The following is a 123,568-nucleotide window of genomic DNA, read 5'->3' as shown; positions in this document are numbered from 1 at the left end:
GAGCCTAAATATTTGGCAAAACATTCAAGTATTGTTCACTTCAGTTTTCTTTTGAAAAAAACGTAAGCAAAATGTGTTGTTTTTACGCAAAAATACATTTTGTATTGCTCTAAAACGCTGAAAATGGCATTTCCAACGCTCTGAAATTTAAAATTTCTCAGGGGAGAATGCCTCGGACCCCAGGTGCGGAGCGCCTCCGACGTTTTATGACTGATGTTTGAAAAATCCTAGATCCGCCCCTGCTTTAATAGACTGTAAAACGACCCCCCTTACAAGGTTTCATTTTGATCAGTCTTCCTTTTTCCCCAAAGTTAACTTCATTAATTGTATATTATAACTGTGGAAATAACTGTTCTGCTTCAAATTAATTTTTCTAGCACAAATTTATAACTTCGTGACTCATATTCATTTCTGCGCCCATTTCTTGGAAGAAAGAAGACAGAAGTCCCCATCCCCCTCTTCCAGAACTGATTTGCCGCCACAAATTAAAGAAATTTAACAATGAAATAGGTTGTTGTTATATAGCGTTCACAACAGATAACAAATTGTATAAGATCTGACGAGTATTGTTGGAACAAAACTGTATTTAATTTCTAATTGGCAGCAAGTTTAAAAAACATTTAAGAAAAACGACAGTTTTTCAAAATATTTACATAAAAAAAATATAAATTTAATCAGTGAAAACTTATATCAGAAAGAAAATTATAAAGTAAATATAGTGTTGTAATGGTGAACTTGAACATTTATATTAGGATTAGTTTTGTTAATGTGGAGAGCTTCCTTGATTTTGAGAAAAGATTGTGATTGGTCCGTGTCGATGATTTTAAAATAGCTAGGAAGACGAGAATTTGTTTTGACATGAAGGAGAGAAAGTTAATATGAAATATCTCACTTAAAAAACATTCTTTCTTTGTTGACTGTAACTCTTCGACTGTTTGATTTGCCCCTGTAAGTTATGTACTCATGTGTTCGGCTCTCAATTTTGATGTTCAAAACATTAAAAAAAAGTTTTCAAAGCTGAATTCGTCTCCCGTTGAGGCTCATTACAGGTTCTGAAGAATATTGTGAGCCTACGTTAGTAGTTTTGTGACAAAAATAGTTTTGGCAGTGCACGTTGCAGCAGTAAAAACAACGAAAATTCACACCACATTCGAATAACATCTCGACGCTACGATATTATCCAATGTACTTAGCTTCCCCCTTTTTCGTGGGAGACTGTGGCTGAACTAATTGCCATTTCAGTAATGTACGAGTGCAGGGACAGATAGGGCTAATATAAACATGAGGTGGAAGCATAAAATGAAGACAGAGGGTTATATTTTGCAAAGTGTTTTCGAATTGCGTGCGTGTTTTGATTAAAATAATCAAATTTTCTTTGAAATCGTGAGTGTCAGCTCACGGTTTGTAATTTTTCGAGGACTGTATGCAGCTTTTGGGATAACACTCTCGACAACTGTCAAAAACTGTCTTGTTTGTCTTTTTTTCGATTAGTTACCAAGCACAAAGTTACATTGACTTAAATCTTTAAATTATTCATAATATTATCTTTAATCATGCTTCTCCCCCAACCCATTTTATTTAAGCCATGGAACGACTGACAAAGTAAAAATGAACCAATTCTTACGCATGCAAAAATTTTACCTTCTTCCATACCTGTTTATCTGCAAAATATATTTCGCAAGTTTGTGCCAAAGTTACTAAAAATGTCCGAATGCATGTTTAAGCCTTTTATTGTCCCCATAACCGAATTTAATTATATTGTGTTACAGCCTGCTTGAAAGCTTAATTAAACAAGATATTTGTAAGATTGTCCCGTTTTTTAACATTTAACATTCCACACGTTGTTATTTCCTTTTATGATGTTAACTACGTTGCTTTCACGTACGCACGGCCTATTCCGTTCCATATTTCCTCAGTTTTTATCTCTCTCAAGCAAATAATCATCTCTCTCAAGTCCAATCTTTTTTGTATTTTTTGAATTGCATGAACGCACAAACTCTATGTTCTATTTAAATAAGTAGAATAAAAACTCTTTATTTTCACAGAATGAAGACAGGTTTCGCCCGTTTTAAGCCATAACCATTAGTAGCAATTTTTTCATACTATGTATTCAATCTACGAAATGCTACGATGGAAATTTGCTTTAGATTGACGATGACCTGGATAATACTGAATTAAAAGTCACAAATTTAACTTGTCCAGATGTTTTAAGTACCTGCCGACGTAATTTTAATGGTTCCTTTTATGCATAAATTACACAAATGATGATAAATGTAAACAGCGAATCCAATATATTGCGTGTAAGTCACACCATGAGGCAAGAACATTTCTACTATAAATGAATAAGAGTAAACATCGGGATGGGAGCGTCAAAGAACATTTTGCTTCTCATCTTGACTCTATGTTGCTGTAACTGTAAAAGTTTGTCAGTTCTTCAAAATTCGGTAAGTGACAGGTGATTACGTTTGGCAATTGAACAAGTTGGTCGTATATTCGTTTTTTTAATGTGTGTAAATTGTAGAAAGACAAATTAAATTAGAACAAAAGTGTAGAAGTGTTGCATTCGCGTGAATATAAGAAGTGATGAAGAAAATGAGTCGTATTTTCAAACATAAAGATAAAATTCATGATTAATTGTATAATGATTTGATTTAAAGTACATAGACAATTGTTCTTTAAACGCATGCGATCGATGGTAATGAATGATGCGATGAAAATAGAGTTTCGTGCCGATTTTGCACAGTTTACAAAGCAATGATTATATAAATTAGCCCTCTAATCATCTTTGTGTACAATGCGTACAGTTAATTTTCTCAAAGCAATAATAGGCAGTTGGACAAAGAATACATTTGTGTTTGCTGGGACCGAAAATTTTAGGTTTCTTTAATATATTTTGCAAGACGGTTGACTTTCGGCTTTTAACTGAAAGGTTTGTATAGTTGTTGAACTATCGATAGTTAATTACAACAACTATGAGAACACATGACGTTGTGCGGTTTGTTAATGACGTCAATTTCCTTCCTATCTATTTTTTTATAATAATAAATGCATTGCTCATGTCCGTTCTTCATTGACTTCAGTGAAACAGATGGCAAGTATAGGAATGATTTCTCTAAAAATACACGATTGCCTAAAGACTTGTTTTATTATTTGTGGTTAGGATCGGGAATCTCATAGCAAAATTATAAAGGTCCGAAGAATTCGTGAATTTGCTAAGTCACTCACCTGCGTAAATTTGAATAGCCAAAGCCAAGTAAAAGGAGAGAAACTATTATACGAAGAAGCTGCCGTTATATAGAAATGCTTAGTCTGCGAATTGAGTACATATGTACAATTTTTTGGTACAGTACAGACATGTGTGTTTTACATTTTACGTGGCCATGTAAAAATCATCATCCACTCCCTTTTGAAACTTGTAGCTCAAACTTGACCCTTTACGTATTTTTAATTCTGCAGCCGTCATGAATTTTTTTGTCATCAATCTTTGCCATTGGTTTTTTTGCATTGCGATATTATCTCTGGTGGACGAAAGTTCCAGACTGACCACAGTAACTCAGTCCCAATATTATCCAACAATCGTCTGATTCTGCTTCAACTGAAGAATATGGCGTGCCGATACACACAAAAATACTTTTTCTAAAGATGAAACTTCTATTTCAAATTTATTACTATGTTTAATATAAAATTATAGTACTTCTAAAAAGTTTAATACTTTATTGCTGCCTGCAGTACGCCAAATGTAATTTCCTGCAAAACTTCATGTTGTCGAATTTCGATGTAAGTTGTAAGATGGCGGAAGATATTGAAATCCTCGATCGTGAGAAAGTTGGAGTTAGTGATTTTATAAATATTCTGGAACATGGGAAAGATTTGTATCAAGAAATAAAGCGAAATATGTTTTTGCCTTCCTTTGTGGAGGCTGAACATCTTAATATGCAGACAGAACAATTTGTCACGACTATAGTTATTTCATTTGGCCATCTTCGCAATACTTTACTACAAGATGCAAATATGATTGAAACCATTGCTACTCTAATCAACATGTTTCAATGCCTTGTGCGTCGGTCAATGGATCGTTTTGAAACATCTGTATAAGATGACCTACAATATAATTGTCCTAACAACGTTTGCAGTGAAGGTCGAGGCCGTCCCCAGCTATTGATACCAAAAGAGCAATTAGAAGGATTGAGATCTCTTGGTTTTTCATGCAAATCTGTAGCAACTATGCTAGGTGTGTCAGAAAAGACAATAATGCGTCGGAGGGATGCCTACGGTATTCAATCCACCAGTAATAAATATATGGAAGTGTCTGATGATCAGTTTGATGATAATGTCACAGAATAGATAACATATCTATTCTGTGATATTGTCAAGGCTGCTTTATCTGCTTCACCTAATTCAGGTGAAAGAATGGTTTTGGGTTACATCAGAGCACAGAGATTTTTTGCACAGAGGTGGAGAGTGCGTCAGTAGATTTGGAGGATCGATCCTGATAACCGGATGGTGAGGTGCAGAAAAATAACAAAAAGAAGATTATACAATGTAACACCAAATTCTTTATGGTGAGTGAAATTCTTGCTGGAGCAAGACTTTCAGGAAGTTTATAATAATTTTTTTTCTTTCTAGGCATCTGGATGGCCAGCATAAACTAATAAGATGGCGAATTGTTATCCATGGTTGTGTAGATGGATACTCTTGTGCAGTTGTCTTTTTAAAAGCTTTGTGTAACAATAAAGCTTCCACTGTTCCTGATCTATTCCTTGATGCCACGACTAAGTTTCACTATCCGTGGATAGTGATTTAGAACTAGAACAGATTATGGAACAGAAAATATTGCTGTGGCCAGGCATATGCTTAATCGTTATGGTCTGTCTAGCAAACCTGTTCTTACAGGACAATCCGTTCGTAATCAGCGCATTGAGCATCTTTGGCATGATGTTAACACCTATGTTGTTTCAATATATAAGAACATCTTCTATTACATGGAATCTAATGAATTGTTAAATCTAGACAATGAATTTCATTTGATTGCTTTGCACTATATATTTTTTCCTCGTGTAAACAAGTCACTAAACATCTTTACAATGCAATGGAATAACCACCCATTGTCCAGTGAGCATGGACAATCACCTTTACAACTTTGGACCAGAGGATTTTACCAAAATGTGCTTTCAGATTACAGCACAGTCCAAGAAATGCTACATGAAAACTTAGTTGACTGTGAATATGGTGCTGATGACAATGGACCGATGCCTAAAATTCAAACTGCCAACTTTGTAGAGGTACCTAGATCTGTAATAGAGCTAGATGACCACGAGCTTCATGAAGTGACTCTAAGATTGAACCCATTGGATGATGATGACAATTATGGCATTTCATTGTATGAACAAGTGCAAAATGTGTTATCAGAAATATTCGACAGATGGCAGTAAATAGTTTTTTCTTTGCAACGATTGAATTATAACATAATAAGGTCAATCACTTCAGCCATATCAACACAAAACATAACTTATGATAGTAAAAAGTATGCAAATATTTAACTAATCCTGTTTGGTAACCAATTTAGCAAACATAACAAATCTTAGTTCCTTAACTTTTAACAAGAACAGTGCCAAAACAAGTCGAAATGTTTGAGTATCAAAGCAATGTCAAATTTTATAAAAACCGCATGAGTCAAATAAAGATCTTAGAAGAAGTTTCTGAAACATAGTTGGGTCTTCATGTCCTCTTGGTAGTGCAAGTGACATGGCACAAGTGGAAGAAGACCTAGTTTGCCCATCTTCTTGATCGTAAAATGTTATTGTTAAGGAATTTTCAAATCCAGTTGGTGGGATGAACTCTGAACCAGTCGTAAACTGTGACAAATGCTCAAAATGAACAATTATTGATTTTTCTTCAGTCTGGTAGAACATCTCATTGTCTAAAAAATAACACAAATTTTGGTGCAGAATTTCTTCATCAGAAGGTGCAGAAATAATGTATTGCGGCAACTGGGCAACTGATGATAATGAAGATTTAAAAACAATTGTGACATAAATAAAATACACACCTTCAATTTTTTTCAAAAAGATTTTCCAACAATATATTGTTTCATCGTCTTTTCTTCTGTTATTATGACCTTTTGGACTTCACTCAATTTCGTACATGGCTTTGAATGATTCTCTAGAAAATTTCTTTGGAATCTCTGTGAGCAAATGTTTGAATTCATTAGAATGTGTCTTGATTGTGTCCCAAAGTCCTCCGACATCATTTATTCCCATTTTAAATTGCTCAATTTCTGAAAACACTCTACATAATATAACATAAAACATAAAAGTAAATAATGAAACATGCATTCTTTGACATTTAATACCTATAACCTGTAAAATATGTGCTGCTTAACCAGCGACTTCATAATGATATCTGTTTGCTCAAAGCTAGCCAAGTATATTGATGGATATCCTTGGCTAGCTATACTGTCAGCATTTTCTTTGACAAATGAAATGAACTCTTCTTGTGTTTCCAATTGCTTCAGCTTAAGAATGTTTTAATGATTATCAGTTCTAGAAGTACTAAAGTGCATTGCTACTTGAAATGCAGGAATTTTAAGAGACAATATAAGACAACTTTACCTTTGAGAGCATAGCTGCTTTTTCATAATCTGGTATGAGTGAAACATCAAAGTCATTTACATCACATGGTGCTTCACACATTAAATCATACACAGTAGAATTAAGACATCCAAAGCCGGGGCCACCTTGCATCAATGAAATGCCAACCAAGCGACCTGCTAACCAATACTGCTTTCCTTCAAGAAGTTTCACATTGTGAGTAAAAATCAGATTACATCCATTGTATCCTTCAAAGAGACCTGAAGATTGAACAATTTCCTACCTGGCTAGTCTGAAAAAGGTACACTCTTATTGTAAAGGCATAAAAAATTATTCATTCTAATATAGTCACTGCAACACAATGTCACCCATCAACTTGTTGTACAACACCTTACTCAATAACTATTGAATGAAATAGAATGCATTATTTGACCTGAAAATTTCTCTCTGTGGCCCTCCAGCATCTATTGCATCTTCTCAACTGAACTGAATTATCAAATCTTCACAGCAATCAAACCTTTTTGATTTCATGGCAACAAATGCAGTTGCCAAAAGTTTGCTTCGCCTTACAATAATTTTATTTGATGAATCGCTTTTCATAAAAATGATGCTGTGCTGCTGTAACAGCTTCTTAACATCTATATTTAATGGCGTGCTTTCTCTAAAATGCATTAATTATCACTATATGATGAGAAAATAATGGTTAAAGCAAAGTTCAAAATATTAGCATCTTAAATAATTGATCGACTTACAATCAACTTACATGTTTTGACTTGCCTCCAAAGAAACTTGAAGTGTGTCTTCCTCTTCTTTGTCATTCACTATTTCCACATATTTGCCATATGGTCTACTCGTGCAATAATAATGCTGAAAATTACCCCTAAAATTTTACTATAATTTAGATGAAAATATGGCAAAAGCATCATTACATCATACTATGACTTCTCTCACTAAAAACATGACTTCAACTCAATAGCAACTACTTGAAAACAAAATTATAGAAACTGCTATAATAAATTACCCAGATGCTATGAAATGTGATTGAGCCAAAGATGTTGGTGCAGTTGAGCATTTTGAATCAATTTGCTCTTGTCTCCCATCATTATCTTCTTTGTCACAGTCTATGACTTCAATAGGTGGAGGCATAGATTGCTTAACATCTGACTTTATGTCATTTTTCATTTCAAATGTTGGTGACATTAAGAAATCATCACCACTTGAGTCTACACTTTTGTCAGCTATCCATCCTTTTAAACCAGCACCTGGTACTGCCACCAGTGTTCTAACATAAACTGGTCCCTGTTTGGAAATATGCTGCTAAAGTTTTCCCGTGAAAGGCCCATTATTTACTTTAACTATTTGATTGCCAATCGCTCGAACAAACTCAAAATTATTTTCATGAGTAGCTAACCTAGCAAGTTTCTCTTTAAAAATGCACGATATTTTGCTCTTGACGTCATCCTCCGACATTTCATCATCGACTGCCACGGCTGACTCAGCAACCATTTGCATAAAGGTACTCTCTAAAACGACCTCGGGGCACAGTCTCCACCTGGGGACCTGGTAGTAAAATAAAGTCCTTGAGCAGGTACTTCAACTTTACTTCAATTGGTTTTCTTTTTGTATGACTACATGATGAAGATGAAGAGGAGCCATATCGTTTTAAGCCTTTCTTTGGTACGTAGTTAGCTTTTGGATTATAGCCATAATTTAATTCACTTTGACGACTAGATGAAGCAGCACTTATGCTTGGAAATAAATTACCAAGAGCTTCCTCTGTTGATATTTTTGAATCTTCCTTCTTCATATTTTCTTCAACAGAAGGGTTTTCCTTTATGGCTTTAACCGCCTCGATTAGTTTGTCTATCAATTTGTCCGCCATCTTACAACTTACATCGAAATTCGACAACATGAAGTTTTACAAGAAATTACATGTGGCGTACTGCAGGCAGCAATAAAGTATTGAACTTTTCAGAAGTACTGCAATTTTATATCAAACATAGTAATAAATTTGAAATAGAAGTTTCATCTTTAGAAAAAGTATTTTTGTTTGTATCGGCGCGCCATATTGATGCATGCTTTTATACAAAAGACTCTTTTGAAAAGAGTGCGTGTTGAGCTGCACTCATTCAATTACTTGAAGTTCAACCGTGATTGTAAGAAGTCGTTTAGTTTAGTGGCGGTCCTTTGGAACGAGTGAATTTAGTGTGTTGCTAGATAAAAGATTGAAAATTGATTTGGATAGCATAATGGTCTACATGAGGTATCTGATCTTGCTAGCTCATTAATAGTTTTTAATGCAGTACTGGTCATAATAATGTGTAATAATTTAGTAAACTTTCTGATAAATTCTGCATGAACTGTTACAATTCACGTTGTATGATTTTCATTAGTTTTTCCTGATCCTTTTTTATGAAATTCAAAGTTTTCATAGTCTGTGGGAACCATAATCGTCAAGCTGATTATATTCGGGACTGTGTTTGCATGACGTTTGTTTATTGTGAAAAGATAATAAGTTATTACCATAATTTCTAATTAGCAGCAATTTTAAAAAACACTTGAGAAAAACGACGATTTTTTTGAGAGCAAACATGTTTCGACATTATCAGAATGCCATCTTCAGTGCAGAATGGTTAGTGTTAAGTAATATGATACGTGATATGAATAAATTAATTACAATGAATAGGATTATGATTCAGTTACTAAATATAAAATATTTACAAAAAAGGGAAAAAAAAATAAGTATTAAGAACTTATAACAAAAAATATTATTATAAAGTAAATATAGTGTTGTAGTGGTGAACTTGGATATTTAAATCGGGATTAGTTTTATTAATGTGTAGAGCTTCCTTGATTTTGAGTGAGAAAGTGGATTGATCAGTGTCGATGATTTTAAAACAGGAAGGTGAGAATTTGTTTTTACATGAAGGAGAGGCTTGAAGATGTTTGTAGATAGTGGAGTTTTGTCTGTGTGAGTATGTTCCTTTATCCTGGTAGATAATTGGCGAGAAGTTTCACCAATGTAGGGAATTACATCCCGCACATGAAAATTGATAAACTACCATAGATTTGGAAAGTTCGGGAAGTGGGTCTTTAAACGAAAATAAAGATTTTATTTTAAAGGTGTGAAAATAAGTTTAACGTCAATGTCAGTGCAGTAGCGTTTAATGATTTGTGTGAGTTTGCGTTGTGTGTGTCGTGAGTAATCACCTATGTAAGGTAGTTTGAAATAACGTTTATTGTCAGGTTGTTGTATATCGTTAGTGTTAGTTGTGGCGTTAGATGAGTCAGTGCTTATCTTGTTGTCCAAATAGTGCTGTATAGTGTTGTTGATGAATGAAAAGGAAAGAATTACGTTGGAGAGTGAATATTAGTTTCTTCAAATCACGTTGAAAGCCGATGTCTGTGTTGTTAAGTTTCCGTGCTCTGTCGGTCAGTGTTCGTATCAGTCCAATTTTGTAATTTAATGGTGTGAAACTAAAAGTTAGTCAGTAGTCCTGTATAAGTTGGTTTGTGGTACGTAGAGGTCATACAGTTTTCATGTGATTTAGTTAGTAAGATGTCAAGAAAGGGTAACTGATTGTCTTGTTCGGTTTAGTTACCCTTTCTTGACATCTTACTAACTAAATCACATGAAAACTGTATGACCTCTACGTACCACAAACCAACTTATACAGGACTACTGACTAACTTTTAGTTTCACACCATTAAATTACAAAATTGGACTGATACGAACACTGACCGACAGAGCACGGAAACTTAACAACACAGACATCGGCTTTCAACGTGATTTAAAGAAACCAATATTCACTCCAACGTAATTTTCCTTTTCATTTCATCAACAACACTATACAGCACTATTTGGACAACAAGATAAGCACTGACTCATCTAACGCCACAACTAACACTAACGATATACAACAACCTGACAATAAACGTTATTTCAAACTACCATAGGTGATTACGACACACACAACGCAAACTCACACAAATCATTAAACGCTACTGCACTGACATTGACGTTAAACTTATTTTCACACCTTTAAAATAAAATCTTTATTTTCGTTTAAAGACCCACTTCCCGAACTTTCCAAATCTATGGTAGTTTATCAATTTTCATGTGCGGGATGTAATTCCCGCTACATTGGTGAAACTTCTCAATTATCTACCAGGATAAAGGAACATACTCACACAGACAAAACTCCACTATCTACAAACATCTTCAAGCCTCTCCTTCATGTAAAACAAATTCTCACCTTCCTGTTTTAAAATCATCGACACTGATCAATACACTTTCTCACTCAAAATCAAGGAAGCTCTACACATTAATAAAACTAATCCCGATTTAAATATCCAAGTTCACCACTACAACACTATATTTACTTTATAATAATATTTTTGTTATAAGTTCTTAATACTTATTTTTTCCTTTTGTAAATATTTTATATTTAGTAACTGAATCATAATCCTATTCATTGTAATTAATTTATTCATATCACGTATCATATTACTTAACACTAACCATTCTGCACTGAAGATGGCATTCTGATAATGTCGAAACATGTTTGCTCTCAAAAAAATCGTCGTTTTTCTCAAGTGTTTGTTATAATAAGTTATGTTTAAAAAAAATGCATTTCCAAACGTAAAGCAAACCACACGCATTTTTATGGCAACAATTTTACGAGGGAAATATGTGAGGAAAATTATACGATATATCTTACCATTTTAGACAGTCAAAAACGAAACAGCTTTCGTCGATAGTGTAGCTATCGAAATAACTTTTAACAACAAGACGGCTTTGCCACATGACTCAATCAAGCTTGAATGCGATGTTGAGCCAAAATCAGCTGTTGAGAGTGTAGTTTGGTATAAAGAGGGAAAGATCGTTCACAACAGCAGACGAATGACACTCGACAAGAATTTGTTGGCTATCAATGAAACGTTGCAGAGTGACACTGGTTATTACACGTGTTCTGTTTATAGTACTTCCGGCAACCACAACATGACTGCTTTTTTGACAATTTTGGAGTCCGAGCAAGAAGACGATAACGGTAAGACAGGAAAAGACACAATGGTACATTCGCGTAGTTTGTAGTTGTACAAGGAGAAGAATTTGAAGGTTATAATTAAGACAAAACGCGCTCATAGCCACATCTGTAGTGGATTGCAGCCCTCATCAGTGAATTTCCCTATATGTTTTGCGTTGTGTATGTAAGTTGGACATAAATTTTGGTGCACGCACATAGCACGTAAGACATTGTGTTGTATTAAATTAAACAGTTTCTTTTGAATGTGGGTCCAAACACCTTGAATATTACATAATAGCTATTAGAAATGCAGTCGAACATTGACTTACTAACACCTGTCAGAAGCTGTCACCTCCGTATTATTCTGCTTTTGGGTCCATGCCGACATAATATTACTTTTGAATGGTTTGAGCCCGAGAGTATTGTTACATGTTTGTTGTTGCAGATCGTCCAGGTTAGTATGTTCCTGAAAAGGACTGCTTGCATTGATTGATGTTGACGTTGACTGACGTTTCGGCAGACCTTCTCAAGACTTTGCTAACATGAACGATCTACATCTACAGACATCTAATGCTACTTTTCATAACTTCTCACTCATAAGCGCATACCAATCGTAAACGAGCACCAGGACGTTGTACCAAGTATAACAAATGACCAATTTCGTTGACGTGATTATTACAAATTACCAAATTTACTTTTGCACATTGGGCAAGTCAAATGACGTCACACCTGTATGAAACCTATTGCTCGCTCCCCCCTGGGTAGTCACAAATCATATGGCAATTTATATACAAACATTCCGTCTCCAGTTCACTGTCGTATATTTTACAGCATTGTAAAACTTTCGCTCTTGCAATTTTTTATTTGTTTAATATTTAACTATAAATTTCAGTAGCTCTTTACATTTCGCTTTATTTTTCTTACTAGTGGTTCACCTAGGACTCCCATTGCCTACCTTAATACGGATTCTTTAGCCAAACTTTGCAGCAGTTTAAGTCTTAAAGGGTTGTTTAAAACTGAAGGATAATTGTTGCTAGAAGTATTTACGTATTTTTCTTTGCGCTTTCGAATAATAGAAAGACGAATGGCATTTGGAAAACCCCTCCAAGACATAACTTGGTAATATTAGATATTTGTTTGTTGAACAGCGTTTCATTACTGCAAATCATATCAGTCCGAAAGAAAAGAGATTTGATCCTGGCAATTATATACGACCCCAAAGCTCAATAGAGGCAATGCCCATCCCATAAAAGACAAAATACCAACTTTGGACGGCAGCAACTTAATTATCAATTTATTTGTCCAGCTGTTTTCAATCGTTCATAAGGAAAAGTAACAAGAACCTTTCTATGATCAGATCCCAACAAAATCGTTATTCATGACCATGATGCACAACACATAAGAAACATTTTCAACTTATATATTTATTTATTGTAAATCATCAATCAGGCTATTACTGAAAGTGGTTGACTATGGATGACAAAGACAATAACAAAAACCCTACAACATGTTCGTAAAGTAAATGACATAAGTAGTTAATTATCATCTATATTAGGTTAGAATTAGTTCCGTTTACAAACCATGACACAGTGACACAATTGACACAATATTTGACACAATTAATGACACATATTCCGGACAATTGGTTACTCACACATTTATATGACACAATTATTGACATATAAATTTACCACATCACTTTTCTACGCGTGATCACATTCTCAGTAATACTATCACTTAACCTCTGTCTTTATTATAACAATGCTAATCACTTGCTTTTGCCTGAGGCGTTTTATGTACGTTTCCAGAAACCTCAGCTGAACTCTGGTATGTAGGATTCTAAAGAATTTGTCATTTTGTCCTAATCCCTATTGTTGTCTGTGAGGTGCCAGGCGGGATGCGAATTTTCAATCCGAATTTTCAATAGTAACAGGCTAACAGCAGTTTTTCTTTTTATTGATTACGTCATTTCCTTGTAATGTACAATTCTAAAAACACGCTTGCTTGTATAAATAACTACTTAGCTTGATAATGACTTGCCGTTGTGACTCAACTTTGAGTTTACAAAATGATGTTTTTCGGAGTGTGCTTTATCATTTATTTCTTCAAATGGTCGGCTAGAAAAGGTATAGTTACGGATATTGCATACGGTTCTCCAACTCATGCAATATACTATTAATGCTCTACTCTAACTATATAAGCGTTCCAAAACTTTATAACTCTATAAGTATAAGCTTTCCTAAGTATTAAGTTTGTTGGCAGTTAGACAACGTACTTTACGAATCAAATGTTCCAGCGCAGCCTTCATTTGTTGATAGCGTGACGCTCTGTTACAGACTGTTTGCTGATAGCAAGAACACTAGCGCTCACACAATAAATGCCTGAAAAGTTAAAATATGAGGAAACAAAAGTAGTGTCCGCGCTATTGTGCCAGACTGCAAGCGCTATCAATGTTCATGAAATACGAATAAGCTGCGACAAATATTGCAATAATACGGGATAAACTTTTACGGCGGAAACCACGGGTTTGCAACTTTAAAATGAGAGCGTGCAAAAATGCGTGTTTGTGAAATGAGTGAATTTGAGGCGGAATCTTTGTACAAACTACCATGTGACTATTCAGGGGGAGTGGACTAAAGGTGTTCGTACAGTTGTGACGTCACTTGGCTCGCCAAATTCGTGAAAATTATTTTGGTCATTTGAAATATTTATATCACGTTGACAAATTTGGTTATTTGATATAACAAACGGTGGCGTCAAGTTTTTTTTATATATTCCTATGAAATCATTCTGGCAAAATTTTGTTATTTGATATAATTACGTACCATCGTCTGACGAGATTTTGGTTATATTTATAATACGGTGCAGTGTGCTTTTATTATTTAACTTACTGCATCACAAGAATATTTTTTGATGGATTACTAATTTTGGGGCCTGTTGGCTAAGACAAAGTTGTTGGCCGTGAGATCTATTCCTCCCAATAAGTTTCGTCTCTTGAGGACGTTTGCATTTCTCATGCTTCTTTGCCTCTGCATTTCTCGGCTTCTCTTTGCAACTCATATTGCAAACAATAAGGAATAAATTTAAAGGTCGAACGGGGTAAACTCACTACTTCATGAGTTCTGTGCATCGTGTATTAAACAGTGGATCGTACAGTTTCCAACAGCGTACAATGTCGAACTTTACAGCATTTAGCTAGTCCGGAAGGCACAAAATAAAAACTATGTCTAAATACAACAGGCCTCTAGAAAATGCGGGTCTTCAGGCTTCAGCCTACTTAGCCTACTGAGTAATCCGCCCCTGATTCGGTGGTCGCTTAAGCCTTATACATATATATATATATGACAATGTGCCCTTCCGCCTATCACTATAGTAAAATGGTGACTCCTGATATATATATTCATATCTTTTCAATGTACATACTATCCAAACTATTGTCCTTCAAAGACATAACAGAAACTCATTATTCATACTTCCTAGGCATTTGGTTTAGGGCGCCAAGTACATGGACCGAGTGTCCCGGTTAACTGAGATGAAATTTTACTGATTAAATCTTTGTTTAGCTGTCGTAACCATACACTTTCCTGAGTTGTTGAACAAAGAGCAATGTATTCGGCTTCAGAAGTCGACAAAGCTCCTTTGGGTTGCTTCTGACCAATCCAGCTAATGGCACCTTTAGACAATATGAAAACATTTCCTGAAGTTGATCTTCTATCTTCTGAATCGGAAGCCCAGTCGGCATCGGAATATCCTTCCATATCTTTCTTACTCAATTCGTACTGCAGGCAAAGTCTGACTGTTCCTTTCAAATATCGGAATACACGTTTGACAGCAGTAAGATGTGTTTCATTTGGAGCGGCGTTAAACTTTGTAAAGGTACCAACTGCTTGAGCAATGTCGGGTCGAGTAGCGATAGCTGTATATATTAAGCTTCCAATCATCGATTGATACATAACAGGTTATACTGGTTTGCTGGTGCCGTTATCTTTAATTAGCTTCATTATTTTTGAATATACTATCCAGCAAGACTAGCCTTTAAATCGATCATTTCTTGTTCAGTCTTGGTTAAGAGTATCAGGTCGTCGACATGCACAGCAACTATGGCGAGTTGACCTTGGACTTTCCGAATAAAGACACAGGAATCGGCATCACTTTGCTTAAACTCTTGAGATATCATGAATTCATTGAATGACTTGTTTCAGCAGCGTGGACTCAATCCATAGAGTGATTTCCTTAGATGACATACAAGATTTTCTTTACCAGCCTCAGCATAACCTTCTGGTTGTTCCATGTACACATCTTTGTCGAGTGTTCCATTAAGAAAAGCTGCAACAACATCCATTTGATGGATAAACATATTTTGAGAAACAGCAAACGCTAAAGGAGTGCGAATAGATGTAAAGCGAACGACAGGTGAGAATGTCTCATCAAATTCCAATGAAAACTTCTGAAGGAAGCCTCTTGCTACCAGTCGTCATTTAAAACGATCGATTTTACCTTTTCGTCGTACTTGACTTTAAATACTCATCTACAGCTGATAGCTTTTCGTCCAGGAGGTGGTTCAACAAGTTCACACGTCTTGTTCTCCATCAATGACTGGTATTTGGAATCGGCAGCTGTTTTCCACTCTATTGCGTGATCCCTTTCGAGAGCTTTCTTTAAGGTTGTTGGTTCTTCTACTTCTGTCACAAATAGCGCTGTATATTTTGCTTTTGTTATACTTGCATATTCATCATGATAGTAGATAGGCAGCTTTATTTCTCGTGATGAACGTCTAACGTTTGACGTTTTGTTGTTCGATTCTTGTTCGTAGTGTTCTTCATTCTTCTCTTCAATGTGCAACTGCACTGTATTTGTACGTCCAAAGTCCTTTTCATTGAAGGTAACATCTCGGCGAATGTAGACTTTTTGCTTCTTCTCATCGAACAATCGATACCTCTTCTGTGTTAGACTATAGCCGACAAGTTGCAACTTTACTGCTTTCTAATCAAGTTGAGGATGCTGGTACATGGGCATAGGCAGTGCATCCAAAAGCTCGAAAATTGGAAACGTCGGGCTTTTTGCCATACAAAAGCTCGAATGGAGTAATTCCAGTTGTACTTTTGATAACTCGGTTGCATGTATAAGCTGCAGAACAAATGGCTTCAGCGAAGAAACTTTTTGGTATTTCAGCTTGTAAAATCATTGACAGAGCAGCTTTTTAAGTGTTCTCTTCATTCGCTCCGCGAATCCATTCTGTTGTGGCGAATGGGGTACAGTTGTCTGGTGGCAAATTTTAAAGAAGCTTTGAAATTCATCTGACATATATTCACCTCCATTGTCTGTCTTTAAGGCTTTTATTTTGCAATCGGTTTGATTAGTCACTGATGCCTCCCATTCTTTAAATTTATCTAACACTTCTGATTGGTGTGTAATAGGATAGACCTATACACATCTAGAATAGTCATCAATAAATTTTATGAAGTACCTTGTGCGACCTAAGCTCTCGGTTTTCATCGGTCCAGCGACATCACTGTGGACAAGTTTTAATCGTTTCTTCGACTGTACTTCTCCCACTAGCCTAAAAGGAGCTTGATGAGCTTTTTCTTGAGCTCAGGATTCACAGAAATCAAGTTTTCCGGTGTCTTTCATTTTGGTTCCCGTTACAATTCCTTTAGAAGTCATCGTCTTCAATTGACCTGCGTTTAGGTGAGCCATCCGTTAATGCCACAAATTGAAGGTATCACTTGATCCTTTTGTAACTGATGCTTGTTGCTTTATTTCTCTGTTCTGCAGTCCAGGCGATACATGTTACCAGAAGACAACCTCTTGACACAACGTTTCCTCGAGAGTCTTTAATCCAACAAAGTGTATGACCAAACTATATTAGTTTTCCTTGCATTGCTGCCCCGCGAGCACTGAATAGACTCGTGGCTAATTTTGGAACATAAAGGACTTTGGTCATAGTTGATTTCCGTTCATCCTTTTCTTTAGGGCCAACCAGAATTGTTATAGATATTTCACCTGTTCCCAAGGCATTAACAGATCAACCATCGCCGAGAACAACCGGTTCTGGATTTGAAAACGCTAGATAGTTCATCAGTAAATCAAAGTTAGAAGTCATGTGTTGAGATGCGCCAAAGTCGATAATCCAGCAGTCATTTCCTTTTCCAGAAGCCAGTCCAACAGCGAAAACACTAGAACCAGGGTCATCACTATCAGCATTCTTTTTATCGGCTGGAGAAGCTTTCATGAGTTATCAAATTTTCTTGAATTTTAATTTTTTCGATGTTGTTTTTTCTTTTTCTGTGTACAATTGTCTTCTACACATCCATAACATTTTATCAGTTTCCTTTCAAACTTGCGCTGTAATGCAGTTTGACCATCCTTATTGTTTTCATTAACACAACTTTGCTTCCGTTTTTCCTCTTCGCTAAGTAGTGCTTGGTGTAGTTGACCAAGAGCAAACTCATCTCCTTTAGCAGTCAGGACCGTAACTAAGGTGTTATATTAACGAGGCAGGCTTAACAATAATGCAACTATGTGTTCATCCTCTGGTATTGAGGCTCTGATGGCGGCCAATTGATCAGTGATAACTTTCATTTTTCGCAAGTGTTCATCAAGAGGGTCTGACTCTTTCATCTTTAAGGAGAAAAATCTTTGTTCAAGTATAATTTGTTCGCAATCATATCCCGTTCAAAGCGTTTCTTAAGCGTGCCCCATATCTCTTTTGGAGTTTGGCATCCTGTGATGAGGCAAATAAGATCTGATTTATTAGACGTAACTATGACAGCTATCGTCTTCCTTTGCTCTTTCTCAAATGATGCAATTGCTCCAGGAGTACTTTCAGATGAAACTGAACGATTCAGCATTCCATCAATGTGTCCAAATAATTCTTTTGCTTCTAAAATTGCTGTTATCTGGTGTTTCCATATTGCCTTTTCTTCGCACCTTCGAGTTTGTCAATCGGCAATTTGTCTACTTTAGCCATCATAAAAATAATAAAGCGTTACTGAGTAACCTTTACTTAATACTGCGCTGCTTTAGCGAGTTCTGGGCTCATAACCTGTTAAATTATTGAGACAAATGACAAGAAAAATAGCAGAGAAAATAAAGATGTATATACCGATAAATAGTTTATACTTGAGTGGAATATAAGCTAATTGAGCCCATTACTGCCTAATAAGGTCTTTTCAAAATGAATCTAAATCAAAATTGTAGATTGTATTCTTACTACATTTATGATTTAGAACCTTTAGGATCTGGAACATCTAAAGAGCCGAATCGATGTGGAGCACCGAAGACTAATCTATGTATGTTGGTAACACCGTGGAGCTACGAAAGCTCTTTTATCAAAATATTAATGTTTTTTCATGATGCTCGTTCAAGATCGTCTTCAAGCCAGCTATAGCACTTGCATATTATTTGGTCAGGGATGTATTGCTATCGCTAATTGGGGGGGGGGCTGTTATTCATGTATGCATGATATGCTGAATTAATATCTTTTGAAGTGTATTGTTATCTATGGATTTATAACATGCATATATGAATAAGGCCCCCACCCAATTAGCGATAGCAATACATCCCTGGTTTCGGTTACAAAAACCTACACTAATGCTGATTCTCTATTAAATGATTTTATGGGTCGTTGCTTTAAACCGCCAGCATAACGAAAAGCAGTCGTAAAATGACAGTGGACTTTCTAAAACGGTAAAGTCATATCTCTTTGCATTCTCTCGACATATGTGATGTCTGATTTATAGAGAAAGTGATGACATATTGCATAGAATAACAATTTTCTTCCTTCCGCGCGTTATTTTTGTAGTTTAAATTGTAAATAGGAGATATGCTAATCAGGGAGGAACGGAGAGAGAGCAAGAAAAACTCTGTTAACATGTACAAAAGTCCTAATGAGGTTTGTTACTATCCCCGTCCACACGTATCCGGAAACTTTTAAATCCGCTTTCTAGAGTAAAAATTTTCGTATCCGCAAACAATGAAGGAGTTCGTCTTGCTCTTCTCATTTTTTCTCGATTTCTGTCCCAATTATGACATATATATTCAAACAAAGCCGAACAACGTTTGCGCACACCGACCGAATTCAAAGTCGCTAACCAATTTACCGCCAATTTGCAACAATTTAAAAATATGTGCGGGAAACGGACATATTACTTTAAATATCATGCGAACAGAAAACAGAAATAAGATTTTATCAGCCTCAGAACCTCCTTTAGATCCTGTTATGCAAGATTAAGCGAAAGCGATAAATATCCTTTAAGTGCATGCCGGCTTTGGGTAAAATACAGATACCAAAGAAATAAGACGTGAAATTTGGGTACGATAATACAGTAATACGGTAATTTGGGTACTGTAATACTCAAATTTCTACGATTCAAAGTCGCATATCGACGCCTGCGAAATCCAAGTGCACACCGACAGTGCCAAAATAGATTACTACAAGGTGAAATTGCCGCCAAATATGCAAGAATGCGTATTCTGTCCTCACAAGTAACAGTAGCGTATAGCAACTTAGCCGCATTTGTATCTTTTTTTGACCTGATTCACCTTAAGTCGGTCTCGGATCGTGAAAATACAACGAGACTCGCCAAACACCAAAAGATTCAAGATTGCAAGTTATTTCGACTGTGTGCGGAAACGAAATGTGTCACTTCAATCGATCCCAATAACGTACTTTTCAAATTTCTCAACGTCTTATTACAGACAAAAAAAAGAAATCCTATCAAAAGGACTAAATTCTACTAAAAACTGATCAAAGAACAACTAGAGAATTCCGGTTTCTGTCCTACATCCGTTAAAGCAAAATTAAAAGACATCGCATACTCAGGATGTCGTAGGTACAGCCGGCCTGACTTTATGTTTTCTAAAGAAGACATAAAACTGCTTGATAATCTAAGTAAGGAAAACAACATTGAAGCTGTTAAACCTGACAAAGAAAATGGCGTGGTTATTCTCAACAGAAGCGACTACAACAGAAAAATGGAAAACGTATGGTCAGATAACAGGAAATGTTACCGGCTGAATGATGACCCAGTAAAATTGACGCTACAGCGTGAAAACCACTTGAAGAAACTGCTAATAGCATTGAAGAAATCTGAGTCAATCACACAAGGAACTTATGATAAACTTTACCCGACAGGTTCATGCATTAGTATATTATACGGTTTGCCTTCAACTAATTAAAATAATGTTCCCCTTAGACCCATATTCTCATGTATTAATAATTATTCCCATAAAGTAGCAATGTTTTTCATCCCTCTTCTTCTCCATCCCCTCTCCGTCAGAACTTACATAGTAAGAGACTCTTTCTATTGTTCAAGAACTACTCAGTCTTGACATCAATACTAACAATGTCGTTATGGCCAGCTTTGATGTCACATCCTTATTTACTAACATTCCTTTGGACGAAACTGTTGATGTGATTTCCAATCAAATATTAGAATCCACATACTTTCGTGGTCTCATCGAATGCGAATTGAGGAAACTTCTTTGTCTCGCTATTAAAAGCTGCCACTTTATATTCAATGGAGTCGTATACCAACAAATAGATGGTGTCGCCATGGGTTTACCCATAGGCCCCCTATTTGCTAATATATTAGCACATCATGAAAAAGACTGGCTTAATGAATGTCCTACTGAATTCAAGCCATTACTGTATCGCCACTATGTTGACGATTACTTTGTGCTTTCGCATCACAACGTCATCCCTCCTCAATATAAATGTTTCTTAATATTCTCTCTCGTGCATTGCTTCTACAAAATCTGCTCTAATCATGAAAACTTCCATAACAAGTTGCTGCGATAGATTCTTAACAACAACAGCTACACAGCCTGTCTGTTTGATCGCTATATACGAACATTTTTAGACAAATTATCCCAACCCCAACGTATTGTTGACACAGTTGCAAAAAAAGTCTTGTACCTCTCCCTACCATATACTAGCAAAAATTCATTATAGATTCATACGCAAATTTCCCGTCTTATTTCTTCAGCATACCCTCATCTTAGCATCCGTTTTGTGTTTCGTTTCACTCTACGTTTGTATCATTTCTTCTCCTTTAAGGACAAAATCCCCAAAGCTATAAAATCTTGTGTGGTTTATTCTTTTAAGTGTCGCCGCTGTTCTTCGTGTTCTCTCCCAAACGAGCTACTCGTTCGGAAAAGCCTCCTAATTTCCAAACACAAACCTTCCCTTAACATCCAGGATAGTTCCGTGCCTCTCCTCCTTTAACTCAACTTTTCCTATTTCCTGTAATTTAGTACCTTGTAAATAGTTATATTTAATTTATTCATGTTAACTGACTTCGCATATTGCTTTGAGAAGGACGAAATGTTAACATTTTGCAATAAATATATATTAACTTTTTTTAACTTTTTTTTATGGCTGTTTTACGTATTATATGCTGTGCTTTAACTTTTATCTTTTGAGTACGATTCCAACCTGGTTTGTCGATCGCAACCTATACAGAATTTTATCCCATCGACACTTTACTCCGACAGGAAAATCATCTATTCTTAATAATTCAGTTTTAGTTATGCAATGTGACGTCACTTTCCTCATATATCGAGCACCACCCAACTTCAATATCTTGAGAATTAGAAAGAGATATGGCTGGCCTAACTGTTTAAGAAAGTACATTGTCATTTTACGATTTTTTTGCAAATAAAGTATTATTTTACAAGCAAAATTTTCGTAATACTAGCCCTTTTAGATCACATATTTAGAGAGAGAAGAGTACACACGGTGACTAAGTTCTTTTCAATTTTCATGTTTGAAAGGCCTGGCCCGAGCATTGGTATCATCAATCAAAAACACGTGTTATTTACATTTATATATATAATTCGACAAGAAATATATTTTACTAAAAGTGTGAGATTTAGTAATGCATAAATATTTACGTAAATTTTTATTAACTACTTTCAAAAATTGTTCCAATTTACTGCAAAATCAAGGCGAGCCAAAACAAGCATTCGATTTTCGTTCATACATTTGCGTTCTCAAACTTCAAACTCGTTTCTGTTTATTAATTACTATTGGTGTTGACCACATGGAAGTTTTCAAAACAAAAAATATTATTAATACTTGCAAAATGAACTTTTCAAATGTGCTCTGTGCTCAAATTCAACCCAATAGATAAACAGCAAAGTAACTTAATTAGCTAAACTATTTGTTATTCTTAAAAACTGAACGTGAAAATGCTACAGCATATATTGATGATGCATTTTTCGGCATTTTTAGATTCCGATTGTGGCCAGGCAGTTTTTCCCAATTGCCAATCTTTTGCTCCTCCTGTGGATAAAAATACAATCAAAATAAATATGAGCCTTAGCTCATTGAGTTTTGATCCAATATTGGTGAAAATTCATGTTCAATGGGAGATTCCGAGAGCAGGTAACGCAAGCCTTAATGGTTTAGATATAGTGCATTCTATCCCCATTATTAGCTAATTGATGTTTTTCACCTTATCTTTTATTATATATTTCTATGGTGGAAACATACATTCTCGGTACTTTCAAAATAGCTAATTGAGCACGAAAAGGACATTTTATAAAGCATCATTTCTCACATCTTGTTTAAGCTAACAAAGTTTCAGATTTTTTGACAACCGTCAGATATTTATTTTTTGAAGGTTATTTTTATTGATTTTAGCTACAAAAAGTTGCATTGAAAACAAAAAATAGAAAACAAGTTAATAACCCAAGATTTGGAAGCTGATCGTTCGAGTTGCTACGTATTAGCAGAATTTCCTATAACTATTATTTGTGCCATATATTTTGAGCCTGTCTTTTCAATTGCTTTTTAGCTAACGGTGTGAAAAGTGCTCCTCGGCAATACAAACCTCACACTAAAATGGATATTGCGATAATTTTCTGTAATATAAAACATTACTAATCCAATTCCCCATTTCCAGCAAAACTTCTTTAATTCTTGCCCACTGATAAAGTTAGCAACATTTTCCTATAATTGTTCAATTTTTTTATACCGTGCACTGCAACATACTAAAAAGACAACGAGTTATTATGAATAAAAGAGTAAATATACAGTGTGTATAAAAAACTGAACAGATAGGAAATCGTCGCTAAACTCATCAGCCAGCGCGATCAGCAAAAACCTAAACACCGGGCTGACCGTATAATTGGGCCGTAAGTTTCGGATTATTTTGAATTTTTCTCAAATAGCATCTTATTAAAATACTCCTCAATTATGCGTAAATTTGGGCTTAAATTAATGCAAATACAAATAATTGATTAGGTTTCAAGAAAATGACTGTTCAAATGGATAAAACGCAAAATAGTCCGCAATTTAGATGCAAATTTGGGCCAAATTTCCCGGAAGTTTGCAAGCTTAAAAACATTTATCATACTTTAACTGTACATGTTGCAATTGCTTTTTCGCTTATAGTCATTTTCGAGCACAAACCGTTTCAAAAATGGTTTTTGTTAACACAATTCTCACTCTAAAAATGGTTATTATTTAAGAAAAATTAACTGTCAGGTGAACCATTGGAAATTCTACCACCTATTTCATTAAATGTTGCGCCTTGCGGGCTGATAACTTAAGGGATGTTTTTCCTTAATTCTTTTAAGATTTTGTACGTAGAGCGCAATTAAATTGTAAATAAGAATATGCCTGCGTTGTGGATATAACTCGTATGAAGTTATAGTGTATATTTTTGTTAAGGAAACTCTGATATCTGGGGATGGCAAATGACTGTTACTGACATTGGCAGGTATCCTGGTATCTATAAATGTCAACAAATTAACAAGAAGGTAACTTACCTTCAACCTGGATCGTTAGACTATTTTATCAACATTATCGGCGACCTGATATTTTGAGTAATAAAAAACACTTCTATTGCTTAAAGTTCTTTACGAGTTGATTCATCATGGAGAAAGAAGCACTAGCATATGGCATTGTACTGTAAATAATCGCCGATATATAGCTACGCAACCATGCATAGGGGTACGTTATGCATAGGTCTCATAACATTTAATTCTCCGTGTCGCAAGCTGGTTTCTTTTTCCTGGAAAAACCAAAAAACTAAATAAATTAGTCTTTGGATTTACTAGGTTTTTATAGGTGACATGGAAGGCTGTCTAAATATATACCGTCATTTTATGAGAAAGTTGCAGCTTTTACACATTTTAAAAATGAAATGATCATAGTGACTCATACGCGACTCATACGTTTCTATCATATATTCATGGCAGTGTGACAGGACTTTTAGCAAAAATTACACGGCCTATTTAAGTTTTTTAACCTCTCAAATAATTGTGTCCCTATTTTCCTATAGTATTCTAAATCAATGAACGGCGCATACTACGTTGATTACGTTATAACAGACGTGGCTCTTGATACACTAAAGTTGTTGCGCATTCAGAGTCTCCCAGCCATGGCAGATTCAACAGCAGCGGAGAAGACGATTACAACAGCAGGTATATCATTTATCTTGTTTATCAAAAAACATATTTTTACGAACGTAAGAATCCGTATCAACAAAGGAAAGAATCCGTATCAACTTTTAACGGCATCACTTGAGGGAGTAGCAGTTGTAGTGCCGTAATATTAGCTGAAATATTATTAATAAAAAAAGCACTGTTTGTGGATGAAAATTATGAGGACACATTACAAAAAGCAGGCTTGAAATCGTTGCAAAATAGAAGAGATAGGTTTTCTACAGAGCTTTTTCATTCAATATCTTTATGCAATGATCATATTTTAGGTAATTTACTACGGCCATTAAGGATTTATATTATGTATAATCTCTGTATTTTTAAGATGAATAGATTCAGAGCTTGTTTTATTATTTATTTTGCTTCTAGAGCTTAATTAATATTAGTATTTTTTTATTAATACTATTGTAAAATCATAATATTTTATGTAAAATATCGTTTCTTTTATGAAATAACTTAATGTATGTAATTCAGACATAATTCAGTTTTTTAAATTGCCATGTGTAGAAATTGATAAACTATTTAACTAAATAATTAAGGTAACTGGACTATGCATATTATTCTTTCTTATCGTAGCTCGCTGTCACATCATTCCAGATTTACCTTGCTGTTGTAAGTACTTTAACGTAAATATATAAATGTCGAATTTAAGAAGATAAAAGTAACCATTCCAGCAAAGAATGTCCTTGGCGTTTTTGTAACTAAGTGCAATTTCTATAGCGTATCCGTGAAACAAGTTTTTCATTTGCTTAAATCGTTTCTTGTTCGTGGCAAAATAATTGATTGATACATGATTAAAGGTAACATGATCAATACAAAATATACACATCACCTACCTTTAATGACATTTAAGAAATAAAAAATGTTTATTGTGTTTTCACAGGCTTATGCGAACCGAGTTGACCTTCGGGAGAATTTGAGATTTATGCAAGCCTGAGACCGAAGGTCGAGGGTTGCACATGCACAAGAGTTCTCACAAACGACTCCGAGATTTGCATAAGCCAGTGAAAACACAGTAAACATCTTTTATTTGTTTTTAAATAACAATAATACGAAACAAGTAAAACGTTAGTATTCTTCTAACGTGTATTCATGATTGATTTGCAAATTCTCTTTGAGTGATTGTATTATGTGATTGGTTGTGCACAGATTGTTTTGCACAGGCTAATGCAAACGCAGCTCTAGACCAGTCAGCGCACGCATTTCGTTGTGTTTATTTTATAATAGAATTTGTTTTGATTCAGGCTTCTTGCTACAACAAATAAGGCCCATTTAAAACAAAGGTTCTGCGCGTGAGAAGAACGACGTTTGACCTAGGTCTTAAATTGTAACTGTAGTTGCAAAAGAATAATCAATTGAGAAATTTTATCACTGTTACGTTAGAAATTGCACAAATTTTTATTAACGCCAACAAAATTTTTGGAGGAAGGGATATTTTAACATTATGAAATGAAAATTATACTATTTTATTTTCTCTTAATCTAAGATCAAGCAAAAAACATCGTCGTGAAACAACTTAATTCAACGAGTGTTTCTTTGACATGGAATGATATGAACAAAACAACTCTTCATTTGGGAAAGTTAAAAAGTTTTTTCTTAAATTACAATTCTTCCTCGTGTCACGAAAGCACAATCGTTGTAAATGCACAGGTAAATGTAAATGTCATTAAGTAAGCGAGTCTCAGGGTGTTGTTAGCAGACTGTATATTTTATATCAAATCATAGTTTTAATCTAGTTCTTTCTCACAAGTTCCACATACCAGTATACAGAGCGTTACCTATTGAAAAGAATTTTTATGAAGTTTTTTGTTCGACACACCAATATAGCCGCTTTTTTCATAGTCATGTTGATCGTATTGACCCCTATGGAGTGAGTGAAAAGTCTATGAAGTATTTTAAATTGATACTTCCAAAACAACAGATGTTGATAGAATTACTTAGTCACTTGAGAATAAGTCGTGTTATTAATTTTGAAAAATCTAATCTTCGCACTTGAATTTTTTGTGAAAATTTTAAAATCATCTATGATTAGCTGATTTTGAAAATATTTGAGAACAGTTGAGAACAATGTTATTAAATAATAAAGACGTACCAAGGATGCTTTTAAAAGTCATTAGACATGCATTTAAATGAACGATAATTTTTTTATAAGCACGCATGGGATTTATTAGTAATATCCTGTACCTATTATGTAAATATTCTTATTCCCTTCGCACTGAAAATGGAATAAAGTATTCCGAAACATGTTTGCATTTAAAAAAATTGTCGTTCATTTGAAATGTCTAATATCCTGGGTAATTAAAGTCAAATTTGTGCACACATTTGCCCAACATAGACATGATAAGAAGACCATGGATTTCGAATATGAAAAGCCCGTATATTTTAAGTCATCATCAGACATACGTTTCTCACCTTGATTAAATTTCTGGCAAAACGTGATCAAAGACGCTTAAAAGTTGTATACTGAGCATTTATATTTGTATTAAGAATTCATTTTCCCCCTTGCAGATTGTATGTATTTATGGTATTCAAGTAGTTTATTGCAAATTTCCCGCATTAAAATGATTTGCAACATACCTTACAGCAAATTACCGTTTTAATAACTCTATGAAACGACGACTTTGTATTGCAAACCTGAGAAAAAATCATCATGAATTTATTGCCCGGTAAACATGAGCAAAACAGCGATATAAATATAAAATATATTAAGTTAAAGCCATTTATATATTTTAAATAACATAAAATTTGCTTTTACAATAAATAACTTCAGTCTTCATTTCTTTTGTTGATTCTTTTATCAACTTAAATTTTCTAATTTTGATATTTCTTTGCTGAAAAATTTCAGACGGCAATGAATAATTCCCAAATAATCATCAATGATCTTAAACACCACTGCAGAAGGTATACCATCCAGGTAAAAGTCAACCAACTAACACGTAACAATGTATTTTTATAAACAATATCTTTTGAATTGTCCAAAAGCGTAAGATTTATGATTACTTTGTATGGTTTATTATTAGCAAACCAATTCTAAAAGTCTTCAAGTTTTTAACATAAAGGTACATTCGATTTTTCAGGTTACACCCATTTTTAGTGATGATTGGTGTGCGTTGTGCAAATCAACATGCCACGCAGATTTCAATAAAGGAATACCTTCTACCAGAAAAACGTTTGAAATGATTTCAAATGCAAAAGGTATTTTGTGTATTAACGTTTAAAGCTAACCGAAAAAATGACCACATTTATTTACTGTTTATATACACATACTAGGTAGGGTAGGTAGTTATAGCCTGCAGGTTTTATGCACGCATTCTAAATACCTGCTCACTCTCACACCAAGTAAGTGCCATAAAAAATTGCACTCCCTCTCTGGCAAATTCCTTTCTTCAGCAACAGTAAGATTTTTGCTAAAATAGTACCCAAAGTAGGCACTCGTTTAAAGTGAAAACTCTATCTTGGAATAATTATGTGGTGATTTTGAAGCCCGACTCATGAGAACAAGTGTGAGTTTGTGTGTGTGAGCTTTTAAATTGTGCGCGTTATGGTCTTGCTCTGGACTATTAATCATTGACAAGGTAGAACTAAATAAAGGATGTCCCCCCACCCCATAAATTAATTATGTAATTTCTGCAATTATTATACTCTATTACGTAATTAGCATTCAAAACAGTTTAATAAACTTGACAGTTCTTCCCTTCCAGGATATCATAGGGTTTATAGGGTGTTAATGTAAAAAAGGTTAAAAGTATTATCATAAAATGATTTTCATCTCACATGTATGACGCAAAAGCCTTTTAAAATCAAAACAAAACTCGTACGCTCCCGTACGCCTATGCCCAAGAGTTCAGAAACTTAAGAGGAAACCAAAAAAGTTAAAAGAATGAAGAAACACTTATAGTGTTTTAATTGTAAAACATATCTTTTCATAACTACTGGGTTTTTCTTTGTTCTCTCTTCGGTTTCCTAAGTTTGAGAACTTCTGAGTTTCTATTGGCTTTCGAATTTTGGCTATACGCCATGGTTATGTCAAGGCAACGACAACAATATCAATGCAATTATTGTTATGTTATTTTAAAGTATTATTATTATTATGATTAAGATAGAACTGCCTTCTGCATGATCTCCCAAGTAAGATACGATGCTTACTTACCATGCATTCATGATTTTTTTGTTTAGTGAATTATCACGTTAAGAATGCCACCATGAATAACTTGTATAAACCTGTAATTATTGTGACTGTCGTTCTTATTGCTACTATTTTACTCGTGTTGGTCGCTATTTTTCGCAAGAAAAAAAAAGGTAAACCTTATCTTATTTATTTGTTATTACATCAAGCTCATTTATCCTTTGTCAACTAACCGAACTAATATGGCTACTCTAAAAAGTGGAGAGCATGAGAAAGAGAATCTTAATGAGCAAGCATTCTAAAATTTATTCCAAACTTTTTTAGCAAAATTTTTATAAAATATGAAGTACATGGCTTGCCCACGAAGCTTATAAAAATCATTTTTAAAATATCGCCACGTTTTGCTTTGCCATTGTATAGAAATTTAGCAAAAACAGCGTATTGTCTAACGTCTGTGAAATTGGCGTAAACGTACCATATATATGCATAGGTGAATATTAGCTACTACCACGCCATTTTTACGTCATTTTTATAGCGTCCTTTACGTAATTTTCTCGGGGTCGAAGATACGTAGTGTTAGTTGGATTTCTTTAATAGTTCCGAGTTTCATTATACATATAAATTATATATAAAAATTGAGTTTGATAGTCCATAACATTGAAACAAACGGGGAAAACAGGATGCACGTGTTTTCCTCAATTATTGACACTTGGCTTTGGGATTCTTCATACTGTTGCTTTTCAAACAGATAAAAAAAAGATGATCATAAAGTCGATGACAATACCTGAAAGGAAACTAGGTAAAAGTTAAAGTAAGATATAGAAATATTTATGTGGATCGCATGCTGGAAAATTTCCAAAAACAAACGTCAAAGACAATGAATTAACGTATTATTCATACGAAAAATGTTCCTTACAAGGACGGCGAAAGATTGATAATTGGGGGAGGCTCAGATTCGCTTATTCATGAGTTACTATTTGTAATGACAATTGACTTCAGTATAAATTAACAAAGTAGAACATCATTATATGAATATTAGCCACCCTTAATTGCCAATTTTCCGTCCATCGAAATTCATTGATTGGAAACTGGTTTGTTAAATGCTCTTTACCCTTTTTAGTGACGAAAGTTTTTATCATTCACGGGAGCCACTGCGAAGGTTGCGAAGATGTGGCAATTGCTCTTGCTACGTATTTGAACTTAACAGGCTATTGCGAATGTTCCCTTGATCTTTGTGCACATCCGAACGATTGGTCCCAGGGTACTATGCAATATTACGAAAATAGCATTGCAGTTTGCTCAAAGGTCATTGTACTGTTTACTGTCAACAAGAACCTTCAATGGGATGATGGCGTAAAAGGTAGGTAAATACCCTTAATCATCGCGACCTTATATGCATTTTTACCAGATTTGGTCAAATGGGCATATCCGTCTATTCTGGACAATGACCCTGTTTTAAATATTTTCCTTGTTCGTAGTTTTACAACTACGCTGTTGGTTATATTATTCTAGAGAAGATTTAAGTCTAAAATTAACACTATAGGATTCGCTCTAAAGTATGTTAAAATAGAAGTTTATTTCCAGTAATATGTTCTGGCCAACCCCTGATCCGCTTCTGTATATCACACCAGGTGGAAGATTTTAAGTTCATAAAACCAATTCTAATGTAAAAAAATGAATACAAGGCCACACGGCCATGAACATACAATGTTTTAGTAAATAGGATGTATAAAAAAACCTGAGCAGATAGGAAAACGCTGCTAAAGTTATCAGCGTGCTAGATATGCAGAAACCTTTGATGGAATAGGTTGTTGCACTTGCAATGAATCGTCTGACATTAAAATTTTGCAAATATTAACCACTTTAGAATGAGAATTGGGTTACCTAGATGCATTTTTGAAGTAGCTTGTGCACAAAAATTACAAAGCTAAAAACCAATTTGGAACTCGTATGGTTAAAATATGGTACATGTTGTTCAATCTTACGAACTTTTAGGAAAATTAGTCAAACCGTGCACGAACGCTAAAATGCGGATTATTTTACATCAATTATTCATATTTGGATTAATTTAAGCTCCATATTTGGATTAATCCATTATTCATATTTGGATCCATTAGCTGCATTATTCATATTTGGATTAATTTTTCATAATTGATAAGGATTTATACAGGAAGAGTACAAAGTAGTTCACAATTTTAATGCTAAACATTCGCGCACGCATCAGACAAAAGCCCTTAAACTTTGTTAGCGTGAGCAGCATGTGCCGTATTTTAACACTATGTGTTCAATTGATTTTCAGCTGCATCATTTTCGTGCGCAAGCTATTTCAAAAGGGTTTTTTAGTAACACAATTTGCACTCTAAAGATGGTTATTATTTGCGAAACTTTTAATGTCAGGTGAGCCATTGGAAGTCTTAACACTTATTCCATCAAAGTTTTTGCAGATCTTATGTGCTCACGACTTAGCGACGATTTCCTTGTTTTTAGTTTTTTTATAAACTCTGTTTGGCAAACTGGATTATAGATAATGCTAATTTGCGTGAGTACTACTCAATGTGCAATGTCGCCGTCTTCGAAATACAAAGTAGTAGTTACCTCGTGTTATGCTTTGCATGAAAAATCTTTTCCTTGCAGTAAATATGCTTATGATTTATATCTATTTGACTATTTAAGCGAGAAACTTAATCTATCAAGAGAATTTAATTCGCTCTGAGATTAAGTCGAATAACAAGACCAAAAAGTTCATCCCTGTTTACGTGGATCCCTTGTCCGACGGTGATCTTCCTCTCTTCATACAAAACAAGAAGTCGTTTTCGTTACCGTCCCAGCTCGCAGACCTCATCTTCTTTATCATTGAGGAGCCCATGTGTAAACCATTGCCCAATTGCTCGAAGCAGTCTCTTCAGGAAGACATGAACCTTGTTACGCAGAGGAAACTTTTTGAAGTCCAGATTAAGAATCTAAATGCCAAGCATCATAAGAAACTTAAAAGCATCAACAACAATGCACTTACAGCTGAGGTAAGATTTACTATACAGACGCCTGTTCTTTTTTTATAGTTAATTATTTGTAGTTAATCATAGTGTAATCACTGAAATTGCCTCTATATTTGTGTTGTTTTTTTTAACTCACAACACTTTTTTTGACGCACATAAGAAGAAGAAATCGAAACGACTTTTCAATTATATTACAATTGGCGACATTTTACGAAACGTATGGTGGACTGAGCAGCAATAATATTGTTTGAGACTATTGTTTGAGACACATGCAAAATTATGTATTTGCCCTTATATACCATATTTGGTACATTTAGATTGCTTTGTTATGACGAAAAAATCTGTATTTGAGTAATGGGGCTGATCAGGTTGAACAGGAAGAATTTTAATACGTTGAAAAGAAGAGCAATCGTCATGTTCTGTGTAATCTGTGGCTAATTTCATTCGTGCAAAAACAATTCGTTTTCCCATGTCAATTCTGAGAAATTAGAATATTTTACAAAATTGGAAATTGCTTTAGAATTTTAACTAAACGAAAGTAACTTTCAATTTCATATTTTTAATAAAGTACATATTAAACCATCACAGACACTGTTAATAAATTGTATTTGATGTTTGACTTTTAAGTTAAGATAATACGTGGTCCCCGACACACTCACGAATTCTTGCCATTTTCTGTGTTTGGGAATAAGCATTAATTAGTGAAGTTTCTAATGCACTGTTGCCATTTTAATGAGCAATAGAGCAATTGTAATGTATGATTTTTCACGTTTCTTGCCTATGATGGACCAGCTTATGATTTGATTAGGTTTGTTCAATGTGATGAAAGCAATGAAAGAAGAAAAGGCAACAATGAAGGCACTATTTGTTGTGGAGTTTTTTTTGCGTTCTGCCGATCAGCTGTTAGATAGGATGACACCTGAATTTAGTGAAGAAGGAAGCAATTGCAAAATGGCAGAAGTTGATGTTTATAAATTCTTTCTCGATTTCTTGCAGGATTCCAATGCTTTCCAAGGTATATCTGCTGTGTTGCAAATACAGCATACTTGATGTATAATGTAAAAAAAGATCTTCCAATATTCTACTCCTGTTCACAACTTGAAAAAATTGCCATTTCATTCAAACTCTTAACTCAATATTAGACTTCCATGAATTGATCAGTTTTATAATTGATAACTTGAGTGACATACTTGCCCGATTGCATTTAATACCACTGCCTCACGATCTTTATAAGTTCAAAATGAGATTTGAAATTTGAATCGATTGGGTTTTTTATTCTAGGGACGCATGCCATTAACACCTTGTGCGTGTTGCAAAAATTCATAACTGGATGCGAGCAACTTCCACCATTAGGATTACCAAAAGCCATAAAGGTTAAATTGAAGCATGGATGTACAGAAGGTTGCATGTGTCGGCCAACTGCTTCAACTTGTGATCTAACAATTACATAGCTTGTTCATTATAGAGATAGTTACAACCAACTAAAAGAGGCAATTGACTCTGCACTTATCGAAGGAAAAAGAATTGGTTTCATTTAATAACGATAATTGTATTTTATCATTTACGGGGGAATAGCAACCAACCAAAATTCATAATTTTTTAATGGTAACAACTGCATTATTAGTTATTAGTTAAGTTCATATTTAATTGTTTTCTTAAAAAACGTTAGGTAACAATGAATCCAATTTGAAGCATGTTATTAATCTTTCATATTAGTACTCTATAGCTCTTGTTACGAAAGAGCAATGCATTTTGGCATATGTAATGAACATTAAATTTCATCACTAAATGAATATTCAGTTCCAACTTTTTCCTTTAAATTGCAAAACAAATCTAAGGCCTCCTTGGAACTGTCTGGATATCTGACACTTTCGTGATCCATAACATACTGAGAGTATTCCTGATATGAACTTTCGTCATTGGTGTCTTCGAAGTGACGCAATTTCATTTCATCAATTTTATTCTGACTGACCCTAACCAGACAGTTAATACCCCCCCCCCCAGAATCTTTTGGCAAATAAAATAATAAATCAGGAACTCCTGGAGTGGTTTCATGGCGAGATGACCTAATATAATGCGTATTCCAGTATGCTTTCATTTTGTTTAATTATGCTTGAATTACATCTTGGAAACAGAATCATAAGCACTGTCTGTGTAATGTGCTTTCAAAGTTCACTGATCCGCTATCCCATAAATCCTTGAAAAAGTTTATCCACCAATCTGCAAAAGTTAAAGTATGTGATCACAATTACCTACAACTACTATCACTTTAAACAACTTTTCATGCCATCTCTTTTAATTTATATTTTATAAAGTTATTGCGTCTTTGTTGACTCTCAAAAATGACTCTGAAGATGACTCTGAAGATGACTACCGCTAAGGTTGTCGAAACGTCAGTCAACAACAACAAAAACAGTCCTTCTCAGGACTATACCAACCTGGACGATCTACATTTACAAACATGTAATCACAATCTACATACCACATGTCCACTATCAATCCAATCACGTTGACTGTGGAGTGTTTGCCATTGGATTTCTTATGATGAAACAACTTTGATATATAATGAAGGCTCTATGCGATCACACTTGTTGAGTTGTCTGAACAAAGATAAGTTTGATGACTCTGACTTTTGATGACTTCAAAATATAACTCTAAAGATGACTCTGAAGATGACTACCGCTAAGGTTGTCGAAACGTCAGTCAACAACAACAAAAACAGTCCTTCTCAGGACTATACCAACCTGGATGATCTACATCTACAAACATGTAACGATACTCCCAGGTTCAAACCATTTACATAACACAATGCCAAAATATTACAAGAATAACACAATAATCTTTACACATTTTGCTAAATATTTCCATTAACACTCTACTATTTGGTTTTTTTATTCTCATTCAGCAAAAAACAGTATTATGTTAGAGAACCTAGTGCACTTTCAATTCATAAGTTGTAATTTTATAAAAAAATGTACTTCGCAGCAGTAGATTAAGGGTTATGTTGAATAGTTTCGTAACAGCTCACCACGATTTAACTTGCAGTTGACAGGCCAACATTTTTCCGCACATTTTCCCTAAGATTCGATAAAGATAATTGTACCAGGCTGTTCACAAACAAGTACATAGAGTGCGAGTGTTTATATTTATGTAAACTTGAAGAAATTCACGGTCCCACAAAAAAATGCCGAGTGTGGAGTTATTTTGAATTTAAATTGTTATTTAAATATAACAGAAGTTTCTTTACCCTAGATTTTTTTATATTCTTGATTGTGTATTCGATAAAACGCTAAAGCATATTTTTCAATCCAAAACGTTATTCGTAGTTGTTTTCACTTTTCACTGATTCTCAAGGGGGAGAGAATGATAAAAATAAATTTTCAAGTGGAAGATTTTACCTCCAAGTAATTTAATAGATCTCAATGGTATGAACTCCAATCAAAGCGCGCCATTATAGCGGCAGTGACGCTTGCTTTACAATAAAATACCTTAATTTGCAAGAACACTAGTTTACCAAAATAAACGTGTAAAATTACTCGATATGTCTCTTTCTATGAATACTTGTAAATGAGTAATGGTACTTGTAAAATCAAATTACAAGCAATAAGAAACAAAATTTTGCGTGATATCGATTTCGAAATCGCTGGTTCTGCGAAAAATCATATCATTGTGCATAAATCAACATTCACGCTGCAAGAATGTTGGACAAAAAACGAGTAGCTCAAGATCTCTACTCTCTAGTAAGCAAGGCTCTCACGATCAAACGTAAGAATTCCTTGGATGGAGGCTAAAGATATTCAAAAATTATCCCATATTTCTGACTGAGAATTCCTCAGAAAAAATATGGCTGTACATGAAGTTAAACGTTCCTTAGTTTACAGTAAGATTATACAACGATAAGAGCTAAACCATAGCCGTGCGGGATAGGGGGCAGCTGCCCCGACGCCCAAGAAAGTTTGAAGATTGAAAAAATGGGCATATTTTAAACGTTATAGTCGGGGGAAAACGGTCTATTTGCCAAACAAAAATGGGATTTGAATTTTCAGAAAAAATATTTGATCGCGAAACAATAATGACAAAATATTTGACAAAATCTTACAAAAAATTTATTATTCTACAAAAGATTTTATTGACGCCATTTAGTGTGAAAAAACACGGTTTACCCTTTCGGATAAAACACGCATGAGCCTCGAAACACACGTTTTGTATAATATCAGCTCATCCCGTCCGTCCGTCCACGAATGTCATTCGTCCGCAAATTTTCATCCGCCATTTTCCGTCCGTCCTTATCCGTATTTTATCCTAACACTTGGTGAATGGCGTATTTTTAATTGATTCTCATTTCGAAATGGATTCTTATAACGTAGAAAACTTATTTCTAAAAGTATTTTCGACAATTGTCTTTCCTGCGCGCAATTTTTCCGATATGTTTCTCATAGGAAACTGGAGATCGTTAATGTGGAGAGCATTAGCATATTCATATAATCATGATACACAGTGTATAGTTCCTTTTATGTCCTTAAGGGTTCACTGGTCACCAAAACATTTTTGGGTTTTGTTGCGATCAGGTTGGAACTTAGCCAGTTTTCAGGACATGCAACTAGCCAACAACTAACACAAAAATGAATTTTCCAGAGTTACCTGTGCTATGGTAACCGAAACCAACTAACTACAATACTAAAAAATGGATAAATTTGTAGAAATTGTATCAAGAGAAGGGAACAGGATTAAACAAGGAATTGACTTCAATTTGATAAATTATGACATGTGTTTTTGGGGGGATGAACTGCAATCAAATTTATAGAAAAATCAATACAGATTTTATGGACAGTTTATTGAATTGGCCGAAATTGACTGCAATATTTTTGGTTTAATGGCAGATTTTTTCATATTCCCAGTTCATTCTCAAAAGAGTGGCATGAAGAAACTACTTTGTGAATAAAAAATTCACAAATTTCATTGAAAACGGCTAAAGTTTAATAGTGGACCCCCATTAAATCATAATATGAATATATGAGCATGAGTCCCTCCCCCACCAAATATTAATCTTCTCACCCCCAGCCAGCAGTAATTCTCACCCCTACATGTTTGAAAGAAATTTATGCTGAAAGGAGTTTGCTAATCCAGTAAAATCTGCATTCACAATAAAACTTAAGCAAGCAAGTTGTTCGCTCTGTCGTCCAAATTATCGTACATTTACTCTGTCGTCCATTTACTTTAATACGATCAAAACTTAATAAAGTTTGTCGTGCTCAAATGGTAGTAAAAATCATATAAGAGTAAAACTCTGAGATCGTATTTGTCACAATCACAAAGCCATGTTAAAGTCAAACAAAAAGATGGCCCTTAAAGGGTTAATGACTTACACCATGCAGAATTTGTAAATCATTTCGTTTTTAAAGATTTAAAGATGTTTTTAGCAGATTGTAATAATTCTCTTCATGGCACTCCCCTGTAGTGAATCTGTTGCAAAACATGCAACATGGCGTCTTCTTGCAACACACTTTGTAAATGTTCGTCGGTTGAACAATTTGTAATCTGTACGCCAATAAAAATTAATTTCACGGTGCTGGTCCACCTTGCACAATTGGACTAGCCATCAGTTGACCTGCTACTTTGAACTTGTCACTCCTAAGCGCTGCCATGTCAAGTAAAGGCATCCATTATTAAACAGCAAATATGCAAATTGTTCATTTTATTTGCAGGTCTGGTAAGCAACTGAAACATGTATACCAGACAAAAATTCACGACGAGGTCCGCCATCATGTTACTTTCAGCAACTGCTTGTTATTGAACTATTGTTTCTTTGAAATTTCCAAATAGTCTTTGAAAACTGATTTTTGCCTCAATGGAGTTCACATGTTCAGCAAGCTCAGCTATCAAATCTTTCATCTTCTTTTTCATATCAACCAGATTCACATTACTATCATCACATGTTTCAGAAAAATCATCATTTTTGACAGATATATCAAAAGGATCATCTTTTATTGATCCAATTGGGTCTATCCACTTGTCAGCACAAATGTATTCATGTGCCTCAATTGGAATCTGGAAAATCTTGAACTCTGTCTAAATCTATTGTAGCACACAGATAAAAATATATATTCGAATAGGGTTTTCCTAACTCCTGTTTGTACTCACTCAATACAAACTGTGCTGCACTGCCAGGTAACTTCTGTACAATAGAATGATCTGGATAGAGAAGAGTGTAGGAAGTATACTTATTGAACTGTCTAAAATGCTTCGAATGTTTATCTATTGCAGCCTTCATTAAGTTAGCTGCATTACATTGAGATGAAACAATTAGGGGTAGTGTTCTTCCCTTCAGCCTTTTTAACCTTTTCCCTTCAGCTTCTACGACACTAACTTGAATTTTAAAGTCCTCGTGTTGTTTTGGTTTCTTATACAATAGCATTCTCTCAGTTTGACTCCCTTGCTTTCTTTTCCGATATTCGTTGAATGTTAATGTTGACACATCCGTCTAGTGGAGTCATTTGACGTCAGCAAACTCGAACTTGAACTGGATGATAATGTTGGCTCATTAATGCTTGGTGTTGAAGGTAGAGTTTCTGATTAGAAAAATTTGAAAAGGAAATATTAGTGCTATGTAATGTAAATGCATCAAAGAGAAATATGTGTATAAATGCAAATTAAAATTACTAGCCTTTCGCAAAATTTGCCCTATTAACATGTAAAATGAAAATACATTATAATTTTTTCAGAATCTTTTAAATAACCACAATAATATTTACGAACAATTAATATCCACAATTCATTATAGATGATTCTATTGATTCATTATAGAAAAAATTTAAGAAGAAACGTTTTATTATCTGCAGATGTTGGTTTCCCGCAGTTATGACAGTATTTTGCTGCCTCATTAGCAAATTCCGTGCCACATTCGCTACAAAAACCGCCATTTTAAGGTCTCACTTTTGCTATACAAATTTCACTTTGTGGTTTCACTATGTTGTTTCCGCCGCCATTTTGAATTGTTAGAATTTGATATATTTGACAACTAAAGCCGGTCCACCTCCGATATTTCCCATTTCTACGGAGAAGGTCCATTTCTGCGGAGGTCTATTTCTACGGAGAAGGTCTATTTCTACGGAGAAGATCCATTTCTACGGAGAAGGTCCATTTCCACGGAGAAGGTCTATTTCTACGGAGAAGGTCTATTTCTACGGAGAAGGTACATTTCTACGGAGAAGGTCTATTTCTACGGAGAAGGTCTATTTCTACGGAGAAGGTCTATTTCTACGGAGAAGGTACATTTCTACGGAGAAGGTCTATTTCTACGGGAAGGTCTATTTCTACGGAGAAGATCTATTTGTACGGAGAAGGTCTATTTCTACGGAGAAGGTCTATTTGTACGGAGAAGGTCTATTTTTACGGAAAAGGTCTATTTCTCCGGAGATCTATTTCTATGAATCAGGTTACAAATAAGTGAAGACTGCACATGAGTTTTGTATAAAGATGTCGTGTCCCTTGTGGCCACCGTACAAACTTCGTGAAGCAAACAGCAAAACTCAAAAAAAAACGAAACAAAAAATCATTTGCGAATGTGAGTCGAAGGAAAAACTCTCGGAAAAGAGTATGACTATCCAGACGATACAATTAGAAACGATCTTTTTTTACTGACAAAAACTAGAAAAGTGAAAGGCAACCCATACAAAACACCAAAGATGAGAAAGAAAGCAAGCTTCGTTTCAGGTCAAACGGGCTCGTTACGGGCTTGGTCTGTACAAAAAGACTTCGGTGCAATATTTCTCCGTAAAGACCTCGAGCTCGTTAAGGGCATAATTGTATTCAACTGCGCAACACGTAAATTCGTCTGACTTCAAAATCATTGTAACATTTCATTGTTAATAGTATCGATGATAGTATCATAGAGATCTCATTGATCATTGAAAATAAGTGGCTTGTCTTGATACCAAACCATTTTTTCATTCATCAACAAGAAAAAAAAGTATAAGGCATATAATTAAAAGCTAAATATTATTTACATTTTTCATAAAAAAAGCTAAAGCACTTAACATCCTTTGCATTCATATGTCTTTTTAACTTTGACACCATGTGCCAATTTATTCGAAAGGCTATTTTAATAGCAGCTGGATAAATTTTGATTTGTTATGAAGCACCTTAGGACGCCTAAATATGAAAACAAAAGCACATCTGGCCATAAAAGACACAGGAAAAATATTTTCCGTTAATAATGTTTCTTTGTTTGGTAGTTTTTCGATGCATTCCTGAACTTAAACGTTTTATTTCTTCTTCTGGGATTTTTAGAGTGTAGGTTGTATTTGAAACGGTTCTATTATCGACGAACTCGGTGTTGCAACGTCAAAAATTTGAAATTCATAATTATGCTTTTCCATTCTTTTACGCAATCATCTTTTGAATTTTATACAATGATAATATCTCAAATTCATGAATGCTAAATTATAACAAATCAATACTTCAATTGAACTGTAGAAGACATCGTCGAGCACATCTTGAATAACTTGTATCAATGTATTTTTTGTCTTTCACCAAACCCTTTTTCCATCACTTGCTTTTTGTTCTGATATGTCTGGAGCTAAGTACTCTGCATGGTTATAGCAGACCCAAGGTATCTAACTTTTCTTATGAATCTTGTCGTTTGATTTCAAGTGTACTTTGTTGATGTAGCATCACTTGATATTATTAAAGATTCGGTCATGATAAATTTTGTCATTAAAATTCGACAACGTTGAACTGTAGAGCGATTTTCCCAAACATGTGTATGTATAGCCGCGTAGTTAATTTATAACAAGTCAATTAAATCGAGCAAACTGTGAAAATAAATTGTGGTAATTACAGCAATAATAAAAAACCTTGACAGCTTATTCATACATAAAAAATGAAATGCCTGCGTTCACAAACCACCGATGATTTTAATCGATTCTGGCCTCTCACTTTGTTTTGAAATTTTCGGTCAATTTTCAACTTACGCACGACTTTATCGAAATGGATGGCGTACTTTGTGACAGCACTTTAATGTGTTTCAACAAGTGATAGATAGTTGCTGTCGTATTGATTCAGAGTATTATAGCGTTATAGCAATAGTATTCTATTCAAATTAAGGCAACGCGTACTTAGATATCTTAGATTATTATATTTTATAAACGTCAGTTAATGAAATAGTCTGTCAATGAATCGCATCAAGGGATTGTTGTTGTCTTCTTGGCAGGTTTAGTTGAAAGATCTTTTATCGAAATCACTTGATCATCCTGAAATAACACATCCTCGGTATGACCTAATGCCTCTTTTCTTGCAAAATTGACGATCTTTCGGAGTCGATTTGTTATATTGCTTGACCGCTTAGTTAAATAGAATGATTCACATAATAATTACTGACGCAAACTCGATTGTCTTTCTATACGTTTTAAAAATATATTATAATATTCACTGTATGTTTGGAGAAGAATGTTTTACATCAATTATGAATCAGTATATTAGAAACGTAAGTGTATTACAGCTTGGGATACACAATTCTAAATGAATTTGTGTTGTTCAACGGATAGGATTTTTAAATGAGTCTTTTAACTAAGTTTTTATTCATACACTATAATAGATATTTATATGCTATGCAAAACAATGAAGATTTATTAACTGCGAGTTAACCAACCGAGCGTGAGTTTTAAACAAAGTATCAGTCGATGGGCACTTTAGACATAGCAAGACTGATATTTGTCGGTACATATCAAAGATTAGCGTTCGATTTATGACGTATTGCACCTGTGTACAAAAGATTTTTATGATTGTAGATACTAGAGTGCAATGTTTGAAAAAATATTAAGTGCGAGAATGTCAAACTACATTGGAGTGATTGTCTGAAAATTTCAAATTTATTGTATCAGAATTTCGTATTTATAAATTTCTCATTTCTCACTGCAGATAAGAATTTAGATTAATTAGACAATAAGCAATCCATACATTTCATCCAGTTTATATATTCAAAATTTATATTCTTATATATCAAATATATTTATATTATATATGCAAATATATATTCAAAATTTCTCTTTTTGCTGTTGCCATTAATTATCATCATTGTAGGCTATATAAAAGCTACAAACTCCAACTTTTTTAACCACTAAAAAGGTCATCATTTTTGTGGGCTATCAGCAATGTTGAATTATGTCATTGAAAAGCATCGCAGGCATGACTGAGTCCTGCTTCAGCCACAATATCAGAAAGCATCTCAGGCTTGCCTTAATAATGCCTCAGTCATGTCTCAGTCATATGTGAACCAGGCTTTAATCTTGTTAAAGCTAATACGTAGCAGTTTTGTTAACGCACCATTAAAAACGCTTCATGCAATTTTTCATAGCAGAAATTGATATAATTCGCATGTCAACCTTGTGAAGTTTAACTGCTCAAGATGGCCGGTTTCTGGCTTCAAATTTAATTAGTAATGCACGAGCCACGTAATATACATATCAATAAGTGGTCACGTATATAGTAATGGCAACCCACCTTAGATATGGCGCGTTTATACTGTCAAAAATCAAACAGTGCTTTCGAGTCAACTTTTTATGTGTGCCTCAGTAGGAAGATTTATTAACGTACTGCTTAGTACTTATGAGTCTAACCAAATAAATTTTTTGGAAGAATCTCATCAGCAACTATGCAGTTTTCACCATTTGAGATGAAAAATTCTTTGCAAATCTTTCCAAAATATAGAGGTAAATGTTACATATAACATGGCAAGAGAGCATCATAAGAATGCTCGTGCTATGTGGTAGTATAATAAGCCACCGGAAAGTCTTTCAAAATAGAATTGGTAGTCGGGACACGTATGGAATGTAAGCAGAACGCTATAAATAATGCACTAGGATTCGTGATTCATATTCAACAAATACGACTTTGACTAGAGAAAAACTTTATGAAAAACGTGGGATGAAAAATTTTGCTAGTTTATACGAATAGTGATCAATGGGAAGAAAGTTTTTCATCCCACTCCAAAAACCCTTCACTATAAGCAATCTCTTTCTCCTTTGTTGAAGAAATCCTAAATTGCGATATCAACTCCAGTAATGTTGTCCTTTCTAGTTTTGATGTCGTACGGACTCACTGCAGCAGAATTTGAAAAACTACTTTCTCTAGCTGTTAAGAATTATCACTTTATCTTTAACGGGAAAATGTACCAGCAAATTGATGGTGTGGCAATGGGCAGTCTATTGCTGATATATTTATGTCCTTTCACGAACAATCCTGGCTGAATCAATGTCTTTTTTTATTCAAACCACTACTTTATCGACGCTAAGTTGACGACTGTTTTTTACTTTTTCACTCCTCCAATCACGTCCTTTTCTTTCTTGACTATCTGAACTGACAACACCCGAACATCACATTCACAGCTGAAGTCGAACAAAACAGAAAACTATCATTTCTTGACATTGACATCTCTCGCACAAATGAAAAATTCACCACTTCAGTCTACCGCAAACCTACTTTCACTGGCCTCTTCACTAACTTTCCCAGCTTTATCCCACTTACTTACAAACTTTCACTAGTCTCCTGCTTACTTCACTGCATCTTCAACCTTTGTTCTACTTACAAAAATTTTCACACACAACTTGAATTTACCAGAAAGTCACTCACCAAAAACGGTTTTCCTTCAAGTATAATTGACCAAATCACACGTCACTTCCTTAACAACACCTTTGCCCTCAAACCACCTGTCTTGACTGCTCACAAAATGCCCATCTGTTTTTGTCTTCCATTCGCCGGCATACACTCCCTTCAAATTCGCACACAAATCAATAGCCTTTGTGCTGCAGCCTTCCCACATATATCTATTAAATTCATTTTACGCCCTTCCCAACGTATCTCTTCTTTCTTCCCCTTTAAGGACAAAATCCCCAAACCTCTGAGATCTGGTGTGGTTTATTTATTCAAGTGTCGAAGCTGCAACGCCTCGTATGTGGGTCATCTACACACCAGATTTTCGGAGTACTTGGGAATATCCCCCCTTACAGGCAATCAAGTTTCCCACCCTGCGTTATCGAGCATGTTAGCTCACATTAACGCAACTGGACACACCCCCAACTTTGACGACTTTAAAATAATCTCCTCTTCTAACGATTCCTATGAACTCACCATTCATGAGAGCCTTCTAATCAATAAATACAAGCCTTCATTTAACGTGCAAGGAAGTTCCATTCCAATTAACCTCTAAAGACGAAACATCACAATAAATTCAATTTTAAAACTTTTAGTCTATTTCTATGGCTCTAATTAAAAATTTATGTTGGGCATTAATTTTTATTACACGAATTCGATTTCCGCTCGGAAAGTCTCTCGCTACTATTTTAAGTAACAAATTATCTTTGATAAAAATTCACAATATTCTTATTCTGCCAAAGATTAAAAAAAACAAGAATAGTCAGAGAAAAAAAACTTGCATTGAAGCTATCAATGTAAGTCATGTTTCTTAGGCTATTAATTATATTTACATTCAAGTCATAATTTCAATATGAAAGTCAGTCGAGTAAGTTCACTTATTTTAGACCAGAAATTACTTTCATTATATGGTCGTTGTTTTGTTTTCCATTATTAATATTGTTATCTGTGTTTCTTTATTACCTTTCCTCTTTAGTTGTTTATTTTCAGTAAAATTATCGGCTGTAATATTTCTCCTTTTCATTCCATCTACGTTCGCTCCAATGGATATGGTGCCGTGTTCAGTTTTACAATGCATTCTTTAAGGGCGAGAAGGAGTTAAACAAACGCATTTTGATAAAGACATTCATGAACTCGATGTTTCGAAGCAAGTTTACCTTGATTTTTCAAGTTCATCTTTTATTTGTAGTAAGCATTAATTTGGTCTATCAGTAAGCACATTCTGCGACTTAGCGGTTACACTAAAGAATTTTCTCTAGTTTTTTAATCTAAAAAATGACATCCAAAAATGAATTTTTTTTCGTTTCGTTTTGTTTCATTTTGTTTTATTTTACAAAGTAAGTTATCAGGGTACTTTTAAGATATGAACATCAAACAAAACGTATAAAAAATGTTGGGTGCATGAATAGTTAAGTACTAATTTCAGTTCATTGAATGTTGTTATTGTAATATCGTTGTTTGTTGTTCTTATTTATTTTTTGTTCAACATTAAATTCATTATTATATCTTATACAATCCCAACATTATTGCCAACTTACAAAATGATTTAACAGGAACGACCTATTTTACTTTAAGTGAAATTTTTCAAATTAAATGGATGAACGAGGTTTTCATTTTTACCGTTGTACCATTTACGTGGGTCAAGAAGGAAAAATATTTCTTTTCCGTCTTTACTGGCCTTCCAGCTCACAAATAACATAAAATTTGTCATAGAATAAATTGAATTATAGATTCTACAATTCCAAACGTCAAACTAATGAGTACTTTCATATAGTTATATCACTGATATACAGTGCACTCAGTTACGTACTCTTTGTCAAACTTTTTAGTTTTCAGTCCTTCCACTTTAATCTTACAATAATCTTCCTGGACGTTGTATGCATCCCTGACAAGTACTTTGTCTTTTTTACTTTTTTCAACTTCGTTTTCGTGCAATCAATGAATCATTCCAGGGTGAAGCTAAATCCATGTTATAGTTGCCAGTTGTTGTTTTCCTTCTCGTCTACAACCGTGGATAAAGCGTCCTGGAATTTAATTGGAACACTCATTTTTTGCATATGAATTTCTTTAATTTGGCATCATTTGATAATCCATATTGTTGAATAATTGATTTTCTTTCCTTCAATGTCTTCAGTCAAACGTCAAAATTATAGCCTCCTAAGTTTAAAAATTGTTCTCATTTGCACTCCTTAATTACAAACATCCTTTTACTTACAAATTACTAATACTCTCATTGTGCTTGCTTTTATGTAGAGATTTATTGAAAAATACGTTACAGCGAATACAGAACGACAAAACCTTGAATGTATACCAGGAGTTTTTGCTGTGTGGAAGAAAAACAATCGTTCTATTGTTTTGCCTTCCGATCAGAGTTTGAAGTTGAACTTTGATCTTCATGATTTGCAACCTAATGTTTTTCCCATATTATGCCCAAGATATTCCGTATATGATACATACACCTGTCATAACAAGACAAATGGTCCAATTTTAATGATTTTTCATGTAAATGTCACCGGTAAGCATATATATAACACTTAGAAAATATTGATTCAATCAGCAGCATTGAGTAAAATAGGAAGGCAAAAATTACAGTTCTATTCTAGTTATGTTGTGCTTTCTAAATGATAAAAAGTTGTTGAGCTGGGATTTTTTGTGAATGAAATTGTCCTCGTAATTTGAAGTGAATAAAGACTTGAGAAAAAATTAGAGGATGCCAGATGATGCATTGCACAAGTTTAACAAAAACTACAATCACTGCATATGATGAAACGTAATTTCTTTTCATTGTTTGATGAATTACTTTTTCTTATTTCAATCTCTTACTGTTACTCTTCCAAAAATCATTTTATGTATTATGCAACATATTTTACGTATTTTTAACATGTGTTCTTTAAATTTAAGGTAAAAGAGACTGGTGCAGAAGGGGAGACAAAGGTGAGCTTGCAGAGATTGTATGAGTTTCAGAATAGGAAGCTATCTTTGACTTGCTTATTTTTTTGTTTCTTAATGTACAGTATTGGAATATGTCGGCAAGCAGATTTACTCTCGCTGTGTAAATAATTAAATTTTTTTTATTAAAATCATTGACATCTAATCTATATCGCTAGTGAGCTGACTACGCTACAGATAATGTCGCAAAGCTCAATTTAGAAACAACTATCTTAAAACTGTCGTTGAAGAATTATTAATTTGCAACTAAATGTTGTAAAAACACAAACATGTATTACTAGTGTGGGTCAAAATAAATTACTGCAGCACATTTTGCTATATATTTACCGTTTCTAATCCCCTTAGAGGTATATCCATTGGTGAAATTAAATTCTTTGGAAATTCAAAACCAATAGTCTATATATATTTACGTTTCTAACCCTCTTTGTGGCATATCAATAGGGGAAATATATTCTTTAGAAATTCGAAACCAATAGTGTTTTTTTGAAAGTACTTTGAATTTAAAATCATTGAGCTAGAATGTATTTTGACGAACTCTAGATTTGCTACTGTATATTTCTGCGTGGTGCTTCTTAAAATGCAGGATTTTTTATATTTAATATATATTTTTGATTTATCATTTACAAATTTCATAGTTATTCCTTTCCATTGAATCATGGACGTTAAGTGTAGAGCTAGCTATATGTGCAGTAGTAGTATACAAATCAGTATCTAGACGCCTTGTCTTCCTGTTGTAGAAAAAATCAAACCAGAGAAAGAAGAATGTTGCGTTCCATTTTTGGCAAAAGATGTACCATGCTGCATGAGCATACCAGTTGGGCCAAAAGAGATGAATGTATCTCTGTCTTTTTCAATGACAAATAAATGCAACATGTACAAAGGACCTAGTTATATATCAAACCCCTGGAAAATCCATGTCAGTTGGACGAAAAGCGTTATAGGTAAAAGTCAACGTTTAAATCAGCATGTAGATCTCACATTGCGTTTTAGATACAGCCCCTCTAATAAGCCTGTTATATTCTGATTATTGGCACATTTTCTATCAATCATATAAAATATTATATAGTTTTAAAAATTTTTGTTCCACGACATTTCGAAAATCCATTGAACATGTTTTTTCATTTTTTCCCAATTTATTATTAACAAAAAGGGAGTTCATTTCGTAAACAGTGCATGTATGATGTACAAAAAGGGAGTTCATTTTCGTAAACAGTGTATGTAAAAAAATAAATAAAATCAATTTGTCGTGAACAGTGTGAAAATTTTCACATTAAAATCGCATTATTTCTATTATGTTACCTGTGTCTACATTCATGGATAAAAATTGATCAATAATAGCTGCAAGGCATTCATAAATGCATGTTATAATGCAAAAAATGGATTTCAAGGTAACTTTATACAGCATATCATGCACATAGGACTATCAACCCACAGTGTACTGCTTTTGACTTTAAAAGCCCTGATGAAAAGTCTAAAGTAAAAATATCAGGCGTGGTCATTTAAAATCATAGTAATTTTCATTAATAAGTGCGCATGTTATGTAGATCGAGTGTTCTTGTCACATGTGATCTAGTACACAAAATCTAAACAAAGTTTTTTAAAAATTTTATGCAAAAAAGCATGGAAGTACATTTAAAAAACACCCAATTGCTTGATTAATATATCAATTAAAGAATACTTTTATTACTGTTTACAAACTGTCCTGTAGCCACACATATATAAATGACTTGAAAATGCTGTAACAAGGTCACGACATGGAAACACATTGAATAAATGCTCGTAATGTTTGAGCTACCTGAAAAAAACTCAATACTTCAGTGAAAAAATTTATAATGGCTTCAGTATAAAGAGTGCAATCAACAAACAAAGCTTTTCAAAACTCTTAGATTCTTTCTTATTTGCAGGTTCAAGTGGTACATTGGGATGGCAAGTCACTGCTTTTGGCTTAGACGGCGATCCTAACTATTGCGTTTGTTTTCCAAAAAACTCTAGGGAAAAAGTTAGTAGACTTTTGTTTTGCCGAAATTCTCCCTATTTTTTTCTTAAAATTTAAAACAAAAAGAAAATGCACACCTATTGCTTTTATGTTAAAAATAATGCAGCATCTGCGGGTGTCAACAAATATTCAATTATGTCTAGGGTACTTGAACTTGCAATTATAATTAACAATCGGTGGGAAAGGTTTAAAAACCTTCAAAACCTGAAATAGGCAAAAAAAAATCCGAATGCTCCATAGCAAAAAACCCTGTAAAGTATATATAATAAATACAGCTACATTTTGTTCTGTTTTTTTAGTTGTATGCATTGTCATACTGTTTTGTATTGTCATATTATATAGCTGTAGAAAACAATAATTAAAACTAAATGGTGTTAAGAATATGTATGCACGTATAGATATCAGGCACGTAGCCAAGACGATAATTGGTGGAGCATATTTATATATTCATATTATAATATGTAAAAAAATGGATTACAAAAGAAATCAATACGGCATATAATGCATATATGAATATGCCCCCTTCCCAATTCGTTGTTCTGACTACGTGTCTTGTATATATAAGCCTGCGGGGTCATCAAATTCTCTGTCTTAGAGCGTGGAATTTGTCTCGAGGTTCTTCCTCATGGGAGCCAAATATAAAATCACAGTTCAAGCTTTGCCACAATCCGGTGGGCATGGTGAACCAAATGCATTATCGAAAGAAATCGCCCTACCAAAGCTGCAGGGTAAGTTAATCACATTTAAAATTTAATACTCAATTAAAAACTTTTTTTACAGTAATTTCTTAAATTTTCAATACTGCTGCCAGTTAGGTGCCAGGCACGAAAAGGATTCTCATTATAAAAATTATAGCCCCTCAGAGCAATAAAAAACATGTCTTGAGTGAAGATGGAGCGTCACTCGCTTCATAAATATTATAAAGCTAAACTGCTTATGGCTTCGATCTGTTGTGAGGCGTATAACTTACGACTGGTAACGGGTATATGCATGTAAGTGCGGGAAGACGAGACAATAGCAAGATTTGAATCTAGGTGAGAAAGTGAAAATCATAATTTTGTATAATTCCCTTTTGTTTGAAAATTATTTTAAAGTATAAAGTATAAGCGTGTGTTCTTAAACAATTTGGAACACTTTGGTGCCTTGACCAGGATTCGATAGAGTGTTATTTTTGAAGAAATGGGCATGTTTAACGAACTAAAATTCAATGAGGCGGAAGTGAATGAGCCTAATATTCCAGACGAAAAAAGTTTGAAAGCATCAGCAGAAGAAAGGGAACGCGAAAAAAGATCAGAAAAGAAATAAAAAAACGTCTGAAAATTTTTTTGGAAACTGCGAAAAATTTAGCAAATATGCAAGAAAACACTATACATACAAATCAAGTTAAATGATCCGTTATCTGAACAGCCAAGGCTTAAGATAGAGTTTGGATACAATAAACGTGGGGGTCGTTGGCTATACAACAGTGGGTTTGAAACTTGAAAGCAGAGTATACATCGTTCATCGAGAAACATATTAAATAAGCTTAAATGGTTGAGAAAAAGGAAAATAGAACTTTGCAGGAGAGCTGGAGAGATGAAGAAGAGATGTTGCTAAGCAAGTTACCAAATGTGAAACCTGATTTTATTTCGAAAGATAAAAATTGTAAAGACTGGAACATTTAAATGGTCATGTTGGAAATGCAAGGTTGTTTGAAGCGGAATAAAACAACAGACAATCTTGTAGATGTTGGAAAAAGACCATGACCTATTCTCTAAACAGCAAAATTTTTCTTTTAAGAAAAGCCCAGTTTGTATTTTCTGTAAGAGAGGATATAAGGAAGAACAATGCGTTACATACTCAACTTTGGCTTAGCGGAAGCAGTTCTTTCTCGAAAATAGACTTTGTTTCAACTGTGTCAGATCTGGATACCTTAAGGTCAAGTGTTTTAGTGGAGAATACTTAAAGTGCATTGCTAAGCATCACACTAGTCTTTGTGACAAGGGCACAGACAAGAATCAAGACTATAGTCACCAATCATTGGATGGATACACCCCTCTATTAGACAAAAAGTAATTGCCTGCGATTATTCCTGTAAAGATAAAGGGAAAGGCTATCTGCGATATTTGGATACTGGGTCTCGTCATAACTTCATATCAAAAAGAAGCATCAGGCAGTTCATGTCGAATTTCAGGAAGACATCCAAAAGAAACCTGATGATAGATACCAAGTCATTGTGTTCCTTGGATTCCATGTGCAGAAATGTTGCATAATAACAAAGAGCCAAGTTGAAAACGTTCGCAAAGTGCTACTAAGAGGTTGAACCGAAATCCTAGTTAAAAAGGAATACGAGAAGACCGTGATGCAGTGCAGCAGTTGGATAGTAGGATTGTCGAAGTAATAAGGAAAAGCTCATGTGGAGATAGTATTTTTTATAAGCAACAAAAACCAGTGGTGAAGGAGAATGCTTAGTTGGTAAAAGTGAGAATCGTATTTAATGCCAATGCAAGACCTCAAACGTTAGCCAACAGTATCAATGAATGCATGCATACACGACCACCTTTACAGCCTTTGCTATTGGATAGCATAGTTAGGACAGGGTTTCGATTTACATCATTACTAGTAATTTAAAGAACCATTCTTCATGTGGGCTAGAGGGCTAGAGGAGAAGACCGATATGCCTTTCATTTTTTGCTTGACGTAAATAGAACAGCCCGATATCTTTGATTTACTCGAGTAATGTTTGACGTAGAAGCTAGCCACTGTATGATCGTCGCGACTCTGCAGAATCATTTTGACCAATACCACAAGACGTATGAAAAAACAGTTGAAACCTTGAAGAAAAATATGTATGTTAATAACCATATGCATCAAGTGGCAATGTGGAGGATTTTATGAAATTCAAACTAGAAGCAACCAAGATCTTGGAGAAAGCAAAGTTAACTGGACATAAGTGGGAATCGGAAGCCAATCCACGAAGTTCTTATTCCATAAATGGGACAAGCGATCAGATACTTTCGAGGCTAAAAAAGATCAGGAATGTAATGAAATTGGGATTGCAAAGCAATCGATTTTAAGGGTATTGTGGAGCATTTATGATCCTTTACGGATTATTTCCCCAACCGGGGTGGATGAAAAACACATGTTTTGAGAGGCTTGCAATGAAAAAATTGGCAGGAATGTTGACGTTTCTAACATTACTGCAATAGATTGGTTGATGTGGAAACGTCATCAAGATAATGTTAAGATACCTCGAAGCATCTTGAGGAACGTTGACCAAATCAAATCAAAACAATTACATCTGTTTGCAGATGCCAGCAATACTGCCTGTTCGGCTATCGCCATTGTTGTAGCAAAACAAATAACAGGAGTAGGGAAAGAATTGCTCTTGTAAAAGTCTTTGATGGCAAAGAGAAATACCTTCATATACTGAATAGAGCTTGTTGGAGGTCAGACGGCTTTGAATTTGGCAGGGAACATAGCAACAGTATGCGTCGAAAGGCAATAGCATCCACAGTTGTGTGGATGGAAAGTATGGCAGCCTTCTGATTAAAAAGCCCAGGTAAACCCTAGAAAGTCTTTGTCTCAAACTGCACTCGAAAAATCGTGGATATATCAAATAAAATTGAACTCCAATGGAAGTATTGCCTATCGGAGATAATGTTGCAGACCTGGCGAGCCGTGCACCGTTGATTGACAAGTTGGAAAGTTCTGGTTGGTTTGATGGCTAACATTGGTTGCTTGATGAGCGTGACTGGCTGGAGCAACTCACAAATCATAAATCATTGATAAAAATAGTAACTAATGAATAATAAATAGTAAAAAATAAATCATAAATAATAAATAATAAATAATTACTAAAAATTATAAATGATAAATGATACATGATAAATGATAAATGATAAATGATGAGTTATGAGTGATGAGTGATGAGTGATGAGTGATGAATGATGAATGATGAATGATGACTGATGACTGATGAATGATGAATGATGAATGATGAATGATGAATGATAAAAGATAAATGATAAGAGATAAATGATAAATGATAAATGATAAATGATAAGTGATAAATGATAAATGATAAATGATAAATGATAAATGATAAAAGATAATGATAAATGATAAATGATAAATGATAAATGATGAATGATAAATGATAAATGATAAATGATAAATGATAAATGATAAACGATAAATAATCAATAATATATAATAGATAGTAAATAATAATTGAATTTTCAATAAATTACAACAACCAAAATATATTTTTAATTTAATATATCATTATAAGATTAAAAAATTTATTTAATCATCCAGTATATCATTGTAAGACCACAATTTACGGTGGTTTTGATTTTATTCATAGATATGTGTGAACCAATTGGTATTAATTGTGGCTGGGAAGTTTGCTGTAAGTAAACTTTTCATTACGTTTTCAATATCACCGACAACTGTACTTTTGTCAATTATAAAACGTTCTCCATATCATCACAATACATTTTTTTCAGTTCCTGTGAAAAATTTGACGGCGACAAACAGTTCAGTGACTTCGCTTGTGTCGTGGCAATTTTCAGCCTTTTATGCTTCAAAACGACATTTCGTGATTTCATATTTCGATGAAAACAAAACTGACGTCGGAGACAAACTAGTGATTGAGGTATTTTGATGCAAAATGTAGAAAGTGCATGTCACAGAACAGTAAGATCAATTACTTCCTTAAAGTGATATTTATTATACTTCCTCTACGTTTGGTCTCTTGACGTTTGTGTTCTTTACGGCTCACGTTCCTTTGCTTTTACATTACAGGCTTTTGTTTGTAACCCCTAGTGTAAACAACAGGGAAATGTTCGTTTTAAAGATCAAACAAATTTTCGAAAATCAATAACATATTCAGGAGAAGGGAAAACCCACTACTTTATAGGAACTCAGAGCATCTCGCAGTTAAACAGTATAGATAATACAAAAGCCCTTTTTTCTCAACACTCAATCACTCGTACGAATTTCAACAGAATGGTCTAAATGAAGCACATTTAGCAGTCAGGAATAGCCGAAACGAAATACTATTAATGTCTAGATACACGCGGGCCTATAATATGCATTTCTCTGCATTTTTATGTATAGCTTTATTAAGCTTTCGACTCGGTTTTCTTCAGAAATTAATGCAGATTGCGTTGTTTTAGGTTCTAACATATTGTGAATAGACTCTTTGATTTTTGTCCTTTTGTGATATTGTGTGTGTAGGATTTGTTCAGTTTTTTATTTCTTGATTATGGCAAAAACATCGTCAAAATACCATTTGCGCCATAAAACGACTATACCCAAACTCACTACTATCTGAATCTACGTAAACAACCACACATATCACTGGACAGAAACTAAACTACTCGGACGCGCACAGACAAAACAGGCACGCAAATTTAAAAAATCCTGTCACATTAATACAGGAATAATTTTAGGAATTATATTATGTATAATCTCTGATGACGGCTTTGGAATCTGTCACATTAAAGACAACAACACAAATAACTAATAAGGCCTTATTGATTAAGCTCAGAAAAATGGCATATGATGCTTTGTTGGCAAACTTCTTTCAAGGAAGTGAGGCTATCGCTCACAAGACTGCACAGTCTTAGAGAACAAGAATTATATTTTCTTTTTGATCGTCCTTATTCAACAATCAACAGCTAAGCTCTGGTTAAATACTCGTTCCGCGCTGCCGTTTTTGAAATATTTTATTACGAATGAAATTCATTAATCTTGCACAAATATCGTAGAAACCTAAAACATGTTCTCTTTTACTTCACCGAGCACAATACAGTGGGTACCGTAGATCAACAAAAATGGAAACAAATTACAAAATTATGCCTGAAATTCTTGAGCCAAAAATTATGCCATCCTAATCGGAAATGCTTTACATATTAACATCCCATCATAAAACCACAGCTCAAGAAAAAGAATAGAAAAACTACTGATGACACCGAGACTATATAACAACACACTCTAATAGTATTAACGCCAGTCTTATTCATAATAAACCAGAACCTATAACAACGAATTCCACATCATCCAATCATTTTAATCTATCTATTAATACAATTAGACGCTCTGATCTTCCACAAAATAAGACCAGTTGTAAATAACTTTCTACAAGGCTCGAAGCACCGAGTTGAAAGCTCAATGAAAATTATTTATGAAAATCCGGAGAAACTTCTATTATAATTAATAAATGAAGCTTGGATTACCAATCTTAAAACTTATCTGTGCCATTCTATGACTATTCCAAAAAATCACAATTATTTCTGCACAAAGTGTCTTGGTTTTTTTATTTAAGTTTCACCAGAGGATAAAGATGCTTATAAAGATTTCACATTGATCACGTGTAGTCTTGCGATAAAGCAAGGGCCCACTAGAGGCATGAGAGCCTGGGCAAATTTTTTCCATGGCCCTGCGACAGCATGATTGCAAAAATTCCCATTACTGCCAATGGCTCTGAAAAACAACTCTAAATATTTTGAAGAAAATTTGCTTAGTAATAAGTCGCCTTAGGTTGTACATCCTGAGCAAGATGCCTCTTTTGTGGCTTTTCCTCCTTCTAAGCGCTTTGGGAGAAGGGCGGAGGGGGTTAGAGCTTGAGAAACATCAACAATTAAAAAATTGCATTCTTGTTGCTAAGAAAATTGCACATTTTGCAGTTGTTACAAAAAAAGAATTGCTGTTTTGAGTCAATTGTTGTAATCTTGAGACATACAAAATGATCTTTTCTTGCTTTCTTTTGCCAGGACTCGTATGTGAATCTTACTAATCTAACATGTATGGGATGCAAATATTTTGTGCAGGTTAGTTTTTGGGCGTATCTAGCTATTTGAAGCAAAGCTTTTTTCAGTGTCGTAGCCCGCCTGTAGGTTTTTGATCGTACTATATGTAAATTTCCCAAAATCAACATTATTGGTTTTTTTAGATATCTATGTTGTTTTCAGGTTAAGTAAACACAGGAAATATAACATGGCAGGACTAAAATAGCGGCTATGTAATGGAGTAGTAAAATTTTTAACACAAACTGCTGTGTGTCTTTCTTTCTTCTGGTTTTGAAATAATACTGACTTTTGGGATGTGTCACCATATCACATGAATCGAATGTCTTGTATAGCAGTGTAAAGGAAATAACTTTTGCAAAATGCAAAATGTTACAAGCAAAATTGTATCGTAACATTTTTTAGTATCGTATTTCTTCATATTATCGTAAAATTCTGGAACTGACTCATTGTGTCTTATTTGAACACGGTGTTCCTATTAAAATGAATTGTTTGGTTTTTAGGTGCAACCGCAATTTTATAGTTACAACGATGGAATTAAAGACTTTGTTTATGGGAAAATCAGCGAGGTGACATTTTTTACTAATAAAGGTAACAATAAATACTGCTCAGAATTTATGTTAACTCACGAGGATATTTATGGACAGGAACCTTCAGCCACCCTTACCCTCGAACTGATTGTCCTCCACTTCTGAAAAAATTGGGACAGAAGGAACTAGGAAATTTGTAGTTGCAAGAAATAATCAAACGTGGCTTAATAAGTGCATGAAAAGTTGTCCTGAGATGATTTAATCAGTCAATTCTGCATCCACATTGTATGTAGTCTTTTCCATAAAGAATCAAAGGTTTTTGAATCTTTGTTGTTTCACACACACCATTTCTTTGCTACAATTGTGCTATATTTCGACTTTAATATTCATGAAAATTTATTTAGGCAATTTTCATGAAAGGGGGGAGGGATATGTCACTTAGCACGTGCGGAAAAAAGTAATTTATATAAATCTTACTTTAAAATTGCCATGAAAAAAGTGGGTGAAATTGCCCCTTTTGCCCAAGCCTGGCAATACTCCATTGGTTTTTGTTGTGGGTTTTGTTGTGAAAACTAAATGTGCACATACTATACGAAAATGGTAGCTTCAATGTTACAATGAGTTGGAAAATTGTTGATCGGCATAGTATTAATTGTGAACATATATATTTTGCCAGAAAATGTGCGTTCTGAAAAAAATAAAGGTGGAATCTCATGGAAAATAATCACAGCGATAACTAGTTGTTTTACTGCTCTTTTAATTGTCATAGTTTTTTTGATTATAAGAAGACGTCGACCCAAAGGTTGGACTATTAATTTTAATAAAGTGTGCCATGATTAATAAACTTATACATGCCACGATATCGTTACACACTCTGATTTTTCAATTTCAGAAATTCTCATTTCGAACATTCCAGGTACGCTTTGAATACTTGTGTACAATATATTGTAGACTTACAAGAGCAAAACTAGAATTGAGAACATTAAAAATTTATATATGCCACTCATATCATATTCCCATCAAGATTTCATATTGTAATGCTTACCACCATGGATCTGAAACTTTACGCTTGCTCTAAATGGGCTTGCTGGAGATTACTCGGCATTAACTTGCTGACTGACGATCTACATCTACAAACATGATACTTTTTTTCTTGGCCAAAAATCTAGTGTGTGGTGTGCAGCATGTGACGATTGTCATGGAATAATTCATAACTTGCCTGAAACCCTTTTAGTTTGGTTTTTGTGCCATTTTTGAGGAAATAAAGTATTGATTAAAAACGGGCGATATGTCTCACTGGCTATCTATGACCCGTCGATGTTTTTTGCAAATCTTCTGAGCGGTAGTAAGGCTGGCCACCCTATACAGCTTCTTTACCTGACGTCATAGACGTCATGTTGGTGTACAAATTGAAAATTATTTTAACGAAGTTTTTTTTGGTATAGCAATATGGAGGTTTCCTTTCTTTTCACATTAATCAGAAGAAAACGAGTGAAAAGTCTTTATTGGTTTGCACCACATCATTTATCACTTAAAAGATGTGTCATGAGATAGCCGTACCTTTGAACTCGTTATGTAGCGTCAATGCAGTATGTAGTACGATTATTAATTTTTATCATGTAGATCCTTCGTCACCAAAAGCAAACGTTTTTCTCGTTCATTTTGGACACTGCGAGCATTGTAAAAATGCAGCACATTCACTGGCAAATGTTCTCTGCGCTACTGGTTACATCAACTGTCATTTAGATCTTTGCTCAACTGGACCATGCACTGAAGGCCTGGACTGGTATGAAAACAAGCTAGAAACATGCGAAAAAGTTGTCATTATTTTCACTAACGAGTCAATGAATCAAGGTGTGTTACGCATTGCAAATGAAATTCAAGTCTCTTTTGCGCTGATCGGAAATGATTTTCCCAGTAAGCTATTTCCCTACGAGAAAAGAAAATTTATGCAGTAAGAATATCAAAAAGTTCCTCTTATTTTAATAGTCATTTGATGTAGAGCTTTGTGGTGCCAAATTAAGAGTTTGAGATTCAAATTTATTGAAATAAGGGGAGTTTTTTTTTAATTTTTCATCTGAGATAATCTAGATATTCTCAAAAACTTTTAGCAAAATTGTTTTGCTCAGGCCTCCTTCGCTCGTAACGTATTTTCTTATCATTGTTGTTGGTATTCAAAAAAAGTCAATGTATCTTTAGATCCGCGGATGAACATTCAGCTATCTTCATTCAAGTTTGTGCTTCGAATGATTAAGGGTCAAATAGCTCATGGTAACAACAATAAGCCAATAATAATTCCAGTTTGTTATGATGACGATCCTTCCGATGTTATACCGTTATACTTGCAAGACCGGAGACACTACTCCCTTCCTTTGGAGACAATGGAACTATTGTTATGCCTTATAGACCAGACTAGCAGAGATATAGGAAATTTCATTGAAATTTCAATTAATGAAAGTCCAAAGTTCCGCCAAACAATGAGAAACTTGGAAAAGGCTATTAGAAGGCTAAGAATAACTCATGGCCATGATAACTAGCAATTTTTTAATGGTTGGCATCTGTTATAAGATGATTGATTATCCTTCGCAAGACATCAAACAAATATTGTATGACTACATTTGTTGAAGCCTGCTGGAAGCCGGAATAACATTTGTCTGGTGATTCAAACTTGACTTGATTTAACAAAGGATTTTCAAGCTACGTTGCCGTCATTTACTGAATCCTGCCAAGCTTTTTTTGAAAAGTAATAGAGGAATTTCATTGGCTAGCAGGTTATATTATCAATTCTAAAAGAGAAGTGGATCTTTCATGGATGATTTTCATTCTCACGAGAAAATGGACGGGCCTCGTTGCTATGTATAATTATAAGACATCAGGCAAACAAAACTGAACGCTGAATTTTATAGAAAGCCATGTATATATGTACATATCAATAGAATATATAAATCGTTTTGATTCTGATTATTTGCACAGAATTGCTTTTTCACCACATAATTGCAACTTTTGGCAGTGCATCATTAAGATTCAGCTAATTTATATGTATACTAGGTACCTAATAGTATACTTTCTCGTGCAATTTGGAAAACAAGCTCTCGATTTTTTTCAAAGAAACAGTTTTCCTAAATTGCCTTCGTAACTATAATATGACTACATCTAAACTGTGATAAACCTGTACGAAATGCAATAAAAACATTTTCACTTTGATTTGTTATGCTACGAGAAATTTTTGTAGCAGACGTTATACCCAAGCTCTTTATCTTCTAAAATTTTTGATCAGGCTAGAAAACAGACTTTGAATGTTTTACATTCGAAAGAAATTATGGTTCACTGAGGGAAATATTTAATAAATATTTGTCTGGAATGGTGCTTGATATCAGCCAGTTAAGAATAATTGATTTTCTCTCTTTTGACTGGAGTTATTTCATAAAAAAAGTTCAGTGAAATCTTCACAAGGCTTATTATTAATACGTTTTTCATAAATTCACAAATTTCACCAGTAAATCATCAGCCAGTTTCAAACCTCAATTTTCATAGGAAAATAACCAACAAATATCTCTACATTCACTGACTGTAAAAACGATTGGTTTCTAATTCTAAAGAATAAAGAAATAGACAATGATTCTTAGAAGACCCAAAACCTGCAGCCTGGCTTAGCTACTCATTGCCGATAAGCCCAGATCAACAACATTTCTTTTAATTAAATGAGGATATGATCTTCGCACTTTGCTGGACAATTTAAGCAATTGTCTCATGAGCCTGAAAAATTCAGGTGACTCAACTGGATTCGAACCCATGACCTCCGCGCTGCTGGTGCAGTGCTCTGACCAACTGAGCTATGAAGTCACACAGTGGTGAGCAGGTCAATTTTGTTGGGCTCATATCTTCATTTAATTTCAAACACCGCACTGCATAAAAACATTCTTTCATATAACATTTCTTTTACTAATTTAAAATGCTGAAATTTAGATTTAGATCACATAGTATTACAGGTTATGGTGGGGCTGCAGGGCCTGTGGGGCCTTGAGTGTCTCTAAAACGTTGTTGAACTTTCTACGGCCTATTACAGTACCTTCAAATTTTATATTAACACACAAAAGATAAGTAAGATGATTTTCAATTCTAATTTATAACTCATTCACTTTCCAGCACCCATTTTTGAATTTAAGATAGCAAACAGGCATGAACATACGTTAACTGATTTGTTCTGTTATTACTAAGTTTATAAACATGATAATTGCATAAATTTTACCCTCACAGGGTTACAATACTTATAGTAAACTTAGGCAGATTTCCTCACCCAGTGTCACACAGATTGCAGACAAAAAAATTAACTAAGAAACCAATCTTTCAGATCTGGAAAAACAGGGAGAACTCCAAATTTTAAAGTTGGCATTCTCTAGTACCTTAATTTACATTGCATGTAATAAGTGGGTATATTTTAAACATTTTGATTGGAAGCACTCAATGTTCCCCATTCGTGAGGCTTGTCGTGCATTCGAATCAACCCCATCTCAGTATTCAGCACACACTCCCAACTTAAACCAGTTATCATCATCTATGAGTAACGTGCATTCGAATCCACTCCATCTCAGTATTCAGCCCACATTCCCAACTTAAACCAGTTATCATCATCTATGAGTAAGGTTTTACTGATTGAAAGAATTGCTTGGCCATAATTTTTGAGTTAAAATCTATTAAAAGTGAAATTTTACTTTGATTAATAAACTCAGCCCCGTTCATCAAAGTGATCACTTTCTTGATAAAATGATCCCAATCAATGAAGAACTGATGAGAAAATGTGCGTCCTGTCTAAAATTGTTTGAGTGTTGTAGACTACTTGCAATTACTTGATATAACTTTATAATGTCAAAAGACTCAGCCAATGTTGAGCAAAATAAAGCAAGAGATCATTGTTCGATCTTCTACTTACGAGAATCATTGTTCGATCTTCTACAGTTCAAAACAACTTGAAAGAAGTCCAGTTTGTACAACGACTATTTACAAGGCCAGTTATTATATAAGCTTTAAACAAAGTTGTTGGGAATGTATGTTGTGAGACAAATTTGGTAACACTAACTCAACCTCAACTGACCTCAACCACTAAGATAAACCACAACAGTCAACGATGCACCACCAAGCATGGTTGCCTAAACTACCAGTGCCGCCAATGCCCAATTGTGTGGTCAGCGGCTGTTACACGCCGGAGCAGGATTTTTGAATAATTTTTCCAAAGGAAGACTCCTTTCAATAGTCATAACTCGTGGTTTATAATTATCTTTTTTGAAAGCCATTTTCTCATATTGCAAGGAATGTTTGCAATTGCGCAACAAGTGAAAATCAAAATTCATTAGTTGAAAATAACATGGTTAACGAAATCTCCTTTCAAGACGAACCGTCAGCTTTCTCGACGAAAGTATTAACACAGAGAAATTCAGGTCAGAGCGATAATTTACGTGTTTGGATTGTTTTTATGTAAGTTTTGATATCGTTAACTCTGTTCAATCAATATATTGGCTGTCTACAACGAAGATGGCACAATGCATGCTACATGGTTGATTTGTCTACTCGGCTTGAGAGTTGAAACTTCATCATTGTTTCTGGTAATTCAAATTGTGCTGATGTTTTAGCTCTCCATCATAATACATTATAATTTTAACCATTGGAGTAGAATATTTAATCTATTTGAAGAAAAAAACAATTATTTCACTGACTGGGCTCAGCCTATTGCTGGGACTGCCAATAACACATCTTCCCAGACTCTAAATTGGGCAACTAAAACGACTGTACACCCAGGACCTTTTGGTTATTGATATTTTGCTTCTTACTAAAACAGAATGCTGTCTTAAAATAACTATTTATTATCAGCTATCTGATATATGTTGATTGTTGTGAATAATCAATGCCCTTGATGATTTGTCTTTCAAACAACTTGAACTACAAAGCATGTCTCCCATTATTAAATGGATTAATTTTCCATACATGGATCTTCTTTCTTTTGAGTGTAGCTATTTCTACCAGAAAATGGATCTCCATCATTTAGTTTTCATTTTAGTAACTTACCTTTTTTCATATCAGTTTTTTATGTTTATTGTTCTGTTAAACTTTCCTTGATAAAAAACTTGATGAATTATCACTTTTTTTTAATGAAAAGCTTTTTCGATCCATCAGTCTAGGGATACAAAATGAATTAATGAATACATTTAGTTATTGCTTTGCATGAAACAACTATTGTATAAAATAACAACAACAAAAGGAATGTGCTGATTAATCTATAGCTGCTTGAGTTTGCATTAGCCTGTGGAAACCAACCTGAGCTCAATCAATTACAACAATCAAAGAGAATTTGCAAATGAATCATGAATCAATGTTAGAGGAAAAATTAAAACATTTGTTTTAAATTGATCTGAACATTTCACATGTTTTTTTTTTGTAAAAGAAATACAAGATGTTTTTCATGTTTGCACTGGCTTATGGAAACCTTGGAGATGTTTGTGAGAACTCTCAAGCATGTGCAAACTGATCTACTCTCAAGTTCTCCCAAAGCTCTCCTTGATCTGCATAAGCCTGTGCAAGAACAGTAAAAATTTTTTATTTCTTAAATAATGTCACGATGTTGTGTATTGTTTTGAATTAATTATGATGTGTTTCTGAGAGATGTTGAAGAAATTGTGTGTGGATGTTGTTTTGTAAGTTTCTTTTAATGACATAGCACATTATCAAGTTAGAACTATAGTTTGTTACTGTCATACAAATATGTGCTTTAAATATTGTTGCCAGTGAGGTGCCAGGTAGAAATAAATTCTTCATGCAAAGATTAGTCCTGTGTGTCAAGTTGTTTGTATTAGCAGCAGCAGGAGGGGGGGAATTGTTGCTTGGATAACCCATTGTTAGTTTCAGCTACAGAGCTAGCCTGCATGTTTAGTCCTGCAATGCAATTTGCAAGTTTTCAAAAACCGTGTGCTATGACTTGTTGCTATTTTGTTCTTATTAAAAGCATCAATTTTCTTCATTGTAGCCAAAAAATCCAAAAGTAAAGATGTTGTTGTTTTGGAATTTATTAAATATGACTTCTATAAAAAGGTATTGTTTTGAATCTTGAAGTTTTTAATAGTTTTTTTGCCAATATTAATGTTGTAAGTTAAACAATCCTATTTTATGAAAAAATGTATGGTACGTTGTAATGAAATCTATGTATTATTGCTTCAATCACAATCCTGGTGGTCGTAGATAACATTTTTAGTCTGTCGGAATTGTGCTGAATTACGGCCTTTTTAATATTTCACACCTTTTTCCTTGCATTAAACAAAAATAAACAATTAACAACACTGTGTGATCAATAAAACTTGCATCAACGAAATGTTCATTTGAATAAACAGAAGACAGTGTGCGAATTAACGGTGTGCAATGTGCAATTTGCACATCGTTTTAGCTAAGATGAAAACAATTGCACATCACTTTTTCAAACGATGTGCAAAAATCAGCAGTTTTAACGAAAAACACTGTCGTAAATCATATGAATATGTTCACGTTTAAAAATATTAATTTAGCAATTAGCGCTATATAATAATTAACGTAATATCGATTTGATTATGCCTCTAAATGAACACTTTGTCAAAAAAATTGCACATCGTTTTTTCTGAACTAATTCGCACACTGAGAAGATCATTAACATTTGTTAAAGTTCAATTTGATGTTATGGATGACCTAAAATTATAGGTGAAAATCAATAACAGTAAGAAATTCCATGGGCCTTACTAAACCTAAGACACAAACAAAAGAAATTTTGATGCAGGCAAAAGGTGTATTTGAAATATTTTCACATGCCTGTGTGTCTAGTTGGTTCTTTATGGATTAGCTGCAGGGAAAAATAGCCAGGATAACCCAGAGCTAGTTTTGGTGGCTTACATAGCTGTAGCTTACATTTTTAGTTCTGCTTTGCAATTGTTTTATGTTAGCTCAATGCGTAAACTATAGATTTCTGTATTGATCTGAATTTTACATGTACGTAACAGACCCAAAACTTGCAGGCTCTCCTCACTTTTGCCTTGTTTTAAGAAAAATGCGACGACACGCATGACAGTTGTAGTTAGCAGACATGTGACTAAAGCTCTCTTTGAATACTTGAGACATTAAATTTGTTAAGATGCAAATATCTGTTCATTAAAGAAAGTATGTCTAACAAGATGCATTGCGTGCTTTTGTTTATGTTTTCATCGTTACTTTTTGAGCTTGCGGCACACTGAATTCAATTTCGTCACTTCATCGTCTAATTTATCTGAAAATTTTGAAAAAACATTGATTAAAAACTTTATTTTACATTAGTTATTATCGTTTGTCTCATTTGTATGGACTACAATAACAAAATCCGCCATGTTTTCTACCCACAAAATGGCCGTCACGCTGTGATTAACGCTCAATTTTTCTTGGTTGACACACATTCTTCAATTTGTGTTGTTATGATGTGGACTTAATGTTATGATCAAATGTAGATTTAAATCTTGGAGTTACATAAGTGAATCTAACAAGTTTTACATTTCTTAAATTAAAAGTGCATTCAGACGGAGTGCCCCGGCACGGTACTCAGGCACAGGCACCAATGTGAACACAATATTTTGATGGTGCCTGAGTCAAAGTGCCCAGGTCTGGGCACCACGAAAAGAGGTACTACCCGAGCACGGTACTCAGGCACAGGCACCAATGTGAACACAATATTTTGATGTTGCCTGAGTCAAAGTGCCCAGGTCTGGGCACCACGAAAAGAGGTACTACCCGAGCACGGTACTCGGGCACGGGCACCAATTTGAACGACGACATCTGAGTAACGTGTACAGGGAGGCATGTATTCAGCACATGGTTTTAAAACTTGTTTTCAATGAAAAACATGAAATTATAAATAGACGAAGTTAGTGGGTACTAGGTACGTAGTGTGAACGGCCTGCAGATTTGTGCCTGAACCAGCACTAAATCTGAACGCGCTATAAGCTGTAATTTTTGTTTATTATTTCAGAATGATGACATTTTAAATGTTTCTGTCTACGTGAAAAACATTGACAAGAATTCACTTGTTGTGAAGTTTGGTAAACAGCATTTGTCTGTGGAGTTTCAAACTTGGTAATTTTTACATTATTTTGTGTTTTCATTCTATTTTCATCTTCGCTCTTTACATTCACGTTTAAAAACAGTCACTGTTACAGTTCTACTTTTGTAATACTTATTTCAATGTAATCATATATACAAAAACAAAAATATATACTGTATTTTGTCGTATACAACCCGCACAGCAATAATGTTCTCTATGGAAAAACATATTAACGCATAAATTGGCGAAGTTGGAGTGAAAACTTCCAAATTGCAAAATGACACAAATTTTATCTTACGCAAAAATACCCAACAGAAGAGGATAATGAACTGGATGGGGATTTCGGTACAATCGTGCTTATTACGTAATAGAGTCTGATTAAAAACCAGTAATTTGATTAAATAGACAATTGAGTATGGGTTTATTGCGTATGAGTTTATGGATGGAAAAATATGGCAACAAAATTTGAAAAGGCTAAAATGGGCGAAAATTGCTTTGGCCGGCTAAACTGTTTTTTTCCTGGCTCGACGGATTTGAAAAAGACTAAATTTAAGTTATTTGGCCGAAAAAAAGGCAAAACTAGCAACCCTGCTTTGGCCAATGGGTTTGGCTGGGATTTTTTTTTCTCAAGTGAAACACGAGCTCCTGACAGCATCAAGGGGGGTTAGCAATGAATAAAATGAATTAATAGATAGTGATAAATGACGGCTTAGTGGCGTTAAGGTATCTTGTAATTATTCTTGTTCATAAATTAGTAAAATATGGTGTGCCATTTATTTTCAATTTGAATTTTCTCGAAGTTAGCAGCTCGTTTTAGTACAAAAATACGTCAAAAATATTGGTATTTATCAGTATTCTGATGACGCCAGCCATGTCAGTATTCGGTATTTCCGATGTACGTCTTCCTGCAACACTGTACGTATAATATTATCATCATGAAAAGCAAGTTTCGATGTTTTCAAATACTTTTCGTCAGAGAAAACGTCTTTTCTCTAGAGTGTAAAAGACTAGCATGTTGCTCATACGTTTGTTATTTTTCTTTTCTAGTTCAAAAGAATTCTTGAAATTACATAAGGAAGCCTCTGAAAGCACTGTGTTTTTGTGGAATGTTACTCTGAGGTGAATATGATCTCAGTGTCTTCGCTGAGCACCAATAGCATAGATAAAAGTGTTTTGGGTCCAGGTTGAGATTAACTTGCTTTACTTTGTGCTCCTGTTTCACGTCCATTGCTACATTAGCCAATCTATGAGTTATATTAAACACTATATAAGTTCTGTAATAAATCAACTAGTCTTGGAAAACCGTATACTATGTATACTGTAAACCAAGTTTCTTTTTGCCTTGGTAGTTGTTAACCCTGTAATTTTTGTACCAATTGCGTAGGCACGTGGCACTTCTAATTGTGCTGTGCACCGGATGCTGGAGTTAGGCCGGAGCTCCGGCGTTTTTTTCTGCCTTAGTCGAAACCGGAGTTTGTTCATCTCCGGCAAAACTCCGGCAGCATTTATTTGTGCTGCAAAATACTGTTAGACTTTAGTAAACGTGTCCGAGATATTCGAGTTATTAAATAGCTGAAGCCAGAGTTCGAGGCCGGAGTTAAGTAATGAGCCGGTGCCGGTGCTGAAGAACAGGAAATTGCACAGCACTAACATGTTCCTTTTCAAAACAAATAGCGTTCAAAAAATCACCGTAGTAATCAACTGTATATTTATATTTTCACCCACTGAAATGAATTTAACTAGAACGCTATCATTGACATAGAACCCAATCCACTAGAAATCTGACTCCGCCAAAATTTTATAGTTACAAGTGAGGCAAGCCGCCATCTTGGCCAAACTGATGATATTTACGATTAATATCTGCTTTTCCTGAATTAATATGCCGTTGCAAAGTTCATAGTCTAGGCTTAATTTTCAAAATGTTAGATATGATTGGGTTTTTAAACCTTCTTTTAGCTTTATTTTTTATTTTGAGTTTTGCTTTTTGCCACCTTTCAAGATGACGTCCTTGCCTCATCCAGTGCCTCACCTTGACACGGTAGTTAGGCATTCAGAGGATTGGGTTCTAAATCATTGAACCGGTTGTACCTTTCCCTGTTATATTGAAGCCGCTTCTCCCCAGTCTTTTCATGCCATAAAAGACACTCAGCCAAAGAAAAAAGTTTTTATTTAACTCACTGTTAAAACTTCTCAAAATATCTTAATTTTAGGGAAATTCATAAATCATTTTTTAAGTTCAGCAAACGAGGCTAAAGATTATTATTTAATGGCTCGTCGTTTGGAAAAGATGAAAGAAAAGTCTATTTCTTTGACAAAAAAACGCACAACCTTTTCGTAATTTTTTTAATAGTCATAGCGAATAATTCATTGTTTCTATTTAACAATTGTATAATAACCGGAAGAATTTGAGCAATTTCATTGGCCGAGAACTATGATCTATAAGAGGACAGACGCACGGAGTTGACGTCACAGAAAGTTTCTTGTTTTTAAATGACAAACGAGCGGCGAATTTATTTGAATGTTTACCCGAATTTATCTCTGAGTGGGCAAATAAAGAAACTAAGAATGCCTAGTTGAAGCAGTGGACGTATTTGAGCAAAAAGAAAAGAAAAAACCCGGTTTTCAAGCATTGATTTGTACTTCGTCTTTGATAACAAAATTTCAACAACATTGATCAGCCATTGCTTGTTTATTTTGTTAGCCAATCACATTTTATCACGTGATTAAGCTAGCGAATAGCATTTCTTTAATCCTATAGATCAAGTAAGCGTGATATTTGCAAGTTTCAATGTTCCAAATGTTGGGGACAAAGAAAACAAACTGTTTGACCTATAATTTGGGAGATATTTTGATTTTATTATATAAATCAACTGCATGACATATTAACCGTTGTCTCGTGGCCATTTTGTTTTTATCACAATTGACGTCATACTCGTGTATCTATAACTGTATGTACAACAGTTAAATGTTGTCTATTTGTTTTATATAATAAAATCAAAAAAATTCCCAAATGAAACGGTCAAACAGTTTGTTTTTTTGTCGCCCAACACTTGGAACATTTAAAATTCTTGATTTGCAAACATCACGCTTACGTGATCTACAGGATTAAAGAAATACAATTGGCTAGTTTAATAACGTGATAAAATGTGATTGGCTAACAAAATAAACTAGCATATGGCTAATCAATGTTGTTGAAATTTTTTTATCGAAGATGAAGTACAAATCAATGCTTGGAAACCGGGTTTTTTCTTTTCTTTTTGCTCGAATACGTCCACTACTTCAACTAGGCGTTCTTTATTTCTTTATTTTCCCCATTCAGGGATAAATTCTGGCAAATATTCAAATAAATTCGCCGTTCGTCATTTAAAAACAAGAAATTTTCTGTGACGTCAATTCCGTGCGTCTGTCCTCTTATAGATCATAGCTCTCGACCAATGAGATTGCTCAAATTCTGGTTATTTTATAATTAGGGCCTGTTCATATGAGCCGGGCTGGCCCGCTTCACCGGGCTAGTCCGGCGGTAGCGAGATCTCGACTCTTTTAGTATTTACTTATAGTTTCAAATTTGATATATATGAGAGGCTGGCCCGTCTTGCTTGAATCCCGCTTGAGCGAGGCGGGATCTCGGCGTAAACGGGTTCATGTGAATGCACTAGGGGGGCTAGCCCGGCATGCCGGGTAAAACATCGTACTAGTGCGCATGCTCATGAAATTCAATTAGGTGCAAAATAGAGGATTTTTATGCTGCGTGCGTGATTAATTATTTCTGTACTTGGCGGGCCAGCCCGCCTCATGTGAATCAAATAATAAACTGTCCCGGAAAAGCTGGCCAGCCCGGCTCATATGAACAGGCCATTATGAACACAACAAAGACAAACATATACACCTAAATAGTTTCAGTATTTGCTTCAGTTTTGCTGTGAAATTTTGGCTTTCAAATGCGCAAAAGCTTTCTTTTATAAACTCTTCTATATTAAAGTATTCACGCCGTCAAATTTGTACCGGTTATTAGCGGGTCATTTTTCTTTTCAAATTTTTCTTAGTCAATCGACAAATTCTTTTATCAAAATCAAATTGTGTGAAAACACATTCCCAATCACAAACTTTAAACTCAAAACCATACAGTAAACAAATTCTTTGTTCGAATTCGTTTTGTACACCACAACCTAAACAAATCAAATAGCTTTGTTTTCTTCGCAACAGTCCCGCAAATTTGTGTTCATCAAACGGTGGCGCTCCAGTTAGATTCATTCAATAATTTTTACCACAAAATGTTACTATATTTGTTTACAGTTATATATCTTGATTTTATAGACACTGTGTGGACACTGAAAAATGCAGATACGCGCATTTTCAAACGAAATTGGCAATAACGCTAGCTAAAGCTTGCAGCAAGGACAATTGGAATGCATTGGAAGAATTAAACAGTGGCGGTTAGTATCGCATATAACAAGACCATTTACTGCGCAATTGATACATTGCACTTATACGACCAACTACAGCCTTATTTCAATCATAAAGAATTTTCAAATCATGAACACATTTTCAGACGACAAAAATCAAAATTAATTTTTTTTTTATAAAATAAGTAAAAGATGTTTTTCGTGTTTGTACGAACTTATGCAAACCTCGGAGACGTTTGTGAGAACCCTCGAGCAGGTGTAACCCTCGACCCTTGGTCTCAGGCTTGCATTTATCTGCATTTGAGTTTTTCCAAAGGTCTCCTCGGTTTGCGTAAGCCTGTAGGCAAACATGGTAAACATCTTTTATTTCTTAATGATAACAATAATTGAATTTTACGCATTAAGTGGCTACATAGCTGAATTACATTGTTTTTTACTTATAACTATCAAAATTACATTTTTTTGATATATACATGCCGTGTTATTTTTTATGATTTCGTGCAATCTGATTGGCTAAAGCACTCGACTGATTTTTCGATATCTTGACCGGGGTCCAAAAGTGTTAAAATTGCAATAGATTTGTTTACAAAGTGATGAATAAATTTTGAAAGCTGATTTAAGACCCATTTGTAAATTGTTGAAGGAGAAAGCAAAATTTATTCACATTGTATTTATCATAACAAGAGTGAATTTTACCATCCAGACGAAGTGAAGTTGGTAGAAAATAATCCTATTTCTAACACAAAATACGCCTTATATATAACAAAATCTATGCAGGCTCTCATTATACAATTATATACTTCAAATAGTAACAGTTCAATCACAATACTTTAAATAAATTTAGTTCACCCTCCATGTGCAGAAAGTCCACTAGGAGCTTAAAAATAAAGTGTATTTGAAATATCGTACTCTCAAAGTATTTTCTTCGATTTTGTAATGTTAGTGTTGTCACTACTGAATACTCAATACGTTTTAGTATTGTGGAACTCTGTGATAGAACTCTGTAACGTAGTCAGCCCGACTTTTTACTTCCGCTATTTTTGTGTTTATTGACCGTGAGAAAAATACATTTTTAAAGAAATGAATGATGGTAATTATTAAAAATTCACATAGTGGGAGTATATCTGCCGGCTACTGATAGAACTACAAAGTCAATCTTTAAATAGGAGACTACATCTGCTTGGTTCTTTAATTGCAGTCATATAAATATATAAAATAAGGTTGTAATCTTTTGCTTTCAATGACTTTCAGTAATATGCACGCAACGGACGAACGCTTAAGAAATTGAAGAAAATAGTTGATAGGACATCTTAGGTACTTATTAGCAAATTTTACATTTCGTTCGTAGATCATCATTGGTATTGCAAAGTGTATATATTTGTACTGCTCAACTTTTGTTGTTGCAAATACAAATTTATTGTATTTGGGAGTATATTTGTTATTGCTACGCACATTTCAAGCAAAAGATGGGGGCAACGATTGAGAAAATTCGCCAGCACCGCAAGAAAATATTTGACCTCAAAGGAGATTTTTTGAGCAATGAAATAACATCGCGAAAGCAAGTGCACCAACATATACAAGTGAATTCATTTATTTCATTTGTCAAGTGAAAAAATGAACAGTGTGAAAAAAGTATGACTTAGTCAATAAATACATAAACCAGAGCCTGCGATCCTTGTGGCTAACTTTTATGCAATGCTTCGAGTTAACACAAAATTTTGTAGGAAATTCTTTGCACATGAACATCGTTGCTGCCAGAAAGAAGGCTGGGGGATTAAGTATAAATTTTTACCAAGTCACACAACACATGCTTCAATATCAATATCCCGTACGTAACGTCCATAAAGCCTGTTTTCCACTAGCCACGTATCGTAACGTATCGTAGCAAAACGTAACATGGCGCATGCGTGATTGTGCCTATTGACCATCTAACTCACAAGCACGCATGCGCCATGTTACGTTTTGCTAGATACGTTACGATACGTGGCTAGTGGAAAGAAGGCTTAAGTTTCTTTTTGTAAAACGAAACACCTAAACACATTACTGTAATTTTGTGTGAAAATTCGACATAAAGCAAGTCACTAATTTGATATTTTATATTCGTGAATTTCAAACGACTTAACGCTTATTTGAACAAATAAAGGTTATATGCCACTTGTGTTTTGTAATTTTTGTTACGATTTCGTCGAGAGGTGGACTTCCAGTGATCTTTTACTTAACAGAAATAAGGGGATAAATCGCGGGGTTTTGTTGTTTTTCTGTTTTGCTCACTTCCATGTGTGAGTTGTGGTGGTGGGTGGTTGTGGGCGGTATTATTGGAGAGAGGGGTTTAAATTGAGGCCTGGGACCAAATAATTCAAATGCTGTATGTGTTTTATTGTAATGAAGAATAATGTTTGTTTTCAGCTTTCCGATCAAATGTTCATCAAGGGACAACACAAAAGAAAAAAATCGCCAATGGTGGACTTGTTAACGGCATTTTCGCTCGACCCGAGGATGATAAGAATCGTATGAAGTTAGAGAATAGAAACGCGAGTTTCAACTATCGTGTTGAAGAACAGGAACAAGAAAAACGGCTCAGCGTTGAATCTTTTGGAGTTCCTTCGAGCTTAGGTGATAGTAATCATTCATTAAAGAGTTCTTACAACGGAACTGGTGAAAATCACTCACTTCATTATAAACCTGGCCCTGTTAAGTTAAGTTCGAATCGATGCTACTCCAATGGAACCAATGACACACAAACAGGTACTTTACAAATGCTCAACTTGTTAATATCGTCGTATTCTTCTCTACTGTACTCACTACCCATACTGGCACTGCCGACAATTAATCTATAATTTTTACAGTGTAATGTTACGGTAAAGTCTTTCTTAATAGTTTCACATTATCGTTACCGCTTTCAAATTCAAGACAGCAGCAGTCAGGGATTTTTTAAAACCTTTTGCTCCAAACAAATGTTTGTCCGTCTTGTTGATCGCCAACAATGTCAAAAATTGTAGTGTGTGCAATAAAATCAATTCCTTATTTCAGAGTTAAAAAGATCTGCGACGACTCCGGGAAAATCCGAGAAGACTACGAGCGAAAGAGATAAATTGACTCATCCCGAAGAAATCCAATACGATTCCAGAATACATGAATGTCGACCTGGGTCCACAGGGCTGCTAAATCCCGACAATCTCTGTTATATTAATTCGGTGGTGCAATGTCTTTCATCCGTTATTGAGTTGAGAAATTTGATATTATGTAAGTATCCACTTTTATTTTTTTACAAATAAGCAGCGGGTGGAATCCTAGCCTTTCCTGCAATCTTGTTGGCTGCAACAGCTGTCAAAATTTGAGTTTTCAAGTAAAACGAAGAGCCTTGTTTTGATTTTTACTTGGCCGGCATTATTGAATCGGACAAAGCAATCTATTAAGATTGTTGCCTTTATTTAAAAAATAAATACGTTATTTACCGTTTAGGTCGGTCTCAATTTATCTCGATATTATTTATTTTATTTAATCTCTAATTTCTAATTCTAATTTTAATCTCTAATTTTAATCTCTAATTCTAATTTTATTTAATCTCTAATCTCTAATCTCTAATTTATAAGTTCTATGTAGGGTTTGTGCTCTAAATCAATTGGCCGAATGAACTTGCATCCTTTTCAAGTCCGTAGCCACCGATTTCGTAGTGGCCAGTTTTTAGCCGCGAGATTGAAGTCTCTCTGGGGGGTCTGCGAGCATGCAACGACTGAGGGATTTTTTTATTTCTTAAACCTGTAAATCGCCACTAACCGCATTTTGTGGTTAAAGTGAAAATAATCGATGAAATGTTTTTCGTACGAACTGCTCAACTGCCATCATAACGCACTTACTTATGTCTGTGATTTGCGTGTCTGAAAAACAGCATCTTCCAAATTTCTGGGTCTGCTACCCTCAGCTTTTCCTACCCGAAGGCCTATGGTTGTAAGTTGTGTATTTATATTTGAAGCGTGACTGTCAACAATCATGCATTGCGCACGTAATCGGTCATGCAAATCTGAAGCACGAAATTAACTTGGAAGAATATTTGTGTTTTAATTATTCGCAATCGCTGCAATCCTTCTATTATTTTATATTTTAAGTGATGTATGTAATTAAAGAGGAAGCATGAAACTATCCGAGTTAGCGTGAAGCACAGGGAATATATGAATGTAAGTGAAGCGTGCAATGCATGATGGTTGACACTCACGGTGGGAGCATCGAAAATAAAAGTTTCATCGACAAAGGTTGATGACTTGTGTTTGAAGTATTTCAAAAAAGTCTTTTGCTTTTCCAAATTAAATCAAGTTGTTTTGAATGTCTTTAGCGAAACGGCACCGTATGAACATCAATCGTAGTAATAAGAATGGTTATGGCGGTGAGCTTATTGCCACGTTCGAATCACTCATGCAAGATATGTGGTCTGGCAAAAGACGCGTCATCTCTGCGTCAAAACTGAAGGTAACTCTGCAAATACGTACGTGAGCATGCAGTATACGGTACAGACAATGCGGAAAACTTTAGGTTATGTTTAGTGTAGAATCTGGTAGTTATTGTTCGCGGAGAGCTGTTACTCGAGTGATGTTGAAATGTTTTGTTTAGTTTTGCAATTATTTTGGTGCACAATCAATTTGAAAGCAATAGATTTTTATAGAAACAAATAATGACGATGATTTCAAACTTACAGCATGATAAAATCTGCGGGCTGGCTAGGCCACAGAAGATGGCTAGAGATATACGTCGAAGCATTCAACTAGCACTTTAAAAACTCTAAGCAAAATGCGGTCGTGTGAACTGGCTAAAGAGAGAGCTGAATTCTTAAAAGGGGATGTATGATTTCCTGTGAACCATCCCTCACGGGGAAAATGCCTAAGAACGGGCGAGTTAACGGCGGGATTATATTGCTGTGAGACTTTAGTACAGTCTGCACAGTCTCATGTTTATCATTTGGTTATGCAATTCATGCAGCATTTATTGTTGTAGGACATACTCGGGAAAAAGAAGAAACAGTTCGAACAATTTGGTCAACAAGATGCTCAAGAATTTTTTACATATTTAGTTGATGGTCTACATGAGGTGAGCAACAAAGTCTGTATCTATGAAGCAGTTTTGAGGCGTCACTTCCGGCAAAATGGCGCGCTTTGATTGGCTCAGAAACATTTTTGCCGGTCCGACGAAAACTAAAGAAGTGAAATCTAAGCTGTACGAAACAGCGAAGACGAACAGGAACTCATAGTCTGTCCTACTGATTTATCTTTGAATAGGACCTTAAAGCTTGCGTAAAGAAAACGTTGTCGGATATCGAAACGAAGGTGTCTGGTGACATTTTAAAGAACAGTCGTTTGCATTGGGATAAATACACGAATGGCAATAATTCTGTAATAAGTGACCTCTTCCAAGGCCAAAGCATTTCTGAAATACAATGTAAAGATTGTGGGAAGGTAAGAAAAAGTAGCGTAAATGAGATATATTAATGACTTATTTACGTTAATTTGACAAAGTGTTAGCTGGGCTGTTGCGATATATCGATATAGTCGATAAATATCGAAAATTCAAAAATATCGATATTCAATATTAGTTTTTGTATACCGAAAATTAATTAAGTTGAATGTCACCAATAGTCGTCGAATACATGTACGTAGCTATGCTCCATTATATACGTCGGTAAGCAAGAAATTGCTATCGTACTTTCAATACTTTATCATGGCAATCAAAACAAGGCTTAAATATGTTGCATGGAATGAGTATTTACCCCTGGGGCAATACGATGAAGGCTTTGTTGGAGAAGATACGGTTGTAGAGGTTGCAGTGTTGCAGGTCGATGTTTCGTTGATATGGTTAGGGATTGGTCCGTCCATTTTTGTGCAAGGACACTTCGGATCAACGTAACGAAAGTTTTGACCAAAGAGTTTGTTGCACAGTCTTTGACCATTTCCGTACCACTGGTGAATTAGAGAAAAGTTTAAAATCACGTGAACACTCTTGTACTTCGTGACGTAATCTGTTGCTAAAACTTGGGTCCTTGCATAATTAGCCCCACTAGTCATATATTAAGTCGGAGGTGTATTTATTTAGAAACTTGAAATTTTGTGTATTTCACTCAATCAAGAGTGGCCTGATTTTGAAAATGCAGCCTTAACGTTTTCTGCTTATCGAGAATAGTGATAAAAATACCAACCTCGGAGAACTTGCGGCATGTTGAATTGCGAGGACAAGTATATGTTGAATTAGCAAATTCAAAGTCTGTCAGCCATTCCTGAACACAGGTCTGGTCGTCCTTGCATGCCTCGTACCAGTCGTCACAATAATCTCCACAAACTGGAACGTTCCTCAGTGTAAGATTTCCTGCGTGCCATCTGATTAATCGCGGTTCGCAATTGAAGAAACACACTGCTCGCAGCAGGAATTCGTCGCATTTCTATAAATAGCACGCCAAGGATGTTCATTTTTACATCAACGATCAAATTTATAGCTACTATGTATAATACATAATTTTATAGTTAAAGTCCTGCCATTTACCTTTTCTCCATTTCTATTTCTGTATTCCTACGTTCCTATATCATTTTGTTTCTGATTTTGGAGATCTAACTTTCCTTCTGCCAATTTTGCATTTCGTAATGGCATTTCAAAAATGTATGTAATTATACTCCTTCAACTCCTTAAAAAACTCTTAATATGGGAAACGAACTTTTAAGTACACTTGAAAACACTTGAAAACCTTGAAATTTAACCTTAAAAACACTTAAAAACCTTAAAAACACTTGAAAACCTTGAAATTTGACCCGTAATTTTAGCAAACGCTGAGCGTATTTTTTGCCTTTGTTTGGCTCGATGCTTGTTGACTTCATCAAGATAATACTCTTGGAATGCCCGTGTTTTTAAAGCGCATGTGTACCTTACATAATTTGTTATGTACCTCATGCCGGCACCCTGTTTATGAATCAATTGATATTTTTGTTCTTTAACACTCCTTGAAAGTTAAACGAAAAAGTAGCGCGAGCACTGATATACTTCGCGATTTCATTTTTTTCATTGTTAAGTAGTTGGTCAAAAAGGACTCTTAGCTACATGTCGTAGACGCATAGCTAAAAGGTGGCATTCAAATAAACTATTGGTTGTGTATCGACCTCACATACTCTACCATGTAGAATAGGATCTACGGGGGAAGGATTTTATTGCAATCTCCCAACCCTAACTCGAGAAATCTCTGTTAGCTACAGGACTTAGCGCATCTTTAGTGAAGTTGCGTGAAGAATTTTCGGAATGTAAAAAGCAATTAGCTAAGTTCATACATCAAATGCACGAACATTTTTAATGCGCTTCTCTCTTCAAAAATTTTGTCGTTCACTATTATGAGAATCATAATACACCACAAGCCTTATTTCATTACAATCTCCCTACCGAACTTGAGAAATCTCTATTGTTAATTTGGTCGCTAGATAATACCTCTTTTTCGTGATTTCTTTCATAGAAATTTCTCAAATGAAATTTGTCAAGGATGTCACGGGAAGAATTAGCGCGTCTTTAGTGAAGATGCTAGAAGAATTTTCGCCATTTAAAAAGCAATTAAGTCTCACGCACATCAAAATCAAAAACGTTTATAATAAGTTGTATAGTACGTTTTTTTCGCCACATAAATGTTGTCGGCTACTAGCTACTTTCGGAAACGAAAGCTACAAAAGAAATCGTCGTTTTAGCTGTTGTTTTTTTTTTACTCAATGGTATTTCATTAAATAATTGCAAGGCTTTTGTATTAAAATCACACATTTAGCTAGCTATCTTCCCGTCAAAAGCTCTACGACATAAGATATGAAAACATATTAACCATCTACCTACATTTTGATAAAGACGATGTCAAAAACACACGACGTATTTGTTTGTTTTGTGGAATGTGGATTGTGCATATTGGGCAAATTCTATAAAATATCGGGCTTACCCGCGAAATGCTCTTGCAATGTCCCCAGTCAAACCCTAACAATACCCGTCCTCGTGTTTTGTTCAGTTCGTTCGTGAAGTTTGCTGTGCAGCAAGTATCTGTATTATACGCTCCGCATGCAGCACGCTCTTCTGTCGCTGGTGAAGAATATTTTTTGTGAAACGGTCCTGGCACACACTTTTCAGCGTTTGCGTTCACAATATTAATGGCGATAAGAAAGAAGTACTTCATAAACATGACTGTGATTTGTCGTTGGATTGTAGTCCACAAATTGATTGTGCTTTCTTGCTTGAAGTTTATTATGACTTTGTTTCTGCATCGAAGCTGCTTGAATACTGCTCAAATCGTTATGTAGTTTCGCATTTTATTGGTGAAAATTTGAATAAAAAATTTTAACTATGAAACTTGCGAAAAAATTAAAATTATTGTCGTACTTCGATATAATGTTAAAACTATTGATGTAGCTAACATTTTAGATTCCGCTGTGATTGTTGTATGATTACTATTTAAATTGATGAAAATCCCGTTTGTTCAAAACAAACACGCTTTGTCTTTATGAGTTGAGATGGTTATTTCAGTTATGTCGATGTAAGATTTGAAACATCTAAAGTGATTTAACCTATAAACTTTCTAACTCACACATCAGTTGTAAAACTGAAATACCTATTGTTTACGTGATTCTCAATCTGAACTCCATATTACACTAGCTGAAACGATGGTATGATAACATCTGCTTGGTTTTTCTGATTATCATCAAACTTCCTGCTTCTTGTGCTGAGTTGAGCAATTTGTTCAATTTCCTGCCTATTGTTTTCTAATGGCTCGTTGTAGTGTAGTTGCTGCAGCAAATATTTGCGACTTAAGGCTTTTTACGCCAGCTCCAACTAAAGCAAATTGTCGTACTCGATTTTCTCTCACTCGATCAAAAGCAAAGAGTCCACCATGTACGTAGCTATTCCAGGTGAAGAAAATGAACGAAGATTGAAGATTGTTGATGTATCTGCTACGATATATAGAAATGGAAAGATGCCTGGAAGAGCAACAAAATGAAAATGAAACAAAGGTTGATGTATAAGGTGCCCAAGAATGATAGAAATGAGCACTGGAGCGAAAAGATTATGCACATATAGATTTCTCTACGTGCTCAAATTTCTTTATTTTGTTGATGCTGACCTTTTCTAACGAAGAGATATGATTTGCAATATATTGAACGTTTATATGGCAAACTATAGCTTGAAAATATAATGAAGCGAACATTCGAAAGAATATGAGAAAAGTAGAAAAAAAGTTTTTAAAAAATTAAAGAAAAGCTTAACACGACAAAACATTTTTCAGCAAAAGCGTGACCAACAAACATTGTTTAAAACATTTTCAAAAATAAGAATTCTTAAAACATAACAAAATGCGCTCGGAAATTACTTGCCTTCGATGAAATTTTTCAGCTTTTATGCGATTGAAGGAAACGTTTTTGCACGTGTGAAAAAATCGTTTCGCGTTCTTCATTGGCTGACAACCATTACGAAACGATTTTTCACACTGCTAAAAAGTAGCTACTAATAATCACAATTTGTACGACTAGCGGAAACACCGGGAACGAGTCCTGGTCTTGGTTTTGTTCTAGCACATTAGGGACCTTAAGATTTCACGACGCGCGTTACAACGACGCGAGTTTGGCGCGCATGGCCTGGTGCGAATGCGTCCGCGTGTGATTGTAAGTTAAGTCATTAAGATTGGATTTCCTTAACGACGCGAACTTGTGAGTTCACTACCTATACTTTCAAAAAAATGGCCTCCTTCAAAAAAAACAAAAAATGCTATAGCTGTTGCGTATGACGCCGCTTTGATAAACGAAGAAGAATTTGCGCTTTTGTATGATATTTCGCGTTCAAAGAACAATTTAGAAATATATAGTGGCCAAAATTGATATATCAGTAGCCGTTGTATAGTATTTTTATGCAAACATAAAAGGGAACACAAACCGTTATTACAAAGTAAGACAAATTTCAAAGCCACTGGATGTTAATTTAGCTAAACAATTAATTTAAATCACGATGAATTTAGTGGTGTGCTTGATGAGCAATCACTTGATGCTGATGAAAAGTGTTCTGCCATTTTCTTGCTTTGCTAAAAGCAAAAATGTAAACATATTTTACTCACAGATAAATATCAACACATCAATCACATACCAAACTCCACAGACAATTGTAACAGGTGAATTAAAAGCTGAAATACTTACTTTAAAACTTTTTTTGTGAAAAATTCCACACTCGATGTAGGACGACGTGGGATTAAGCAAAGACGCCGCGTTGTAGAAGCAAGACGAAACTCAACGACGCACGCACATGTGCATTGGTTTAAAATTCATTTCCGCTCGCGTTGTAGATGAGCGCGTCGTTAAATCTTAAGGTCACTAATATCAGCGGAGAACTTTTCGTGAAAAGACAAATGTGGCGACATTAAAATGATGGCAACACACCACTAATGGAAGACTTTTTTATGATGGACAGAAAATGATTAGCAAAATGATGGCAACAAACCACCAATTGAACTTATTGAGGACTGCAGAGTGTTCGTACGTGAGGTCAAAGTGGCCATGTTGGTTGGTTACATCAAAGTGCCGTTGCTCAACCATAAATTAACATTAATTTGTGGGATTGCCCCAACATGGCGACACGTGTATTGTAACTTATGTTTGTTGTATACACGAATGGAATAATTTTTTCTGATTTTAGATTTTGGTTAATCGCAAATAGAAACGCGACAAGGTGTAACAACTTGAAATAATATGTCTCACAAAACCATTCGGATTTCTGAAATTGATTGTTTGAAAGGAACATAGTCTGTTTATTTTAGATAGTTTAACAACTCACCTTTCTACAATGCTCTCGCGCCATCGTCAATGTTTCATTGTTTTTATCTTGTGTTCACAAAATTGACTTAAAATACATCGATGATAAGTAGACGTGAGTTGGAGGGTCTTCATAATATAGACATAAACATTGAGTATACAACCACCTTCTCTTGTCTTTTGGTAGATAAACGTGAACATCGACATAAGAATAAGCATAAACAAAAACAAAAACAAAAACAGTTGTTTTTCAATTGCCTACAATTCATTTATGGATATTTTTGACCACTTTGTAGATATCCTCAAGTTTTGATCATTGGATGCAATTGAATCTACCAATCCCCGATGATCCCAAGCTTGTGACTGCCTACGTGTACTATTTAGATGTAGAAAAAAAGCCATTAAAGGTACGATTGATGCAAAGAAAAGATCTGTTGAAAATTTTACTATCCATGCAAGGAGTCAACTTTTTTTATAGTATTTCAGCTCAAACGATCTTGTCATATTGTTGTGTGCTCTCCGTTGCAAATTTGCAACATATGCAAGTCTCATTCAGTAGCTTTCTGTTTAGCATAAACAACATTGGCTCTCGTGTTCACTTTTATATTCACAACGTTCAGATACTTATAAAGTAAATGGTCTGAACGCGTAGCATGTATGCCTATCAGTATATTAATGATCAAAGTAGCAGTAGAGCATAGAGTGATTCTCTCATTTTGGCTCTCCAAATGCTGGCTAATTATTAATTGAAAACAACAAAAGCCTGAATACCCGACTATAATCCTCACATTCCATTTTTCTTGAATTATATAGAATTTATGCGAATGACTTAAACTTAGATTTGCTTTTTAATTTTTACTGTGTGTTTGTTTTACTGTAGGCTAAAGTAAAGGTTTGTCCAAGAAGTCGACGATCTGATGTCATCTCACAACTCTGTGACATTGCTCATCTACCAAGCAATAGAGTAAGCATATTTACCTGCTTAATTTTTTGTATTTTAACGACCTGCAGTTACAGTATCGTTTTTACGCTTTGTCTTATAAGATTACCGTACGTTGTTTTTTTTTGTTTTCTGCATAGTTTCAAAAAATGAAACACTGACTTCTAATTTTATCATGCTCCGTTGATAAGTGGTAATTGCTCACCTTCAGGGGGCGGTAGCACATAGGTCAAATAGCACTGTTCACTGGACAGCAACTTTTTTTCAACGTTTAAAAATATCTCTAAAGGCCAAAATATAAGATTTAAGTTGAGCATTTCACTGAAATGAAATAATGCTTTTAAGATTCCAAAATTTCTTTGTCGTAAGAAAAATATATAAATATCTTTTTAACAAGTTCGAAAACCATACTATCCAATGGATAACGCTATCCAGGCCTCATGCAACCAGCCCTTGGTCAAAAAATTTATGTCGTGACCAAACGAAATAAATACAAGACGTTAGATGTTTTAAGTTTTAAGATAAAAAAAATATAGTCGGAACTGTCTTCAAAAGTTACTCTAATACGGGAAACTGTTTGTTTCTAATGTTATCGTGAAATGACCATCAAATCAGCAAAAGGAGAGTACAAGTTTTCTACAAGGACAAAAAAATATTTAATGTCGAGGCACGGAAAACGTTACGACTTCCGTACAAAGTAGTTTAAAAGCTTCTATATTTATTAGTGTGCATGTAATAGTACAATTAGTGAATTCGGTTTTCGCATGATATCAAGAATTATTCGATCTCGATCAACGTTATTCGCCTCAGCTTTGCATCGGTAGATAACAATCATCTCGTTCTGAATAATACTTGGTATTATATTCAGCCTCGTCTAAAAATGGTTTTAATTGCGTGATAATAACCTCATTTGCAATGATTGCCGAATGTCTTTATAAATTTCTCAAATCAGATCTCTTGTGACTGTTACACGCTTGACGTCTGTCCTATGATATTTTACCACTTTTTCTTTATTTACATTTTAGCTGCTTTTACTTCGCTCGCATTATAACAGGATAATTGAAATTTTCGATGAATTTGACGAAGTCTCGATATCAGCCAATGAGGAAATTCTTATTGCGTAAGTATAGCTATTATTTAGTTATGTCTAGATTTGCTTACTTTCATATGCATATATGCATACATGCATACTTTTTGACAGGGCTGAAACCCCCAACGTTATTTTGGGGGAGGGATATTCATATATTCCGCTCTTCCCCGGTGGGAGTGATCATGCTGTACTTTCCAAAGAAATCGGTATCGCAGTGATCTGTAATATAAACTGCAAAACTATAATGCTAGTTCTATACGCCATTTCGAAGCCAGTTATGATTCATTTATATCTGAGTTTTTAGGTTTATTACTAAATCTTTTGTGGTAAAACCTTTCATGGCTAAATTGTGCGCCTGTATTTCATTTATATCGTTGTTGATTTTCTTTAATAATATCATGAAACTTCCAAAAAATGAGAAAACAAACTTCATTTGAGGCGTTGTTAGCGTTCCAGGTGATATTACAATTCACTGGGCAGAGCTAAATTTATGGGCATTTGCCGCCACCACATCCCCTATTGGCGTTCTAGTTCCTACCTTCCTTTTTGCATGTTACGATGTTGTTACATCGCTTCACGACTGGTCAAAAAGCATTCAAATAATCTTGCAGCATTTGAAGCAAAGCACATGAACATCATTTAAGATGTAGCAGCATTTTGTGTTTTCTGAGATGTTTGAATTCAATTTCACCGAACATATAATTTATATTTTTTGAAGAAATATACATTGGTTTGGCAAAGTTATGTTCACGAATAGTTTTCTTTTGCCTTTTTACCTCGGGCGTCATCACATCGAAATACGTGTCTACATTAATTTCTCTTAAGCCCATCCTCTTGTCTCACAGCAACTGGCATCATATGATCATTCAGTGTTTACATATGTGGTCTCTCGGTGTATTCATATGTTGTCTTCTGGTGTGTCCGTAAGTGGTCTTTCTTTAGATTGGCATATTCTTTACCTCATTTTCAATGCATCTTAGCCTTGCCCTGTCTCCAAAATATGCGGTTTCCCTCAGATGTTCTTATTGTTTATTCTGTCACTCTGTCACTGCAAATGGTAAGTTTGATTTATTGTGTTGTAAAGCAGTCAAACTAACCCTATCAACCATGCCTGCACATGCTTTTTCATTTCTTTTTCACATTCTTCATTGCAGTAGACTGTTGATCCTTAGCAAGTGAAACTATCTTTTTTGCCAACCCTATACTCCATGTAACCTCACTGTTTCGTTTACACTTTTCGTACAAACCCTGCACCACTTTAAAATTTTTCTCTGCTCTCCTTTCAAAGTGTAAACGAAATCGACAACAAAATCGACAACAGCAAAGCAGCTCCTCCAACTTTTTCTGTGTTTTTCAAATTAGCCAAGTACTGCATCGGTGATGTATTCTTGGTATGGTTGCTCACATATTATCCTTTCTGCTCTTAAACTACGTTTACACAACTCCGGAGTGGTCTGAAAACGGCGCAAACGAGTAACTTTATTACAATGCATTCGATTCTATCGCGCTGGTTGAGCAAACAATTATAAAGAGACTTGTTTTTTTTCAATTAACCTGTTAATATAAAAGGAATATCGTAACAAATTACATTGTTTTATTTTTGTTTAAGCTGCGAGATATTAGGATCAAAAAATGGTGCAAATATGGAAAACGACAAGTTGTGTGAATATGAAGCATCACATGAAAAACTGAATTATGATCGTGTTTTGAACTTTCTTGTGATTCAGGTATGATGCTGCAATGTACAATCTCGTTCACTAAACGTACAGCTGCACTCATGTAAATGTAAAATCAAGCAGAATGTGTCAAAATATGAATGAACTAACCAAAGGACTTAAATCTGTTTTGAAAAGTTGACAGGGGGGAGTGTATTAGATATCTCAAGATGTAATAGTAGTTTTCCTATTATGAAATGGTTGATTTTCGTAAAAGTGGAATGTGCAGGTCTCCCCTCCCGCCCCGCCCTGATGCATACAATCATATAATTACATATAATTTACAAAGACAGAAATGATCACAGAGCAGGAGTAAATGGACAATCATTAATTATTTTATTGATGAAATCGGTTTGAACTGCATGATAGACTTGTTTGTTTTTCTCATGTGAAGTTGTGGCTTGATTGTCAATTTTTCTGTTTGCATATGTTTAATACATATGTATTAAACAGACACTGTAACTGTACACTCGAATATTTGATACTTTATTGTCCATGAGGTAAACCTATACTTAATCATATTGTTTAAATTACTTTGCCACCCATGAAACCATGATATTTATGGACTGCGAACGATGGATGATTAGGGGTGGGAATATTAATTTATTCATGTGTTTTAATCCGTTTTAAGCCATAATCCCATTTGACTTCAGTAGGCAAAGGCGGCGTAGCATTGATAATTGGGGGGGGGTGCTATTATTCATATATGCATATCAATGCTCCACGGCCCCTTGTCAGTAGGAATTAATAAAATAGAGAATGCATGCATGAATATGCCCCCCCCCCTTATTTTGTAAATCTTTTGTGGTTCCTGCCACTTTATTTGCCACTTTCCATTTGGGCGTAACCAGCTTGCATGTTTTGTTCATGCCACGTACATTTCAGATCTTTAACATTATTCAGTTCTTTTGAAATCCATTGTTTGCACAGTGAGTGAACACAGAAAAGTTTGCATAGCACGACGAAACTTGCGGGCTGGCTACGCTACTGCTTGCCATTATTATTTATATTATCTTCTACAATTTTCGATGTCATTTTCTTCTTTGAATGTAAAGTCGTTTGTAATTATTCGTCTTTTTCTTTTAGAGACTCACCCACAAGATCGTGAAAAAATGTACTTATTGCGGACTTGAAAAGGCTTTATCTTATTGTTCAAAATGTTGCAAAGTTGCATATTGTAACAGGTGACAATTCTAATTTTTGCACGTCGCGTGTCACGTCACTGATTTCTAAACCGTTTTTATTTATAAATCGCATTTAATCGTAAAAGAGTGAGACTCAACATCATACTTAGCGTGCTGAGTGCTCGCACGGGAAGTTTAATGTGAAGAATATGATTCTTCAACCGTTCATTTGATTTCGAGCACTATAGCAGCCTTTCTATACTCGGTATTTATCACGTTACCTGAGTATAATTTACTTAAAGTGCCTATATCACCCTCAGGGAAATAATCTATTTAAATAGAGGTGATGATTTTTATAACATTTGCAATATATTTTATAAGACAAAAATTTGGAGAACACGCTGCTTTTTAACCCTGTAGAATTATAGTGTAGTTCAATAATAAAGTACACAATATAACAAAAGTTTAATAAAAATACATTCCTCGACTTTGCTACAAAAATCACTATAAACTACAGCGTAAAAAAGCAGCGAGTTCTCCAATGTACGTCATGTTAGGTGAACTAGACACATTCACAGCACCTCACTGTGAAACAAGAAAAAAGCCAACTTTGAGGCTCAAAAAGTCAAGAAGATCAAATTTTCGTTTTATAAAATATCCTGAAAATGTTCTTAAAATCGTCAATTCTATCTAAATAGATTATTTCCATTGTAAAGTTTTGAGTGCCAGTTTAGAAAAACTGGTAACTAATGTTATTTTTGACGTCACAACGGGAGTTCTTCTTGTATTTTGTTTAAAATTAGATGTATTTCAAAATCCAAAACACAAGATGCCACGCACGTGTGTAATTCGAAAAAATAGCTATGCTTTTGAGGAGATTATGTGTAAAATAGTACGATGTTTACTTTAAGCGTGTTCCAGATCTGAGCTCTCGCCCTTTTTTTTTAATTTTACGGTCGAGCAAATAATCACCGAGTTTGAGCTCCAGGAAAGGCAAGAAGATTATATTTTGTAATAATAAAATATATTGAAAATATGTTTAAATTCTTCGGAACTATCTACATAGCTCTATTGCGAAAACATGATACAGGCGCTTAAATCTCGTCGCATTGTGAATTGTAGACGTTGGTTACGAACGTGTACATTATCGTGGAAAATAGTTCATACATCTTAAAGAATATTGTTAACCAAGGTGCATCACAGCGTGAAGGCCATTTTGTGGGTCGAGAAAATGGCGGACTTTGCTTTTGTAGTCCATGCAACTAAGACAATAGTAATTAATGTAAAAGAGAGTTTGAATCAAGTTTTTTTACTAGCTTTTCATATAAACTAGACGACGCAGTGAAATTGAATTCAGTGTGCTGCAAGCTCAAAAAGTAACGATGTAAACATAAACAAAAGCGCGCAATGCATCTTGATTGACACACATTCTTTAAATACGTAAATGCTGCATATGGCAAGACTTAACATAATAATATCATATAATGTTTTAGTAATTGTCAAAAGATTCATTGGAAGCACCATCGTCACTATTGCGAGTTTCAACCGAGAATTGTTGGTACGCCATTCGTCATCAGTATTTTTCAGGCTGACTTAACTATCGAGAACTTGATGAAGAAAGCAATTCACTATGGAAGGTTTGACATTTCACGGAAATCATTGTTCTCCGCTTTTGCATCTGCCTCTTTGAACAACGTGATGACAATTAAACTTTGTTTTAAGTTTTATTCACGAAAGCATTTTTACCTTTTATTAAAGGTATTCGGTTACGCATGGTAAAGATGAAACTGGTAGGTAATCTTTTGAGAGTTTTAAAATGCATGTGGCCTCAATTTTTACGGTATGATTTTTTATCGAAGACTCAAACTTGACTTCAAATTTGTGGCCTTTTAGACTTCCAAAACGATAAATTGACTAATTGCACCTTTAAACCTGAATTATTCGAGAAACTTGAAAAATGATTTAATATCTACAAACAGATAGGAATTCAATTTATCTAAATTAATAGAATGATTGACTTAATTACTCGGGCATTTAGATTATTTCATACTTTTTATAAGAAAATATTTGTGTTTATAAAATAATCTGTTGAAAACGCGAGCGCTGATTCGTCGAATGCTCGAAAAAGCCGTGTTGACATAACATAATATTGCACGGGACTTCAGTCTGCCAAGAATCTCGTAGGTTGCGTCGTTTTTGTGGGAAATTTTAATGGCGAAAACATAAACAATTTGTTATTAAATCTATAAATTTATCTTTTAAATATTGTTTTCAAAAGGCTATTTAATAAGCGAAATGTAAAACACATTGACTTGTTTCTATTTAGTTGTACAAACACCTGTGTAAGTTTGGGAGAAATTCGAAATTGCTTGCAAACACTCGCTCCTCGTAATCGCGCTTACCACGCAATTTCCCGTTTCTCCCAAACTTTCCCTCGTGTTTATATAACTCTATAGAAACTCGGGAAATGTTTTCTATTTGTTAATTATCAAATACGTCTCGCAGATTTCGATATCATGGCTTTGTTTTTTACCACTTTTCATTACAAAAGCTGTATTTCGCTATATTGATGGATATTGGCTGTTTTTGAGGGTTCGTGTTAGGGTTAGGTCCACTGGCGGATCTAGACTACCTCAAAATAAATAACAGCTGCATATTTTGGCGTATATTTACATTTCTAAACACCTTAGAGGGTAATCCATTGGTAAAATTTTATTCTTTGAAAATTAAAAACCAATAGTGCTTTTCTGAAAGTAATTTGAATTTAAAATTGAGGAGCTGTAATTTACGTACACTGGTTCCGCCACTAGTTAGGTCTATGATAAACGAGGCTTTCATAGTGAATGACATCACTGCCATGAAAGGTCGCCAAATTGAAAAAGTTTGCTTTGCTAACAAACCTTTTTTGTTTTTCTTAAGATTCAGCTAGTCTTATTTTAAAATTTTTGGGGAAGATTACGGACTATCGTACCAAAGGAACTAAATTAAGTGATAAAGGTAAAGATTCAAAAATCCATTTTCATCAAAGTATTTTTTGCATTTATTTGACGTCTTGAGGACCATATTTTCGTTTGATTGTTTGCAAAATTAGCACATTCTGATCTATTAGCACCAGTTTTTCTCTACAAATTTGAATAATTTATGATCACTTCTTCTATGCTTAAATTTGTGTAAACAGTTTGGCTGTCGAGAGTTATTAGTATTGTTTTGTTTTTTTGACCATTTGATCAACAATGTTCCGTTTTTATTACTTCTTCAGTAGAATCATGTTTTGTAGCTCCTTTTTCTGGAAATTTTTAACTTTGTCATATTGCAAATAACATTGTTATGACATCACTTTGCGTAATTGGCTTTAGGTAATGCTAGTTTTCGTACTATATCTAACTTTGATACCTTCACACATCTGTTCATCTGTTTATGTATTCATCTGTTCATGTATTTAATGAATGTATGATGTATTTGTTAATTTTAAATGTCTTTGCAATACAATTGGAAAACTGCCTGGTAAAACCAATGATAAAGAACTCAATCCTCTAAATATCTAACTACCGTGTCAAGGTGAGGCAAGGTGGTAAAAAGCAAAACTCAAACTAAAAATATGGTAAAAGAAGGTTCAAAAACTCAATCCTATCAAACATTTTAAAAACTAAACTTATACTATTAACTTCGCAACTGTATATCAACTAAAAAAAGCAGGTATTAATCGTCAATATCGTCAGTTTTGCAACCTTTAAAGATGGCGGTATGCTTCACTTGTAACTCTAGAATTTTTGCGGAGTCAGGTATCTAGTAGATTGGGTTCTAGGTCATTGGGTAAAACAAGGACGCCTAAAAATTGATAATCGTCGGGCTCATATCCTTGAATTTATATGTTATTATAAGCAATCAGCATTGATTTCAATATAAACTGATCATGAATAAAAAACATGATGTTTTAGTCTACATCTTCATCAGATGTGAATACATGGTACTAGTTTTGGTTCATGCTCAAGATTTCATGATGTAGTTTTGATAATAAGTATATAGGCTTAGTTGTAAAGTGTATGAACGGCACATGTATTTTTTTTATTAGTGTTGAGCTCAAAAGAAAAGGAAATGGTTGACGAACCCATTTGTCTGGCTGTTGACTGGGTTAAAACAATACAGGAACGTAATAAGTTGGTAAATTTATCTTTTTTTCGTTCATATGTTTCCAATTGGTGTATTATATCATTTATATTGCGTATAAATGTGCTATGTGTTTTGTGTTTACATTGCAGAAGCATAAATATTCTTTGTACAATTGTATATTTATTATGATTAAAGTTTCATTTACCAATCAACAATCAGTTGCAGCACCAGCGAACGTACGCTTTCGTTGTACCGACCAAATAACTTTTTCTTCTCGTGCACATCTCATGTTTTTTGGTTTTGTTGGATCTACATCGGGTTTTATTATACTGATTTCCGTAAAAATAACCGGTTTTGTTTTGTTTAAATTTTGCAATTTGTATTCGTATAATTGTATAGTTTCATGTCTAATTACTGTGAAACATAAAAGATAAAACAGTACTTGTTTTTATTTCTTTTCATTATTTTGTAGTTCTTGAATTTCACACGATTGCTTTTTGGAAATCTTTGTTTACTTATAACGGTCACCATTTTCTGAATTGATAAAAGTTTGCTTAGCTTTTACTTCTTTTCAGCTAATCAATTAGAGGGTTACAGTTTTACCGAGTAATTGCGAATTTCTACAGTGCAATTGATGAATTTTTTCAGTGCTGCTATACATTTTATTTGTGCAATTACAGCAAAACTGCTCTCCAATCACATTCGAGACTTACGTACATGAAAGTAGATTATTAAGATACTTATAATTTGGTGCCGTAGCAAGTAAGCCTTACCAGTTATTCTTGCATTTGAAGACTTGATATTGATATTTGAGACTACTAATGGAGTAATTTCGCTCTACACTCGGAAGCAGTTGAGATCATTTCGACATACTTATGACCTGGAGAAGGAAACCACTTTTGTTTCAGACTCGTACCATGCCTTTATTTCGCGAGAGTGGACAACTTAAATAGACCGATAAACTACTCACCATAAAACAATATCGGCTTTTTCGATATTGTGCAATGGGAACAGGACGTACGGTTACACATTGTTGGAATTGCATTATTGAGTCACTTCCAACAAAATTATGCAATAGGAATTTTCTACCCGATTAGTAATATTTTTCCAACATTATAAAATTTCCAAACCATATAGCTACTGTTTTTTATCTTTTTTGAAATATCTGTTTTCGAACACTTTCAAAGTACATATACCGGATTCTTACATTAATGATTTACTTTGTTTGTAAATGCTCCATTAAAAAAAACCCTTATAAAAGCGCTTTTTAATAATCTCTTTTGCAGGAGTGTGATGTTGATGAAAGTGTAGTTGGATCAAAGTGCGAAATTCCTGAAGGTATGCATGAATTTACAAAAATCAACGAATTTTCGATTTGAAAACTTCATTCGTATATATAAGATGTGATATACACAAAACATGAAAAGACTCACATTTCAATTTATGGTGTTCGCTACTTTCTAATGGCTTTTTATGCGAGTTAGATGCGCATGGTTTTTATTCATGTGCACGTACCATTTTTTAATGATTTATCTTTCTTGCGTAATTTGAAATATTGTAGTGATAGTATTTTATGCATGGAATTTTGGGATTGTTCAGTGACGTAAATGTGATGTTGCGGTTGATTCAATGAAATATAGCACTAACTGAGCTTTGTGATTGGTCAAGTTGAACATGAGTTTACTTTTCCGCAGTTTATACTGAGTGTATTTTAATTGCTCTACGACGTTTTCGAACTTTATTATGTTAGTTTCCGATTTTTACATACTCACTAAGTTAATTTAACAATAAGAACAGAATTCATCTTCATCTTTTGCATGTTTGCGGGTGTGAAAGAAAAGCGTATTGGCAATTCCATTTTAGAAATAGTTTTTAGGCATCAAAGTTGTGTGATAAATTTACTGCAGACTATATTAGCCTGGGCATGCATGTCAAAGATGTTGCAAGTCCTTCGACATGTATAACTCATGTCATTTCACCTACATCAAGTACGATCAATTAATGCTTGCCGTTGAGATTTTCTTATCTGTTTCTAGACCATGATTTATCCTAAGGTGTATTTTTCTTTTCAGATAGTTCTTCTTCGTTGAAAGAATGTCTTAAGTTCTATTGGAATGCGGAGAACATTAGTAAAGAATGTGGCTGGTAAGGCTTGTACATCACCTAGTCTGCAAATTCTTCCCAAGAAAATGGTCCACTTGGTATTCACCATTTACCATTCACAATCGACGTCTCAACACAATATACGAGTTATTCTCTCTGAATGATTAGTTAATACGAAACGATTTATTCTTCCAAAGGAAATGCGAAGATTGCAAAGACGTGAGAGCTGCGACGAGAAAGACTATGATTTGCAGACACCCTGAACATTTAGTCATCCACCTCAAACGCTTTTCCTATTCCGTCAATGGACAAAAAATTGGCAAACGTGTACATTTCCCGCTCGAGTAAGTTGTCGGTAAAGTGTATTTGTATCTTTTTGGAGTTGGATTTTTTCAATTATGGCAGGAAATGATACTCGTCTTCAGTGTGTTTAAGTCTCGGTTTCAGTATGTTTAATGTGTAAAAAATTGACACTCGAATGATTTTCAAATACGGAGAGGTTCACGATTATTTACCTCCTGGGAACGAATGTTCGAATGTGTATGGCTCAGTAAAACGCTCGTCTTACATATACCCTCGACATAAGCGCTCTTCTGAATTGTTTTCTTTTTTATACAATAAGTGCTGTAACTTTCACTTATATGGTAATTGCACAGTACAAATTTTATGATGTAGCTATAGGGTCGTATAGGTTATTTGAAAAATAAAAGATTTTTCTGTGTTTGCATGAGCTAGTGCAAACCACGAAAGCCATCTTTTATTTCATTTATGATGCAATGATGCAAAACAGCCAAATTTAAAACTAATGTTTTAATTTTCCTTTAAAGAATGATTGTGAACCACAATGCAACGTGCCCCTCTTGTTTATAGTCGTGCTAAATATGATAATTAATTCCATCGATCAGTGATCTTTCCTTAGACTTTTCGTACAACTTCGACAAACGTCTGATTCCAAATGTTAAGTTTTTATTTGAATACCAAGTTGTGGTGTTTTTCTTTTAAGTATGTTTTCAAACATTGAGCTTGCCATAGTTTTGAATAGTTATTTGCTCACCCAAACATATACGTTTATAAGAAATGTCTCTAGCAAGCTTCCGAAAACACTTTTTTCATCCAAAAACGACACAAATTTTTGTACATCCACAAATGCATAGAATATCCACGGATTACAAACGTTTGTGTAATAATTCAACCACGAAAATGGCCGCGAAGATCATTTGAGCGCGCGTTGCATTGTGGATGGACAATGATTTTTTTAACACGTATTCATGGTTGATTTGCAAATTTTCTGTCACTGAACTGAGGTCGGTTTGCACAATGCAAACTCATGCAGCTATGGACCAATCAGTGCACGCGTTTTATTATTTTATTGTTAAGGTAATTCAGACACGTTCCACGCCTGTGATGTACTTTTTATTAAATGTACTACTATTTATAAAACAATTCAACGGTTTGTCAATGATGCTATGATAGTATGAAAAGATCCAAAGAACACACTAACAATTGTTACATATTTAAAATAGAATCTACTTTTTGCGTGTGGTAAACTTGATCCCGGGTTCAAACCATTTACTTTAAAACTTGATTACTACAAGTTTTTATTTTTTTTTCAGAGGCTTGGATATGTCTCCGTACACACATCCTAAAATGCGAAGTAATCGTGACGTATATGATCTTCGGGCCGTATGCAGTCATTACGGTTTCATGAATTTTGGTCATTACATTGCATTTTGTAAACCTTATACGGAAAAGGAATTAAGCGATGTTAATATGACAAATACTGATGGTAAGTTCCTTCATTTATTTCTTATGTTTATATCGTATGCCAACTTCTCGATGATACATTGCTTTTCAGTTTGACTAATGCTTAGGCCCGTTTCAAACGTCGCGTTTTACATGCGCCGAATGCATTTAAAACAAAAGAAAATGGGATAAAAGTCCTTATCATCTTTTGTTTTAAATGCATTTGGCTCATGTAAAATGCGACGTTTGAAACAAGCCTTACTTTCGCTTCTATCGATCTCCTCAATGCCGAAATTTTAGTTCTGTGATTATCGATGCATATAATCAGCGTTACTGCGTTTAAGTTCGTTTCAAACACGTTCCAACCCCGAAACCGGTTTTTGTGAGTAGCTGTTGCGCATGCGTGGTTGTATTCCATCGTTTGTTGATCTGTTTGGCTACTGTGTACTTTGTTCGAGGGCTGCATGACAGAACACTGAATTTTTTTTTCCTTATCTGTGTGGGTTAACACAATGTCAAAATGACATTCAGCAGTTAATACATATGATACGATCCTTGTAAAACTATAAGCAACAAATTCAAACTTGAATATTGATCTGAACAATGTTTGAATCTTGGTGTACGAATTTTTTTACAAAACATCGTACTCAGATTGATAACGGCTACGTGTTGTTGTTGTTGCAACAATGTTTTCGCGCCAAAATGACATAATTCGTACTCGTAGTCGTTCTCGTAGTCTTTGCTAAAGCTCCCTAATTACGATTCCAACGGCAACCAAGTCTTTGTTCTACCAAGTACAAATTATGCAAGGAAATACTTGATGTCCTCGAAGATTAAACATTTTTGCATTCGGCACTGATGACCCTGTGAAACATGGCAACATTAAAAACAATCCATACAATGAGTAACCGTACATACTACAAACCGTAGCTTTAGTGCATGAATTACCATTGCACATTAACAATAGCCGCCGGGACGTTACAATACGCACATGTTGTATTTGTACTCATTGTTTGGATTGTTTGAATAATTCCGTGTTCTACAGCAATCGATCACTGATTCATTGTTTAACTAGTATGTCGGCTGTGGCCTAGGGCTATGTAAAATATTTATGGGTAATGTTTCGGTTAGTGATCAATTTGTACAACACGTAGCTCTGGCTATGAACTACAGGACAGTCCTTCCGTTTTCATTATTGTGTAACACGTCAAGCACTCTGTGGAAGTTCCTGCAAATATAAAGCTCTTCAAAGAAAGTATCCAAATCGTAAGGTGATAGGAACATAAATAAAGGAATCGCATAAGCTGCAATTTTCACAAAGTCCTTATTTTGAGTCCAAAATAAAATTTTCCACTATTTCCATGACCTCAGCAAAGGCAAGAGGAATTTATCAGCCCTTTCAATTTAAAGAACTTCGTGCGGTCTAGCATGATACAAGTTAAAGAGGCTGAATCAGATCATTTTACTGCACGTAAACCAAGAAATAGCAGATCACTTTGATTTGCACAGAGTTTATTGAAGTCAATATTGGACAAAAGTATTCTTTGACATATCTATTATAGCTAATCTGAGTTCAGACTCATAGAATAGAAATTCTACGTGGTGATTGATGGAAGACGTGGCATTCGACATTTGTCGGTGTTTGTAATGTAGTTTATTCATTTTCATTGCTATGAATGAGCTGTACGTTGTTTCTTTGACTAACATTGACTGCTTTTCGGTTTTCACATCGAATGCCAAGCCCATACAAGGACAAGGTTACTGAGGGAATCGAACAAATAAAAAGTCGAGTTAAAAAGATTCAGAGTTTCTAATAGGTTATAGTTAAATGGTGTTTAATTATCATTTCAAGCTTCTTTCTCCTTAAATGATAATTTGGTTCGGCTCGGCTCGTTATTTGATCACGACTTACGGAGTTCTGATGCGATCGATTGATTTGTTCATAGTAAATACATATTTATATAATAACCAGAAGAATTTGAGCAATTTCATTGGTCGAGAGATATGATCCATAAGAGGACAGACGCACGGAATTGGCATCACAGAAAATTTCTTGTTTTTAAATGACAAACTAGCGGAAATATTTGAATATTTACCTTAGATATTCAAGTATTACCTTGAATATTTACCTTAAATAAAGAAGTTAAGAATGCCTAGTTGAAGCAGTGGACGTATTTGGGCAAAAAGAAAAGAAAAAAGCCTGGTTTTCAAGCATCGATTTGTACTTCGTCTTTGATAACAAAATTTCAACAAAATTGATCAGCCATTGCTTGTTTATTTTGTTAGCCAATCACTTTTTATCACGTGATTAAGCTAGCCAATAGTATTTCTTTAATCCAATAGATCAAGTAAGCGTGATGTTTGCAAAATCGAGACTTTTCAATGTTCCAGTGTTGGGGGACAAAGCAAACAAATTGTTTGACCGTTTGAAATTTGGGAATTTTTTTTTATTTTATTATATAATTAACAAATAGATAACATTTAACTGTTGTCTGTACAGTTATAGATACACGGGTAAGACGTCATTTGTAATAAAAACTAAAATTGACCACTCGCCCCGGCGGCTCGTTCTATAACTGTATGAACAACGGTTAAATGTTATCTATTCGTTAAATATATATTTAATTTCATATATGGATATGAAATTAAAATGAAGGCTCACAAGATAAAAGAGTGCTCCATGTAAACGTGAAGGTTAAAAGTCCTGGTCACGCTTTTACGTTTACAGTTAGAACGTGGTTTGAATTTTCTTTTGATTTACCCCTCCCCCAGAAAAAAAAACGAACAAAATCTGGTCTGCTGACCTTAATTTAGCGTTTACGCCACTGGTTTATGCCAAAGTCACCGGAGAGGAATTTATGTACATTCGTATTCTCTGATGCAAGCCTCGGAACAGAAAAACGTTAATGCAAAAGATTTAATTTAGTTCTAGCTTTAGGGATATGCCAGGTAGAACTTTGCCAGATACCGTATAGTGCCGGATAGCAGCCGCCCGGATACCTGTCAAAAAATTGATATCCCCGAATACCTGATATTAGGCTATAGCTGATAAAGCTCTGAAGGTACATCTTAAACAAAGCACGTTCAGAACTTTACTTTTGTTAAAAATTATATTATGTTATTAGTCTAAGGGGCTGTTTACATGACCCCGGCTAACCGGGATTCAGCGAGGCGTGAAATGATTTTGAGTCATTGAAAAGAGTAAAAACTTTAAACACAAAACTTACAACCTTTTCTCATGTCTCATATGTCATTTTAGTTTTAATTTTTACATCAGGCTAAGTTATTTTTTCTCATTATATCGGTTTTGCAATCTTATAAAGTCAGAGCATAGAGAAATTTCTCAAAAAATTTTTGTTGTGACGTATCTTTTCCATTTCCCAAAATGATGTAGCGCTTCGTTGAATCCCGGCTACCCAAGGTCATGTAATCAGCCCCTAACGCGTTCACCTTAACAAATATTTTTTGCTGTATGAAGTTTTTCTGGCTTGAAAATACTTAGAGCTATATCACTTTCCTAACAATTTCTGACTGAGAATGAGTGACAGTAATGCATAAATTTCTGTTTCAGGTACAAAAATTATTTTGCATTCTGTCTCGTAAAGGGTAATAAGAGTAGCTATCTCCCAGTGTACGGTAAATATCCAGCAAAAGTTTATCGGATATTGCCGGATAAGCATGTGTTAACACATATCGGATGCCGATACCCATATCCGGCATGCCCCTCTCGAGCAGTCAACGTGCGATGATTTTTTACCATTTGCCATTCATTAGTAAAGAGTTGATTTTCAACTGCGCATTCCTTCACTTCATTAGAATTACCAGTTTACATACTAACTACTTTCCTTATGATATAAACTGTATTCCTTAAGTATATCATAAGTTCTTTTGCATCTTTTATTAGGCTGGCTTAGGTACGACGATAGTAAAGTTTGTTGCGCAAAACAGAGTGAAGTTGAGGCCGAAACTCAAGCATATATTTTGTTCTATCGTCGAAGAGCCATAGAAACTGAACACCAAATTCTTGGATCAATCAATGGAGATGTTTACAACCGCAGAAAGTTGAAAAACTTCACTGAAATGTCGCTGAATTTCGAAGAGGATGTGATCGCAAAATATGCGACCAGTAATCGTAGTCTGGAACAGTCGACTGATTTACAGCCCTCCAGTCGGTTCGAGAAATCAAGTGGGAGTAAAAACTTACCAAATGACACTTCTACCAAATTGTGTGATCAAGTGGAACACGACTATTTAGACAATTCCGATCCTTCTGTGACGTCAAATTTTAATCAAGTTGAGACATCGAAAGAACGTGACAATAGAGAAGTTTTCTATGAGAATACCAATGTCACGTTGGAGAAGAGCGAAAGTGACTCTAGAATAAATTCTGATGTGAAGAGCAGCGAGTTTTTTCTTGAAGATATTTTGGACTAAGTAGGATCTTATTGCAGATAGCTGAGTGTTTTTTTAATATTTATACTTGGGGGTGAATAAATTTGATAATGAAAAAATAGTACAAGTGCATCTTTGTCGCTAAGATTGGATATAAAGTTTAAACTGAGACTTTCTAGAAATAGCTTGCTTTGAATTTGATTGATTTTGATTTGATTGATTTGTAGAAATTTGGCTGCAAAAACCTATACCTTTCTTGGTATCAGATATTGGCATCGTATTGCTTTTGCTTCTGCTTTTCCCAAAAATTCGTAGATATTTTGCCAAAAAGTAATAGTTAACTTTGACATTTGCTCCATCGTGAGTCCGCTACACTTGCTGCAAATCGACTGATAATATTAGCTTGCAAAGGGAATCATTAGCCAATACAGTCCACCTGCCGTCTTTTCAGACGATTCTGGAAAGTTAGCTGAATAGAGTTATGACGTAAGAGGTAAATGTCTATGCTACTGAAGGTGCTTGTATTTTTTAGCATTCAATTGACTATAGTCTGAGATGAAATAAAGTCACGTACATTGGAAAAAGAATAATATATAAAAGAAAAGACTGGCTAGTTAATTGTGCGAGTTCCAAGAACATATAAGCGTATTTAAGTTTTCTTTAGCATTTTATCAATTTCGATTGGCTTTATTCTGTACCAGCAATCAAAACTCATTGGACAGACGCTTCGTGTGACTGCCAAAACATGACGATACTACCTACTTCCATATCTTTATTTTATACGAATTTACGTAATTTTGACCCAATCACAGTCACACGTTGACAAACGATTTGCGTCATAGCTCCATATATGGCATGTAAATACTTTCATGATGAAACCTGGCTGTGGCAGAAGCAGGAAAATCGCAATAATAAGATACCAACTATATATAACGTAATAACTGCCACAGCCGCATGAAAGAGAAGCGCCTTGAAAGCATTCTCAATCCAAATATGCGTTGATGTAATGTTTACTCGAGATACCGTGCAGCAGCGCCATTGGGCCACACGAGGTTGACCCATGTATAGACAAAACTTTATATTATCGTGTACTGTAGAGTTCGTATTTGTCAAACAATACAATGCCGCGATCAATCATTCTTGGCAACAAAACTCAGGTCTGTTCATATGGATCGCTATATTATGAAATTTATGTCATTTGCGCTATGTTTCTTCTATATTACACGAAGAGCCTTGCAGATCGCCATTTCTAAATCTTCAACTTTTAATACTTCTAGAACAGTCTATTGGAATTGAGTTCTGCCGAAGATCTCGATGGCTTTGCTAAGGCTACGAGAAACTTGCTCCTTTCACAGTTCGAAAAAATAGTAAGTATGTTTGGCACTAAGATAAAGTTATAATGCTTTGACGTATTGAACGAGTATTCTGTTACTGATTCCAGCACTTTGAAGCGATTGCCTAAAATTTGATTGCAATTGGTCGGTGTTTCGAGGCATTGAAATTTAATATGAAGAAATTCGCTTTATTTAATATACCCTACTACGCCGTTGGAATTTTGATTTCTGTCAAACTTTGCTAATATTGTTTATAAAACGAAATTTACCTATTCGAACGCGTGGTGTAACAAGCTGCACGAAATGTCAAAACTTGTATACCGATAGAAGTTCAATTCGTGAATGTATTTATGTAGCTAAAACAGACAGAATAGAACGGATATTTATTGCTGTTCCATCCATTTTCTTACCTAAAAGCATAAACACCATTGTGCCCGTTGGTATATCTTCATTTTTGTCTGATTTGTCGTAATTAAAGCTAGAAATTAGAAAAACTAAAGCACAAGCAATTACGGACACCTTGTTTTCAGTTGAAAGAGAATGACGTGAAAATAGATAAATTTTTAATGCTTTTGCTTGAAATTACGTTTGTTTTTGCTATACGACATTTATTTTCCCACAGATTAATTTTCACTTCTGCCTTTTTGTAATTTTATGTTAAAGGCTGAATGATTGCATGGCAAGATTGTTTTGTTTTTAAACTTTTAATTAATACATGGCTTCATACTAGTCCATAATTTGGTTTTGTTGTCAAACAACATACGCTTGCACAAATCTTGTCCGTTTGATGAAACAATTACTTTAGTTCATTTGCATGCAAACAGCACAACTCTTCTAGACCCTGAAGTGTGGTGTCAAAGATTTGCCTCCATCAATGAAACTTTTCTTGGGTTCTGTAAAAACATAAAAAATGATCTTTTAAACAATATATAGATTGTAATTGACTGTTATTTTATATTAGTTAAAGCAATTGTGCTATATTCTGAATCCTTTATCTGGTGAACTTGAATTTTTGTCATGTGATGGAGCTCATAGGCATTCCTTTCCCAAGTAAGTTGAACTGTTTTGCTTGGTGTTATTGGAGTTTTCTGTAGTAATATGTCTGGTTTAATGAGTTTTCCTAATTTCATGTGTTCATTATCTTTACTTTCTTGATTATTCACACACCAAATTTTATGCTATTTTATGATGTTCACTGTATTTGGACCTTTCTGCCAAATATATCAAGAGATTAGTGGAGTGTTGTGTTTTACATGAAACCTGTAAGGGGGGGAGAGTTTTTTAATGTAGTTGACTCCTTTATCTTAACCTTCAAGGCCACATGATTTAACATTCCATATTCTTGGATGCTTACAATTAGTGTTGCCTACTTTGAACTATTGAGTAAGTACCAAAATAAAGTTGGCTATGTTGAAAAAAATTTATATTTTTTTCGGTGTTTGATTTTTAATCCTCCTCACAGATTATGTGTCGAAATTTCTCACATTCAAATTTTTACAAAGATTATCTGGGTGAAAATCTATTAATATTATCATTACCAAACCCTCAAGAAACTTTTGCCCTTAAATTTGAAAAATCATTTCTTAGAAAAAACGTAATGAGCAGATCTTGAAACGCTCGAAAATGTAAAAATATTCAAAGTAATGAAGGCTCATTATTACATTTCAAGTGCGTTAGAGTGTTGACAGCAAATGGCGCCCGAACAATAAGGAGGAATTGATTCAAGCAATGAATCGTGAAATGTCTGGGCTCTGCCTCTGTCTGTTCTGTTATGCCTAAGATCGCTATCTGCATTTCTGGTGCCTGTTTTGCGTTGTGATTTCAAGTCTGTTTGTTTCGAGTTTTTTTTCGTCCATCGCGTATCGTGATTTTGAATTTTGCCCAATGATCCGATTTGTGTATGTGGCTATTGAACAAAACATTTACCATCGGACGATCTCATCGCCTGCAAACAATCTTGAACTAGCAATTTTTTCGTTTTATTGAATAGCAATTTCCTATGAACTTTCGCTTACAGCTGCTGGTGATATTTTTTCGATTGCGCTGTCTAAAAACCTCTAGAATATTCTGATGGGTGAGTTTTGCTTGCAGCGAGCTAGGTGCGAAACTAGGAAGTTTTTATAGGCAACCGACGGTTTAGCGCAGTCTGTTTTTCGCTTATTTCTGATCGGCTATGGCAATTATGATCGTGCATGTAATTCATTTTTTAATCAGCAGGTGACAGTCTCGGTAATTTCAATTATATCAGATAACGAGACTTGCGTCACAGGACTTGCACACAAGCGCCGCCTTTGGTGAATGAAAGATGTGTCTCTGCCACATGGCTAATAAGTGTGCTAACGTATAAGGCGTCGCCCTTACTCCGCCCTTATTTGAATGAGATATGCACAAATTTTTGTCGACCAATGCTTAAGTTCTCTCGCACATATACACTTCTTATTTTTAAATTGTCAACATTAGCAAACATGTTTCAAATTGGTTCGTCCAAGAGTGCTTTTCAAAACAATAAGATTCATCATGCGAAGTTATTCTAATACAAATTTGTTCCTGATAACTTCATTATTAACGTAAGTTGTGTAATGTCTTTCTGCAGGTTGATCATCTCGGTGTTGACCGTAAATCATGCAAAATAGTCAGTACCCTACGCAGATTGATACTGAATTGAGGAGCAAATATACATGTTCTGCCCTATTAAACTCATTTCAAATACCTCTCCTCCTCCCCACCCCCCTCCCTAATTATTAGTCTGTGAGAATTGTACTTAAGAATGGTGTTTGTTTCTTTTCAAAATACTTTTATGAAATCATGAAGCACCGACCAGCCAGTTTGTCTCTTTCTTTTTAACTTGTGCGACCATTGACGATATACATATATCTTATTCGCGTAGTACGTAATGGCGTTTATTTTGAATGTAAACCACTTTTCATTTACGAAATGAAACCACCGGCGTATAAACAAAGATATAATTTGGTGAAATTTGAACTGGGCAAGGGAGGTTGTGTTATTGAGACGCGACATTGTTATTTTTTATAAAACGAACGAAAACATTACATGCATTGGAATGTCTTCAGATAAAGTCGTCAGATCATTTATGTCTTTGATTCAGACGTGTGTGAAAAAAATGAATTGACGCAGAGCAGAGCTTTCTAGCCAGCGTCATTGACGTTTGCAGTTTGTCAGTTAGCGGGTACGCACCACACATGACTCCTTGGTTACTGTCCTTGTGATGCATTTTTTCGAGGTTACAATCAGTCAAATTGACTGTGAAGTGCAGAGCGATAGCGAAGTTCTTCAATATTTTCTAGATTGTTGTACGCTCGAAAAACTGTTTTCCTTCTTTCTACCCATACTTTAAAACTGGTGTTTTGATTGCAATGCTCGTATCTTTTGACATTGTGTTGTTTTTATGATTGTTTCCGGATTCTTGCAAATGCATGTGCTGTCAGAAACATACATAAAAATAACTGTATTTCGTTTGTCTTTTTCAACGTATGCAAAGTTATAATAATTGATTGCTGCTCAATGTGACCGTATGAAAAGTCATTTTTTTACTACATGCATTCTTTTGCGAATTTCTTGTGAAGTAAAGCATTGTCTAAAGGCCATTTCCATAGATTTCCATAATTTGCGCATGCGCTAAGTACGGCTAGAGATGCGATCATATTTTCCAGTGGAAAAAATTGAATGTTTTTTCGAGTAGAAATTTTTCAACTTTGTGTATTTAGTCCGGTTACAGCATGTGTAACCTGGATGATTTTACAATTTTTTTGAGTGGAACCTTGCCTTTAAGACCCATTTCTATTTCATTTGTAATTTTTTTTTGTTGCGCAATTCAAGTACTTTGTTTGTTACCAAAATTTTAAAGAATGTTCCGTAGCCACATTTTGTGTCCCTACTCATCTATAATTCTGCCTTAAAAATGCGTTTCTTTTTACCACAGGAGTAAACTTAAAGATGACTATTGGTCAAGTCCTGGCTTGGACATAATGGATCCTCTGTTAGATATCATCCCCGAAGCTGGGAAACCTATAAAAGATGGCCGGCAATGTACTCAAGTTTAACAATCATTTTGCTATACTTAAAAAAAACTTAAAAAGCCATACATCACAATTAATCATTAGAGTTTGAATCATTAGATTCATTACAAACTATCTTGTCAGATATCTGAATACTAAAATTAGCTGCTGACGTACATCGTTATTAACATTAATGTACAATGACGTTGGTTTGCGAGTGCGTTATGTTTAAAAAAGTGCCGATATATTTAGTCATTGAAATCGACCAACTAAAATTTCCGAGTGTTTCCATACACGTGAAATGAAAGGGTCTCTTCTGCTATTTGTGTTGTGATATAAACATTCGTTGATTTTGATTCAATTTTGACAAGAAATACAACTGAGCATAAGTATATTCCTTGATGAAGCCTCGTTTTGGTTTAGCCATCGTAGTTTTTTATACATCATAGAAACTATAACCATTCATGGCAGAATTTTATATTTCTTTTAGTATATTATTGGCCTGTGAAGAGAGATGACGAGAGAATCGTTTTATTGCTTGTGGTAAGTAGATATCGGAAACTCTACGTTTGTGTCTTGCATTATAGCAGGAAATTATACTTGATTGTGATTGGTTGGCTTTTGCGAGTGTTATAACTCTAAACATCTGAAATTTCAAGAAATGTTTTAAAAATTCATTCCTAAGATTTGTTATAACACATTTTGTAGCATGCATTCTTGGCAGAAGTTGGCATATTTTGTCTCGTACATTTTCTGCTGTATAATTATCAAGCAGATATTAGATCCTTTAGCATTTGAAAAAAAAACACGAACTCGTAAGTTTCAAAGAACAAAAATAGCATTCGTTCTTTTGGCCTCGTATTATTTTGTGTCGTTGAAAAGTCATCCGGGCATATTTTGTAAAAATTTGCTCTAGACTTTCGAGTACGTCAATTATCGCTGAAATCTGGGGGCCTAAAGCCGGGAAATATCTATTCGGGAGCGGACTCAGAAGCGCAAATGTACCAAAAATCTTCAATTTTGTTACATTTTTTGTTTTCTGCTTAACAACTCCGGGGCACTAAAATTTGTCACTTGACCAATCTCGAGGGTGAAACTACTCTTCTACCGCCGTCTTGTCAAACCAAAGATGCATTGTATGTCGTTATAATTACGATGTGCGTCTAGTCTAGTTACGCAAATATGGCATAATGTTTGTTCTCACATTGTTTACCAATACAGCGCATGACGTCATTGTGTATAATTATTATTTCATTAACTATACTCCAAACAAAATCATCACAAAGAAACAACATCGCTGTTTAAAGCTGCAATCGAACCTATAGCTGTAATAGGCGGCAAGGTAGGTAAAGTAACAATAACAGATGATAGAATATGGCTTCGATAAAATATTTATTGTGAACTATAACTAGAACCTGTCGTCCTGTTCAAGCAGTCTGTAACAAGAAACAAAAACTTTATAAATCAAACAAACAATTGGTTATTGCGTATATTTATTGCAATATAATGCTCCGACTAGAGCCGGGTTTTTATCTAGTTGCTCATTTAATTGGAGTTGACAATCGTGTTTTGTCCAACTTAAGTTTGAGTGTGATGGTCTTGTACCGTAGAGCTAGTTTCAAGTTACGTACCGACTGCTTTTTGATGAAATTTCTCGAAATAATAATCGACAGTTAAATGACGCACAAAAATCTATCTTCAAAAATTCGTTGCTTTCATTGCCAGAATGCTTTAGTGAAGAAGAAGTAGAAAAATAGGTAAAAAACTCATTTATGTGTATAATACTTGTCTATTTCTATGGTGATTATAACAATATTAATTTATAATAATTACCAAGTTTTTTGCTACACGGGTTTTGTTACAACCTATGACCCTGGGTTCTTTCGCGTCACTGTTAATCATTGAACTAAAATACATGGAACGCTATCTGTAATGGAAAAGCCGAATATTTTTTGAAGCCGAATTTTACACCCAGACACGCGTGTGTAGTTCAATTAATTTTCACTCAGCGAGGGAATCTCAAAACACTACACACGGGTGTCAGGTTGTAAGATTTGGTTTCAATTATTTGCTTCAGGTAGCGATCTATGTATTTTAGTTTAGTGCTTTTAATTACTTTGGCGCCATTACTTTCATCGCCTGTAGTCATCCTCCTCCCCATTTATTTTATACGAGACAAAGAATGCCCAGTGTTTACTGTCAAGAGTTTATTACGTAAAATTACTCTTAGAATGTGCTATATTTTTCTTTCGAATATTAACAATTCTTTAAAAAAACTTAGCTCCTAGTGTAAATATAAGCTTAAATATAACTTAGGTTAGGAAATATTGCTTAGAACGTATTTTTTTCATATTGTCTTGATTGTATATTTTTCAATTTCTTTGCAATTTTGTCCTGGAGTAGTAGCGAAATATGCGCTGTATTTGGACTAGTGGTGTTTAGTGAAGTTTTGCAAATGTTTTATTTGACTGCTACTATTACGAGTCGTTGAAAAATTCGTATGACGCACAAGAAATCATATTCTAAGGAGAAGACGAAACAAAAATGCAAACAAAATTTTTAATTTCAATAATTTTATCATTTTCTATTGTTTTGATCGCAGCTTTTACGTCATAATGTGGTTCGAACAAAGATGTGTTCGTCATGGATATTAACCACTGACATTAATTGTGTCTATCCACATCGTCTGCCGTCATATTTATGACTGAGCAGGCAACTGCTAAATTTTGTTCTGTATGCTTCATGTTACAGCATGCATGATAATATACGAGAAGGATTTAGAAACGCGTTTACTTTCCTAAATAAAATGCATTTGGTAGAGATGTAGCTATTGTGGTGACGTCTTATTACGTGTATGTCCTCTCCTCTTCATTTTTTTAATGGTTATTCAACCTAAAAATGACGCTCTCTTGAGTTGTAAGAGCTGAAATAAATCTAACATCGTGTAGAAATGCCTTTGTTTATGTCAAACGACAATGTAAAAATATGTACCATACATTAGCTTAAACGGTTGGATTCTATGATGAAAACTACGAGTTTGACGTAGTTCTCGATAAACCCTTCAGCGTTTAATGATTCACCTAACGATAGGTATTGTTCTTGTTAACTCAAGAGTGCAAGCCAACGCGACTCTGCATTTGGATACAGGAACTTTAATCAAACGGCAAAGTGAATATTTCTTTCTTATCAATGACTGAGATTATGTGAACTGATAAAGCTGCATTTTTTCTATCGAGCTTCCGTGTTTTACGTTGTTCAATTCTTGTAGAATAACGACGATTTCCGATTTCGGTCTTGTGATAATGAACGTTCCACCAGTGAGTTTATCTTGCTGTGCGTGAATTCTACCTAGGCTATAACATTTCGCTTGATTTTTTTCAGATGGTGACGTCTGCAAAGTTCATCGAAGATGAAAAAGAACAACTCGAGTTCTTTGCTAAACAGGTATACCGTATATATACGTCTAGACGGATTGCACTTAGTAACCATGGGTGTCTCGAAGGGTTTGGGTTTGATATAGCTAAAACGATGCGTGGTTAGTTTGATTGTGTGTCATGGCTTTTGTTCTTCGGGAGTGTAACATCTTGTCTTGATATGTTTAGTCTCTTGTCAATTTAACTTATGATTTTATTGTCTCCGACAAGCAAGTCCGCCAGCTGCGGGAATAATAGCAACTCGACGCGAATATGCTTTTAGCTCGGTTGCTAGTGGTTATCATGAATTATGCTTTCATTCATGTGAATAAATTTGCTCTTGAGTTTTATCATATCGTTTTAACTGTATGACTGCCAAAGGAACAAATATATTATTGTTATTATTATGCACGAATTTATAGACACGATAAAAACTCAATCAGTTATGTCATAAATCAAATCTGTTATTTACAGAGGTCATGTTGACAAAAATTGAAGTTAAAAAGTAATATTAAAATCACCTTGTTAACTAATCAGTTAAATATTTACACACACTTCATTGATGAAATGTTGTAAAGTTTCAGGTATGCGAATTTCTAGAGGCAGTTATTATAAAGTAAATGCCTTTCTTGGCAATTTCACCTTTCATTTTTTTCGAAGCTTTATTCAAAATCACTGGTTTCTCGTGGCTACTTTAGAATTGATCAACGTGAAATAATTTCTAGAGTTTTGACTTTGACACTTATCCTTTAAACATCAGAAGGTTTCTTCTTTTAGAAGGTTTCTATCAGACATTGTACTTGGCATTTGTTTCTTTAACGTTCCATATAAAATTTTTATTACTCGTTTTTCATAAATCTCAGGTCGTTGTGTAGTCGTAGAGCATGCACAGACTAAAGAACGATAAGGAATAACCATGAATTTATATATTTGTAGAGAAGCTTTCGTAGTTATAAAGGAGTGATATTTTGCCAGCTACTGATTCTTTTCTTGCTATAAATGGTACGAGATTTTTTTCGCTGATGTTCTCAACATTAAGAGTGGCCTTGAGAGAGATATAAATAGAAACTGCTGAAACTTAATTGTCGAATAAACTGTGTCTCTGCTAATTTTTCGCCTGTCTGCTTTATCGGCAAAGCTCACTAAATCACGTGATCGTTTCACGCTGTGCAATTTTGACTTATTTTATACGACGTTTTATCGATGACTCATTTAAAAAAAAAATTTTAGTTCGCCACTTTCATGGTGACGAATGCACTAATGTCAAAATCAAGCATGCGCTATTTTAATCAAACCGGCATTTTATAGTAAAAATTGTTGGAAAATTTCACGTTCATTTACTGTCAAGTGCGACCTACACCAATAGTTTGTAAAGAGAAGAATAAAGAATAAATACAATAGAAATTCTATTCTCTTTATAATGAGCACTAACTGCCTGAATAACCATAGGGTAGCAAATTAGGCAGTTAGTTTAACAAGTTGTCTTATCAAGATATAATACACGAAAATAGCCTTGACAAAAGGACGACAAATAGCCTAAATATACTGTTAATATTACAAGAAAAAGCTTTTTGGTTACAACTATGTTTCTATATAGAGGAATCGATAATTTTTAAGAAAGCCATCTTCGATCACTCTTTTTAATCTTTTTAAAGAAATTAAACAATGTTGCAGAAAAAAAATACTCCGGTCAAGCTCTGACATGCTTTACGTACTTTGTTATCTTATTTGGCAACTCTCTTTTACTTGACTTTCTTATTAAATAGTTTATTATTAGTATTATCTAGATTTTTATAAATTCTATTGACGTATTTCCAGATCAGCATTAGCTATGAAAATGTTCTTCGACGACTACGCGGTGGTTTTAAGAAACAGAAACATTTTGAACTCTTAGGTAATTTGACACTAAGCGTTGTGATTGATACGCATGTGTATGCTTTGATTTATTCAAAAATGATTACTTCACTCGTATGTTCTTTTGATAATTAGGTGATATGTACGAAAAGAGCTTTGCGTTGCTATCTGAAAGAATAGTTCAATACGTAAGTTTGAAGTTTTCCCAGTTTGCTCAATTTTGTGCGTGAATTTGTGTGATAGACTTGCTGTTCACTACAACGGCTAAGAACAACTTCTCGATCCACATTAATGTATGATCAAAGATTCCTCGATACTTTCATGCGGGCATTGACATCCAATAATTGAGTGTATTAAAATCCATTTTTACCCCCGCTGAATGATATGTTCATTGACATCCATCTCTCCCAATAGCTTTGCTAAACAGCATAGTTAATTTCATTTAGCTTCAAGAGGTTACTGAAGCATCCTCTGGTCTTATCTTAGCCGTCGATCATACTTCAGACGAACTCTATCATAAGGTATAAAATTTCAAATCTCGTAAAATTTAATTTTCATTTATTGAGCTACAGATCGCTTTGCGCAGGCTAATCCAAACTTTACTAGGTAACTAGGAATAAATCAACGCACGCATTGTATTGTTCTAATTTCATAATAGATAATCAAGCATTACGTTCGATATCATTGAATTGGTAGCCATTGTGCTTCGTATTACAGGTTTATCCCCCAGTCCCCCAGTGGCACGCAATGCTCTTTTGCAATTTTTGTCTTTCCTCTTTCGTTCTATATTTGTAGATGAAAAACGCTAATGGATGTTCAATTGAAAATCGTTTCGAGGTATTGCCATGTGCAACTGCATATATTCATAAAATACCGCAAAAGGGCTGGACATGTATTATTTTCTTTAAAGTACACAATCCCATGGAACTATCACACACTTTATATGAAATGTGGTAGTAAAGTATATTTCAGCTTTTGGGGTGGTCTTATATGGCTGCACGATGTAATTGTTCCACTAATTAATTTTTTTCTTCCATTTCTTTTGTTTAGTTGGCGGGGACTATTTTCGAAGACGTTGTGAAGAATGGATCCAAAATCAACCTATCAAATTTAACATCTGTATGTACATAGTATAGCCTATTAGATCGTACATGGAACTTCTTGCCCTAGCTTTGTGTTTCTTTGCAAGACATGAACATGTATACGTGCAACAAGTGCATGTCGATATAGGAGGGAAGTTTTGATCATTGCGTAGTTACTTGCAGGTTATATAAAACGGCATCTTATATTTCCTCGTTATAGTTGGTGTTTTCTTCATTTGTATTTGTGTTTACAATATTTATTTTCTTAAACTCCGTTCACATGATACCGGTATGAAAAAGTATGAAACCGTAACACAAACCGGAATAGTTTGAAAACGGTACAAAACTATACCTTTTCCGTTACGTGTGAACACCTAACCGTAAGAGTTGCATTACGGTTCGACAAAACATTTTCTCTGCTAAAAATGATGCGGTAAAATATTCAAACTCAGCCGTCATAGCGATCGTCATCTATAACGGGTAGACCTCAAATAGTTATGACACTAATAAACTGAAAGCCGGCGTCAATCCGTCTTTATGTGAAAACGACACCAAGACGTAACGAAACTCGGCATTTTGTGAACAAGGGAAAACGGTTTAAAACTCTACCGGTATAACGTTTGGAAACGGCATCTTACGAACAAGGTCTAATTGGAAGATTCACTGAAACACCATATTTGACCACAACTAATTAAAAGCTTGGAAATAAGATTACAGTTGCTAATGATAATTTTAAAAAACAAAGGAAGAAAGAGTGTATGCTGTTTAACATTAGTAAAACTATTTTTTATATTTTTTTCAGGATTTTCCTTGTCAGAAACGACTTTCAACGTTAACAGGTAACGAAATATATGTGTGCGTCATGTTAGATTGATTTTTGCCACTATCGTGATTTATTTTTGCTTTTTGATGAAAGATTTTACTTTCTTAAGAAAAAGATCCATACAGTTCACCAACACCACGCAATTCATAAGCGTTTATATTCGTTACGTTAATTATAGATGTTCCTGTGACCTCACTGATATGTGTGCCTGTATTGCACAGTCAGAGCAAAAATATATTCTGCGTTGTTTGTCTCTTTAACGAACGTTCATCGGGAAGGTTTGTTATCTTATTCTTGGCCGTTGTGAAGGCGAATTAGAGTGCGATCTATTTTATGAAAATGATGTTGTTTATCGTGGTAACTCTATTTTTGTGTCATGCCCAACTGATACCATACAAAAAGAAAGTTTTCCCCAGCATATATAATAATACTTTCTTAAATGACTCAGCACCAATTTCACTTATGATGATTTGCTTACTGGCATATGAAGAATGAGGTCACTCTTGCTTCAGAAGGAGAACGTATCATCTCTTCAATTCAAGAATACCCAATTTCAAATTCAGCATTAAAAAGTTGTAACAAGTTCTATTCACTATTTAGAAGGAAGTAGTGAGTTTTGTTTTCTGAGAGTCTCAATGTTTCCTAAGACGAAATGCATTAAGTTTTTGCTGTAGAGAAACAAAGATAGATTTCCATAGTTTTAATAAAATCAACGTCTTTCGGAGGAGATTCCTTCTGTTAAATTTCTTTGCAAAATGCCGTAAGGGTGACCACAGCATTTTTGGAGGTGTGTTTTCTGAATCTTTCTTTTATTACTAATTAAATTTCGTCGTTTAATAAACTCGAGAAATGTGGTTGTAGGTTTTTTATCTGGTATGATATTAAAGTAAGCAGGAAACAATTTTTCACTTGTCTCGCATCAGGAAACATTGCATTTATTTCAAGTCATGGGACTACAAATGAACAGATCACATTAACATACACAATGCTCATACAACAATATTTGTTATTGACCATCATAATGTAAAGCAGTTTGAAAAATGCCCAGATGACAGTCTATTATTTTGATGGTTTAATCGTTGGTGAAATTTGCTATAAAAAAATGCTTTTGCTTTCAGCGTTTTGATGTATATTTTTTCACCTTTGAAACAGGTTCTCTCCATCAAAAGAAGCAACTGTGAATTCAACATGTGAATATTTTTATGCTCAACTTTTCAATGCCCTAGAATGGGAGAAAGAACTCGTTTATCGTCGTCAACAAGAGGTTTCTCACTTTCTATTGGCTTATAGAATGCATACGTAACTACAATTGCCTACTGCTAGGAGTTCAGTTTTTTTAATACCCGCGTAGCTATAGCTCTGCCCGAGTGATTTGGTTTGAAAGCGATTGTAAACTTTCAAAAGATATTACTCGGGCAGCACCATTGAACTATATGTATAACTGGAAAGCTACCTTAAGGATAACACGGCTGTACTTGTAAGAAGCCAAATTTTACCCCTCTCGTGACTATAGAATTTTGCTGGAGTGAGATATCTAGTAGATCGGGTTCTAGATCATTGTAAAAGAACTTTCTTCTAGCTGTGCGTGGAAAGACGGGAACTAGTTTATATACTGGCTTCAAATTTTGACGAGGGGTAGCCTTCCATATATATTTAGCTCAGTAGGCAGCACTGAATATATGATCACTTTCCTCCTAACATTTCCTCTTGAATATACCTGACGACCATATGTCAATATGACGTCACGTTTTTTCAAGAAATTGTTTCAATCGAGCTTTATTCATTGTAATGTTACTTGTTCCTTTCAGCATCTGTTAAACGTGGCAAAGAATTTATTCATTCATTTGGGTAAGCAGATCGATTTCATTTTTTTGGGGCGATCAATACATGAATGATTGTAAAGATTAAATTATCAGCCAGAAATGTGTGATGAGCTGTAAACTATTATGCAAATCTGTATTTTCCGATTATCTTTAAAATTTTTGTAAAAATGATTTACTTTATTGTACTTTTTGAAATGTATTGTACTTTGCGCTTGTAAACCATAAAGAAAATCAAGTTGTTTGTTCAAAAAGTCTTCCATTTATACTTTGATGATGTATATTATCAACTGATGTCAATTATAGCTATTTACTTTCTTGTTTATGTTGCATGCATGGGGGGGCGCGAAACTAGAATGCTAATAGGAGAAGGGGGGTGAATAGTGTATATTCATACATTTAGCGCTTCTTAACTTCTTTCTTTTCACTTTCAAAGCAAATCAGTCTGCCTGAGCTAAATACACGAATACTCTCCCTCCGTGCCAATCATAGTGCTCATTTCTCCCTTGATAACCCCCTCGCAAATCAGCGTGCTAGTTTTGTCCTTGATAACACCCTCTGCACTAATTATCGTGCTAGTTTCGCCCTTGATTTCATGAGGCAATGCCTGGTGCCATCTTACATTTGTTCCTGCAACTTATATCTTGTTTTTTTTCTTCCAGTGTTTTAGTGATTTTATTGCAAAGTCAATTTACTATTAAAATAAAAATTATCTTGATAAAAATATTGAGTTAAACATGAACTTTTTATTCGGAGTATGTTTCATATTTTAAGTATTTTATTTTTACATTAATAATATTTTCTCCACAGATAATGTCTCTGTTCTTCTCAATGAAATCCTGCAGGGAGCAAAGAAACTCACGCAAGCTGAAATGTATGTATATTTGTTATCATGTGTTGTGTATAGCTGCATGTTGGAACCCAGTACAGTCGATATACAGTAGAGACACTCCATTGAATTTTTTCGTGCCACACATATATCTTATTCTCACCCTGTTGAGTGGTCTTGAGCGTTGCTGGAGAAGTTTGAACTTGCTTTAATATCTCATTCAATCAACAGTGCTTGACATTTACTTTGTTCTCCAGACACCAATACGTGATTGAGCTAACGCATGCGCACTGTGCAAGATCAGTAATGGGCGCATTCGCTTTTTTGCTGAACTCACTGCTCTTTATATGTAAAGCTGTATATACGCGGTTGGCACAGTCGTGCGTATTTTAACAAATGATCCTTTGTGTTATCATCTTTAAGGCTCAACATGTTGAGAGCAATTGTAAAGTTAATGTCAACGTCTTGTAGCTAAACACCGTCTCGTTTAACGTCACTAAAAATTTCGCAAACTTCATCTGTAGATGTTCGCTGTTTCTTGTTGACAAGGAAAGACAAGAACTGGTTTCCAAAGTTTTTTTCAATCATAAAGCGAATGATGGCGGAGACGAGGTAATGTCTTTTCTCATTAGTTATCACATAGTTCACTGATTTTTTATTCGACTTAAACGGAAATCATGTAATATTTACTACATTTACGAGTAGATAACTATAAGATACTTTTTGTTAGCCAGAAATATTTTTAAGGGAGGGGGGCCAGCACCTCCCAATGGCTACGTCACTAATATGGAAGACGTCACTATTTACATGCTTTAATTGTATGATCCAATCTGCAAAGGAACTGCATTTTGGGGGATATACTGCTCCATCACGCACCATTTACATAGAGTACTGGTTTAAAAGACAGTCATAGCTCAGACTGCTCTGACGTTTGCTTTTGTTTTTTTAGACAAAAGAAGTAAGAGTTGCATTTGGGCAAGGTATAGCTGGACACGTCGCACAAACCGGTAGGACTTAAGGAACATACTTTGATAGTATATGCTTCTACGAATTCCGTGAAATTTTTAGTTGTATGTATTGTTTGTTTAGAAGATAAGATGTATCACTTCTGTATTTATGATTCTCATGCCAATACACGTGTCTCAAAAAAAACGGAAAATTCAAATTCATGCATGCACATCGAATCATTTTGCTGCATAAATTAAACAGCATTTTGGTGAGGCGCATATCAGTTTCACGCTTCCACAATACCATCGTCTCTCATGGAAAAAGATAAAGCCTTTCAATGCATTATAAACTACCAGTTTGACTTTCATCAAAATATTGTTTAATTTAGGCAGTCAACTTATTCGGTATGCATGCTTAATTCTGCGTGTTTCTTTTTTTTGAGATACCCTTAAAAGATGTGTTTTTAGTTATAATTTCCACAATTCCCAAAAGTAACATTCGGTTTTGACCTAATATAAGCTCCAGAAATTAAGAAACTCTCGCATACATAGTGCGTACTCATCTCATAAACGACCAATTCTCATTCAAAAGGTGTAATGCTGAATATTAAAGACGCATATTCTCATCCAAAGTTTTGTAAAGATATCGACAGGAAAACCGGCTTCAAGACAAGGTTCGTCCTCATTTATATATTTGTTAAAGTTCGACTAGGAATTCACAACAATATCTCGCGTCTTCTTTGGGCTGATATAAATTGTTATTACCATTTATAATTTTATATTTATATTGTAAATACTATAGCCTAGCAAAAACTTCTTGTGGTTATCGTATGTACCCCCTTGATTTTCATGTTGTCTTATGTATATCCCATGTTGCATGTACTCGTACCATTAATTCGTTGTGGTCATAGACGTTTTTGCACGTGATCATACCCAATGCCTAACGTGGTCAATCCCCTATGTGCTTCACGTGTTCGACGGTGTTGCACGACTTCATGATCATTGTAAATTTGAGCATGAATGTTTTAAAGGTAGAATGAGCGAGAAAAAAATCAAGATCATTTTAAGTGCTGTCATCAGCTTACACGTTTGCTTAAAATAAACAAAACAATTGCTTCAATAATGATATAAGAAGAACGGCTGTGAGCTCTGACGAGAAGAACTCGATGAAAATACGTCTGCAAAGTAGATTTTATTTCGTTACGTTTTTTGCATTTACCTGGAAAATTCCTCCACCTGTGTGTAAAGAACTCATCTGATTGTTTTTTACTTTTAGGAACATCCTCTGCTTTCCAATCAGAGATGAGAAAGGTATGCGTTCTTCGGAAATTTATGCTGTATTTTATACATGCTTCAGTTCTATTTTTATCGAATTTTCTTACTAACATATATTTTTTTCAGAGGTTATTGGTGTTGGGGAACTGATCAATAAGATTAACGGTAATAGTTTCTCCTCTTATTATCAAATAGGGCCTCATCTTTGCATGTCGACTGTTGCCGGTGGTCATATAAAGTTTAGTTTCTAAAGGTCATTTATTGAACAGAAATATCAGTTATTCTTATTTCTTACCAATTAAACGTAGTTCCCGGACTCTTGAGTTTGAGATTTCAGAAGTATCCATTTGTGTTTGAAGTCGGGGCTTATATGAGGAGACGTTCGAACATAAACGTTTTAAAAAATTACAAAGCGTGGATAGGTCACACGTGTTAAAAGATAGTTATGCTGGTATTGTAAACGGAAATAACATTTTTTATAAGTAAGGCTTCTCGAGTTCTCGTTAGTATTAGCAACGAATGCTTTCGTAGGTTTTTGTACTGAGTGAAAAGGCTGCAAGTGATTTTCACGGACAACCCCTGATGAAATCTAACTTACTGAAGGAACTTGCTAGCTGCATGTATTTATGCTTGCTTCCTATATGTGCTTGCTTATTGTATATCCGTACATGTGTTTATCGTTGACAAATTTATTTTGCCATTGACAGGCCCTGCTTTCAATCGACTCGATGAGGACTTGACGAAAGCGTTTGCGATCTTCTGTGGTATTAGTATTTGCCATGTAAGCGAGGAAGTATTTTAGACCTTTATATGATAGGACTTTCTATCGTGCTTCAAATATAGCTATATGCAATCAAGATGATGACAAGGTAGACATATCCAATTTTAACGCTGTGTCTATCAATTATCTTCATCTAGAGTTTGCTGTACAAAAAAGTGACGGACGCTCAAAATCGAGACAAGATTACGAACGAGTTGATGATTTATCACATGAAGGTATTTTTCACATCCCGTGTCTATGTCTTTCTGCGCAAAGATAATGTCGTTTTCGTATTTCACACTTATGACTACGTTCTGTAAATTTTTAGGTTGCGCAGAAAGACGTTCAGCATTACACCTCTCAAACGATTCTTCTCCCCAATGAAGTAAACAAAGAATTTGCATATTTGTTCTTCAGACCTCGTTTGGAACCAAATCTTGACTATGTACAGGTACGTTGCGTCGTCAGGTACCAACAGGTACGAACTCTTACGACTCTTACCCATTTATAGCCCACACTTTCCAACTATTGACCTTTGTATAATCAACTGAACTGCTCGCTCGCTCTTATTTTTTTCTGAGAGTTTGCGTTATCGTGACTGCTGACGAGTATGCATGAGGGTAAACGTTAACGATGCAAATCGCTGACTATTCATGAATAGGCATCATTACAGGCTCTGATAAAAGTGCACGTCTCAATTGGGAAGAACGAAATCGAGGAGTATAATATTGGCCTGTATATGTGTTATTGCTAAACGTGAATCCCATGTATAAATAGGCCGAATTTTCGCTACGCTGCTTTGATTTGTTGTGAATTGTTTAATGCTAAAGGCATCATGCTTAATGTTTATTTCCTTGATCATGTGGAGGACCAACAAGCTCTAGTTGTATTGAATTAGCGGTATTGTTAGAAAGGATCATCTGTGTCCAAATGTTTCAATAGTATTGCCCATCACTTGTGCTATAAATATTTAACTCCCTCGGCCAGGAACGCGGCAAAAACGATAATAGGACGTGAGGTGAGGTGCGGTGCGTGTTGTATATTTATAACGACTTCATGCTGTGATGAGTTTCTTATGCAACTTTGCTTTATTGGATGTAAAATATAGAATCCAGTAAGAGCAATGTATTTCGCAGCGCATGTTTATTTCAATTCACCTTTCCTCGACCAAAACCTTTTTGATAATCGTTGCCACAATGTAAATAAAGCTGCACTCTGTTGAAAAGGTTAATAGCGAGATTTCTTAAAAGAAGTAAAACTTTATTTAAGATATATCATACTATAGTGCTTTCCGTGTTAATTTGCTCTTTTGAGAATCTTTGCGATGTGTTTGAACTTGCAAACTGTTAGTTTATTCCTTGCAGTTCAACAATGACGTTTTAAGATGACGTTAAAATTACTATTGAACCTGTAAAGCATCTTTTTATTGTTGATTCATCTAAACGACCCTATTTGATATCGGTGATCATCTATATTTTTATAATGCAAAGTGATTTTCGTTATCTACTAGGCATGTTTTTGTATGTTTCAAGATCTGGATCTTATACGAAAATGGAAAATATCGCACGAAACACTAGTAAGGTGTGCAAAGCTGCAGAGCTTTCGCTCGTTATTCTTTCAATTTTTTCCCGTGTTGGACTAATTTTCGCCTTTTCTTCATTTGTTTAGATTTGTTCTTATGGTGAAGAAAGGCTATCGAGATCTACCGTATCATAACTGGACCCATGCGTTTACAGTCAGTCATTTTTGTTATCTTTTATTGAAGTATCTCAAAAAGATCGATTGCTTTAGGTATGTATGCAGTTTCATAGCGCGTGTGAAGTTCAAGAAAATATCACAGAAATAAATGTAAAAGTTATGTTATAAGAGGAAGTAATAGTCGAACATCTAAACATTACATTGACTTCTTTTGCTTTGTCTTCTTCGGAGAGAAAACGAGGTTGAGATGTACGTGGCGAAACGTTTAATTAAATTTTTGTAGATGTTGAGCTTTCAGTTTGGTGCAGTCCTTAGAACTGTTGGTGTTAGTGTCGACTGACGCTTCATCACAGTAGTGCGTTTTCGTGTGAAAGTGCATACTTATCGGAAAAACCACTAGTGTAGACGCGGGGCTTGTGTGTGAAGATGACTACCTCAGACTATTGCTAAGGATTTATAAATGTCAGTCAGCAGACTCAGCACAAACACTACCAATTCTTATCAGGACTGTACCAACCTGCACTATAAACATCTGCACGCATGATGATACCCCAAGAAGGCTCAAAACATTCGCTGAAGATCGATCTGTTGTAGTCGAAACATCTTTGTGGTCGTCATGGACAACGTTGAGCTGAATTCTAATCCAGGGACGTCGGAACCGGGGGGAGGGGCTTTTTGCAACAGCAAAACCAAAAAGATATTTAGACTGGGCTAAAGTTATTGTTTAGAAGTGTTTTTTAAGACATTATAGTAGAATTGAAGACTTATAGTCCACGCACTTCATATGTTGCTCCGACATCCCTGTTATCTATTAGCTCATTCATGTTAAACTGGCTACATAAGTCGCTAATTGATTGATCGATCGATTATTCTTACGAGATCACAACCAAACCTCTTTTCTTCCATGAGATTCAGATGTTTTTTGTTTCATTTAGTGACTTGGAGATTCTCTCTCTCTTCGTTTCATGTCTGTGTCATGATCTTGATCATCGTGGAACTAACAACGCTTTTCAAGTGTCATCTGTAAGTTATTATTATATGCACTCCATCATTTGTGAGTACAAATACACAAGGAAACGTTTGAAATACAAATCATCCAAATTAATTTCCAAAAGTTGTTTTTGCGTCTGTCAACATTGTTCTGATCAGATTGTTACTTTATTTGATGTAATACTAAAATTATCGACTTCAATAAATGTTTTTCGATTTGTAATGTTTTCACATCGTAAGAAGATTTATTGTGGTTTTATTCACATAAGTAGAAAACTTTGAATGACTTTTTATAAAATAAAGATACAGCGCGCTCGCTCATCAATTTATACATGACTTTGTCATAGTCCTTGCAGACTGATCTGAGCTCCTTGGATTGAATGGATGAAAGAGAATTTTCAAAATCAAATCAACGATCAAAATATGTTTTAGAAAAAATAAAACGTTTGATTTAAATTTATTTGTTTTGCAATGTCGTAATTTTATAAAAGAGATGAAAGTTATTTTTCTTGTTTATATTGCCTCATGCAAACCTCGGAGACGTTGGTTGTGGGCTTGCGCTGATCAACTTACGTGTTCTCCCAAAGGTGTCCTTGGTTTGCATAATCCTGTTTGCATTAATCTTTTATTTCTTTTATGATAGTCTATTGAACAACAAAAAATATAATTGCACATGTAATGAAAGCTTGTACTTGTGAGTGGAATGTTTTATATTTACCGAAATGTCTCTAATGCTTACTCGCTGCTTTAGAACTCAGTTCTCGCTGCTTTGTACAGTTCAGAAGGATCGGTAATGGAGGTATGTCTGCTAGTTTTTTATATTTCTTAATTTAGGTATCCTTTGCGATACAACATCCAAAAATATATCATGTTTACACATTGATTGGTTCATAATGTTACTTCAAGTGTGCTTTATAGGTCGACATATAAAGTAATGTCATTTTACTATGTTGATTAGTTCATATTTTTTACTTCAAGTTCGTTACACGTTTTTATTTTTTTATTTTTTTTTTTTGGCTTTAAGTATGATTTTAAAATACACTATCTAAAATTCTGACATTTGTTTATTTCATAGAGACATCATTTTGCACAGACATGCTGTGTTCTTAACACGGAAGGATGTAATATTTTCGAAAATTTAACTGAAAAAGTAAGTTAGCCCTTGCATTTACATTTCTTCTACGACATTTTAGAACGTGTTCTTTTGTGCGAATATGCTCTCCAAAGGGAGCACGGAGCCTGCTTAAAAATGAAAAGGGAGAATAACATGATAACATACTCTATAGACAAGACGCTAAATTTTACCCAGTAAATTGGTTGTCAATTGAAAAAGGTTCCCCCAGCTATGAGGTCTCTGTTCCATCCCCTTATTTCAAGCGTTTTCGAGTTGAATAGAATTGAAAAATACGTAACCGTCAATGGCGAGTGAAAAAGCGAAAACAAGACAACCGCGTTTTTCATGAAATAGTTAATATTGAGCTGGTTATTACGACGACTTTTCGTAAATGACGTAATCATTTCCCCTTTCTTTTCTAGGAATACCACGAAGTCTTAAACTTGACGAGAAAAATCATCCTGGCGACAGATCTGTCACACCATTTTAAAATTCTGAAGGATTTGAAAAAGATCGCGCAAGGTAAACTGTTTGCGTCAATTCAACATCCTCGATGATTTTATACGTAGATCGTGAGCACTCATAAAATCAAATGATAGCTACTTCAAAAATGCTTCCATTCTGAAAACTTCGTTTAAAGTGTATTTAGCACAAAAAATTTTATTGTCTTGAATGAAACATCCTTAAGCTGCAGTTAACTTTCATTTTTAAATCGATGTTTACTTGTTCACTTCTTGAGATTATGAAGTTTCAATTGTGTATGTATTTTAGATAATTTATCGTCAGATTTTTTTATTTTATCTATTTGCTACTTGTTTTTACCTTTGTTGATAACAAATTAGCTTGCTTGATAGTGGGTAGATGATCAGTTTGGTGATCAGTTTATGATTAGTTTTTATAGCAATGGAAAATTTATGATATAGCTCAAGCAGAACTGCAACCGAACAAAAATGACCAAAGTTTGTGTACGAGCTAGTGCCGATGTGCAAATACTCTTAATGCACTTTAACAAAAAGGGGTATAGCCTGTATATTATATTTAACATCAACTAGAAACTAAGACTAACATTTGTTTAATTATTTTGAAACTCTGCACCATTTAGTGGCTTATTCTTGCTTGAAAATGGTAAAACGATAGAACCTTTAATTAATTACGCAGTCAAGGATTTGTGCTTGGAGTCAAGCTTTGATTTTTTTTTAAGGTGTTATTGCAGCTCAGTCACCAGCATTGAAAAGGATATTAATTTTGTATTGAAATTGTATCAATTATTTTTCTGTGGAGGTGGACACAGTTTGTTGTTGCACCGTGACTAAGTAGCTTAGTAGAAAATGTTCCAAGAGCTAGGGTGATAAAAAAAAGCTTCTAAGCCAATCGCGCTTAATAATAATAGCGCGCTATTTCCCCGAAAGGGACATTAGTCCTATGGTAATTGTGATACATATACAATAAAAAAATTGCAAATATTTTACTATGTTGTGGTTACTTTCAGTCGGTTTTAATCCTTCGGATGTCGCTCAAAGAGAACTGTTGCTGTATCTTATGATGACGTCGTGTGATTTATCCGATCAAGTCAAACCTTTTGATTCAGCCAGCACTGCGGCGGTAAGACTGAATTTAACATACATCAGCATTCAGAGGAAATTAATGTAGTGGTCTATCTACTCTTTGAAGTTTCCATGTACAAATTATCTGTTTATATTCTTGAAAAAGGGTGTGTTTTAATATAATGGTTCCAAGAACGCGGAGCATGTTCATGGGGAGGGGATAGAATGAGAACTTACTCTATCTGCGAGACGTTAAATTTTATCCAATCAATTGTTTATATGACTTGACTTTATACATGTTTTCATCTGCTTATGTAGGATCTTGTTTACTCCGAATATTTCTCCCAGGGAGATCTGGTAAGTTATTTTCATGCTTACTTAAGCCACTATTGACCAAGTTTTATTACTAAGCAAGCAAGGTTAATAAAACGTTCATTATGTGGCATTATTTTACATGATATTTATCCGTGCCTCTCTGAACCTTTCGTTTTCATCACGAGTAATTTTCCAGTTATTAATATCTGGAAACCCAATAAACTTTGACATTTCCTATACCTGGAATCTCCATCCTCTTAGGCTGCGTTTACACTATACCGGATTCGCTCATCACGACATCTTCATTTGCTTTAAAGGGGTAACTGTTCGGAGTAAAAGCTTATTAAGCTGATAGATTTAGTCTATTTTATTGTGTTTCTGACGTTGAACAAATTCACTGCTTTTTAGTACAAATGAAATTTAACCTGCTACGATAGTAATCCTGTATAGTGTAAACGGGGCCTTAATAATTATGCAAGGATCAAAATATCTGTGCAGTCAGTTCATCAATCGCACTTAATTGTAAACACAAGTAAATATTTGATTGAAATGTTCGCAGAAACCATAATTGACGGAAAACTGTCGTTTTCCTAGAAGATGTTTTACCTAGTAAAGGAAATACTTCATTTTTCATGTTTGCTTTGAACTTTCAGGAGAAAGCTATGGGAAATAAACCATCGGAGATGATGGATCGAGATCGGGCTTGTATTCCAAAGCTGCAAATTGATTTCATCGATAGCATTGTTCATCCCACGTATCGGTAAGATTTCCTGCTATGTGTTATTCACTTCTTAGAAAACAATATTTGGATTTCGTTAAACTCTTAAACATTGTGGCCATATAAATGCTTAAGACTTTCGAGATTTGCTTTGATGAGCTTTAACCCTCCCACCTGTTTTACATAGCTGCAAAGTTTATAACAGGTGGTTGTTTAAGCTTATCCAACCGAATCTGGCAAGAAAAATTGCGTATATGTGGTAACACTATCTTGAACAACGTTCAGCATCTAACTAGTATTAAACTAACACTTGTTAGTAATCTACCTCATCATCATTTTTAGTTCACTGCAAAAGACTACTGTAAAAACCACCGTCGAGTGAATGAATATATCTCTCATTTCCTCACTCTTTGATCCCCCCCCCCCTTTCAAAACCCTCCACCCGAAATACCTCATACGTCCATAAACAAGATCAACCCAACCCGTAGAAAACCCTAAGTGTTTAGCTCCTACCCCCCTTTCGTTGTTTGATTAGGTTGCTCGCCGATATTTTTCCCGAAATGACCGTCTTATGTGCTGTTATCGACGAAAACAAAGGAAAGTGGAGTGAAATCGATTTGAATGTTGGAAATCAGAAATGTTTGGCGACCACTTCCATAATGTCAACGTTCACTAAACAAAATAACCATAGCCACGAGCAAGTGTCATACGCTATCAACAACGGAATCTAATTTAGAATAGCGTGTTTTATTGTAAATAAAGTAGTTAACTGATTCTCAAACTATATGTGCATAGTTTCTTAATTTATATTTATGTCAAAGCTATTTTGCCATGTGAAAAATGGTTGTATATAGTTGTATACCTATACATAAAAAATGCGACCGCTATGTTTAATATACACATAAATTATTGTTTGGGAATGATGTCATTCTACATAAATGTCGCGCCTAAATTATAATTTTTTAAGAAATTAGAATTTAGTGTGGTATTTTATGGTATTTTAAACTTACGAACGAGCGGTAACTTGTTTTTTCTAGAGACCTTAGTCTGTCAGTGGCTGCGATCAAAAATTTGCAATAATGTGTTAGATTTTAATATTTCTCCCAGGTGCTCCAATAGAAATTAGAGAACCTAGGAGAATTAGAAATTGTTACTCGGTCTTTACCACAAGTGCATTGAAAGTTGCAACTGAAAGTGCTACTATCTTACCTCCATTTGTGGGGTTTTTTAACAACAATATTAATGTGCATTTATGTATGTGGTGAGTGCCTCCATTGAATTTGGACATGTAACTACAGCGCATGAGCAATCAAGAAGAAAGTTATGGCAGTTTTACACCTACTTCAATATTTCATCGTCGTGTATTTCTCAATATTAACGTGGGCTCCGTTTCCCCTATTTTACTCTAGATTGTCCCTGGAAACGATTATATGCACAATCA

At 34.7% G+C, this 123,568-nt stretch overlaps 6 protein-coding genes and 4 long non-coding RNA genes across 17 annotated transcripts; 6 read left to right on the top strand and 4 right to left on the bottom strand.

The window, feature by feature from the left end:
- The first annotated feature begins 2,003 nt into the window (after positions 1-2,003).
- On the top strand, positions 2,004-32,789 carry LOC124447329. 4 transcript variants are annotated; one of them, XM_046998238.1, is made up of 15 exons: positions 2,004-2,444; positions 11,320-11,641; positions 18,847-18,909; positions 22,854-23,006; positions 24,297-24,385; positions 24,910-25,051; positions 25,646-25,681; positions 26,556-26,719; positions 27,915-27,983; positions 28,147-28,264; positions 29,246-29,368; positions 29,944-29,994; positions 30,316-30,555; positions 31,869-32,215; positions 32,509-32,789. In XM_046998238.1, exons 1-15 carry the CDS (start codon positions 2,361-2,363, stop codon positions 32,521-32,523), a joined length of 2,016 nt encoding a protein of 671 aa, XP_046854194.1. In that variant the 5' UTR covers positions 2,004-2,360; the 3' UTR covers positions 32,524-32,789. The 4 variants fall into 4 exon arrangements, with proteins under 4 accessions (XP_046854194.1, XP_046854196.1, XP_046854195.1 ...); XM_046998239.1 differs by lacking the exon at positions 2,004-2,444 and adding an exon at positions 8,152-8,267; XM_046998241.1 differs by lacking the exon at positions 2,004-2,444 and adding an exon at positions 8,574-8,853.
- Positions 5,424-8,154, bottom strand: LOC124447331. Of its 4 annotated transcripts, XR_006948692.1 has the most exons (6): positions 8,002-8,154; positions 7,612-7,889; positions 6,612-7,470; positions 6,360-6,514; positions 6,050-6,288; positions 5,424-5,920 (listed from the first exon to the last, which is right to left on the bottom strand). XR_006948692.1 is itself a non-coding variant. In XM_046998243.1 (3 exons), the coding sequence occupies exons 1-3, from the start codon at positions 7,788-7,790 to the stop codon at positions 7,068-7,070; spliced, it is 480 nt and encodes a 159-aa protein (XP_046854199.1). In that variant the 5' UTR covers positions 7,791-8,154; the 3' UTR covers positions 6,549-7,067. The 4 variants fall into 4 exon arrangements, 1 of the variants encoding a protein (XP_046854199.1); XR_006948690.1 differs by having other exon boundaries at positions 7,612-8,154; XR_006948691.1 differs by lacking the exon at positions 6,360-6,514 and having other exon boundaries at positions 7,612-8,154.
- Positions 32,790-33,116: 327 nt separating the features above from the next.
- LOC124447333 lies at positions 33,117-33,984 on the top strand. The gene is made up of 2 exons (XR_006948693.1): positions 33,117-33,206; positions 33,473-33,984. It is a non-coding gene; the product is annotated as an uncharacterized LOC124447333 (long non-coding RNA).
- A 6,661-nt stretch (positions 33,985-40,645) lies between these two features.
- On the top strand, positions 40,646-59,073 carry LOC124446499. The gene is made up of 14 exons (XM_046997343.1): positions 40,646-40,802; positions 46,094-46,355; positions 46,742-46,774; positions 47,527-47,730; positions 48,694-48,788; positions 49,381-49,513; positions 53,134-53,178; positions 53,276-53,424; positions 55,547-55,603; positions 56,083-56,170; positions 56,786-56,911; positions 57,002-57,025; positions 57,733-57,963; positions 58,309-59,073. Exons 1-14 carry the CDS (start codon positions 40,704-40,706, stop codon positions 58,644-58,646), a joined length of 1,884 nt encoding a protein of 627 aa, XP_046853299.1. The 5' UTR covers positions 40,646-40,703; the 3' UTR covers positions 58,647-59,073.
- LOC124446501 lies at positions 49,523-50,066 on the top strand. Its single transcript, XR_006948456.1, has 2 exons — positions 49,523-49,819; positions 49,937-50,066. It is a non-coding gene; the product is annotated as an uncharacterized LOC124446501 (long non-coding RNA).
- On the bottom strand, positions 58,997-61,206 carry LOC124446502. The gene is made up of 2 exons (XR_006948457.1): positions 61,040-61,206; positions 58,997-59,702 (listed from the first exon to the last, which is right to left on the bottom strand). It is a non-coding gene; the product is annotated as an uncharacterized LOC124446502 (long non-coding RNA).
- A 111-nt stretch (positions 61,207-61,317) lies between these two features.
- On the top strand, positions 61,318-97,777 carry LOC124447187 (ubiquitin carboxyl-terminal hydrolase 19-like). Its single transcript, XM_046998079.1, has 24 exons — positions 61,318-61,544; positions 63,125-63,189; positions 65,117-65,220; positions 66,236-66,307; positions 69,503-69,621; positions 71,998-72,336; positions 72,622-72,834; positions 73,922-74,055; positions 74,578-74,670; positions 74,859-75,035; positions 80,675-80,785; positions 81,259-81,342; positions 82,344-82,438; positions 84,018-84,135; positions 85,210-85,307; positions 86,741-86,884; positions 87,006-87,037; positions 88,167-88,244; positions 89,320-89,408; positions 90,644-90,695; positions 91,430-91,502; positions 91,658-91,804; positions 93,074-93,246; positions 97,108-97,777. The coding sequence occupies exons 1-24, from the start codon at positions 61,472-61,474 to the stop codon at positions 97,635-97,637; spliced, it is 3,213 nt and encodes a 1,070-aa protein (XP_046854035.1). The 5' UTR covers positions 61,318-61,471; the 3' UTR covers positions 97,638-97,777.
- On the bottom strand, positions 75,047-77,881 carry LOC124447189 (riboflavin-binding protein-like). The gene is made up of 3 exons (XM_046998083.1): positions 77,531-77,881; positions 75,773-76,012; positions 75,047-75,536 (listed from the first exon to the last, which is right to left on the bottom strand). The coding sequence occupies exons 1-3, from the start codon at positions 77,765-77,767 to the stop codon at positions 75,285-75,287; spliced, it is 729 nt and encodes a 242-aa protein (XP_046854039.1). The 5' UTR covers positions 77,768-77,881; the 3' UTR covers positions 75,047-75,284.
- On the bottom strand, positions 79,451-79,870 carry LOC124447190. The gene is made up of 2 exons (XR_006948645.1): positions 79,767-79,870; positions 79,451-79,654 (listed from the first exon to the last, which is right to left on the bottom strand). It is a non-coding gene; the product is annotated as an uncharacterized LOC124447190 (long non-coding RNA).
- Positions 97,778-98,474: 697 nt separating the features above from the next.
- On the top strand, positions 98,475-123,103 carry LOC124447188 (cGMP-dependent 3',5'-cyclic phosphodiesterase-like). Of its 2 annotated transcripts, XM_046998080.1 has the most exons (34): positions 98,475-98,752; positions 98,873-98,962; positions 99,891-99,979; positions 102,870-102,976; positions 103,436-103,488; positions 106,327-106,389; positions 108,177-108,252; positions 108,348-108,400; positions 108,659-108,733; positions 109,008-109,049; positions 109,263-109,331; positions 110,097-110,133; positions 110,296-110,395; positions 111,270-111,381; positions 111,926-111,965; positions 112,748-112,811; positions 113,291-113,378; positions 113,716-113,773; positions 114,306-114,387; positions 114,990-115,024; positions 115,115-115,153; positions 115,696-115,769; positions 115,907-115,984; positions 116,077-116,199; positions 117,259-117,329; positions 117,417-117,539; positions 118,382-118,469; positions 119,188-119,235; positions 119,512-119,586; positions 119,973-120,072; positions 121,040-121,152; positions 121,413-121,451; positions 122,063-122,169; positions 122,663-123,103. In XM_046998080.1, the coding sequence occupies exons 1-34, from the start codon at positions 98,717-98,719 to the stop codon at positions 122,856-122,858; spliced, it is 2,643 nt and encodes an 880-aa protein (XP_046854036.1). In that variant the 5' UTR covers positions 98,475-98,716; the 3' UTR covers positions 122,859-123,103. The 2 variants fall into 2 exon arrangements, with proteins under 2 accessions (XP_046854036.1, XP_046854037.1); XM_046998081.1 differs by lacking the exons at positions 98,475-98,752; positions 99,891-99,979 and having other exon boundaries at positions 98,877-98,962.
- Positions 123,104-123,568: the final 465 nt, after the last annotated feature.

The sequence above is a fragment of the Xenia sp. Carnegie-2017 genome, unplaced genomic scaffold (assembly GCF_021976095.1).
Source record: "Xenia sp. Carnegie-2017 unplaced genomic scaffold, XeniaSp_v1 HiC_scaffold_22, whole genome shotgun sequence".
NCBI lineage: Eukaryota > Metazoa > Cnidaria > Anthozoa > Malacalcyonacea > Xeniidae > Xenia > Xenia sp. Carnegie-2017.
Note: the sequence above shows the minus strand (reverse complement) of the source record. Positions and strands in the feature narration are given on the sequence as shown.

Coding starts and splice junctions, on each gene's coding strand:
- LOC124447188 (XM_046998080.1), top strand. CDS start 98,717: ATGCCGCGATCAATCATTCTTGGCAACAAAACTCAG. Junction 106,390..108,176: donor TCGAGTTCTTTGCTAAACAG/GTATACCGTATA, acceptor ACGTATTTCCAG/ATCAGCATTAGCTATGAAAA. Junction 108,401..108,658: donor CTGAAAGAATAGTTCAATAC/GTAAGTTTGAAG, acceptor AATTTCATTTAG/CTTCAAGAGGTTACTGAAGC.
- LOC124446499 (XM_046997343.1), top strand. CDS start 40,704: ATGTATTTTTTGTCTTTCACCAAACCCTTTTTCCATCACTTGCTTTTT. Junction 46,775..47,526: donor GTGCAGAAGGGGAGACAAAG/GTGAGCTTGCAG, acceptor TTCCTGTTGTAG/AAAAAATCAAACCAGAGAAA. Junction 56,171..56,785: donor GACATTTTTTACTAATAAAG/GTAACAATAAAT, acceptor ATATTTTGCCAG/AAAATGTGCGTTCTGAAAAA.
- LOC124447189 (XM_046998083.1), bottom strand. CDS start 77,767: ATGTTTATGAAGTACTTCTTTCTTATCGCCATTAATATTGTGAACGCA. Junction 76,013..77,530: donor ATTGCAAGAGCATTTCGCGG/GTAAGCCCGATA, acceptor TGCTATTTATAG/AAATGCGACGAATTCCTGCT. Junction 75,537..75,772: donor CATGCCGCAAGTTCTCCGAG/GTTGGTATTTTT, acceptor CTAATTCACCAG/TGGTACGGAAATGGTCAAAG.
- LOC124447329 (XM_046998238.1), top strand. CDS start 2,361: ATGGGAGCGTCAAAGAACATTTTGCTTCTCATCTTGACTCTATGTTGC. Junction 2,445..11,319: donor TGTCAGTTCTTCAAAATTCG/GTAAGTGACAGG, acceptor TTACCATTTTAG/ACAGTCAAAAACGAAACAGC. Junction 11,642..18,846: donor CGAGCAAGAAGACGATAACG/GTAAGACAGGAA, acceptor TTTATGATTTAG/AACCTTTAGGATCTGGAACA.
- LOC124447187 (XM_046998079.1), top strand. CDS start 61,472: ATGGTTAACGAAATCTCCTTTCAAGACGAACCGTCAGCTTTCTCGACG. Junction 72,835..73,921: donor GTTGAGAAATTTGATATTAT/GTAAGTATCCAC, acceptor GAATGTCTTTAG/CGAAACGGCACCGTATGAAC. Junction 88,245..89,319: donor AACTAAATTAAGTGATAAAG/GTAAAGATTCAA, acceptor TTTTTTTATTAG/TGTTGAGCTCAAAAGAAAAG.
- LOC124447331 (XM_046998243.1), bottom strand. CDS start 7,790: ATGTCACCAACATTTGAAATGAAAAATGACATAAAGTCAGATGTTAAG. Junction 7,471..7,611: donor TCACATTTCATAGCATCTGG/GTAATTTATTAT, acceptor GTAAAATTTTAG/GGGTAATTTTCAGCATTATT. Junction 7,252..7,353: donor TTGGAGGCAAGTCAAAACAT/GTAAGTTGATTG, acceptor AATGCATTTTAG/AGAAAGCACGCCATTAAATA.